The sequence below is a fragment of the Balearica regulorum genome, chromosome 25 (assembly GCF_011004875.1).
Source record: "Balearica regulorum gibbericeps isolate bBalReg1 chromosome 25, bBalReg1.pri, whole genome shotgun sequence".
Classification (NCBI taxonomy): domain Eukaryota; kingdom Metazoa; phylum Chordata; class Aves; order Gruiformes; family Gruidae; genus Balearica; species Balearica regulorum.
Genome location: NC_046208.1, coordinates 3,016,428 through 3,147,161, shown reverse-complemented (window position 1 = coordinate 3,147,161; position 130,734 = coordinate 3,016,428). Strand labels below are relative to the sequence as shown.

General features: G+C 43.3%; 2 protein-coding genes across 6 annotated transcripts; one reads left to right on the top strand and one right to left on the bottom strand.

The window, feature by feature from the left end:
• Positions 1–18,593: 18,593 nt before the first annotated feature.
• Positions 18,594–22,358, bottom strand: FAM72A (family with sequence similarity 72 member A). Its single transcript, XM_075776065.1, has 4 exons — positions 22,088–22,358; positions 20,975–21,052; positions 19,720–19,844; positions 18,594–18,830 (listed from the first exon to the last, which is right to left on the bottom strand). The coding sequence occupies exons 1-4, from the start codon at positions 22,237–22,239 to the stop codon at positions 18,736–18,738; spliced, it is 450 nt and encodes a 149-aa protein (XP_075632180.1). The 5' UTR covers positions 22,240–22,358; the 3' UTR covers positions 18,594–18,735.
• A 423-nt stretch (positions 22,359–22,781) lies between these two features.
• Positions 22,782–130,225, top strand: SRGAP2 (SLIT-ROBO Rho GTPase activating protein 2). Of its 5 annotated transcripts, none has more exons than XR_012838930.1 (23): positions 22,782–22,864; positions 23,891–24,430; positions 60,237–60,429; positions 69,949–70,111; positions 84,862–84,924; positions 88,477–88,692; positions 89,528–89,656; positions 94,411–94,635; positions 96,293–96,394; positions 97,270–97,467; positions 101,964–102,048; positions 104,816–104,843; positions 106,775–106,805; positions 108,758–108,818; positions 110,632–110,709; positions 112,576–112,710; positions 114,036–114,141; positions 115,630–115,854; positions 119,135–119,214; positions 123,413–123,593; positions 124,016–124,162; positions 125,404–126,628; positions 129,154–130,225. XR_012838930.1 is itself a non-coding variant. In XM_075776060.1 (23 exons), the coding sequence occupies exons 2-23, from the start codon at positions 24,364–24,366 to the stop codon at positions 129,535–129,537; spliced, it is 3,222 nt and encodes a 1,073-aa protein (XP_075632175.1). In that variant the 5' UTR covers positions 22,782–22,864; positions 23,891–24,363; the 3' UTR covers positions 129,538–130,225. The 5 variants fall into 5 exon arrangements, 4 of the variants coding, with proteins under 4 accessions (XP_075632175.1, XP_075632174.1, XP_075632177.1 ...); XM_075776060.1 differs by having other exon boundaries at positions 94,414–94,635; positions 126,301–126,628; XM_075776059.1 differs by having other exon boundaries at positions 126,301–126,628.
• The last annotated feature ends 509 nt before the right edge of the window (positions 130,226–130,734 follow it).

Genomic DNA, 130,734 nt, shown 5'->3' with positions numbered 1-130,734 from the left:
GTTGGTTTCCTTGTACAGCCAGGGATGTTTAAAGACTTGGGTAGCCGTGAAATGCTTCCATTTCCTTCCCCACTCCCTCATCTCCTTTTGCTGTTATTGTCATTAGCATTTAAAAACCAGACGCAGCCAGAGTATTTACAGCCTTAAAATCAATAATAAAAATACCAAAATTACATTTCAAGGCTGGAAACAAATGGCTTTTCTCGTCCTCCCCTGACAGGCTGCTGCGGGGAAAATATATGTCTGTTAGCTCTGGTGTGGACAGACAGACAGACAGGCTGGTTGGCTGCCTGGCAGGGACAGCAGGACTCACCCGGGTCACAAGTCGCACGGAGGCAGCAGTGACGCCATGGCCGGGCTGCGGAAGGTACTTTGCTTTATACAGCGGAGGTTTGATCTGTGGATGGGATTTTCACGCCCTTACAGAGATGAGATGGTCTGTGTCGTTTCTAACGAACGCCTTGCTAGGAAATTTGCTTTGGGAGCATGGATAACGCCCAGGCTCCGGTCCCGAGTGGGGCCGTGTGGGGCCAGGTTTGCGTGGGGCTGGGCGGGCAGGGCTGGCCCCGCGGGCAGCTCGCGGCAGGACGGGCGCTTGGGCTGCTTCAGGCATCGGCACCGACAGCCGCTTCAGCCCACGGCGCCTTCCAGCATCTGCAGCTGAAATCGGGGTCGCAGTGGTGTCCCTGGGCACAGGGATGCTGGAGGCAGTCTGCTCCGGAGAAGGAGGGCGACTGCTGCTCTTACCCTCCTCCCTCCCCTTTGGTGCACACAAAGAAGAGTGCAGGATTTAGGATACGTTTAATTGAAAATCTCAATATGGGGGGAAGCGAACAAGAACCTTTCCATGACCTCAGATCTGCTTTGTAGCCTGTTCCCCTTCTTGCCTGATGGAAATGCTGCAGTTATTCAGAACCCGTTACCTTCCAGGTAAGAGAGGCATCAATCAGGATTATGAAAGGAGAGGAGCAGCTGTTTCAGGACCATATATTAGAAAAGGATAAATCATAGGGAAAATGTCTGCAGTGATCTGTACCCTCCCTGCTAAAGCAAAGTTCAAGGCTTCATGATTAAAGGTTGTTCTTGCCTATTTGATAGTCAGGCCCAGGTTATGCCCCAGTACAGGGAAACTTGTCTGCGATTGTGCGGCTGCCTCGGTGGGATCGCTTCCCCCCGAGTGACCGGCACTGCGGTCAGCCTGTACCGTTCGGTAAAACACGGGGTATTTTATTTGCCCTGACATTATTAACCATGAAAACTCTTGGGCTCCCAAGCTGGGGGACTGTAGGATGCTTGAGAGACAAGTTCACAGAATCCAGACTTGGCCGCTGGAAGTGCTGCCGTTAGACGTGCTGCTTCTCTTGAGCTGGTCGAGCAACCTCTTTCCTTTTCTTGCTACCTTTTTGTCCTATTCTCCACAAACACAAAATAAGCCCAATTAAAGCACGTTATTGTAGTTTCACTAGTAGTTTAGCTCAATGTGCTTAACAGATAAGAAATGCCAGTGGAATTACTTCCTTCAGCTTGTGTGAAAAGTGGGTTGTTTTTTTTTTTCCCCCATCTTAGTGTGTGAAAATCTCCTAGGAAACGTAGCCCTAATGGTCTGCCTCCTCCCTGCGCTGCGGTTCCTGCAAACGAAGCAGAAAGCTGTGCTCTAAATATGCTGCCTGCTCCTCCTAATTAAATGGCTGTGGGCAGAAGATCCTTGTAGCGTTGATGGAGTTGTAACACCGGGTTGCTGGCTTTGTTTGGCAGGTTTTTACTGTAGCTCTTGATACTCGGGCATCTGCGGTTTGTCGCTGTGCTCTGACGATCCCCGTGGTTGTAGGAATTGCTGGGGTGGGGGTCCCAGACGCGGAGGCTGGAGAGCACCGCAGCTCTGCGTGCCGAAGGAGATGCTGCCCCGGATCCGTTCTGAGTCTGACCCAGGGGAGCAGACTTTCCTGCTGAGAACTGGGAGATGCAGCTTCAGCCCTTTGGACAACAGCAGCGGGTTTGGTGAGAGGTGACACCCCGCCGGGGAGTCCTTCCCCTGCCCACCAACCCGCTCTGCCATCGGCACTGCCGTCACCACTGCCGGGTCCTGTTTGGAAACGGGCACCAGCTTTGAGGGCTTGCACAATTGTGGTGAGCCCTTCCTCTGCAGCTTCATTAACACCCACCCACTACCTCTTTGTTCTTTGGTGAGGACAAGAGTAGTTAATCCTCAAACTGTTCTCCTCTGGGTTCTCTGGCAGGCAGAGCAGCGGGACGGGAGCCTTCGGGAAGGCCGTTAATGCTGGTTAATCCTCCCCCAACGTGGGGTGTCTGAGGAGAAGGTGATAAAGTACAGCGGCTGCACGTAATGTTCTGCCTGCCGGGGAGGTGGGTGGCTGGGGTCAGATCAGGCAGCCCAGACCTGTTACCGGCAGCAGCGTCAGCGCCGAGGCGAAAGGGCCGGTGCGCTGACGGCCAGGACAGGCTCTGCGGGACATATTCTGTACCCAGCAGGGTACTGAGCTGGGTTGTCCGTGTTCTGGCCTGAACAGGTCTGATGACCCCATGGACACAGTTCCCCAGCACCTGGGACGTTGAATGGACACTTGTTGTGGTGAGAATTTAGGACTGTGCCCACTAATGTTAGTGTTACAGGTGGGTGCGTTGGTCGTCCAACTCAGGTGTATGCTCCAGTGCGCAGGGGATTATTCAATTTGGTGGGAGAGCAGGTTTAAACCTCTCAGGGATCCATGGGTAAACATCTGAATATTCTTCTGCATCTCAATTTCTATTTTTTTTTTTTAACCTGAAGTTCAACCTCTGATTCTTCTTGTGAAGAACTGGCAGAGATCAGTATTTTTGGTTTAGAAAGTAGGAAGATTGTCCATCTGTTTCTGAAGAGCTCCTTGAAGACCAGGACTTCTCTGGGGAGACAGCGGTTGTGATTAAGAACAGTTGGTTGCTTTGATGGTAAAGCCAACAATCTAGAGCTCTTCTAAAAGCAACTTGTTTCACTTCATGCTGATTGTTCAATAAGGTGTTCAAGGAGCATGGAATAGAAATTATTCTGCCCCCTCCTCAGAAATTGATTTTAAGAAGTATCTGACTTGGTGCCTCTAAGTGCCTGATAACGGCGAATGAAGGTAAAAGCCATGGCAGGAGTATAACTCTTATTTTTCATGCAGATCACAGATTGAAGAGTTTATTTTAGTTGAAGGTTGGATTAGTCTGTGGCAGTCTGGTTTGTGTGCCTCCAAAGAACAGGGTTTCACATCACCAGACAATTGCTTTGTCTCTGACTCTTCCCTGCATGTACAGTGCTAATTGCCAAGGCATCTCTTAAAAGCTATTTTCATATGCATTTGCACAACAGATTTGAAAGGCCGTGAGGATGTACTTAGCACTGCTGCAAACGGGGAATGTTGCCCCATGTTTCAGAATAATGACATTTTGGAACCTGCCAAATGCGTAGTTTTATCACTTACAATTCAGATGATCTGTGGATCAGTATTTTTGGCTGTAATGGATTATCGCTTCATCACGCAAGCAAATCACAGTCTGTAGTGAGAGCCTGCTGGTAGGGAAACTACAGACTGAAATCAATGATTTCTTCACTGGCCTTTACATTATCTCCCTGTCTCACCGAGCTGCTGTCGTCTAGAAGAAAATGAATCAAATTACCATGCAGGTCAAGCATCAATGGGTGATTTTTCTTTAGGGTTTCTGTACGGGCATGAGAATATGGGTATTGCTGTAGCAGCAACAAAATAATTACATCTGTTCTGCATCCCGTCTTCAGGGGGGCTCACACGCTGAGTTAGCTGCAGAGTGGGGAATCACAGACCGTGTTTAAGGGGGGGCGGGACAGACACGTGTTTGGTTTTTCATGCATTGGTTGTTTGAGGTTTTACGAGGTTTTGTTCGGCAAAACAAAAAAAAAACAAAACTTGAGAGAGCCCATGCTCTGCCCGTAGTCCTGTTGTTCCAAATTCGACGGGGATTTGTGTGCGTGGTTCTGCCCCGGGCCTTTCAAAGCCCTGTATTTGCTCGTGTTTAGTAGCCAGTCTGTGCCCGGCTATACCCAAGGAGCTTTTGCCTTGCTATCGAGCACCGACGGGAGATCTCCCTTGAGTCTGGCAGGAGTTTGGGACTGTAACCCAGAGAGCTGTTGGTTCTCCTTGCAGATCGTTCGTACCAACTCAGGGCATCAAATCCCACCCCGAGGCTTAACGAAGCATCGCGCCTGTCACACCGAGGTGAGAGCGAGCACAGCCTCAATGAGGGGGTGGATTTACAGCTAACTGTTGGATTAAGACAAAATGTGAAAAGCACTGCTAAACCCCTCGTGTTTAGCCAAGCAAGGAGACTTGAACCTGCCCCTGACACCTCACGGGTCCAGAGTCTCTTTGATCGTTACCTTCAACGGTGAGATTTAAAAACAATTAAATTAATGTCTAAGTCCTCAAAAGCTGATTGGGAAAGGATTATCCTAGAAGGAAACCAGAGATGCAGAGGAAAAGGGAGAGCTCCTGATGTGACCTGCGCTTGGTGCTTCAGCGGGTGATGAGCCAGATGCTGTTTTCCCTCCCGGTGATTTGTGTGTAACAGAATCCCCTGCGAGCCCCAGAAGCCAGGCTGGGGTCTCAACAAACCCTAGACTTGACTTACAACCTCTTGGGAAACCTGGCTCCGAGACATCTCGTCGGACGGGGGCGGAGAGCAGAGCAGCTCTGACAGTGCAGCGGTTTTGAGGGGAATTATAATCCTGGGTGATTTCTGCAGCAGCAATTGCTCTCTGGCTTAACGTGTCTTGATCCTGCAAGCGTGTGTTTATGCTAAGCGTGGGAGCCGTCCCTCTAACGGGAGCAAGCGCAGCCTTTTGCTTCACTCGGGGATAATTCTGCTCCCGAACACTTCGCTGCAGGGAGCCCCGAGTGTTCTTCTCATCTGCCCCACTTGAAAGACCACCTTCAGGGTAGAAGAGCACGAGGTATTGCTTGGGAAGTTACAGAGGTCCCCAGAGCCCTGGGCAACCCCATTCAACTAATATCCCAACTTCTGACAACCAATATCCACTGTCCTGCCCCAAAACTAATTAATTTTATACATGAGTGAATTTAACACCATCATTTAGCTCTGTCTGCTGGTGGGGACTTTGAAGTACAAACTGATTATGCAGGGAACAAGCTGGGAGCTGGTTAATAAGTTCCAACAAAGTGTGTGCTGCTGGGAGGCCGTGTTAGATTAAACGTAGAATTTTATTGTTGTTTTGTCTTGAACCTCAGCTTAGAGACAAGCGAAGCAGCAGCAGAGTCTGTCACCAGAGAGAAAGAGAAACACATTGGGAAATGTTTAAAAACTACATAAGTGTTAATGATCGGGACCTGACGCTGCCTCCACTGAAAACCTCATTCTTCACCTCATTTGCTCGGTTTTGCTTCATTTCAGGCAGGCTGGTTGTTAATGGAGGAAATCAAAGTGAATCAGCTCAACAATTCTGCTTTTGTGGGGCCGACTGGAGTAAAGTGTGAGAAGGCTTTGACCCGAGCCGGTCAGCGGAGGGTGCTGGGGCCGAGGGTGTGTTGAGAGGTCTCGGCCGGTCTTGCACCGGCACTTCCAGGGGCAGAGGTGTGGGTGGCTCCTGATCTCATCTCTTGAGGTTCTTCCCAATCTGAACAGCTGGGATCTCTGGAGACTTCATGCTCATGGTGAAGAGCTCAGGCACTAATAAGTTCTTTTGCAGAGCAAGGGGAAAGCAAGTCCTGAACAGTCAATGAATATTTGCCAGGACATGGTCACACTGGGAACCACTTGTAACCTCTCTGCCCAGCAGCAGTAGTGACCAGTCCGGTCTGGGAAATGTAAGATAAGCTCAAGCATCCACCCTGACACACAGTGAAACAGCACAAGCTTTCTGACATCTGAGGTAATTGCTTTTTTCTCCTTTCAAATTCACAGTATGATTGAGGGAGAGAAAGGGATGGAAAAAATGGAGTAGAATTGTGATGGGGAAAGACTGTTTTAAGTAGTTGTTCCCACATGGTCCTGGAGGATGGCTTGTTTCCTGAAAAGCTCAGTGCTGCAGAGTGGATGCAAACTTAAATCAAAGCTTGTTAAATTGTGAACGTTGGTTTTGGATGTTCTTAAATCCTGATGCCCGTGGTTATCTCTGTTAAAGGCCCTCTCTGGATGACGCCTCAATAGCTGTTTTCTTTCTTTTTGATAGTCTGGAATAGGTAAGGAGTTATTTAATTGGATTTAAATGGCTCTCCACTGCCTATTAATCACTTGATGGCACTTTCTGAGAGAAAACAGTCTGGTAAGTATGCACTGAACTTCAGCACATATTCCAAGAGAAGGTGTTTGCCAACGGGAAGCCAAGTCCCAGTCATCATATTCTCCAGGGATTATTCTGGTTTGGCCAGTGAATGACAGTTACGGTATTTTGAAGCTCTTTTGGTGAAGGGCAGAATTTCCATAGCCACAAAGTCAAAACACAGCTGCAAAAAGGTTTGTAAAGTCAAATTAAAAAACTAACCAGAAGAAAACTTCAGCAAAGACTTTAAAGGAATAATTTCTGAGACTCTAAAGACTTTTTCTCCTCACTTTTTATTTTGCTTATGGAGAATGACCTCAGAAGGGGTTCAGCTGCAGCTTACATAAAAAGAGGAAGATGTAAGTCATGAACTGGGTTGCCTGCCTGATAGGGACTGTTAATTTTCTGGAAAGCAGTGTTCTCCACTCCATCCTGGGCCTGTCACCGGGGCTGTGCTACATGCCAAAGTGCCACTGAACTCTGCTGACCCAACCAGGCCATATTTCTACCCTACGGTCGTAGGTTTTTTTATTGGTGTTGGGTTTTTTGTTGGGGTTTTTTTTTGGGTTTTGTTTTGTTTTGTTTTTTAAATAGGTCATTAGAACAACTTTCTGTCCAGGGCCCGGCAGGGCGCGTTCCCCCCGCGCTCCGGCAGGTGGCGCCATAGTGCTGGCTGCAGCAGGGGCGCGGCTGTGCCCCGCGTGGGCGGGGGGACACGGGACGGGGACACGGGCAGTGCCGGGGGGGAACACGGGACGGGGACACGGGCAGTGCCGGGGGGGGGGGAACACGGGACGGGGACGCGGGCAGTGCCGGGGGGGACACACAGGACGGGGACACGGGCAGTGCCGGGGGGGGGGGAACCCGGGACGGGGACACGGGCAGTGCCGGGGGGGGGGGGGGCAACACGGGACGGGGACACGGGCAGTGCCGGGGGGGAACACGGGACGGGGACACGGGCAGTGCCGGGGGGGGGGGGGGGGAACACGGGACGGGGACACGGGCAGTGCCGGGGGGGAACACGGGACGGGGACACGGGCAGTGCCGGGGGGCAGACACAGGATGGGGACACGGGCAGTGCCCAGGGGGACACACGGGACGGGGACACGGGCAGTGCCGGGGGGGGGGGGGGGGAACACGGGACGGGGACACGGGCAGTGCCGGGGGGGACACACAGGACGGGGACACGGGCAGTGCCGGGGGGGGGGGGAACACGGGACGGGGACACGGGCAGTGCCGGGGGGGGGGGGGGACACGGGACGGGGACACGGGCAGTGCCGGGGGGACACACGGGACGGGGACACGGGCAGTGCTGGGGGGCAGACACAGGATGGGGACACGGGACGGGGACACGGGCAGTGCCGGGGGGGAACACGGGACGGGGACATGGGCAGTGCCGGGGGGCAGACACAGGATGGGGACACGGGCAGTGCCCAGGGGGACACACGGGACGGGGACACGGGCAGTGCCGGGGGCGAGACACAGGATGGGGACACGGGACGGGGACACGTGCAGTGGCGGGGGGGGGACGACACGGGTAGTGCCGGGGGTGGGGGGGAACTGCCAGTGCTGGATGCTGGGAGGGGTCAGACAGGACGGTACTGCTGGAGGGCTTGACCGAGCATCAGCTCGGGAAGCCCGAGGTCGGTCACTAACCCACGCCCACGGCGGACACGCTGGATGTGGTGTTCAATTAGGCTGCAGCTGGCTGGTCAGGCTGCTCCCGGGCTGGGAAAAGCCTCTCCGGCTCCTCTGCTGCCCGGGGGCCTCTCTGGTTTCACCACAAGTGCCAGGGAATTACCCCTCGGTCCGCTGCTCCCCGTCCAGACGTGGCTGCAGGCGGAGGCTGGAAAATGGTTTTTGCAGTCCGAAAGCGCTGGGCTGCGGGAGGGGGCTGCGGTGCGGCTTCCTCCCTTGTGAGCGCTGCAGCTTGGCAGGGCCACGTTCAGAGCGTGCGGGGGCTGCGGTCCAGCTGACCCTCCCGGTCGATCCCATCTTTTCTGGCTGTGGTTGCGCTCAGGTGTCCTCCAAACCGTGTTGTGGGTGAGGCTCGGTGACAGCCAAGGAGCCGGTACCATGTCTGCGCTTGGAGAGAGGGCAGTGATTGTCACTCTTGACAAATACAGTTGCCAGCATGTGGCTGGACCAGGTGTAAGCTGGTTTACTTATTTTTTTATTATTTTTTTTTTTTCAAAGACTTGTATTGCTTGAGTCCCTTCACAACGTTCAAGGGGATGGGCGACTTTTTTCCTCTTTTGCGCCACATATAAAGCTGCGCCATCAGCAGATGTTGGCGTTGCTTTCATCCAGCTCCCCTGATAGTGCTGCTGAAGACATTTTGCTCCTAGTCCATGGGTCGGTTATCACACGCGCACCAAAGTATGTCTGATGCCACTGGGTCAGGATTTCTGGATAATTAAGACTCGCCAAGCAATGTTGCTGCCTGGCCAAATCCCTTGCAAACGAGACAGAGGTCTTTGCCCCGAGAACGCCTGCCATGACATTCTTTTGGTTACACATAAGCAGCTAAACATTTTGGAACTGGTTGGGAAATTTTCACCAGTTTAAAAGAGAGATTTGGTTGAGATTGTTTTGTTTGTTTTTGCACATGTGAAATGTCTGGATTTTTTTCCTTGTGTCTGGCAGGAGAGTTGCAGTTAGAGAATATTCATACACTGATCTTGCTGACTTTCCTCAAGCTGTTTTTATTCCTACCACTACTCTATCCATATATTGCTTTTTTTTCCCCCCTGTTCAGACTAAGACAAGAATCATCTCTCAAATGCTTCAAACTGTGAGGGGAATGGGTAGGCTCATTTCTGTGACTGGCTGGGCACATGAGATGCAGACGTTGTCCTGATGTGCGCATTAACCATGCCTACACAATGCCGGGTTGATTTTTCTCTTTTTGCCTTCCTCTGAAGCTTCTGACAGAGCCCGTGGCTCCACGAGGACACGGCAATGGGGAACAGGAATACGAGCTACGTTTCTTGTGGGTTTAATCGTGGCATTTCTTAACCCCTGCTGCATGCCTCAAGAGTGACTCCAGGCTTGGCCCTGCATCTTGCAAAACTGATTTGGCATTCTTAGGAGAGCTGATGTTTTTGGCTAGTTGGAGCTTCTGATAAATGTTGGCACAGCTGATTTATTGTCTGACTCAGTTCCCAAGGAGACCACATATGTAGCAGTCTGAGATAAGCAGCTTATAACCTAAAGGTGAATGCCTTAAAATATCAGCGTCCCTTTCTCTCTTTCCATTGATAGTGAGCTCTTGCTTTTTCCCTGCTATCTTTATTTCACTCTGTTATCAGAGAATTAAATACTTAGTGTTGTGCTGAGGAACCTTTCTGTCTTTACAATTGGCTAAAGTTATAAATTCAATGGATTTTCTGTTATCACTCTTAATGCAAATTGGTTGAGCATAACGCCAGTGTCTCTCGTTCTGTGGCCTGATGACAGCTAGCGTGCCTAGACCCAGAGCTGCAAGACCCCCAGATCACCACGGAACGTGCACACACGTGTATTTGCTGGGCTACCCCCAGCCCTGCTCATCTGTGTGCTTCAACCTTCTTCTGTAGAGACCATGCCTTGGTTAGAAGGAAATGCAGTTGTCCTGCTCTGGCTGTGAGACATTTGATGTGTGGGGCACAATTTGTGACGGTGGAGATCTTATGATGATGCTTTTCCAGTAGGAATGTCAGAAGGACGTCAAGCTGTGTGACCTTGGCAATAGGACACTGTCACCTCCAGCGCACACCGACACCACGAGAATACCAACGGGGGATCTGAGGGTACAGCCGGGTATATGCAGGGGCTGACAAAGGGGTCTTTGGGGGGCGAGAGACTAGAAGCAATTTATACCGGCAAAAAAAAAGAAGAAAGCCAGTTTGTCAAGCCTGAAATGCTTGTTACTTGTCACCAAACTATGACTGTTTTGTGTTTAAAAAGGGGAAGAGGATGGAATCGGATTGTCTGTTTTACAAAGGAATTTGGAAGGTAGTGGGGGAGGCAGAGGTGCTCCCGTTTGGCTTAGAAAATGTACAAAAACTGTTCGTAGAGCTTTGGAAGCATAGGATAGCTATCTGGCAAGATACTGGGGTGTCCAAGCACTGTAAGACTAAAGACAGTTGTCTCCTGAAGCGTTAGCCAAGGCAAAGGGATTTACAGGAGTCAGAGGGACCAGCAGGCTGCTGGAGCATAGCAACAGACCCACCTTTTGGGTGGCACAAACGTGCTCTCTTGCTCAGGTTGGCATGCCCAGACATCACTTGCTACAAAGCCAGCCTCCCCACCTCTCCAGCAAGAGAGAGGGTGAGTCTTGTCAACTTTTTATACACCTTTTTCCCCTGAGCACATTCCAACTGCTTCAGCACCTGGGGTCAATTTGCGAAGGTGTGCACAGACCTTGCAGGCTTGATGGATTCACCCGACTAAACCTGTACTTTATACTTTCCCTCCCACTGCTTTGTTACGCCCTCTCAGCGGCCAGGTCTTGCAAACAGCAGCCTCTCTTGCAGGAGCAAAAGAAACAAGATCGTTCCTGACGTTGTTCTGTGTCCTGCCCTGGTGTGGCAGCCTGTGGAGGAGATGCCGCGCTGGTGCGATGTCCGTGCTATGAAATATGGCATCACAGGGAGCATCCTGGGTTGGCTTTGTCTGTTGGTGGCCACCATGGCCCCATTGAGTCTCCCCAGAGACGTGAAGCACTGGGTCAGGCTGTGATCCCTCCAGGAGGGTGTTCTGCTTTCTCTTTCTAGCAGTGGCCAGAAGACGATGTCAAAACTCTGTGCAGGTTTTGGCTGAAGGAGTGCTTCTCCCTAACTCTTATTAGGCAGAGTTTTGACTTAATAATCCGAGCTCAAAGTCTTATGGCATCATTTGTGTGTTCCCAGCACCGTTCCCTTTTTGTAACCAAGTCAGCAAAAGGAAGATCACAGTTTCCTGATTTATTTCCAATCACACCATCAGCAGTGTCTATGCAATCGGCCATTTAGCCATCAGCATCTCCCCTTCCCCGAGGTGGATGGACTTGCAGTGACTGCTGACCTGACCGCTCGCTGAACAGGGAAGGTAAAGCTCAAGAAACAAGTCACTGGGTCCCTGCTATGGCATCAAAGCCTGCGTTGGTGTGGAGTTTCTGCTCTTCAAAGAGAATGTTTTTCAGCCAAAATCCACTTGGTTGATGCCTCTTCTGCCTAAGTCATTTGCAGTCCAAGCTTGTTTTCAAGGAGTAAATTGGGCCAGTATGAGTTTTTGTGGGGGAGAGGTAAGTGACAAAGAGGGAACCAGTTCTTTTTCTAGCAGCGAAATTTTCAGACCATAATTAATGTGTCTTTTTCCATGCATGTATGTGCACGCACACACCCAAACATAGCTGTCTTTGATCTCTGCTGGGAGGCTAGGGAGAATGCAGAGACTATAAAATCAAACTTCTTATTAGGGACAGAGCATGGGGATAACTGCACTGCTTTCCCTTGGGCTTTGGAAAATGGCAGGCTTGGATCCACCTGGCATCTCTCGCTAGCCATTATCGTATACGATGAGATCTGACTGCTTTAAATAAACGAGCAAGGCATTGGGAGGGGAAAGTAACGCTGCTTTGCTGTCGGGTCAGGCTACGTACACTACAATTAATGCCAAAGCCATCAGTGCCACGTTCTGAACCCCCTGGCAGGAGCAAGAGGCTCAAGTGATGCAGGAAGAGTGGCAGGTTGTTATCAAAGTGCCTTCCACTGTCCAAAAGCTGCTCGTTATTAAGTCCTATGATTTTTTTGTGGTTGACTTACAGCAAGCGCTGCTCAATTTGCTGAGAATTACTTTGCGCCATCAGAGTGGCACAAAGGTAAGGAGTAATTCAAGTTCATGCATCACTGGCATCTTTGTATCAAGTCAGAGTTCGGATCCAGTTAATAAGATAAAAAGTTTCTTATAGTGGCCAGTGCCAGGTGCTTTTATGCAGTTTTTAAATTTTGATGTACCATAAGGACTACAATAAAAAAAAGTGACATATTCTGCTGAATATGTACTTCCTGACACTTATGAATGCTGCCTTCTGGTAGCAGGTGAGATGAGAAAATGTATTTATCTGAATTTTAAATTCTAAGCTACAAAGAAAGTAATTTGGACTTTGGGTAAAATTTGAAGCAGAGTAAAATTCACTTCCCACCTGGGGTCCAATAGAAAGCTGAGCGACATTGTGGAAAATCTTGTGATGGGACTTTGCACAAGAGCAGATTGCTTAATTTTTTTCCAAACATTTTAGGAGCTCATTAACATCTGAGTGGATGCTAGGGTGAATCTCCTGTAGCTTTCACAATCTTCCCTCAAATGTGACCCTGTGTTATTCCATCTGCATTTTTAACCAAATAATTTTCTAATTCTGTTGGCTTCATTGACCACCCCGTGAGGAAACTATTGCAGCTTTGGCATTCTAGTGGTCTAAACCCGTTTGCTTCTCTATGTCCATTTGCACAGTGATGAATCAAGACAATAAGTGAATTGTCAGAGCAAGTGCCTCTAAAGTGGTTTAAAAAAGTCTGTAATTGAAAGGCTAGATTTTGTATCTAGCAAGTAGCCTGACACACAGTTTCGCTCGAACACACGGTTTTTGAAGGTGTGTTCTTAGTTCTGTTTTGGGCACAGATCCCATCTATGCTGCCTTCAAATGGTTTTGGGTCTCTAGCTTCACAAGCTTTGGTTTTAATTTAGGCCAAAGTCTGCTTGCAACACGCAAGTGAAGACTGGCACTCTTCATCCAAAGCAGCTTGCTGCACGCTATCTTGTAGCTCTTCCATTGCCAATGTCTGCTGAAAAAGCTTTCTGGTTGTGTTCTGTAGCAGAAATAATAGAACAGATTCATTCCTGTTGAAGCTTTGCTAGTCTCAGAACTAAATATGCACTTTTTAAAATGAAGACAAATAAATTTGTAATAAAAGAAGAGCTACTGGCCAAACCTCCAAAAGGTGTAGGCAAAGGGCGTGTGAGCTTTGTACTCCCGGTTTTCTCAGTGGCCTTTGGTCCTGAAACAGCTTTGCTGATCCGGGCGGTCTGTTGCTGGAGCATGGCATTGGCTCAGAGAGACAGACAGATGACAGGAAGAGGCAAAATCAGATGAATTATTAAAAAAATGTAATGCTTATTAGCTTCTGTGCATGGAACTCTCAGATGTGCCCAGTAGATGCAGAACCAGTTTCTCTTTGGTTTTATGTTCCTATGTAAGTTAGGATGAGAGTCCCAAAACACCTGTATTTCCAGCATTGTCTCCTCTGTGAGTGGAAATTTCCTATTCCAAAACAGGCCATATGCTGGAGTGGGATGAACTAATAAGCTTCTGCCATAGCACAGCAGGGAAGAATCCTAGTGTGGCTGCAGTTAACGTTGGAGCGATACTGGGTTATTTTTAATTAGCACTTTCCTCCAGGAAATAAGTGTAGTCAGAGAAATGCAGAAGATCAAGTCTTTTTTATCAGTCTTGCTTTATAACTGCCTGCACAAATTTCTACATACGTTGACATGCAGATGGCAGTGCCTAAGAGTGCTATGGTGCTAATTTCCCTTGTGTGGCATTACCCAGAGACATCAAGCTGTCAGCATTCAGATGACATAAGAAGTGAAGCACCAGAGATTTTGTTTGGCGTCTATTTGACCAGCTTTGTTCCCGGGTGTGTCCCCCCCCCCCCCCCCCATGGCTGTCCAAAATGTGAGGCATGCTTTCTAACGAGAAATCAATAGAGTGCAGACTGACTTTGCTAAGCTTGTGTCACGCATGCAAGATGACAAGAGACACCGCAGACAGCAAAGCAGCTAAAATGTCCCCCTGGCTAATAGCTGCTTGGAAATGCTGATGTTTTTTTCAAAGCATAGCAGAGTTGCTGTTTCCTGATGAGAAGGAGTTTTGGGTGGTGCATCAACAACCTGGAGTTAATTTCACAGGAGATGTTCAAGGCAGGCATCCTGCTTTTCTCTCTTGTCATTCTTGTATACTGCATAAATTGAAGAGCACATCTCTCAAGTGCTGTATCCATACAGGTTTGGAATAACCTGTTTTCTTTGTAGGCTTTTTATGGGTGCTTGGCTAGAGGCTATATCCACTTTGTAGGCTAGAGCAAGAGAAAAACCTAATAACGCAGTAGAAATCCGGAAACACTGGCATAGAGAAGAGTCCTTGCTGTAAGTATGAGATGATTGAGGATGCGTGCTGGAAGAGCTGAATATATTCATAGACTTGCAAATGCCTGTTGGAATGGGAAGAAGTGATTCACAGCTGCAGGAATAGGCACAGCTCGGTTCTCTGTTGTAGTCTTGGAACTAAGGAGTCTCCTCATCAGGTGTACGTGGTTCAGGTTTACCTCTGATCTCTGATGGAGCCAACGGTGCCGTTCCCCCACCATCCCCTGGGTGCTTTATTTGCAGTGCAAGTTCTCCAAGTCTACACATCGTTGTGCTCGTACAGTTTCTTGCGCAATAGGTACCCGTAGCTGTTACGCTACGCTAGCCTGCAGACACTCCCTTAATCCAAATAACAGCACACAAAGGCTGTTTGCTTGGGATACGCGCTGTTCCTTGGGGTATGCTTTCAGAAACCACACGGACTGCAAACGTAATAAAATATGTAACAATGATCTCTCACGACAAAGTAATTGGGTCATTTATAATAAATGACCATTTTACTTGACTTTAAAAAGCATGCCAGCTCTTGCATGCTAGAGAAGAGTAGAAAATAAAAGACGGCTTAGTAATTTCTGCCTCTTATCGTAGGACTCGTCCTCAGATTCAAACCCTGGGACTCTGGGTTCTGTCCTAGGAGAGGTGGCCCATCTGTCATCTGGCTCGAAGTGGATGAGCTGCATTCCAGCCTATGTAAGAAGAGAGTCTTTCAAGTTGAACCTCCCTCAATAACCAACATATCGGTTTGTACTGATAGAGATCACGTACTGAATTTCATTACAGAGCGATGCTTACCGTGGTCCTTGCAGCATGCTGTCTACTTGGCAGCTGCTTTGCATCCTGGAGTTGGCTGCAGTTCAATGGTAAAAGAATTTTTAACTGTTTGTCATTGTAAAGCAGTTTGGGATGAATTGTGCTACATAAATGTAAGGTTATGATTAGGCATTAATCTGTACTGGAATAATGAAGAATATTTAAACGTGTTTTTTCTAGTAAGGCTTACTCAATAGGAAGGGGAATGAATTTATCACTGTCTTGCTATGATTTTCTTTCTCCTACCGCCTCCAGCTAGCATCGTGCATTGCAAATTATGCATGGCAGGAAAGAAAATGGTTGACCGTCGATGGCAGCGTGATTACACAGTCTCTGTGATTTAAAAATCAAATCAAAGTTATTTATCCTCAGTAGCTTTTGGAATTCTACGTTCAAATGTTTTCATCCAAACAAGCCTGTGACCCTGAACCTACAAGTCTGTGTTTCACAATATCTTACAGCTGCAGCCTGGTACGTTGTGTGACCAAGGAGCGTGCCGTGGCAGATGCGATGCCGTGGCGCGACGGCTGGCTGCATCGATTTCAGCTGTGCCGTTAGCGCCAGGAGACTTTGGAAGTCTTGTGGAAGCACTGACTTTGAGCCTAAATTTTAAGACCCTTGCCTGGTGTTCAGTCCTTGCTGAATACAACCAGATCCGATTAGAGATACTAAAGTTCTTTAATTACTTGCCTTGTGTACCTTAATGAGCAAAGAGGAAAGGCCTTAGAACTTGATTCTTGTTTTTCAGCCTTGCTTTGCTTTTGGCTTCATTGGCTGCACAGCAAAGATCACATAAAATTTCACTGTAAGATCCTTACCAAAGGTGACAACAGCTACCCAGCCTATCTGCATCAGGCTGACCATGGATCTGTCTGAATCCTCCTGATATATGCATTCTGGAAGTTATCTGTCTTAATGTTCAGCATTATTGTACGTAACGCCTTGCAACCATCACCTTCCACGTGATTCACAACAGATTCCAGGGTTGTGCTACAACCTAAGTATCTTGGATGTTGAAGAGTACAGAGAAAACAAAAAAACCCCGTAGAGACTTGAGTCATTTTGTTTCAAACGAAGCTTTGGGTGGGATGAAGTACTTGGGAAGGCTTCTAGAAATAGTGATCTGGTTTTGTGCCAGCTGTTTAGTGTTAGATAGATCTATCACCCTGGAATGTATTTCCCTACACAGGGTGATCCTTGGAAACTTAACCCAAAACATTAGGCCCCTGTGAACAGGGAGCAGTGGCTTTACCACAAACTGCTTAGTCAGTTCTCTCTTAGTTTCAGATAGAAAGAACAGAAGTGGCCCTACACATGATTAGTCTGTTTGGTAACATTCATGACAGCTGGAGCAATAGATGGTGTTTGTTTACTTTGTATATAATACTTACAACTTCTTTATCCTCAAAAAAAAAAAAAAAGACAGAACTTAAAAGTTGGCTCATTTTTTATTTCAAGCTGATGCCTGGTTGAGATGAACTAGCTCAAACAGGTCTGTGTAATTAAAGTCATTCATAGTAGACCTTCCAGTTCTATGTGTACAAACAGATAGGGAGCAAAAACAGAATTATTGACTTGATGTGAAGAAATTATAGTCCTCCACTTCTCTGTGGGAGAACAGCTCTGCCGCTGACAGAGTTGACTTGGAATTGGGAAGGTTTTAAGTGGCAAGCCTTGAACTTATAACAAAGCAGAATTGTATTCTGGGAATTTTATTTGAACTATTGTGCTACTTATACAAAAACAATCGGAGTATTTTTAGCTCATGAATTCTGTTGGAGAAACCTTTGTGTGAGATGTCACCTTGTCAGCTTAATTCTGTAGTCACAACGTGATCAAATTCATGCAGCATAGAAAGCTGGCAAAAAATGGCATGTTGTGTTATAGGAGAGTTAACTGACTAAACATCAACCTAAAAAGGAGGTGATTTTTTTTGTGTCTCTAAACCAAAACCATAGTAGTAAGAACCTAATTATTCAACTAGTTTAATACAAGATGCTCTTTCATTGTTTTGATTATCTGATATCATTACACATCCATATTTATTACAGCCTAGAAGACTGTGTAGTCCAAAACTTTTATTTAATGAGCAGACATAAAACAGGAAGTCAAAACAAGACATACACGCACGTACATACATATACACATACCAATATACATTTAAACAATGCACAAGAGGTAGCACCATTAATTAAGAAATATATAACATGCAATAAAAATACTGAGACAATTCAGATCTGCTTTCATTGCACCTCTTCCAAATATCACAAGAGGCTATAGAACGATTTATTCAGCATAAATCCAAATTTAAAAGTGTACCCTGTTCTCTTGTATGATCGTACCTTGAATTTTCTAAAGGTTATCCTTCAGGTAACTAGCTGAAGGGGACAGTATTTGGTTCATAAGTTAAATGCTATGGCTGTAACAACTCGGATAATGAGCTTTGAATCCATTACTTCTTACAGGAACCAGATTGTCTGTACGCTTGAGCATGTCAGGTTAGGCATGAACACCAAATATTCAACCTGATCTCTTTTTCTTTTCTTTTCTTCTCCTCTAAAAAGACCCAATTGGATGACTGAGTTCTGTTTTGGAGGGATGCTCATCCTATCAGGGGAAAAAAATAACACGTAGAACTGGATGGATATTATTGTGTAGTCTAATAAGACTGCTTTATATTATATTAGACATTAAGTAACTCCAGTATATAGGTTTTATCAGGGGGGAAAAACAAACAAACAAAAAAAAAACCAAACAAAAAAGGACTAAATCTCTGCAGAAACATGATCCTAAGAGTACTGAAAGGTGAAGGTGGGAAGACTCTAAGCCAGCTCCCCAGTCCACATTCAGGAGCATCCTAGTGTGCTGCAGATGCCCAGAGAACAACCTGCTCAAAGCAGGAGTGCCAGACCACAGAGCCAAAGCTCCGGTACTTCAAGCCACTTGTTCAGCAACTCTGTATACTCAAAATAGAAGCTCGGGCAATTGGCTGTGTGACCACAAAAGCAGAGCTCTTTCAGAATTTTCTCAACCAGACTGACTATTTCTTAAGGTTTTTAAGCTGTTCTGACAGCAACTGAAAGGTTTTGCTCTGTGAATACTGTTTTAGGAAAGAAGAAAAAATACTGTTAAGGATTATCAACTGTTGAGACTTAAATATAAAAGCAAACCAGACCTAGACCTTAGTAAATGCATCTTCCACCTACATTTCCATATATTAGAGACATGGATCTAACCAAGGTGTGTCTCTAGTCAGAAGATACACATTAGGCAGATGCAAGAGTTTAAGAAAGGCTACAGTGAAAGAGGAAGACGATACTTTCCTTTTCTAGGATTGTTTTCCAGATTTCTTGGTTTCCAGTGTTGTCTAAAGCTCTGATGAGCTGGCAGGAAAAAAAAAAATATCCAAACCAAACAGCAATGTAATGAATGTAGGGAAGATGCTGTAGTATTGTAGATAACGTTTATCTGATATACTCCTCCTCAGAGATGCAGGACGTATCTTCATCTGTGCTTTCCTCCAAATCTGGCAAGTTGCCCCAGAGCAATACATTCACACCTGGTAGGAAGGAGGTAAGAAGACAGAGGAAGGAAAAAAAAAAGAAGTATTTTTGGATTGTGACCTTATTTTTAAGTTGTACAAATGTCTAATCATTGCAAAACCCGGTAAGTCACATTCATGTTAAATCTATCTAGACTATTTCCTGGTTTTCTTCCAAAGTCATCGTCTTGTTGTTTACAGCACAGTTCAAAGACTAAGTCCCTGCCTACGTATGTATTTATTTAGCTAATTCCTGTAGCTATTGATAACCCCTCATGGCTGTTTTATTTTTAAATGCATTGATCTGAAACACAGGTGACGCTGAAAGGTTTAGACAATAAGTTACTCCCATGTGCAAGAAGGAGAAATGATTTGTCAGAATTCTACGCACTCCTGAGGACTCAAGGCAAATTATGCTAGACACTTGGCATCCAGACAACGCCTAGCTGAAGAAACCAGCTAGCATGAGCTGTAACTTCAGCTTGAGCTCATGAGGACTCAGTTATATAGGGTCAAAGTGACAACATGACTCACCCAACAAGAGTTGCCCATTGGACAGCTGCCTAATAGCACAGTAAAGCTATACATACTACTATAGATAGCAGCTAGTGGCTGTGTTTATACTACTTATTATACTGCTTCAGAAAATTCTGACTTCTGTCCACAAAAGGGATAGGTTAAGTTTTCTGATGAAGATAAATTTCCACTTAAAAATTTTCATTTACAAAGTAGCTATAACTACCTCCCCCAGAGTAGTTTGCGAGATTAGCAATACAGTAACGCTTGCCTTATGCCTCCATATGTTATGCTCCCTCCATATGCTTTAACTATATCGAGATGCCTCATTAAAAGGGGGACTTAGAATTCAAGATTTCAGGGAAGAGAAGGAAACGTATGTGTTCCTTACCGGAAGGGTCTAGCCTGTTGATGCCAAAGACTGCTTGGCTATGAAACATCCAGAAGTGGCCATTATTGCAGGACAGCAGGCAAGGTTTGCAGGGAGAAATCACATGATAGCCGACGATATTACCACTACAAAGACAAGTGAAATAATGAGCAACACAAATGCCTGATGAAAAGATAGATGTTGTTGGGTTTTCCAGCTCAAGCTAATGTTAAATAGTCACAGTACCAGACCATTCTGTAATGCTCCTGCTTTGATAAATTTTAAGGGAACATACTTAAACACCCATCTTAAATATTTAGGGAACATCAGTCAGGAGTTACAGAATATCTAATTTTTAGATCTTTGGCATAGAGAACTATTTAGTAACCTAAACTGTGTAATCCAGAGTAGTTTACATACCAGCAAATGGTGTTGGTGGGTTTTTCTTGTTTGGGTTTTTTTTTTTTTTGAGGGCCAATGATTCCATTGGAATCAATGTAGAAGTTCATCATGCACATAAAATACATCTGTACAGAAGCACGAGAGGGTATCAGTAGTAGGAGTAATGAGACTCAGAATATCGAAGCCTTATCTGCTCTCCTAGGTTGAAACCTAGAACAACCATTTTTCTACTTTCTCAGTCATACGCTCTGGTGAGATAGTTCTGTTTCTCTACTTCTGTCTAAGCAATAAAATACTGTGTTCCCATCACAACCCCCCACCGTTTAAATCTGAACAAGGTAAAAGTCTTGATTGTGAAGCTGGAAGGATCGTCTCAAATAACTGTGAGCTATTTGAGACTTGTTTTTACTCTTAAATATCAGGCATTAATAAAGAGGATAAAAGAACTCCAAGAACTTTAGTGACAGCATGTTCCATCTGCTAGCAACAACTAGATCTGCCAAGAGGATGTTCTATTAATTAGAATATGAGTAACTACTCCTTACTGCGGCCTTATTCACACAATTATCTTGGTGTTGAAGCAGACATTTAATCAGGCAGGTGGCATGCAAGCTTTCCCATATACTCAGACTACTGACAAGGTTGTCACATTTCCACTGGGGACTTGCACAGAAATAGACTGGCAGCCATGCCCAGAAGTAGTGGGCTGAGTTTCTATCAAGCAGGATTAAATTTGAAATAGAGTAGGCAATCTGTTCATTCATCCCTTAACTCTTGCGCTGACTGCAGTGGTCTAGAGTGAGAAGGTTAAACAGCGTTGCGGCAGGGCACACGTGCTCGAGGAGGTGCTAGTGTCATCGAACGGCATTCTTACCACTTTAAACACGCGATGTTCTTCAGCTTGCATTTGCAGATTTCGGTAAAATAGCAGCTTCCAATGAAGTCAACGGTACTAGATGGGAAGAAAGTAAAAATACAGAAGTTTAGATGTGGCTACGATTACAACTATAAAGTTTTGATAATACAGGTTTGAAGTCACAAAAGGAGTGATGTCACCATTAGTTTTGTGTGTTGTGTTTGTTGTTGTTTTTTTTTTTTAACTTCCCCAAGAGCATGCAATGCCTTTTTCCTATGGGCTACCAGCCACACTCACATGGAAACAAAAAGAGACCTGTGAGACGTTGCAAGAATGTAGCATAAGGCCTCTGAAATTAGAGCAGAAAGCACTGCCGCTCTCAGAGCTCACTAACGCTCGCGCGCTCAGGCCCTGCTGCTGGCTGTGGCACTGTCAGTCAGAAATCTGATTACAGACGTCGCCCTAGTTCCTGGCAAATCTCAGCTAAGGCTACAGACCAATAGCTTAAAGGCTAGGGCATTTAAAAGCAAACCTTTGATTTCTTATCTCCTTTTTAACCCATACTTTCTTATTAACATGTTATTTCGCAATCTTATTTCCTTAGTAGTCAAATATGGTTATGGGAAAGCAACACGCAACCGACTCGGAGGGGAGTCGTTCTGGAACCTGCGCAAGATCAGGTTTGTTCTGTTTACAGATATTTATTTCGAGTTCTAATCTTTGCTTAAGGAAGGAGCTGGAGGAACTCCCCGTGGCTTCCCGAGCCTACGTCTTCCCCACAAATAGATTAAATTAGACGTTAGATTTGCCAGAGAAGGGACAGCCTTGCTCTCGCCCTGGCTTCCCCAGGGCTGAAGGGGACCCAGGTGGGACTGGAAGCGGAGGAACGGGTTGGATCGTGCTCTTTGAGGCCTGGCAGAGTTTGAGAGCGATCTTTACGGGAGCCGGCGGCCGGTGGGGACCGTGCGGCCTTGTCAGCCCCGGCAGGCCAGGTCACCGGGGGAGGCCGCGGCCTCAAGGCTGACAGGCTGCGGCGCCCGGGCCGGCCGTGCGGGGCCTCGGGGCTGTCGCCGTGCCCCGCCGAGGGACCCCGTGGGGACCAGCCGCCCTCCCCGGAGGCCCGGCGCTTACCCCGAGGGCGGGATGTCGGTGGAGTAGAGGTCGATGTCGGTGTCCGCCAGCAGCACGGCCTTCATCCCCCGCGAGCTCAGCACCTGCTGGCAGAAACGGCAGCACAGCACGGCCACGCACCGATCCTCGAAGGTGCAGCTGCTGGCCGACATGGCGGGCGGCCACGGCCGGGCCCCGCTGCTGCTGCTGCTGCCACCAGGCCAGGCCGGTCCCGTCCCGTCCCGTCCCGTCCCGTCCCGTCCGCCGCCAACGGCCACGCTCCCACCTGTCAGTTTGAATTTCCGACCTCAGTCTCCCATTGGGCGCGGGAGGCCCCACCCTCCAGATCTGATTGGTGGAAATCAGTAGCGAGTCCCACCCTCTCCTTGCAGGCCGTTGGAGGAGACGGATGGCACCACCCCTACCGCCTGGATAGTGGCGGAAGGGCACGCCCTTCCTTGCTCCCATTGGCCCAGCCAGCAGCCTCTTTGCATAACTCGCCCCGCCCCTGCGCAGTCCTTGGGGCGCAGGCTACTGCACTCCACCAGGCCCCACCCACCCCTGTCCTGGTGGGGCAGTACTATGGGTGCCAAGCGGCGGGAAGAAGGGGTGGGCCCAGCTGAGAGATGGAGGCGTCTGGTTGGTTAGAATTCCTGTCGCTCCTGTCCAACGCTCTCCGCCGATTGGGTGGACCACGCGGCGGGGCGGGGCGGCGGCGGGCCGGTGAGGGGGACCGGGTGGCGGGCGCCAGCGGCCGGAGGACGCCCGGCTGCGGGGAGGCGGCTCCGCAGCGCCCAGGTAATCGCCCCGCCCGGCCGCCGGGCCCCCTCCCCTCCTCTGCCAGCCCGCCGGGGGGCCGCGGGCTGCCCCCGCCAGCCGGCCCCGCCGCCTATCCCTCAGCCTCCCCTCAGCGCGGCCCTGAGGCGGGGCGCGGGGCCGCGTCCCTCAGCCCCGGCCCCCCCCCCCCCCCTCCGGGACCCCCCCACGCTTCCTCTCCCCGCCGCCCTCATTGTTCTTCCCGGGCGGGATGCGGATCCGGCGGGTGCCGTGTTTATTTATTTCTTCCTCCCATACGCGCATCTTCCGCGGGGGCTGCAGCCTCGTCCCCTCCCTTCCCTGAAAAAAGGGGGAAGAAATAATAATAATTAAAAAAAAAAAAAAAAAAAGACGGGAGAAAAGTTGTGTCCCGCTGTCCCCCTGCGGGCAGGTTCCCGTCTGCCTCGCACATGCCGGGCTGCGGCGCCCCGGCTGCGGGCTGGCTCTGACCCCTGCACCGGCGAGGGGCCGCCGGAAAAACCCCAAATAACCAAAACCTTCCCCCAAAACCACTCCCGGAGCTGCCGAAGGAAAAGCTGCGGATGGAGCCGCTCCGGCGGGGACGGGTCTGGCGTAGCGGGGAGCTCCCGGGCTCGTCCTCCGGCTCCCGGCGCTGGTGTAACTGAGGGCTGGGGGCAGTTTTCCAGCGGAAGATGCTGCAGCTTGGCCGGGCTCTGGCTGCTCGTCCCCCGCATTGCTGCTCCTTTGGAGAGGCGCTTTCTCTCTGCGCAGGCTGGTTCCCCTCCCTCCCCTCGCTCCCCTGGGGACCCCGCTTTCCAAATGAGCCCCTTCTCCCCCCTCCCGGGGCTGGCTGCTGTGTAGGCGTTTTCCCTTGGTTACCTGGCCGGTCTGCATTTCTAACCTCACGCTGCTGCTTAAAGGACGATTTGCAATGTCAAGGCAGCTTTTCTTTCAATCACAAATTTTGGCAGCGCATCTTGTGACTGCTGGCTGCAAGCTGTAATTTTAAAAATATATTTTTTACTATTTTTTTTTTTGCATTTGCAGGCAAGCAAACCAAAGAAAACGGCCTCTTGTCCTCCGTTTCTGCTCTCTTTTGGGATTTGATTTGCATCGTCTCCGAGCCCATTTAAAAAAAAAAAAAGGCAAACCAAACCCACACAAAACATGTTGTGCGGAAGGACTTCCACTCCCTGGCTGTGCTATTAACGTTAGCAATCAGGAAGAGCCTTTGGGGGCTGCAGGATCTCGCTAGTCTGATGCTGCTGCTAAAGGTTTTGGTGCAGGGAGACAAAACTGCTGCCTCTTCCATCCACTGATCTCTCAACATCTGCATTTTGCTGCTGCTGTGCTCCGTCTCACACCCTCTCTCCATGGACTGATTTTTTTTTTTTTTTCCTTTTTGTGGGGGGGAAGGACAAGCGGAAAAACAAGGCATTGCATTGAGAGGAGCGAAATTGCATTTATATCTCGTGTGCTGGTGGATCTGTTTTGAGGTTAATCTTTTTGGAAAAGAAAACATGACGTCGCCAGCAAAATTCAAAAAGGATAAGGAGATCATAGCTGAATATGACACTCAAGTTAAAGGTAGGAATGGTTTTATTTTCATCTCTTTCGTTATTGCAGTCCTACTTGCAATTGCAGGAGTTTGCAGTAGATGTTTGGGTGGGGAAGGGGGAAATCATTTGCAGATTGCCTGGAATTTTTCATAATACAATGCTGGATCGGGTTTGCAATGTTTTTTCTTGTCCCCATAGAGTAGGTTCCTGCTATGGTATTGCCATTTTAAGGTATCATGGTAAGGGCTTTTTTATGGAATATAACAAATCTTTGAGTTCTGAGAGATCTATATTTTTCTGTCTGCTGTTTAAATTATGGCTTTGCATTTGAAATATGAGAGCCAGTTAATTGCTTTTTAAGCCTTCTCCTGTCATGGGAATCTTAAAAATCTGTATAGTGTCAGAAGAGCATATTTCCACTGGTAGTAACGGGGGCTGTGCTGAGGGTCCCTGTAAAGCTGTTTGTGCTAGAAAGTTCCATTATTCAGAATTTTGCTCTTGGTGAGTCCATAATATTACTGCTTGGTTTTTCTTACTGTGCTCTTGAGCGTTACACCTTAAGGTTGCCGTGTGTGTGTGCGTGCATACATACATATATATGCATGCATATATAAATGAATAAAACTAATGCATTAGTGTTATTTCCATCATCATAAGGAAGGCAATAAAGAGTCAGAGGCATATTTTCAATAATCGTGCAAGTCTTCTGCAGAATTCAGTTGGCTGGGTTTCAGGCTATCATGTGCCTTGGGTTAAAATAAAAATAGTGAAATGTCCACTTAGCTTCTTATTTTTGCAAAGTTTTCAAGATAATGCTTCTTTAAAAAATAATTATGGCTTGTGTATGGCTTGATATATCACTGTTAGGAAGTTATGAGATTTAGTGATTTATCTAATCGGTTAAAACTTGCTTGGTATGCTCATAGCATGCAGGAAAGATGGCCTTCGGGCAGGGCTGATTGAGTTAAATCAATGCGATTTGAAAATGTGATTTAAATCTAAGTAGGAAACGTAGATTAAAACTGACAATTAAAATACTGTTTTGCAATTATGTACTTAGTTATTTTTCCTACTGGGGGGGCTACTCACTGGTTGCAAATAATTAAAACATGTTGTCCTACAAGATGCATGTCCTACACTGACCCTAGTACTCTGTACGTAGAAGTAGTTCTGGCATTTATGTTAAAAATGCTTATCTGAGCAAATATAAAGCTGGGTAGAAGTTTATTTTGATTTTTTTTTTTTTAATTTTCTGGTTCTTAAAGTTAGAAATGGAGAAGAGTGTGTTTCTTTTTTACTAGTTTAGTTTCTATTCCTGTTTTTTAGCTGTCTTTTATGGAAATGGGAATTGAAGTCAGTGTAAAATTAGAGGCTTGTATGTTCTTTCATTATTTATCCCATCAACATGTGCATGATAGATACAAGCTTGCAGTCACAATATATGTGAATTGGACACAATAATAAGAAACAAGGCTTTAGAATTACTAAAGCACGTCTTCTCACATCTCAGTTTTTTTCATGCATTAGACAAGAAATCTGTCTCCTCCTTTTCAAAAAAGAAACCAGCAAGATGGATAAAATTGAAATGAGCCTCCCCAGGGTGCAGAGACCATGGCTGCCAAACGCAGTTCATCTCTTAAGGTGCTTATGCACAGACCTGCCAATTCAGCCTGTAAATGTGGTCCCAAAAGTGAATGGTGGTCATGGCATACAGATATTCTTGCTTTTTTGCCTTATGAAATGTTCCTGTCTTAAATATGTGAGGTTAAGAAGCCCTGAACTGTGTAAATGGATCGTGAGGAGCTGGGAGAAGGGGGTTTCCTTCCTGAATTGGTGGTGAGGGCAGCTATGAGTTTGTCTCAGGATATTCATCTCTCTCTCATAGTTCAGCTTTCCCTGCACAGGGGACTCCAGGAGTGGCTAATGGAAGGTGCTAATCCATCTCCTGCTCTTCCCTGGAGAGGGAGGTGCAGATGGACCAAACAGCTCTAAAATACACGTGACAGCATGGTGACAATCCTCTCCCCCATCACCTCGTTTGTTCCAAAGCACGGCTGGGAGCTTCCCTTCTCCACCTGCCTTCAACCCTTCACAAGCTGCTTTGATAACAGGGATCGTCATCCCTCTGCTTTTAGGTATCAAGTCTGGGGGGGAGACTTTGAAGTTATGTGCTCCTCTTAAAAATTCATAGAACTTGCTTTACATCTCCTAGATACCTTGGTTCGGAGTTGGATAGTGATTTCGCTCCATGGGGAAGCTCTCACGAGTGGTCAGACCTCTTGAATTCCAGAGATGTGCTGGTCTCTGCCACAGTGGAAGATGAGATGGTACTAACAACACAAATCCAAAAGTGTGGTGCTGCCTAGTCATTAAACATACCATGGTCCTTACATGAATAATTTTGGTGTCGTGATCAAATTCTGACTTTAACTGTGGGAATGGTGTAGAAATGGTGTTAACTCTGATTATGGGTTGTTTGGTATCTTTTCTCTTGTGTTGTGAAATGATGCCATGAAGCAGTCGCTGTGGGAGTGAGATGAATCAGGTGTTGGCATGCTACATAAATTGTAAGGTATCATCTGTTCCTCAGATGAGAAAACTCTGATTTATTTTTTTTAACTGGCATTTAGAAACCTACCGCATTTTTTTGCTATGCTCCATTCTGGCTACGTGTTGGAAATGGTGTTTAGAGGCTTCATTTAAAACCATTAATCCACAAACACATACTTAAGCACTTTAAATTATTGCTAATAGAATGATTGAGCTCTGTTTAAAAATTTAATAGTCTTAAGTTGTTAATCAAAAACTATTTAAAGAATAGTTTGGTTATGGTTAATAGATCATTGTTACGCAAAATTTTTGATTTTCTGTTGCTGAATGAATTTTTCTTGTGAAAGGTTTGTAGGGCTTGACAGGGTGTTGATGAGTGAAATTTTTTGTTCTCCCATGGCCATGAGCTGTAGGTATTTATCTTCTTCCAACAGCCAGTTCTTTGCCTCTTCTGGGTTGGAGTTAGCTCTTCCCGTGGTTTGTGCATGCAGCTAAAGGCAGGGGAGATCAACAGTGGGATGAAAGGAATTTCTGAAGATGAAGACTATTTACCTCTTGCACATTGATCTTCTCATGATCAGGAGACATGGAGGGAGCGATGTGTTTCTCCCGAATTACTTGTGCAATGTGGCTGAGGACAAGCTTTCCAGCCTGTAGGTACTGGTGCGGTGTATCCATCCTTGGAGGTTGTGGGAACCGGACTGTGGGAGCCTGGAGTTACTTGGTCTGACCTTATAGCTGACCACTGGAGATCGGGCTGAAGCTCCCTCCCAGCCTGAATTGTCCAGTGATCCCATGGTCTCTAGTATCTAGAGGTTCAATTACAAACTCGCTGTCTTTTGCAGAAGTGAATTAACCCGCAGAGGTGTCCAGACAGAGTGGCTTTCCTCCGCAACTGCATTGACCTTGAGTCTTTTGCCATTAGATGATGCAAGCAAAGTCTGCGTTGTGTTTGTTGCATTGCTGTGCTATCTGCACTTGAGTGTTTCACGCTGCTGGACAGGAGAGGTTGCCAGTATTAGTGGGTTCTTCTTGGAAGACTTGTTGAGTGTGCTTCTTTCTTGGAGGAAGCTCTGAAATGGCTGTGTGTCATGCGGTAGGAATTCTCCTACAACAAGATGACATGGGGTCAGCAGGGGAGGGAAGTGCTGCTTTGATACGTTTCTGTACCATGTGCTCACAAAGATTATGAGTTCTGTGAAGCTGGAAAGTGAGATTCTGTGGTCTCCATATGGAGCCTTTGATATTTCAAGCTCATCCCCTTGTCTGGATTGTCTCTCCCAATTCCTTTGTGCAAGTTGCGGTAAAGCAGAGATAATTAATTTATGCTGTGCAGTGTGTTCCATGTGAGATTTGGATGCTGCCTATCTAGGCCCAACCAAGGACTGTCAGACTGTTTTTTGGTTTAATGTATTAAATTGGAGTGTACATTTGCTGAGGAAAGAAAAGCCAGTGATTTATCTCTTAATTCTTCTTTTCTTTCTCCTCATGTCCCACGAGAGCCTTATATTTAATTAGTTTGTATAAAGCTTCAGTAAATAGCTTCATGGTTTGGGCTACAGAAATTTAATACTGAAATTTTTTACACAGCAAGGGCTCATAAGCCACGTCTGTCCTTGAGTACTCTGTAGCAAAGGTTAAAATGCATCTCTTGCAGATCTTGCAGCGCAGTCCAAAAAGTGCTAGGAATATGAAAAATAGATGAGGCAGTTCATAGCAGGAGCGAGCATGGCGCAGAAGTGGCTGTGTGGTTATTTAGCTGAGTGTGTCTTGAACTAAGAGAAGGTGCCTGATAAGAAGAACTTCAGGCAAGCCTCCCAGCTGCCATCGGATTGAGGCTACTACAGTGTCTAAAACTTTCTTTTTAATTGCCCCACAATGGCTGATAAATTTCAGATAAGTCCCTTTTTCTTCTCTGGGTTGAATGGCTGATAGTTTATTTGATCTAATTGCAATCTTTTGCCTTAAACGCTGCATACAAATCTCATTTGCATGCTGCATCTTCTGAGCACCTGGAGTGATGGTTGACAGTTTCTAATACTGGTAAACTCCTAGGAGTGGTTCAGATCTCCTCTGTGTAAAAGATGACAAAAGTAGCCATGACTGGGTCAGCAGCTGCAATTTTGGGGATAGAAGTGTGATGCTTTTGGTGGTGATTTGAAACAAAATTGGGATTTCTTTCAACTGTTGAAAGTTTTCTTGTTAACGCTGTAGATGTAGCACTTGTCTAGAAGGCAGCTATTTGTAGAACTATCTTTTAATTTTTAGATCAATAAATTGAAATCACCGTAACTTATTTTCTTGCTAAACCTGGTCACCTGGGGATTTTCAGCACTGTTGATGTTATGTATGTATGCTGATTTCTGTTCTGTGTGTGTCTTCTGCTCAGGTCACCAAGTTGGCCCTGCATGCTGTGACTCCGTTTGCAGGTACTAGCACCACGTGTGTACGCTTTCTTGGCCACTTCTTTGACAACGCCTATTTAATACACTGTGTAAATAGACTTTTCAGTTATGCACCCTGGTGTGATGGAGTGGAATAGTTTTGAATTTTGAGATTTTGAGTTCGTATATATTGGATTACCATCTACATTTAAAATGTAAAACTACCTTTTAAGGGGGTTTTACAGTTAATCATTGCTCTGTGCGTGTAAGTGATTCCCTTTGTTTGCAACAATGACTTGCTCCAAACTCCAGCTATGGAATTGCTGTAGGATCATCTGTTTTTCTGCAGTTCTTGATAGTGCTAATCCCTTGAGTTTTGGAACTGGATTGGGCCAACAAAGCAGCCTGCTGCCAGAAAGGGGGAAGGGGCTGTTGGGAGCCTGATTTGATGTTACAGCAATCGTTTCTACTTCTTTGTCCTATGTACACTTCCTACTAATGGATTATTAACAAGGATAGGAAGACATGAAAGAATGCAGAGTCTTCCTTCTTTCCTCTCCATCTCCAAAAGCCTGCTGTTGCAGATTCATCGCACATTGCAAGGCTAGAGACGAAAGCTGACCAAAAGACCTCTAAGCGTTGCAGTTTTTTTCAAAAGCAGAAGGAATTGCCAGTGTAACTCCAGTTGGGTTTCTATTAAAGGTTTGCTAGCGATAGCCAGTTTTCCCTAGCTCCCAACTAAGGGAGCCCCACTGCATTTTTCCTTAGCTCTAAATGATTTCTTTTAGTGGTAAGGGTACACATTAGTATCTTTTCTTTTTCTGTTTTTTAAAAGACTTGACTTCTTTTTATGTTTTACTTACTAATTTCTGCCCATTTTGGGAATTTACTTGGAAGATCCTATTTGCCTGGTCAACTTCTTCAGCTGTCTTTATGAAGAGTGAAAAATCTAAACCTTTGTTGAGATGGAAAGTATGTTTAAACACATGTTCTTTTGAATAGCTTTCGCTATGCCATGCACAGTTGATATTCATTACTTACGACTTTATTTAGTTCATTTTTGTATGACTTTTGCAGATTTCATGCTTTCTTTTTGAGAACTTCTACAACATCATGGGAGTCCTGCTCTCTGAATATTGGCAACGTTTTGTAGGCAACGGAAGCAAATACAGGGTTATGGTTTGATTTGCTGAGGGATAAAAAGTGTGGGAGAAAATGGGAGAAGGGGTCTTGACTTCACTGTAATTCCATCTTCCATTCTTCATTTCTACTTTCTCTTTCTCCTTTAATTCTAAAATGGCAATATTACAAAACAGGGCCTTCTTTTTGTGGAATCTCTAGATAATGGGCAGTGAAACTTTTGATGTGAGTGTCTGAAGTCAGAAAACACAAGGGGATATAGAGTAACCGTGCCAAGGAAGCTTGGTTGGTGTTTTTTCCTTGCTGCAAATGGATTTGAACTGTTTAAAAAATTATTTTTTGCTATCGAAGTCACTGTTTACTGTTGTTAAACTCTAAAGCTTCTGACCCAGTCATTTTGCTTTCACTTGATATGGTGAGAGTTAATTGTTGCTTGGAAAAAAAGGGGCTGGGAATTTAAAAAAAAAAAAAAAAATCATTTCCTCAGCAATTATGAATGTAAAAGGATCATGTGTTTACTAGAGCTAGAGTTATTTGGGAGTGCTGCTTGCACTCTGAAGCAGCGTGAGTGTGGTGTTAGGATGGCAATGTGCAGCCTGTGGTGAGTCTAGGTAAGAGTCGGTGACAGGCAGCGTCGCGAGGATGTGCACATCAGGAGAAAGGAGCCCAGCGTTTGCCATTCTTAAACCAAGCGAGGCAGCAGAAATGGAAGCAAGTATAAATGCAAACGTGAGCCGTGCCTGGGTGTAAATCTCAGCTGATATGCCTGGCACAGCCGTGTGGTTTAATCTGGTGTGCACGCTTTTGTATGCTGCAGCATGCTGCACAGAATAGTGCAGTAAATCTTTGGTATAAACTACTGCAGCAAATTCTCAACGTGTTCATAGGATTCCCCCCTCTCCTTTAATGACTGCTTTCCGTCCAACACTTTCTCTCAAGGTGTTGCGAGATGTGGTGCAAAAATTCTTAGGTCTTAAGTGGTTTCAGCATGCCATAGAAAGAACTTGCTTCACGTTTATTTCTGTGAAATCAGCTGAATTAGGCCGAGGAGCTGCTTTATCCTGCGGCACATAAGGAGCTTCTGGCTTTTTGACTCTTGAGAAGGAGCCAAATAAACAGATTAACTCTAAACCAAGAGTGGATTTTAATCTACAGTCATGAAGTGCTGCAGCAGGGTGATTTGGTCAGTCCTACTAATTTTGAATTTTTATTTTTTTTATTGTGGGACTTTCCAGGAAGAGCCTTTCGGCTTCCCTTAAGTAGGGAAGGGATTTTTGGTTTGGTTTTGTACTGCTGTCATTGGGCAACAGTTTTCAGGCAGAGCGTAAGCCATGGAGCTATGCAATTTATAGATGGGGAGTGTTTGCAGATTGAATCTACTTAAAATAACGACAGTTGTTGCCTGGGAATTAGTCCCTGACTCTTTCTTTGGACAGACAGCAATCCAGTCCCAGTGCTGGGGCGTGCTGTGATGGTCCCATGAGGAAGGGGTTTTGTTCCTGACAGACCTGTAGCAGCCAGAATTGCTAAACTGCTTGCTCTGAACAAGTGGATCAATTGTTTTCTAACCAAAGATCCTGAGCCTCAGTCAATCAAAACAGTTCTGAGTCATTGGCGGTTTTCGTAAGGCAAACTGCGCAGGGTAGTGAATGTGGTTTTCTTGCTGTAGCTTTTATTTGCTACCTGAAAAGGGAGAGGATGGTTAGCAGCACAAACTACTGCTTATTCTACAAACGGGATTATTTAGAAAGATATTCTTCCATTTTCTTTGGTTTTTAGCCTCTGCCCATGGAATGAGGGAAGGCTGAAAAGCTGCGTTTGTTCGACTGTTGGTCACATCATCGTTGATCCCTACAGTAAAGGAGAGTACAGGGCTTTAAGCTATTGTTATAACACGTGAAGGTTTTCTCCCCCTTGCATTTGCAGTTTGAGACTTGGTAATGATGGATGGGGTGCTGTTCTGTTTCTCATTTCTCACCTTCCCAATTTCCCATCCATCCTGTTCCACCACTTCTAGAAATAGTGAGGATGGTGCTGCAGATAATGTGGTGAATGCCGATGTTTTAATCACCAGCCCGTTCAATTTTGTTCAGAGCATGTCTGGATATTGCAATAATAAAATACGATACAGTCTGCTGCTGCTGGAGGCTTAGTGGTGAGAAATCTTAAAGGGGAAACCCAGTTTGTGCTAGACCTTCACAGCAATTGCTCTTTGTTGGTTTAGCGATCTGAATGAAGTGAGGTAGGGATTGTCATTTCCGTGTGTCAACCATTATATTTAGGCATTAATTGATCCTCTCGTTCCCTTCCTCAGCAGGGAGGGAGTGATCACGCAGGGCAGGAGGAAACCAAATTGGTGGACAATTTCAAGGAACTTTCTGGGCTGTGGCATGTTACATATGATTATGCCTTTATTTGGGGAATATTTAAGATGCCTGTTGGATGAGGCTTAAATATAGTGGGATAAATTACTCTTGTGTCTCTGAGGATGCTCCTACTCGTTAGCATGTAGTTTGCGAAGTTAGGCGTTACGGGAAATTCCACAAAATCCTTTATGCAGGTTAACACTGGAGCACTGCTCTTGCTGTTCTACCACTATGGGTGTCTCGTATCCAAACCACATTTTTATGTGATGTTCTTGCTTTTAGGGAAAGAAGAAAAAAAAGAGAGGAGTTATTCACATGTTTCATTAGCACTGTTTGTTATTAAAATATGAATGAATTTTACATAGGGACACGATTATGGGTCCAAGCAACTTCTACTCAGCTACCAGATGTAGTTACTCCACTCGGGCAGTACTGTGGCAGTCACAGACAGATGGTAGCTGTTGTGTGCTCACTGGCATACGGCAGTTCTTCCTCCATCCCAATTCATCTGGGGAGGGCTGTCTGAAGTGTTTTACTTGGAAATCACAGCTATGACGACTTAACTTCTCCTAAGGCTATTGATGGCACTACGAATAACCATCCAGGCAGGTTTGATGAGTGAACAGTAATGAAGCTTTCTAGAAAACTGATGCTCTTCCACCTTCTTGAAAACCCACAGTGGCATCATATGCCTTTGAAGCAGAATTTGGACACGCAGCACAAAGGCAAGGCGGAGTGAATGAATGCTGACACGCCTGCCCTCTGCAAGGGCTGCCTTCCTGACCAGAGCGTTTGGCAAATCCACTGGCAGGGTTCTTTATTTTCTTTATTCATCAGTAGATGTAAATTCAGTTCTATGGACCATAAAGTAGGTATATTACAGGGGTGTTTTGAAGAGTCTCATCTGATGAACTTGAAGTGCTTTGAAATCTCAGGACAGAAAACATGTAAATAAGAAGCAGCCATTATTACTGTGAAAAAAATTGTCTCCATTTTTGTTACTGTGTGTGGTGGATATATTAATGAATGATAATGACAAACCACAACATATGAAGTGTTTTATGGACTGCAGAAGTACAGAGCTCTGAGCAGGCCCATGGAGGTTTTTCCCCTGTGTTTGATAACCAGTTATTAAGAGATTTAATAAATTAATATCTCTGTGAAGTGGCTTTGGAAAGGAGCCTGGGTTTGCTTTGGTCTCTTTAATGAAAGTTACTCTTCCTAACTTTTCTATGTTCTCTCCATCTGTTGAAGACGGAAGTCTGCTTCATCCCATTTACCCTTTAAAAAAAAAAAAAAACAAACCCAAAAAAAGGGTAAACCACTAGTATTTCTGTGGCAGAGTGGGCTGCTCATACCCGTCTGTGTCCCAGCTCTATGGGGTGGACTCCAGTTCTGCAGAAAGATGCTGAAATACGAACAAAAGACTTTACCAGTAAACGACTTAAAAGTGTGCAGCTGGAAAAGGGAGGGGGAAAGGGTTTCTGGGCTGTATGGAGGGAGGAACAAATGTAACACTACAAAGGTCACAGGATACAGTAATGATGTTTGGATGGAAACTTAACTTGCTATGAATGAAATTGTGCTTTGTGTTTTCCCCCTGGAGCTGAATGTCTAAAAACTCTGGATACTTCTTGTTCTGTTTCTTTTTTTTTTTTCCTTTTCTTTTTTTGGCTCTTGTGTGCTTCCATGAGTTGTGCTATAGAAATGAAAAAAAAATGGACAAATGGAGGATGGACAGCACCCACACACATTAGGAGAGGCTTAAATACACAAATCTCTGGGTTAACTGGAGCTGTGACATTATTAGTTTCTGGTTAATCTAGTACAACTGTTTGCAAGTCAAAGTTTTGTCCCTGCTAACCAAGTGAGTAAGCTTTCTTAGTAGGGAATTTACATAACCGAAGGTGTCAGCACTGCTGAGCAGGGCTGTGGGATGAACTCAGAACTTGGGCTAAGCACCCCTTGAGCGTTGATTTTATTTCCTGTGTGGTGTGAAGTCTTGTTACTGATTGCTGAATTGCCTTTTCTCCTTCCATGTGCTCTTATCCTGTCCAGATTGTTTGTATTTTCTCTGAGGTTGGTTTGATCTTTTATCAATCCATATGTTGTTACCTTCCATTATATGATTAATTTTTTGCCTGTAACAATAAATTACCCAAAAGTGTAAGAGAAATCCTTTTATTTAGCCCAGTTGTCTAATGCCAGATGCATTCATATGCATTGCCTTCATACTTAAGGAATTAATCTTTACTTAGGCTTTAAATCAAATTATTTCCCCTATCCCCATCAGAATGAACTTGATAGAAGACAGCAACAAAGGGCTCCTTGCATCCATGAATTTCCACCTTTCACTCTTTCTCCTTAGAAATCTTGGCTCAAAATGCCCCCCCCCCCCCCCCCAACATGTCCTCGGGGATTCAGCTTGTAGGTTGGTTTCAGAGTTAAAACAAGGGAACAAATTCTGGCAGTGGTGCCTCTGGAAAATCCCTGTAGGTAGAGTTGTCTTTTATGTCTTGAAAGCAATGATAGCTGTTGCCAGCAAATGAGAAAGTGTTTTGGTTTTGGATTTTTGTTTTTATTTTGTTCTGAAACTTCACCTTATTTTCTGGTTAACATACTCCAACAGTTGGTCGTTCTTGCTGTGATTTGTAAATTTGCTTGACTATTACTGATTAATTTCTAGCTCTAGCTCTGTGGTAGGAGTGTGGCAGTGATACGGGAGCAGGCTCCGTCAGTATTTCGGGAAGGAGCTTGCAGTCACCAGACTGCTGCGTACGGAGTGGATGAGTACTCTGGTTTTCTGCTGCTGGAGGTTTCTCCAGAAAGCTGCATCTGTAGCTTCTGAAGTTCCATAATAAATACTTGCTGTAAGCTGAAAGATCAGCTGTAATTTTCTCTGTACTTTGTTGCCTTTTCCAGCTCACTCTCATCGTTTCAGTGGTTTTATGATTAGGCTTCATGCAAATAGTTCTCATTCATGCCCCACCCTCGACCAAACCCAGAGCAGCAGGGCCAGCTGCTATGGTTGGGATGGAAGTGCTGCTGATTTGCTGTTACCTTTAGTTTAAGGATTCTGGATCTTGTGAAAGGTTTGCTGTTGTCCTTGCTTTAAGAAATTATTTATATGTTGACTATTTAAACACATTTATCAGTTCTAAAAGATCCTTGCGTCTCCTTTCATAGAAGGAGGTTGCTTTGAGAGCTTCCATGGAAGTGTGCATGCAGAGGATGGCAGCTGTGTGTAGCTATAGGAAAGAGTAAGTGGATTTTTTTTTTTTGATCAGTATTCAGCCAGCCTTGCTTGGGCTGTCTGTTGTGGAAAGGTTACACTGTGCTTACAGAACTAGTTTCAATCTTTGACAGCGATAGTAAGATTAAATTCAACTCTCTGCACTAAGGGCTGTCTGATGTACAAGGAAACCAGGATCCTTTTATTTCCCTGGCTCCTCTTTCTTTTCCTTTCTTTCTCCTAGCCATGTGCCTCTCAAAGCTTATTTTGTTAAGAAAATAAAGATCCCCCTGAAGCCTTGCTACGTGTGCTTTTAGCTTATGACACTTGTTAAAATCTGTTGACCATTAACTTTTTAGAGCACAGGTGTTCTCATTTCTCTTACATAGAGTGGTTTTTATCAGATATGTGGAAAGCTTTTTTTTTATCTTTCAATGGATGAAGTATTTATTTACTTGGGCTACTTAAAAACAAACTCACCTCTCCCAAACAAAATGCCTGGCCTGTGCAATGTGCCAAAGAGCTGTTCACTGTATCGTAAGTCTCGTACGGTTTGTGCTCTATTACTACATCACTTTTTAGACTCCTATTTCACTTAACATCTCAAATCTAAGTCTTTGCAATGACTCAGTTAAAGTGAGGATGTTAATACATAATATTTATAATTGAGAACTCTTATATGAGATATCTCTGATATTTAAAAAAAAAAAAAAGCTGCCCAAAAGCCAGAGTTGTCTTTTGCTGAATCCTCAGATTCTGAAACTCCCCGTAGCATATTTTAAGCATTATAGATGTTATTCCTTGTCTACTTTGAAGCTAAATAAAGCAGGTTATTTCTGGGTATAACTGTGGGCATAACTGTATGTGTACGTATAACATGCATGTAATAAAAATTGACTTTCTTTCCTCTTCAAAATTCCATCTGTTTACCTTTCAAATAGTTTTACATGTTTAGTGATCATTGAAAGAGCATCCAGTCTGAATTAGCATTTTTACTGGTTTGACAGTGTCAGAGCTCTGTGGGTGCTGTTTTCCCCTCGGGCGAGGAAAGGCATCCTCCTGCATTTGGTGCTGTTAATTCCAATCTATTTTGAGGAGTCTGTGTTCTTTGGGTTGCTGAATTAGGTCTTTCAGCAGATCTTGCACAGTTGAATGGCATTGTGTTCCAAGTAGACCGAAAGTAGGTAAAAAGATTAAAGGGTAGTGAATTACTTGAAATGACCTAAATCAAGGTCTCCAGTGAGATTTATGGGGATTCAGTTACAGATCTGAAACATGTTGAGAGAACGTTGAACTTTTTTTTTTGTCTGGCAGTGCAGCCTGCGTGGCTGGAAAGGATGTGCTGCTTCTTTTTAAGAAAAGTTCCTTGGACAGAGGAGATAATTGCATAGTTTATATGTGGAGTTTTTCCTTTTTTATTTTTTGTTCTTGTTCAGTTTTTTGGAGGTGGTGGAATGACAAATCCCAGCATTGTTTTGACTGAGATGGCTGTCAAGTCAAGAGGTGCTCACAGGTCCGGGTGGGAGTGGGGGAGCGCAGCTCGCTGCTCAAATAAAACTCAGTGGAGTTTACTGCGAAGAACAGTCAAAAACAATTCCATGAATGAGTCAAAGTTTGTGCAGCCTTGAATTGGATTGTGAGGAACTGTGTCTGTAGGTATCCCCTCTTTGGACTCCTGTCTCCCTCCTCTTTTCTTCCTCCCTGACTTCTGCCACTGGGAAATGGTTTGGGAAATAAGTAGGAAATAAACACTCCCCTGAAATTTCCTAACACAAATAAACAGGTTTGCTATTTTTAAGTGCTGGTTTTTTATGATTCTTCCAAAGTTCTTTTTGCTCCGCTGGGATTGAGTTTTGAATGAATGTTTTCTTTAAGATTTATTTTTAGGAGTTAAAAGCTTATGTGAACTTCAGTGCTGGCAAAGATACTAGATTGCCAGTCCTAGTATCAAATTTATATTTTAAAATTTGTAAATCTTTAAGCTGCCAAGAAGAGAGGCCAGTTACGAATACTGAAAGAGATGCTCATTTCGCTGCCTCCTGTACTACGGGTTTGTTGACACTTTCCTGCATCTGTGAGAAATACTTAGTGTTGAAGCAAACCTTCACTGTTCTCACTGCAGTTGAACTTCAGAGCTTTGTGAAGATTCTCATTTTAAATAGGAGAAAGTTTGTGAATGTTAAATATTTCTCTTGGTGGTAGAGCAAGCAGAAAATGCTTGTCATGGCAGACTGGAGCCTGATTCCCTGTCCTTTTCTTCTCTATAAAGTGCTCTGGTTCCTTGGAGTGGGCTCACTCAGTGCTAGGGGATATATTTTTTGTGTTTGTGGCGAAGAGGGGTTGTGCCAGAGCAAACAGAGGAGCCCCTGCACTGCAGAGAGACCTTCTCCTTGGTTGTGAGACGCGGTGCTGGGAATCGCCTCTTGCTTTCTGACCCATTTATTTTGTCCAGCAAGAGAAGGGTGAGCACAGCTGCATTTTTAGGAAGATTTCTCAATGTTCCCAAATGCTGTTTATCCAGATGAAGGTGTTAATGCTTTCTTTATTCCTTGTCAGTTGGGACTAGAAGAGAAAGGAAAAAGATACAGAGCAATAGGATGTGTTCGAGGAAGGGGAAGAGTGTGTTAGGAGCAAAGAAAAATCCACTTTGCCTGGTTGGTAATTAGGGTGGACTTAAAATTTAGCAAGTGCCTGGCTCCTTGGTGACTTCATTTTCTACGTGCCTTAGCTTGGTTTGAGGTTAGAGTGTTCATACTAGCATGTTTTACAAAATGGATGTTGTCTGCGTAGTGGTGACAGTGGGTATGTCTATTATTACTGATGGCAAATTGGTTAATAATGTGGTTAGTCTAAATAAACTAATAGTGCAGACTGTGTTTCCTTCACTACCTAAGTTAATATTTTTATACACCTACTATTAGCTTTCTGGCGTGGGGTTTTTGGTTTAATTTTAGTTCTTTTGCTCAGCTAGACACAGCTTTTTTGTACATCAGTTCTGTAACCATCCACTCGGGCCTTGGGAGAGTTTTAACAGCAAGTGGTGATTCCTCCTTAGGAAGGCTTAAAAATGCTGTTGAATACTACAAGCTCAGGGCTCGAACTCATTTTTATCAAGCCAAGCACCTTGTTTATGGCTTAATTGATGTCATTTTGTTTTGGATAGAGGTTAGAGTCAATCTTCTCCCCTTGGCACAGTTCTTCTAGATGAAGTGAGAAGTCCAGTGAACATAGCAAGTGGAAAGAGTTGGGTATGAGCGAGTTTACTTTTGGGGGCTGGCTTTTTTTCTTTGCTTGCTAAAAGATTCCTCAATTATATTTTCTTTAATATAGCGTTCATATGTAGCAATCCGCAAATTGGGAATAAGTAAAATCTATTTTAATGAGTGAGAAGTCAGTGTGGATGACTCAACCTTCATCTCCTTTACGTCCTAATTCAAATTAATTCCCTGTTTGTAGCAATTGAAATGTCACCAAATGTTCACGCTGTCGGAAGAGTTGGGAGTGGCTCCTGTCTCTGACGGATTGCACCGTGCTGCCAAAGGTGGTGGGCTCCGACTCCTGGCAGCTCCGGCAGAGAAGCAGGAGCCTGGATGGAGAGTGGGAGGATGAATCACTTTTTTCTGCTCCTCCGGACCCAGACTGGAGCTGGGAGGAGCTTTTGGCTGTGCACGGCGGCAGATAGAAGATATTTTGCCGTGGGTTTTTGCAGATGTCTTATGAGCACTGAGGTTGTGATGGGGCTCCTGGGGCTTAAGTAACGTGTTTTTTTTAAAGGCTGATGTTTCTGTGTCAATTATGAATCAAAAAAATCAATGTTTATAGAAATAACCCAAGTATGTTGCTTTATTTTGTGACTGGAGTATCACTTCATAAATAATTATGAAGTCATGCTGAGATGTGTGCAGTATCCCTAGGCAATGGTATTCATTCCCAGTATGTGCCTACTGGTTTTGATAAATTTTGACTTCCTTACAAATAATGGAGGTGAGCTAGTGTTGTCTTGTTCTTGGAAAGCAGAGGCGCAGCCGTGGCTTCTGATTTCAACTTCTGTGACTGACGTGCCGTATGATTTTGCCTGATTTACTTAGTACCCGTCATCTTTGTCAGCATAGCTGTGATGCTGCATCAGAGAGCACAGCAGGATTTTAGTACTTTTAGAAACCTTATCAGATAATTCAGTAGAGAATTACTGAATTTCTGGCTTATTGCACGTATTCTAGGAGGCAGTAGTTGTAATTGGGATATATCTGCTGTATGAGGGCAATTCACTGTGCAGTCTCCCTTCCCTAGTTCTCTGCCTTTATTTATCGTGGATACTCCTTAAACCCCTGGGCAGGCTGAAGATGGCACTGGCCTGGATGCAGCAGCCGGCTCCCCTGGGGAAGGTGCTGGCTTACAGGCACGCATGTTGCCCTGTGCGGCTTTCTCTTAGCAAGATTTTTCCTCCACTCCTGTTTTTAAATACAAGATCCACTCTGCACTGCTTAATTCCGGGTAGAGTTTTTATAATACAGCGATCTCAAAGGCTGCGTTAGCTCTGACTTCCCATACTGAGCTGACATTCAAAGAGAAACTTGCTTGTTTTACACTTTAAATAGCTCTCTGATGGGGAGGTGGATGGTGAGAGCACACAATAAGGCCAGCGCTGGGTTGTGGGGGCTCTGCAGGGCTATTATTAGATGACAATAGCCGGAATGAAAAGCCATAGAAGCTGCATCGTGTTTGGGCCATTGTATGCGAGGGATATTTTTAATTTGGAGAGCCAGAGGTCTTTCAGGATCTCCTTCTCTTACAGTCCTCGTTGGAGACCTCTTGATGTTTTTCTTTGCTGGGGACCGTGGAGGTTATGAAGGAAAATGGCTGCTAAGTGGCTGCTTTTAAAGCAGACTTACAAATTCTGCTTGCATGGGATAACATTTAAGACTGACTAACAGGCTGTACACATTTTCCCCATTGAGTGCTTGGAAGGTGACGGTTTTTGCAAAGATAGTCAACTGTGAGTTCAAACTATGGCTGTCTTGATACCTTTCTGTTAACGTTTCTGTTTTCAAAATGAGGCTCATGCGTGCAAAAGAAAGGCGATGATCTGTGATTGTATTACTCAAAAGCCGAAAAGTCCCAGGGCTCCGGGGGAAGCTGATGCAGCTGAGCGGAGTTCAGCATGACCTTGACTGATGTCAGAAATGAAGAGGATTTCTTGGCGTTTTGCTGACTCAGTCCGTCACTCCATTTAGGAGTAACAAAGCCTTAATCTTTAAGGAACAGGGGGTTTTGACTGAGCAGGTGTAAGTTTTTTGCAAGACATTAGGCTGTTGGTTTGTAATCTCTCTGGCACAAGTTACTGGAGTTATGCATCTCCACAGATGTGTCCGTGTAAGAGACAGCTTCAGCTTCAAGGGCACACAATTCTGACAACTGTACGATTCGGGGAAAGAGAGAATGCTTAAATATTTATACTGCAAAAAAAAATCTTACTTGAAACTTGAGATAGACAGCTGCATCATATTTTTCACAATATGTTGTGTGAAATGCCTTTTTCAAGTCCGGTTTCCTCAATGTGCCTTTTCCCCTTTACTTTCCCAAGCTTTAGTGGGAAAAATGCAGTGGTTATATGAATTGAGCATCCCTCTCTCTGGCACTGGGAGGAGGTCCTAGAAGACAAATTTGCCAGTTTCACAGTTGATAAAGGCATTTTTCATGAATGATGTTATAGAGTGGAACATTTCCTAGTGCAAGCCCTTTGACATTTTGAGTCTGCTGAAATGATATATCTGGTACCTAAGAAACAATCTCAGCTGTCCCATGGCACTGAATATAATTCTATTATTTGAATATAATTTTAATAGCTCTTTACCTGAATTGTTTACAGAGTGAAATCTTGGTCTGTTTCTCCATCAGCATTGCAGTCTGTTTTCTTCAGTTTTGGTCTGCAGTTTTCTATGGTTAATTAATAATAATTGATCTTTGACCCTCAGAAAGTTGAGCCCCAAAGAATAATCGGCAAGTGTCTGCTTTAGGAAATCTGAACATGTCAGACAAGGAACAGTCTTGTCATAAGTCGTTGACGCAGTTTTTGAAAAAAGGGAACTGAAACCTCTTGAGGAAAGAATTTTCTGTTCATTCTGTTTTGAGTATATTGTGAAATCAAGGAAAGTACAAACTAATATTAAACCTAAAATTTAGATAGTTGTGTATGCTGCAGCAAGAATCAACTTAGGGTGAAGTGTATGGTGATCAGGAGAGGCAGTGTGACACTAACAGCCCTTCAGTTGTGCTGAAATACAGGTTTTGAACTGAACTGCAGGAAGAAATATTGAGCAGAGAAGCGATGGGTTAAACCATAACATTGTTTAGAGCGATCTGCAGCGATGGGGATTTGCTTTGAAACTCTCCTCTTGGAGGATCATCATCTAAAAGCCTCCCTACAAAGTATAGGAGGGAGAAGTAGTTTCTTACAACTTCATGTTTAAGTGTGGGGCTTTTTCTGAGAAAGCTGCTGCATGCTTCTGCTTCCAGTGGCTGCCGTCGGTCTCTGCTGTAGGGGAAGCAGCTGCTGTCACCAGGCACATTGACTTCTTCCTTAGCAGGCTCTCGAATTTGAGGAAGATAATTTGCATTGCTGAGTGTGTTGTTGATGCAAGCTGCAAATGTGGAGCTGTTCATTTGAGTCTAGTCCTTCTGTACATCATCTATGAGGATGCACGGGAGTGCTGCTGAGCGTCACAGTGGCTAAAAATGAAGTTTTTCAGGTGGGGTGAGGTGGAAAGCCGGAATGTATCAGACTGTCTTCAGATTGATTGGCTTGACTTCCTTCCCATGCACTGGTTTCGTAGCTATACTTTAGGAGATTAAAAGCTGGACATCCTGTTCTTGAGGAGGTTTTGCACTTCTGGCTTGCAGTGTAGGTTACTTGTAAGTAGGAATGCTGTGACGATTGATGCCTGCCTTATGCTTATCTCATTAGTGTGATGGTATTCCCAGTCCAACACAGAGTGAACTTCCAGCCATGCTATGGGACAGCCAAACGTAACGTCAGCAGTTGTGCTAAGACAGGGCTGTTAAATTCAGGGGATTTTCTTACAGTTCTTTTTAGTCTGCCCTGTCTGCACACCCAGGAGGAAGCACAAGGGAGAACGCAAGGTTAGGGATGGGCGTCTTTGCCGCAGTACTCCGTAAATATGGGATGGAGCAAGGGGCAGGTGTTTGTCCTGCAGTGAAAGGGGCTGTTGCCGTGTTGGCACACACGGTGCGTCACACTTGTGTTCTTGCTTCCTTTGCAATGATACTGCAGTATCACTACTTGCCCTTCACTGCATTTCTTACTGTCTTTTTTCCTTTTGAAATGATGCTGGACATTTAATAGAAAAAATATACTTTGATGTATCCTTTCTGCCTTTTGGCTTTCTTCTACATGGCATCCTTCTGCCTTCCCCTAAGCTCAACCCCGACTTCCCCCTAAAAATAACTTACCAACAAACTGCTAGAAGTTAGCAAACATAAAGCCAGGGGTTCTTAAGAACAATGAAAAACTTAAGAACAAGGCAGAGTGTCTACTTTGCTTTTCACAAGCTTTATTTTTTGGAATTGCAGGAGTGTGTATAATTCATGCCTTTAAAGTTTGCTGACTGACTACTCGCTCTTGCTGAAGAGCATCCGTACTTGCTATGTAATCCATTTTCTTCAGGCAAATAAGCTGATTGCGACCAGTTTTTTTTTTTAAACAGAATTTTAGTCCTTTTTAATTACAGCATCCTCTGCAGATGTTGGAGTGTCATAAAAATGAAATGTGGAAACAAATGCAAAGTTGTCATGACTTGCTCCAAATTTGAGACAGTAATTAAGCTGTCAGGGAGAGTAGTGGAAAGTTTGGCTGACTTTATCTGTATGTCCTTTGGCAAATGACGTGTGGACTCATTAATAGGAAAGGCAAATGTAAAATGAACTATGTTCAGCGGTCTGTCTGTATCGGTGCATCTGCTTTGGCAGATAAAGGATTAAAAACTACCCCGGATAATAAAGTCTTAAGACTTGGGGGGTTATTTAGTAGCTGGGGCCATTGCTGATTGCTGCCAGGGGAAGCCAGGATAGAAAAGAGCAAGAATACCTGGAGTCTGAGGATTTCGTCTTTTCTGCTTGGCAAAGAAACAATGGCACGGCATTCCTGGTGGGAGATTGCCGGTGTAACGTAGGAAAGCAGCTGATGGAGATGGGCTCACGGGTCCAGAATTGCTTCTACGTGGCAATGACTTACGGGGTGGGGACCAGTTCTTTATGGCATCAACGACCTGTTCCTTTAATGGCCCTTACGCTATAGGACCCCGGGCTCCATTTAACCCCCAGTGCGTTACCTGCTCTTGGGTTTTATGTCTGAAAACGTTGAAATGTAAAAAGATAAGTCATAAGCTGATCCCAAAAGGATTCATGTTTCCTACCCTCTGTCTACTTTCAAAGATTTTCTGGACGTCTCGAACACGTTCGACAGATCATTTTGTGTAATCCTGTCTGGCAATTTGCTTCAAGATGTTGGGTTTTTTTTAAAGCTCTTGTCTGAATGTTTTGTCCAGATGGTCTCGATGTGAGTCAGACTGTAAGGTAGAGTGTCTTGCTTTGATAAGGTGACTCACTCTGTTCAGATAGCTGATGGCTTTATAGCAGTAAAAGAACAGATCTCTCCTTTTAATGGGAAATTACCATTCATTCTCTTGAAACGAAAATAGGACCAGAGCGTCTGAAGCTTTCACTGCTCACTTCCCACTGTAAGTTATTCTCATGTTCCTGCGAAAGTGTTGGATTTTAAATGGTGATAACAAATCCATCTGTCCTGGCTCTTCGCAGGAATGTCTCTTGATAATAGTTGTCCACCACTATGAGAATTTACAAACGTCTGTCACTGCTTCGTGGCATTAATGATTTATACGTGTAAGGAGCAGTAAAAGAAAATGAAATGTCCTGTATTGATAACTCATAATTCAAGGATGCCAATAACTGGATTTCAGAAGTTATCTGAGGTGTTGTCAGCATATAAATCAAATTTAAATAAGTTTTATTGAAAGTTACATGTGTAACTTTATCAATGGAGATTTTACTACACCATTTGTTTTCTTGCTCCATATTGTTAAGACAGTACTATTCATAGCCCTTCCTGACACAGGCTTTTGTTAAATATATGTATTTCCAAAAGAACCCCAAAACAGCCCCCCCAAACCAAACAAAATGCTCCACCGTCTTTGGCATTTTAATGAGACTGAGGCACACAGATATTCCTGGGCTGCTTAAATCTCTGGATAAACTCTCATGCCAGTGAAGGACTTTTGTAGAGCGATGTTTCCTTTCTCCAATTCAAAGTGCTTTTTTCAAAGGGAGGATGGAGAGATGTCTTGAAGTAACCTGAACCTGAATTCACACTGAAACTGAGAACGACTGGCCCATCAAATACTTGGCACTCAAAAGCCTCCTAGCTATTTCTAATATTTCTGGGCTGTTTGTTTGGTTGGTTTATTTGGGCGTGTTGTTTTAAGTCACTGGTAAATGAACCAACACAAACATTCCTGTACTGAGGCTGGCGGAAGAGCCGAAGCTGAACGTTTCGCTCCCGGCTTCCATGTTGACTTTGGCCGGTGCTGCACCGTGCTCGTTCAGGGGCTCCTTTTGGCACATTGCTGGAGCTTCAAATAGTAAGGGTAAATAAGTCACACCCAGTATCTGAATTGCGACACTGAATGGGTTGCGTGTGCTTTGGTTTCCTTCTGTCCAAATGGCTTTAATAAATCTCAATTTTAAAAATTTTTTTTTTGGTGGTGTTTTCTAGGACTGAATTGGTTTTTGTGGAGTTGGTATTAAGCAAATGAAAAATGAAGTGAGTTGTTGATCAGAGCTCGGGTAGAGCTTGAGCCGTATGGAGGAGGTAGGTACGGCACCTGCTCTGCTGGGTTCAGTCTTCATGGAACAATTAAAATTCTAAACTCGGTATTGTCTTTTGGGGGTCCAATCCAAAAAAGAATTTAAAAAAAAAAAAAAAAGGTAGTGCAGTTCTCTAGGGTTTTCAAACCACTGAAGATAAACCGGTGAGGTCAAATATTGAGGAACTGGAAGCAGAAGCACTTGACCAGGCATGGAAACTACTGAGGTACAGCATCAGAGGTCAGGAAAGGCTCCTCCTGTGCTTGCAAATGTGAGGGGAAGCAGGACATAAACCAAGAGCAAGTCTTTTGTATAGCCATGTGACTTTTTTCCACTTTTTCTGTGAAATACACCAGCCCTGCTGTGACTCGGTTGTGCCCTTCTCCGGGCAGAGGCCCTTTCGCTTCTCTGGGTATTGGCAGCAGAAGGTAAAATCCACCTGAAGAGTAAATCTCCTGGTTGGAGAATCTCCTGCACATTGAGGATGCTGAAGCAGAGTGTCTCTGCCTGCGCACCCCCTCCTTGTCTGTCGAGGCACAGGGAAGACCCGCATTTCTCGCCCGCTTTTGCAGAAAAGGGCTTTTTCTTGCTGCCTTTGGAAAATGTGTGTGGTCGTCAGCTTTGCTCTGTTTTCTGCTTGGGGGGAAGAGCTTTCTGATGTTGATGGGTGCTGAAGGACTGCAGTTTCGTGATGTGTTTTTTTTAAATAATGACAATTTTTGATATTTAGGGCTGAATTTTTCTAGAAACATCAAATCCTGCACAGCTTTATTCAGGTATTTCTAACAAGTGCGTTTTCTCTGATTTTGCCTTGTCTTTAAAATGCTCCATAAGAGCAGGATGATTTCCTTCCCTCTGTCCCCGCTTCCATCTGTTTGAGAAAGAGGCTCCTTTTGACGTCTCCAAAGTGGAAGGAAATGACACTGGACAACGTTCTGCTTGTCAGTGAACACGTACTAGATGTCTGCTGTACGGGATGCTTGATTTCAGGGAATTCTTCGTTGATTCTGTTATCTAATCAGTACTGGGAATCCAGATTAGTACCTGGTTTTGTGCCTCATACTCTGGCTTCAACTGATTCAAAGTTATATATGTTAAATTCTTTCTTTTCTTTTTACTGTTAGTCATATTTCTACATGATTATCTTAATGAATGGCTGCAATTTGTGTGGTGGCTTGCCTCTGTGTTTTCTTGGAAAAAGCTTTTTCTGGGAAGTAGGTGGTTTTCCCCAGAGGACACTGAGTAGGAGCAGAGAGGAAAGAAATTTTCAGATGAAGATTTTGATTTTATTGCACAAGTTACCTACTGTGCAAAAACTAGGTAGAACCTTAGGCATCTTCCAAACAGTCTACGTGGTATGGTTTGCTTTTATTGAACTTTGTGTAATTTAAAGTTGGAACCGCATAAATGATTTCTGAATGATAAAGCATGTGTACATGTGTAAAAGGAGGACCTGGGTTTTAATGTCAGTTTTCTGACAAAGGCACGTGAAAAATCAGCATCTCCTTGTTCCTGGTCTGGTCTAAGCTGTGCTGATTAATGGGCGTTGCTATAGCTGACAAAGAACTGATAGAAAAATGATGATTCACATAATTCGAGCTTTGCAGGCTCTGTCAAATACTCATTCCCCTCTTTACAAGAGGTACTGTAGATTAAAATGTAAGTTCCTTTAAAGACAGCAGTCCTCAGCTTACACAGCTGAATATTTATAACTCTAAACATGACTTCTGTGTTTCCGATGATTGTATAGGAAAAGCCTGCTTGGGATACCTTTGCTTTCACTGAGTATTTCTGGTGTCAGCTTCTTACGAATGTGAACAAAAACTGAGCCAGAAAGCAACAGGGAGACTGGAACAAGATTTTTTTTCCATAAACTTTTTTGGTGGTTTTAAATTAGGCTTATATCTGCTGGTTTCTAGGTGTGCTATATATGAATTAAAAAACAATGCTCCAATTTGATTTCTTATGTAAACAGTTAAGACTGATTTATCGTAAACTCTCATGCCAGTTTACAGAGGCATTACTTTGATTTTATGTAATGGTTTTGGTTTAATGGCAGGTGTTAGTTATTACAGTGGGGAAAATGAGAGGCTGCTCTGGTGGAAACCAGCTCTGTCATCAGTGTCCACTGGTACCGCGGGCAAATAACTCGGACCTTTTTGATCTTGTTGAAGTCATCTGTGAAATGTCTGTAATGATGCTTATTATTCAGCTCTCCTGGAATGTTTATGGTTAATTAATAGCTCTCAAAACCTCCCAGAAACACTCACGGCAGTGTCTCTGCCAGGACTGACAGGGAGGCAGTGACGACTAGATCGGGCTGCTGAAATATATTTGACTCGCCTTGTTGACTTCTTTGGACAGTCGTCTTCCTCCTCGATGGACTGAGAGCCTGACCCGGTGTTCCAGCGGGGAGGGAACCAGGAACATAAGGCGGAAGGCTGCAGAGATCTTCCATGGTTCACTTGTACAAGTCTCCGGGCTGCTGGCCTGCGGCTGGCTCGGGCGCTCGCTGGGTTATTCGTGACCGACCAGGTGGGTCCGTCCCCGCTGCGATGGAGGGTCAGGCAGGAGCTCATCCGGCCTCGGATCTCCTGGGGACCCTCAGCTGCAGGAGTTGGGAGGTGTGCACTGGGGGGAGGCTTCAGATCCCATGTCCGCTTTTGGACTGCGGCAGCTCCGAAGTGCGGTTTATTTATCTAAACAAGACCGAGGACCGGGAAGGGAACGTATTGGTGGTACCAGGGAAAGGTGTTCATTTCCGTGGCAACTGCAGGATGCCCGTGGAATAGTGGTACTAACCCAAGCTTGTCTTTCACTGTTACATAGTTATGGAATTTTAAAATGAAGCCTCATCCTGTTTGCTTTTTTTGTATCTTTAAGGAATATTCTAGGTAAATTGGTGTTGGTTCTTTAAAATGTCGGCTTAAACACAAAACAAGGATGAAAATTGTTGGTGCAATTAAAAAAACAACTCCACATTTATTTGTCTTTCCTCTAGCTGCCTAAGACAACCGTGGAAGTTCGCAGTCTGCTGGAAGTGATTTTGAAATGTAGTTCACTGTGCTGTGCTTGAGAAGTGTTTACATGTCCCTTTTTGTTCCTCTTCATTTATTTCTCGATCATTTATGCATGTTAACGTGTTAGTTACCAAAGAGGAAAGGGAGGAGAAGAAATCCTGAGGTGAAATTAAGTTAGACACTGGCATTAATCATTCTGTTTGTATCTCTAAATGTGTGACATAATTCACCGAAGGATTTTCCTTTCATTGAAGAGATTAGAACATAGAAGAAGTTGTAAATTGCCACTTTTGTTCTAGCAATTTTACTGATTTGAAAAAATACACTTGATGTTAATTTGCATGAAATACTTGTGTGTAAGAGTGTAACTATCAGGTCTTACAAATTGGGAAGAAGTAATAATTTTCCGTATTAATACTACTTCTGGGTTCTGGCATCCCAGTATCTTTCAGCACTTCTAAACTTCACTTAACCTTTGGAGCACCCCGATAGAGAAATGGAAAATTATAATGTCAGACTAACTATGTTTTTGCAATAGGACCAAAAGCAGCTGGGAATTGGGTCTGGGGAATCCTGGGGCTGTTTTCCTGAAGAAAGAATTAGCACTATGGAGGATTTCACGTGTGTCTGTGTGCAGAGATGCCACTTTCTCACCTACAGATGTTTCTGAGTGTGCATGCGTATGAACATGGTCGTCTAGTGATGTATAGCGAGTTTAATTTGGGATTCCTGAAGTGAATTGAGGCAGTGAGAACATATGGCAAATGCCAGAAATAATGATCATATTACATGTTTCTGATGAATAATTCCATTCAGTTTAGTACTGGCCCACCATTAAAATAAACCCCTCACAACATTTGACATAATGCAGATGAAACGCTTTGAGAAAAGATTTTGGAAGGTGAAAGAAGCAGTCATTTCACTTCTGTTTTAATCACCACTGGTAGAGGAAATCTTAATGCTCAGTTAGAACAAAGACATATGTAACATCTTGGGCTGGAGCTGGTGGTATTAAACAGCTCTTCAGCGTTGTGTAGCAGGGGAGCGGAGACTTCGGGAGGAAGGACGGCGATCGTGAAGGGCTGCTGTGGACCTGCAAAGAGAAACTATTTCTAAAATAGGCCAGGAAAGCGCAGCAGAAACTACTAGAAACAATAGTTGGAAGAAATGTGCCAGAATGATTTTTAAAAATGTGGGGAAAAAAATAATCTTTTCTCCTAACCCTAAAGTCCACCTTTCTGAATTGGAGTACTGATTGATAGATTTGGGGCAAAAAAATAGACACCCAAATATTTTTGAGCTCTTTTGATAAAAGTTCTGCCACCCATCACTCAAGGGATGTGTTCTGGGGGGTGAGAAGTGAACATTTCTGCAGCTGCTGGATGCTGTTTAGCCTTGATGTTTACTAAATGTTCCCAGAGCTCTCTGTCAGGTATCCTGCATAGCTTTATAAAGGGGGAAAATGAGGCAGAGGCTTAAGTATTTGTTAAAGGAGTAGGAGTGTTGGAATGGAAATTAGTTGTCCTACTTGGACAATAGAAAGCGGTGGCACTGTAGGTACCTGTCCTTGCTGGGAAGGTGGGTGTGTGAGAGCCTTAAGCAGGACTGCAGGAGTTAGGAATAGAAAATGTCTCTTTTCGTTTGTGGTGTCAGGTAGCTAGTGGCATAAACCAGGCTGATTCTTTGACTGAGCACAAGAGGTAACCAGCCCACTTAGTTCAGTTGCAACAGAAGACAAAAACCCAAGATAATGCTGATAATTCTGCATTTTTACAATCCACTTTTCCAGTTTTGGGGTTGGCTTTTTTTTTGGTGTGTTTTTGTGTAATGCATAGGAGCAGTACACGCTGCAGAATGATGAAATGCAGAATGATCCTACATCTCCTCCTTCATGGTGGTTTCAGGACGTAGTTCTAGCTGCTTCTTTCTTCTTTATTTTTTCTGGCTTTTTTCAATTAGGTTTGGTTTTCCAAACTGCTTTCTGTGGACCACACTGATGATAGTATCAAGAAACAAAGGAAGCTGGTCCTGTGCAGAGGTGTCTTGCAGGGGCTGGGGAGTTTCTGAACCGTGGGGCAAGAGCCGGTGCTCCCTGTGCTAGCAGAGCTCAGCCGGGTCAGCAGCATCTTAACTCTGCTTTTGTCCCTCAGACCTGTTCTCCTGTCTCTTCCATCCTAGAATAAATAGACATTTCTGTTGAAACCAAGTGCCAGCCTCTCCCTTTGCAGAGGAATTTAACTTCCTTTGTGCCGCGAGAAACACTGCAGTACAGCATTCTTCATTCAAATCGCCTCCTGTTTTGAAATGAAGAGCCATGAGTGCCTGGCTCTCCTCCCCTCCCTCCCTCTCTCCACACCCAGGCGGCTCATTGCTTGCGAATGAATTAACCTGGTTTCTGAAGGGTGTTTCTGTGCATTTCCCACGCTTTTTGGTCAGTCCGATTAATTCTCGCACTCTGATGCTCCTTGGGGAAGCCCAGGATGATCGCCGCCCATGATCCTTCTCCAGACTTGATATGTCATTCCTTCATAGCTCGTTTGTGGTGGTTAAAATGTTAAATAGTGGTGTTAAGAGTGTGCTTGATGGCACGGCCCATGTTGCAAAGGGAGGGTGGTCAGGGAGGACGGGTGGTCCCAGGGCTGGCGGGGGAGCAGGAGTTAAACTCTTCCTCGGAGCGTGAGCGCCTTGTGCAATACCCCCCGGAAATCCTCACTCCTGTCCTCTTGCCCAAAAAGGATCCAGAAACTTACATTTTAGTGGTAGCCTTGGGTTTGTGAGAAATTGGGAGTAACTTGACTGCAAAATGTTTCCAGCATGTGCTTAGCTTTACTCCTTACTGCATTTATTCCCTGTCGTTGACTTCCTATAACTGGCAGCACGTGTCCAGGCTCCTTGCACTGCTAACCACCTTTTTTGTTTTGTTTTTAGTTTTTTGTTTGTTTTTTTTTTTTAAATTAACACAGCAGGGTTTGAAGAAGGAATCTCTTCTTTCTGGGAGAAAGGTTTGAATGGTCAGTAGCAGAGTGATGAAAAACACCTGAGGGTCTGGAGCTTGACAGAGACTTGGTTTGCCCTGGGCCAGAAGGGGAGAAAGCAGGAAAAAACCCCCCTTATGTTATAAATACTCACTAGATTTTTGGCCGTCTATACAGTGTTGGCTTCATCACCCTGCGTGAAAGGAAGCCGTTCAAATAACTATTAAAAAGTTGTTTGGAGAACATATTTTCAGGTTGCTTAATGGACCCAAAGCGATCTCTGCCTCCCAGAGTGCACACGCACTCGGGATGCTCGTTACTGGAGGCTATGGAGAGTTCGTCAGCACCAGCTATTTTCCGAGTACCAAAAACATGAACTGGGGTGTGTGTATTGCTTTTGATTACACTAATAGTCTATGTGTCTAAATGACTTTTAAATTGTTATATAAATCCATCCTGCAAACTAGTGATAAAATGTAGTTTTACTACTTGCCCATGGTATTTTGTCCAGCATTCAAAAAGTGGGAAAGCATAAGTAAAGGTTTGTCTGAGGTTTTTTTTGGCTTGGTGTCATCTGGGGGAAACCTGTAACTGAGAACAGACAATCCGAAAATAGCTGTGAAACTTCCTGTAGGCAGAAGTAGTTGTAATGCTCTTGCTGCTTGCACGTAGGTTTTGGGTTTTCACTTATTTGAAATGTATTGACAAACTTCTATTTGTGTTGAATGAACAGTTGTAGAGCCTAAAAATATCATATTGCCTGACGTGCTCGGACATGTTACCTTTCTCAGGGTTTTTATGCACGCTATGGATTAGCTACAAAGATGAGGACTTTGCTCTTGCGCACAGGAGTTACCCATGCTCTGCTGTTGGAATTAAGGCAGTGATTCCCTGCACAGGGTAATTTAATCTGGATTCTGTTTTTAAACATCCTCCCTGAAAAGTCAACAGCATGGACTGTGTTTTGATAATAGCTAAGGAGGCTTTCATAGCTATTTCATTAGACAAAAAAAAGTCTAAATATTTAATTTGAATTCTCTGTGGATTAAATGCCTTGACAACTTTTGTCAACATGTTTAATTGCATATTTTTGAGCATTTGCTTAAAAGCTTTGCAGATCTGAAGCCTTGCATCAGTTTGCAGTCTGTGAGTTGCAGAAGAGTGGGTTTTTTGTATGGGTATGGAAAACCAATGTATAGGCTTGCTGTGTTCAATGAGATTCTAGTTAAAGGGTGCTTAAATTTCTAAAATTTCCAAGGTACCAGTTGTGATGGAGGCGTTCTGCAACTGTAATAAAGGCAGGAAGCATTGACTGCCTCACGCTTTTAAGAGACACTTTTGTTGTGCCTAGAGAAGCTGGTAGACCCAAGTAATTAGTGATGCAAGTATATTACAATGTAGGTATGAGAATAAAAGATGAGTGTCCTTAGTACTTCACTGAGACTAGCTTTAATTCTCACATCCTCTTCTTTTACTTCACTAATGCAAAACTTCATGCACTCATCTACACCTCAAAACAGTTTTATCAATCTATATTAGAAAGAATTTCAGCTCTTAACTCCTACAATTCCATTTATACATTTATAACTGTAAAGGGATTCTTGTCAATGTGTATTACCCAATGCCAATATTTCTCAAATGGGTAAGGAATCTCCTGGTTTTTAAAGGAAAGTGTACCTTTTCCAGGGCATGCAGTTTCTGACAGGATTACGAACCTGAACCTCCCTTCTGGCTCATGTCTTAAACAAAAGACTGTGTTTCCTCCTCTTATATCATTTCACTTCAAAGCCTAGTTTTCAGATTGCCAATGAGATTCTTAAGGCTGTGGTGATCAACAGCTTTCAGCTAGCAAGGCTGTTTGTTCCCTGAAATTCTCACTGTATAAAGACGTTTCTAAGTCATTAAACCTCCCAGCTATAGTTGGGGTTGTTGGGCTGCTGCCTGTCGTTTGTCACAGCCCTATTTGCAATTCTGTACCAAAAAAAAAAAGGATTGAGGCTGTTTTCACAAAACTACAAAGTCTTTCACTTTTGGAGTACAGCCTTTCTTATATACGTTAGTAGGGGAAATGTGAACGGTTCTGAGCAATTAGTAAAGTGCAGGGAATATGTCAAAACACATAATCCAAACAATTTTCTAAAATTTACGTATTTAAATGGTTTTAAGTTTTACTTGAAGCTGTAGTGTTGGTTGTTTTTAATTTTTTGAAACTGAACGGAGTGTTAACTTCAATCTAAACTGTAATCTTAGCCTAAACCTCCGCGGGGTTGGCAAAGAGAGGCAGGTGGATGCTGTGCCGCCGCCGTCTTACTCGGGTGTTCAGCACCTGAGTGCGTGGCAGCTTTCAGGAGATGAGGACTGAAGAAACTCATCACAGACAAGAGATCTACAACCACTCACTGCTCCAGTCTTCTGTATGAAGTGGAGATTTTGTTCACTTTGGGCTGCTTTGTCTTTCATGTGCTGCTGAGTAGCCTGAAAGATAAGATTGTGTTAGAGCTGTGTGTACAATTTAATGCTTGGTGACTTCCAATCCTTCTGTGTAATTGCTGCTTATGTGTTGGGCAGGGGCCCTGAAAGTCAGGGGTAACCGAGCTACACGCGAAGGTTTTGAATCTGCTGCCTGCCACCTTCCCATTCATGGTTTGATTCTGTTTTGCTTTTGATTTTGATGTGCCTCCTGCTTGTATTGAGCTTATACGGCATTAATGTGGGAGGAGGACCGCTCCTCACAAGGCAGCCATGGGGGACCACTGAGTCAAGGCGAGAGCGTGGAGGGTTTTGGAGTTCAGCGCTGCCAGTTGGAGCGGATTTGTGTGGGAGAGAGGATTGCTGTTTAATCTGGGTGGGAGCTGGGGGTTGGTGGTTCTGTTTTGTTGTCATCCCACTCCTTTCCCAAGCTTGTCATCTTTTTATACAGCATGGCATTTGGGATAGGGGTGGGAACATCTTGAGAAAGCTACAGTGCAGATACATGGAGATGAGCTAGATATTGAGAAGCAGCTCAGGCTGCTTGTGTCTTCTCCTGGTACTCTCTGCTGTGCAGGCTGTGATTCACTGTATTGCTATCCAGTTAGAGCAGTTAGAGCTTATTGCTGGGAAGAGTCGAAACCCTGCCTGGGGAGATGATCCTGCTTTGGAGCAGGAACATTGCTCAGAGTGTGTGAGATGACTGGGCAAGGAGGTCTCCTGGGTCTGAGTTTGTCCTTCTAGCTCTGTACATGACCTACCAAAGAATGAACTAGTTGGTACAGAAATTTGTTGCTGTTCTTCCAACTTCAGTTTATAGGATGCTTAAGCAAAAAAAAAAAAAAAAAAATTTTTTGGTAAATTCTTTTTCAGAAACTGAACATTGCATGCTGTAGAAGAGCAAAGTGTAGTTCCAGGCAAAAGTGTATGTATCTGCCTGCTCTGGGTGTAGTTGTTTTATGAAAGCGCAAATTCTTGCCAGGAGCTTTGTAGAAAACCTTTCCTGTTTGGTGTAGTTTCAGAATCCCCCACTGTTCCATAGAGGTCTACCACAGTTCTTATAATCTGCTTGAGTGTTAAAAAAAAGTCTCATTTTTTAAAATTAAAGATAACCTACTATTAATTTTGTTTACTGGATCCTCCCCAAGATTGTAAGGTAGGAGTGTTTTGGGACCACGGATTTGTAACTAGCCACCTAGGCACTCATCTAGTTCAAACTAGCAGGCTTTTTCAAGCAGGAGCAATCAATTCATGAAGATCATCCAGAATTTTGAAAGATATGATCAGGTATGGTGGTAGTTTAAGAGACACAGTACACTTTAACTTGCTTGTGATGGAAACTACTGGTGATGACCTTTCCCTGGAAGTATTAGAGGCACCATCGCTTAAATGCCAGCACTTTATTCAGGGAAAATGACCCTCATGATAATGCAGTATCATTTGTGCCTATTAATACTTTATATGCTTAAAAGTTTAAAAAAGAAAAAAAGACTGTAAATGTTGAGAATGACAAATGTAACTAAAACACAGAAGGTAGAAGATCCTTCCTTACCCTTTGAATTAATTAATAACTAGACATGCCTACTGAGTGCTACAGGGAGTGTTGAAAAGGTAGTTGCAAAAAGGGTAAAAGTAAAATTATGCAGCTGTCTAGCATTATACAATACTCTGTCCCTCTGTGACCTAGATGGCTTTATGATCTGGTGATGGAAGTGAATAAATGGCTCCTTTTAAACGGATGGAAAACTTTTCTGTTGCTACTAGGGACGTTTTAATTATGTAGTTGTCAGCCACGTGAGCTTGAAATACAATAGAAAGGATTCTGCAATACAGGGCAAGGCTTAGTGGGAGAATAAGAATACCTGGTGTTTAATTCTAATTCTACTACTACTTGACCTTGAATTAAATGTGCTTATTCACCTGCAGGCACTTGAAGCATTGGCAGCAGGAGCACAGCCTTTAGGATGCTGTTCCTTGTCTTGAATGATCACGGTGGGTGGGATCGCTAAGGTCTGCAAGTTTTAGAAAAGACAAGGAGGTGGAAGGCTTTTTTGTGTGTGTGTGTGTTTAAAGTGGCTGTTAACCTAATAACCTGTGTAAATTAAAAGATGCAAAAGCAGTGAATTCAAAATTAAAGCGGTTGTTGTGACTGCAGACATAAAAAGGTCCCATGTGATATGGTGACCCACAGGTCATAGCATGCACAGCCTGTGACTCTGCTGTGGTGTGTTCTTGGAGTAAGTATGAAAAAAACCCTTTTGCTTGTGTAAGCAATGGGTAAACAAGCAGATACTTATACTCTAGAAGGCCCAGTAAGCCTCAGGAAATTCCTGCATTCTTGATTTTATTTTGTGGCAAAGTGCTGTGTGGTGTGTCTCTGAAAGATGAGCAAGGTTGCCCTTCTCCAGCCCATCACCGCAGACTCGATAAGCTGGAGCTGAATAGTTTATTGTTCCCCTGCGGGCAGTCCGATCAGCTGTCACTGTTCCCCTCAAAAAACACTTGAGTTTATTTATAAAGAAAAAGTGCTGATACCACATTTCTTACTAAAGGAAAAGGTTGCTAGTTCTTGCTGCTCTTTAGCAGGAGAGCTGTGTGTCAAGTATCCCACCTTGAGAACCAAGAGCTTCGTTGTAATTCTAATACTGAAATACATGTGCTCTGCTGATCTTCTAGTCTTTGAGAACTCCTAGTTTTTTGGAAGTAGTCCTGTGGATTTCTGCTTTTTCTCCTGGAGCTAGTTTCTCAGTTGGGAAGGTGACTGATGGAGAACCCCAGAGTTTGCCAGGTTGTTGCCCTCATAAAAGATCCATAAGTTGTAGGGCAGGCAGCCACACCAGTACCTGTCTGAGCTGTATCTGGGATCTTCTGTTCCTATCCAAATCCTCTTCTTAAACATGATGCCTACTGCTTGCTTATGCTAATAGTGTAGCTGACTTTTTCTGAAAGATAACACTCTGCAGATGATCAAGCCCTAAATGCACAAATACATCATGTTCAATGAAGATACTTGCTGCATTTGACTTGTGTGTCGTGCTCTTTATCTGCTTAGCAGAAAATGCCAGTATTTTCTTTGTGTTACACCTTTTCATGGGTCTAGGAACTAAGCCACAGCTTATTAAAATTTGTGTCTTTGCCCCATAACTTCTGTAGAGGTCATAGAGTTGTTTCTATGTTGGGACCATCCCTTTTGTTGAGGAAAAGGGTGGATGAGAAGACACAAAGGGAGGAAGAGCTTTCCACTACTGCTTGCCTTGAAGGATGTTTTTTCTTGAATGTCAGACCTGCAGCTGAGTGTTAGGTTGAGGATTAAGCAGACTGATTCATTGCAGCAAGGAAACACTATGTTATTGCACATTTTGGTGCTATTATCGTCTTAATGACGAAGCCACAGGTAGAATGGGGTTGTCTTGTTTGCATTGCATGGGACTAAACCTGTCACTCGTACAGAGTTTTGCAAATCCATTAGCAGTTTTGTAATTGGGGACTGAGCTGAATGGAGATGTACTATATAGCGTGTGTGGAGCATCAAGCAGCAAATTTTTAAGTGAGTGCTAGCAGATCTAATGTACCTAAGTATTGGTTCTTTCCCCGTGCCCTTCCCAGCCTCTGCTAATCCTGAAATACTCTTGCTACCTGAAACTGAGCAAACAACAAAGAAATCTCACAAACTTGCAAGAGACACAACACGCAGGTTTTACCTAGTGCTGCTCATGCCTCCCCGTGTCGCCTTCCCTGCGGACCGAGGGTTGTGCCCTTGCGAGGGCTGTACGGTTAGCGATTCCTTGTAGCTTCCTCTGGGTTTGTTTCTGCAGCGCCCTTGCAGCCAGCCCTGCCAGGAGGAGCAGAAGGTGCTGGGCCCTGCCCGGGGTGAACCCGCACCCTCCCTGCTGCAGCTGGAGAGGGAAGCGTGCCTGGGGCCGGGGAAATGGGCCGTGCTGAAGTGGTTTTGATTCAAGAAGTCTGTGGACAACTCAGGCCTGTGTATTTGCTTGTAGTTGTATTTCCTGATGAACAGACGGAAGTACTCTGTTTTCTAAAATTTTCTCCTGAGAAAAAAATAAACTTGACCGGCTTTGCCCATGCGTAACAGTTTTGACTGCTCCGCTTCATTCTGTGTTACGACCTTGCTGCCTGTATTTTCTCCTCGCAGTGAAAGCTACGGAAGCCCCTGAGTACTATAATCTCAGAGAAGTGGTCCTACCAAATTACTGCTAACCAAGGTCGTCTTCAAGCATGAAAACCCCACGTTTTTACAGATTTCTTTTTTCTTTATTTTTTTGGGGGGGGTGGGGGGGGAAGCCTAGCTAGGAGCCATACTTGTATATACGTGTGTTGGGGTTTGGAGCCCCTAAAATAGAGACACGCTGTCTTCATTGTGGATCCTGGAGCCCTGAAACTGTTTGTTCCTGCAGATGTGAGCACAATTCAAGGCAGCTGATACTCCTAGTGCAGGGCAGGAGTAAAGTGCTCAAAGGTTCACATGGCATTGTGTATCTCAGGAATTAGCAATGAAGTAGTTGATTTAAAAAATGGTATTTATAAAATGGTACTTACCCATCTTCAGTTGTTGTGATGAACCTGCGGGTGCCTGCAGTTGCAGTGCGTAGACGTAAGCAAGCTGTGCATGCTGAAGACCTGAATGTTACTTATTTTATTACTGATTCTGAATTCGGCTTGGAACAACACATCTGTGAAAACCTTTGGAAAGGACAGCAATAACAGCCAAGCAATAGCAGGCATCTCTGAAGTTTGAGTGCTCAAAGATCTTTAGATGAAAGTGCATATTTTACTGTTGTCATGTTGAGTTTATTGCCTGTAGAAAAGCCAAATAACTTCTTCTAGCTGCATCGCTGAGTATTTCTGCATTTTTAGGCTGAGACTGACAGGTTTCTGCTATGTTTTCTTGTCCTGTTTGACCGAGAGCAAGTCACTTCACTATTCTGTCCCTCAAATTCAGAATCGGTAAGATAAAGAGAACATCACCCTGGCTTAAAGGGCTAATGTGAGAAGTTTTCGTATTTGTAAAATGTTTGAAAACTGTTTGTAAAATATTGTGTTAATACAAATAGATATCTTTGGTAATAATTATGCATAATAATAATATTAAGACCTACATCTGTGTGCTTTATGGGTCCTTTAGAAATAGCTATGTTACTTGCAGATGTTTTAAAAAGAAAAGTAGTCTTCCTGGAGATAATTCCCTCATGGGAAGTGCTATCGTGTTGGCTCTCTGAAGGGGTGTCTTTATCTGTTTCAATGGCTTGGTTTATAATGAGAACTCAACAGCTGGACACTCAGTAACTAACTGAATAATCCGAAATTGGTGCCTTTGAGGAGTGCCCCAGTATGTGCAATGTCTTGTTTCTGCATCAAGAGTAGTCTGCAAAGGAATTTGATAGGAATTCCCTGAAGTGATTTTCTGAGCTGACGTGGGGTATTGCAGCATTCAGTCCTTTTTTCCAGACTGAGATTCAGTACATTTTTAGGCAGTGACCACTACTTCTTGATGCCAGAAATGCACTTGACACTTGTAATTGATGCACTCTTCAGCAGTTAAGCTTTGCTTGTCGGTCTGTGCACCGGATTGCAGGTCACTGGATGGCTTTCCTGCGACCGGTGCATCCGAGGTGCAATTGCAATAATTTTCTGTCTGCAGTTATAGCTAATCATAATGGAGCTTTGCTGACATATTACTAATGAGAAAACCTATTTTTAAGTATATTTTACTGGAGAATTTTTATGGTGTTTTCTCTAATGGGATTTTGTTTAATCTTTAGTGCTTTTATTTGTTACAGAGATCCGTGCCCAATTGGTAGAGCAGCTGAAATGCCTTGACCAACAGTGTGAGCTCCGGGTCCAGTTACTGCAGGACTTGCAGGATTTCTTCCGCAAGAAGGCAGAGATTGAGATGGATTACTCGAGGAATTTGGAGAAGTTGGCTGAGAGATTCCTGGCTAAAACTAGGAGCACCAAAGACCAGCAATTCAAGTAGAGTATTTGCCTTTTGTTTTCATCCTTTTTTTTCCCTATAGATGTGGTCACAAGGATAGGAATGCAAAAAAAAAGAGCAGATATAATGAATGCAGGTACCAGCACTTTGTGCATGTCAGAATGTTTCCCGAGTTTGTGTTAAGCACAGAACCCATTTCATGTTTCTACGTAGCCTGGTTGCTAGCTTCATGTCAGTAATTCCTGGCAGGTCATGTGTCATCTATAGGGAATGGAATAGTATAAATTGGCACATCTAAAAAGAGTAATTTTCTTGGGAAGGTGGGCAAAGCTGTACACCAGATTTGTGTCCAAAGCTGGAAATACAAAGCCAGGATTTCCTTCAATATCAGCGGCTTTGGTCTGTTTTGTTTGCTTGGGGTTTTTTTGTTTGGTTGGTTTTTAAAGAGTAACTGTTTCTAATCTGTTATATGCTGTGATTTGCCATTGTAGCTCTCTGTTTTCATTATCCTGTGCATACTCTGTGTAGGATTTATGAGTGGTGTATCTCTGCTACTATCACTTCAAAACAGTAAAGCAATAAGGCCAATAGTACTTCCAAATAGAGCTGCACCATTTGGGGGGGGGGGGGGGGGGGGCAATCCATAAGCTGATGAGGCTCATTAAAATTTAAAGCTGTCCTTATTGTCAATCAATTGTCTCACCTGCTTGAAACATTATTTGTAGGTAGATCTGACCATACTGCTTTGGTTGTTCCTCGCTTAGCTGTTGGAGTCGAGATGACTAACGCGTATCGAATGTGGCTTTGTGGATTCAGAGCCTCCTGATTTACTACTGACGCGTGCCTGGAGGAAGGGACACGAGTGCTTTCCCCGGGGAGGGGGATGCGGGAGAGGACCTGTGGGTGCAGAAGGGGCTGGTGCAGGCTGACCACAGCCCAGTGAGTAGGTGGCCAGCACAAAGCCACGGCCATGGGTCTCCTGTAGCTGACATCTGGGCAGTGCACGAGCTTGTCAGGTTTTGTTGTCAGGGTAGCAGCTGGGGAAAACACGGAGCAACAGCAGCCTTGGGATGTGAATCACTTTGCTTTGGACAGATCGGGCTGAGAGGATCCATCTGGGTCTGCCTCCGCCCAACATGCCACGTCACTTCGAGCATTGTTTGGGTCGGGCCATTATCTGTGGTTTTGGGTTTGTTGTTGTTGCTGTTTTTGGAGGGATATGGGGATATATCGTCTTTCCCTTTCCACTAGAAGCTCTTTTTGTGAAAGCCGTTAATAGGCACCATTTTAGTTTCCTTTCTGTACAGCTTTGATGTCATTTACTTTAGTTCTCATTGTGCTACATTGTGCTTGGGAGTCCTGCTTTCCCAGCAGCTATTTGACAGGTTGCAGAAGAGTTATTCTCTCTGTAGAGCTGTAATTGTCTTCAGTATTTTTTTCTTTCTTTACAGTGAAAGTGTTCTTGTAACTATAAGCTGCACATGCCTTTAAGATAGCACTAAAGAAATGATGTCATGAACTATAATTTTCCTCTGCATTATCATGGGTCTTTTTCAGTTTATTTTGTTGTTTTTTCTGGTGAAAATTGAGGTGATTTCCTTTATATTGCATGATATGAAATATCCCATCAGAAATGCTTTTGTATTCAGCTTTCAGTGTTGGGAAAATTGTGTATAGCTTACTTCCTATTTTGAGATTTAGAGTGAATTTTTCATGTGGAAGTTTCTACCATGGTTGAACAGAGTTCTACATGGTGTCATGCTTCATGGGAATTAAATAGCTGACTGAGTGTCTTTAGTTTTTTATTCTGTATTAATGCATTTTCCTCACTGACCCCTGCCCCTGGTTTTTGAGCTGTCTGTACTTTAGATAGGCTTTATAAAGTTGTACCTGGACAAAATTTACCTCAAATATTCTAGGTATTGAGTGTAGCCTGAATTGAACAGGTGATTTTTATCAGCACGTGAAACTTTTACTTGAATTTCTGAATTAAATGTCCGTGCTTTTCTGGTCAAATCGAGGTCATTGCCCGAAATACTCTGAAACCTGTTACTGAGCATCCCTTTCAGTTTGCTTTGCAGAGAGAGGTCTAACACTGCTCAGGCCCCTGATTTCACTTACATTAGCAGCAGATAGCTCCAGGCAGAAAAGCACCTTCTCTTGGAATATGTTACCCCTGCAAGGTTCGAGTCCCAAATGTTCACGCTGTTAATTTGGTCAAGAGCTGGAATGGGGTGGGGGAGGGAGGAGGAAATAACTCCTAACTATGAGGCTGCTGGGTCTGTGGGCAGTATTTGTCACAGCAGTGCCCAGGGTTGTAAAGCTGCGTGTCCTGGGTAGCTCCAGCTATTGCTGCTTTGGTAATTTCTGTCTGCTGGCTGTAATGTTCAGAAATATGTCAGAATACCACAGGGATCAGTAAGGAAGCAATTCCAGTTATAATTACTTATCCCCAACACTGCTCTCTCTGAGTAGTGAAGAGTAACTTGGCTGGTATCTTTTCTGTAGACGCTGAAGCTGTAATCTCATTTGGAAGCCCCCAGAAGACCACTTGATCAAAGCCAACCATCAGATCTCTCCTCCTAAGGAGCCTGGTATTACATGACTTTGAGATGTGCACAGGCGGGTGGCTACTCTGTAATTGCCTGGCTGTGACCCTATAAATATACAGTAATAGCATGTTCTTTCGATAAGATGATAATTATGTCGGAAGGTACCATATCATTCAGTGACTGCTTACCATGTCACTTGCCGTTTTTAGATCTCACAACACACTGTCAAGGAGGAAATCTGTCAGGCAGTAACCCTGTAATTTGCATGTGCTTTCATACTCAATAGCTATTATGTAATTGCCAACTTGCTCCAAATGTGTTCATTTAAGGGAATGCTGTCAAGGGCAGAAGGCTTCAGTCTGACCCGTGAAATTGGATTGTGTGGCTTCCTCCACCATCCATCTCCAGGCTGGTAAAAGCACACGCTTAAAGGAAAGAGCAATGTGAGGTGCAGGCTTGTGTTGGGTTCCTATGGGGTTTATTTTTCTTAGATGTGGCTGCAGGACAGAGTAGGCTGATCAGGTGGCTACATTTTTCCATGCGGGTTTGGAAATGTAGGTGGTTGGGTCTTGACAAGCAAACGGTGTATGTAGCCAGTGATGGACTTGAGGGGTGCTTCCACGTTGCACAGTTTGAAGCTAGCTTCACTGGAGCATCTTAAAATGATTCACAGAGGTAGGTGTATGTTATTCTCATTTTGTATCTCTGAAGAAGGGGAACAGATTGGTTTAGCCAAGGTGACATATGAGTTGATGACAGTTGGATATATCCCAGGTTTTACTTGCTTTTAAGTACTCTACCATGGCTGTTAGACCTCACTTTGCCTATTTTTTTTAAATGGTTTTTCAATTAGAACAGACTATTAAAGAGACTAGTCATATAAAATGTATGTATTTCTTCAGCACCCGTTGGTAAATATCCTTGCACAAGATGTAAGGACTAGGGGAAAAAAATGCATTTCACAGCCCAATTCTTACAACGCCGGTTGTTAGAAGAGCTTGTTGGTCACAAGTTTGGTATAGTCATCGCTCCTTAAAGGTCTGCCTAACTAAAGATCTCTTGTGTAGCAGTTAAATTGAAGCATCCATCTCGGCAGCTGTCTGTCTTGCCTGTTGGGTCTCGGGGTCTTCCATCCTTGGAGGAAGGCTCTCTCCCACTGCAGTGAAACCCTGAGACCTTTAACTCCAGACTTCAGTTCTCCTATTTCATGTGATTTTTTTTTCCTAAAGGCATTTCCCTATTCAAATAATCAGTTAACAATATAAAAACCGTGGCAAACCTTGAGTGATTCCTTTCAAGGGAAAAATTGGGAAAAGAGGAGAAAAAAAAAAAAAGGAAAAGAAAAAAGGAAAAGACAATGCTATTTTAAGGCCATGTATTAAATCAGAATAATCTTTGGAAGTAGGATACTGAGTAGCAATTGTCAGCTGGAGAGCTGAATGTCCAGGATATCCCAGCATGAAAATCAGATGGCTTTCTGGCAGCCTTTGCCTTGAAGTAGAAGATGCAGAGTAAGTCTGGCAACCTTCAGGCTCAGCACTTGTAAACAACAGATGTTCATAACTGGAATCTTTTGGAAGAGAAGGGCAGGGAGCAGCGTGTATGTCCATGCTTGTAATTCTCAAAATTTGCAGTTAACGCTGAGCTGTGTCAGGAGGACTTTAAGAGGGAATCAAACGTTGATTTGAATGAGCAACTTGCAAAGAAGTTCAACTTTAGTTTTCTTAAAAGTGAAATGATTTCTTTAAAGGAGAGACGGTACAGGCTGTGAGAGAGGTATTGCCAAAAGAATTTGGGTCAGGTGGACTTCAGTTACATCATCATTATTAATATTTAATTGATAAATGTTGTCATAGGCTATTTTCACCTGTGATTCTTTTTGATGGAGCAGAGTCCGGAACACTTATTCTGAGTCTTTCAAATAACATTTGGAATACTTTTCTAAGCATGAAGCATTCATTTATTCAGTGCCCTCATTGAACCCAGAGAGCTAGGGATACATCACCAGCGAAAATTTATGTAAAACCCCAGGGTGGTGTTTTTTATCATATCAGCGATCTCGGTGTTGCTCTGCATTGGTTCGTATGACTATAGCTACTCTGTAAGAGTACTCTGCAGGGGACAAAATTCAGCCAGGTCTGAAAAAATGTGTAGAGAAACAACTCCATCTCCACATTTTTCAGCTGTAACTAACACTTGATCTGTCGCTAGCTCTGATGGTTTGCAGGGTGGACTTGACAATTGCACAGATCTGAAAATAACTTTCTTTTCATCTCTCCCTTCACCTCACATCTGATTTCAGCAGGTAGTTCAGGTGAGCTGGCTGTCAGGTCAGTACTGCGGAGTGTGCACCCTGTAGAGCTCAGACCTGAGCCCACGGGTCACTGTTGAGACAGGAGGGACGGTGCGTACGGCTTACTCTGCGGTGGGAAATAAATGAGTTTCTCCATTTCCAGGATCCTGATTTCTATTTCAGGAGGTACCAGGTCTGAAAATGGCTGTTGCACACCTCTAGGAAACAGATCCCAAATATTTTGGGGGGGGCAGGGAGGTGGAACAGGAAACTGCAGTTTTTTGTACGTACCACCAGGAGATTTGCTTTAAAACCCCTCAGACCAAGGAAGGACGGTCGGAGTAACTTTCTGGTCACACGGATGTTGTGACGTGCCTGTGTTAATCGAAATGTTTACCTCTTCCTAGTTAGTAATATTTTCATGCTTATCTGACTCCTTCATCTTGCACTCCCTATGGAAACCCAATATTCCTATTCCTGGTTTGTGGGTGTGGCTTTTGTTTGGGGTTTTTTTTGTTTGGGGTTTTTTTTTTTAAATCTAGTATAGGGGGAGGAGGTTGTTATTTAAGATAATTTTTCTGCCGTTGCTCTGAATGGTGTTACCTTGCAATGCCCAACTAAATGTCGCCTTTGTCGCTCTCTCCTGCTTGCCTTAAAGCAGATAAACCTTGGATTGTTGGTGAGTTCCTTGTATGAATGAGTAATTTAATTAAGACATTTCAGATACTTGGGACTCAAATCTTCCCTTCTGATCTTTTGAGACTGACTGAAACCTTTGAAGTAGAAGTTGCACAGGACCCGATCAAGATAACACCCGAGAAACCACAGAGCTTCATACTTTGTGGTTCCTTAAAAATCTGTGCACAACTTCCTCTTCCTGCTCCCAAACACCCCCGATTGCTGTGATCTGGTGTAATTTAGGCTAACCTAAATAAACTCTCCAGGTTCACTATCATCACACGATCTTGAAATGAGTATAAATAGAGCTTGAAATAAACCTGGATCTTGGCATCTTCCTCCTCCTCCTCCTCTTCTTGCAGGGGAAGTTTGAGTCAAATAGTTGTTGTGGATGTGAAATCACCAGCACTCTGGGAAAGTTCATATCCAGGTCCTAAAGTTTTGGGTTGATCTCATCAATTTTACTACTTAAGGGCGAATAGTCATTCTGCAGAATCTGCGGAAATCGAGCTCATTCTCGATTATACCCAGCAGTCCCTATTGCATATTTTTTCTTCCCTTTTTCATCCCTTCTCTGTGGTGACATGAAACTGGAAGCAGAGTATATTTGCCAGCTCCTTTGAGAATTGAAATGGTTAATGAAAATCGCAATTTGCTTCTCTGCCATCTGCTTGTGGTTATGATAGAAAAGGGTCTGTTGTAAACAGTTGTATAACTTCTGCTCTGTGTTGTGAAAACTGTTGCTGTGTTCCACCCCAGAAAATGCTGCGTTTTTAGAGGTGCTTTACCAGTTAATGTCTGTGTAATTTTAAAGGCTACTTGGAAGGTTTGAAGCAAGCAACTGCCTCTTTCATTTTCTGTTTCTCTTCTGTCTTAAGGACTGCCTTTATCTGCTTTTTGTGCTAGGAAAATTGTCACTTACAAATACTGAAGGAGAGTTTTTTTTGTCTCGCTTCCGGTAAAAACCTTGCTGTGAAAACATTGAACCTGTGCAAAAGCAAAACGGACTATTTTAACAAGGTACTGAAGGGGTTAGTGAAACCAGCAGACACCAAGAAATTAAAGGATTTTCAATGAAAAATCTTGAAGCATGCAGAGCTGTGGTTGCATGAGGTCGAGCTCAGGGTGCGGCACGCACTGTGCAGACCCGAAGGTGACAATCCTGGTCGTGGATTGGAAGCATGTGGGGTTGTGATTATTTTTTCCTGCAGGATGGTCTTTCATGTCTAACCACACGGAGTGTGTCAACAACCCATCTGGCGCCATTAGACACCAGCAATTTTACTCGCCATGCTTTTCATGGGCTCTTGGTATTCGTGCTATGTGCTGCCTTAGAATAGCTTCGGGTGTTGTGGTAGGGCAGCCTGGACAGCTGGGAATTGTCCAGTTAACTATTGCATCTCTCCTGGTTCCCATTTGGTGCTTCAGTTTTCTTTGGAAAGCCAGGCACTCATACTGTGCTGCGCTGTGGTCCCTTGTGTGTATTCTTGTCCATAGTCACAACCTTTGGTCCATGCTGCCCACAGCTCTTCCAAGCTGCTCAAGGTGGGTTGGACCGATACCTGAGTGGGAGCATTGCTGAACAGCCGGGTGCTCTTAGTGGGGTGACAGCAAAAATTCATAACAAGATGGAAAATGCAATGTGAGATATTAAGGATCGAAACAGCTGAGTGGTTTTGGGTTGGCAGTTTGTGCAGATGAATGGTACAAAGCCGCAGAAGGGCAGGTAGCAGGCTGCACGCCGCTGGATGACTTCTGGCTGCTCAGAGGAGATCTGGGGCCACACTGGTCTTAGGACAAGAGTAAGGCAGCAAAGTGATGAAGCAGTAACAGACTCTTAAGGGTTTTGAGGCAGGAATTTGAACAACTAGAACAAGGTCAGCTAGTGGAGAGTCTGAGTTTTCTTGTTCCTAAGTTTCATTCCTACAGTTTTTATGGTAGTTGATTAATTTTCACTTGCTGTAGCTCTTCCAGCTTTAGAGGGCAAATACTAAGTGCTTTCATATCATTGGTGTAAAGGAGCAAACCAACCAACTTTTAACTTCTCTTAATAGTGTCCTTCATCAACTTCTCTTTACAACCATCCACAATACTATGTTATTTAGTTGAGATGAGGTAGAGATGATGTGTAAACCTCCAACCCAGTGCTGCTCCTTGTAGTAGCTCTTCCTGGTAATTCCTTTTCTCCTCCTGCCTTCTTTTTATTGGAAGAAACATGGGCATAGTTTCTTGTCTCACTTAAATTAAAAAAAAAAAAAAAAAACCCAACCAAAAAAACCCCAAGCAAAACAAACCCTAACTCTTAATGCGTATATTGTCGTTTCTTGTGGTGGCAGCTTTTATCTCTGTTTCAGCGGGAGTCCCCGGCTCCTTATCTGCATGTGTGTCTTTCCAGGGCTGGCTGCAGCCTGGTCAGTGCCTGTAGATTCACAATTCTATTATTCGAGTCTCACACTTACTAATTAGCTCTCTGGCATATTAACAAAACAAACAGTATGCTGCAAACGCTGATTGCAGGAGATCTAGGGGCAACTATTTGATTTATATAGCTTAACATCTGGCAGTTTCAACCTTGTGCAGTTCTGCATTTTGATCATTCCATCTGGTTTTGCACGTCAGCAGTATCTGCAATACAGGACACTAGAGTATGAAGGCAAATATTGTGTCTAAATAAAATCTATGCCTTCTCACATTTTATTTTCTATTTTTTTAATTCAAAACACCAGGAGAACTAAAAGCCCAGAATCCTTTTTATACCCCCTCCCACTATACACACACGCGTGCTCTGAACCTTGGAGCAGTCCAGATCACAAGCTGTAGTCATTTCCTGAGCATTTCAGGTTTTTTAAGGAAAAGAAACAAAGCATCAAGATCAACTGTTCTGAAACTATTCTTCTCTATCTAAAATTATCCATACTGAACTACAAATCCAACCGTTGATATCATGAGAAGGGTAATGAAAATCTGCCATGGCTTAATTTTCACATTTTCACAATGTCAGACATTGCTTGCAGCAGAGATTACTGTCCTTTCAAGTGCAGAGTTTTCCCTTTTTCAATGGAAATTAAACTGCATTTCTTTTAGGAGGAAAGAAATCTGACAGTCGCGTAGAATAATCAAGAGGAGCTTTGGCTTTCCACCAGAGATCTGACTGACTTTTTTCTAAATAAATATTATTGTACTGTAAACAAATGATAAACAGATCTAGAGGGAAGTAAATGATGTAGTTAAGACTACACCTAGATCTGCCAGTTCCAAACACTGCTGCGGGGCTGCTGGAGGACCATGCAAAATCACTGCTAACGTCCTTGCTTTCATCTAGTATGAAATGGTGCCTTAAGAAATTACTCCTTTCAGTAGATGAAATGTTGATCCAAATAAACTGAGGTTCCTCTCATCTCCCCTTTTGCCCTTTGTATTGCTTATTTGCAGAGTGCAGAGAGAATCAGCCATAATAAGGTGGAGGAAGTTCAAAGATGAGAAAATAAAGCTGCTTGTATGAATGTTGCTTTCTTTTTTGCTCAGGACAGATATAGATGCTTGCACATAATTGCTTTTGTACATGAGACATAACATTTTGTTTCCTATGCAGATGCTATTTAGCTAACTGAATGTTTGAAATCTTTTTATTGTGGTTAAGTTGCAAATGTCTGAGACAGCACTGTGAAACCTATTGTCAGGGACTGGAGCCATCGCTCTCCCTCAAGCACTGCAATTTATGCACAAATTCTTGGATTCCACAGAAAAAATCAGAGCCTACATTTGGCATACTGTAGCTTGCACTTGCCAGATCTTTTTGTTGGGGGACAAAAGCCCATGGCCGTGTGAATGGAGTCGTGTAATCGAGGGCATATTTGCTGTATGTGCAATAGACGTTTTAGAGCTTTGCTCTGCTCTCCTCTCCCTCAGCAGAACCATATGTCCCATAACTGGGTTTCTAGCATTTATAGATACAGAGCATTTTTAACAGAATAATTTTTTTCCACTTCAGACAGTCCTATCCAATTCTTGTTTCTATTTTGTGTCCTCTATAGGAAGGATCAGAATGTGCTATCGCCAGTCAATTGCTGGAATCTCCTGCTAAATCAAGTGAAGCGGGAGAGCAGGGATCACACCACCCTAAGTGACATCTATCTCAACAACATCATCCCGCGCTTTGTCCAGGTCAGCGAAGATTCGGGGCGCCTGTTCAAGAAGGTAACTGAGTGCTACAACGCATGTTTCTTTTGGCCCTTCTGAAATACAAAGTTTTAGCTATTTCTTCTGGTCCATTGATTTATTGTTGACTGTGCCTAATGCTTATTGGTTTTTTTTTTTTCTCTTGATAACTCTGCTTGACTTTACCTCTGATTTCTTTAGTTATTTTCTTGTTCTAGTATTTTAGGATTTTCCTGAAAGTGATGATTTGAGGCTTATTGGTCTAAATTTGGGCTGAGGTTTTTTTTCCCTCTTCACCTGCTTGCAGTTTTGTATGCATTTTTGAAACTTTTATTAAATAAGCAGAAACCTTCCAGATCTTCAACTCTGAATATAACCAAGAACAGCTCTTCGGAGACAAATTTATACCCACTGCAGAGGAGAAACTACTGTTAAAAGAAAAATTATGGAGAATTCCTACTATGCCAGATAATAAAAGGATGTATTGTCCTTCTCTGGAAAAAGGAGAAAATGCAACTGAGGTCTCTTTTGTTAGCCTTGTCCCCTTTCTCTCCCCTCGATTTCCACCTGGAAAAAAAGGTGGGACAGTGTGGGCGGGTACTTTTTCTGTTAAGAATCTGTCCTTCCAGTTGAAGAAACATGATATGGAAGCTTTGAAACCCCTATTAAATGGTAATGCCTAGTCTCTTCAGAGATTTGTCAATGGCTGTAACATCTGCTACTTAACATGCTAAAAACATTGTAGTTCTAACTTTGCAAGGGGGGAGAGAAATCACTTTCAATGTGTCATGATCTTGGAGAGTTATTTCTGCTATTGCAAGGCATAGAGAAGCAGTTGCAAAAGAACTCAAGCTTTCTAAAGAATACTTTCATGGAGACTCATCCTAAATCACGTGGACTCAGAGAAATGGAAGAGGAACACTCTTCCTAAAAAAACCTCCTAGCATACTTTCATGTCTGTCTTTTCTTTTGCCTTCAGTGGTGTCAGTTGTTATATTAAAAAAGTCATGTGAGTAGTGTGTGACTTTAAAATCTGTTTAGGTGTAGTCTTGGCAGTAATTGGAGGCCTTGTTGACAGTCTTTTGAAATGTCTTGAGGAAACAGTGTGCAGATATTTTTTAACATCTCTATAGTGCTTTAACTGATAAAGCAATATATGAAGATTCTATAGAATACAGTCCGTTTAGACTGCTAGAAAACGAACGATGCTCAGTATTGTGTGTGATATTTCATGTTCAGATGCATTGGAAGGAGCAGCGTCTTATATGTTACCTGGAGAGCAGGATGCGTTTGCTATTTTACAGCGGGTATTTGTATGTATTGGCAGCTGAACTCTATGGGAGAATGAAAATACGTGCAAGCGTGCGGTTGTCTTCCTTGTCCCCTGCATATTTCTTGAGTTTTTAATAGATAGCAATGGAGCGTGAAAAATATATTCAAGTGTTACATTCTGTTTCTCTTCTTTTTTTGAGACATTGCCCAAGCAGATGAGCAACCATCTCTTTTTCAAGTAACGTCACACTGAGACCTTTCTGACCTTTTAAAACTTTCTGGTAATTACATTATGGTTGATTAGATACTTACATGGGATTATTGAACGGGAGTTACTCTTCAATTCCTCTAATCCTTCCAAAGGATAAGTAATCTCCCCACTGAATTTCAACAAGGGCTGTGCTTGAGCAAGGTGGCTGAGAAAATGCCTGGGAGAGGAAGTACATGGAAATTGATATCATCCCAGTTTGGCTGGGAACTGGCATCTTAATTTTCAGCCCCTTGTATAAGCATGGTCTCACCTGCTTTTGTTTTATTTTGGCCAGCAGGACTCTAACAAAAAACCAAACAAATAACCAACTAACAACAAAAAAAAAACCCCTCTGGTTTCTTTCTCACAGACCGAATACAAACTCCATATAATTTGTGCAAACAAAAAGGCACTTGTTACTAAATTCCAACTACTTGTTGTCTGACTGTTTGCCAGGCATATGAAATTGGCTGAAGGCCAAAACAGGTATTAGATTAGTATTCCACTTGTGCTGGGTGGTTAAAAACAAAAATTGCATCCTGTCTTATCTGGAGAGTCACATAGTTGAATAAGGTAGCAGCTGATAAATAGAGAAATTTGGCTGAACTTGGATCTGCTGCTACTTGTGCATTTTCACTAGAATCTCTTACCTTCCTGAGCTGTGAGAAGCAGCATGAATTGGTACAAAAGCTACTGTAGGCTAGAAAACATTGCAAGTCAGCTTTATATTTCATGGATTTAAAAATTGCTATCTATTTGTAAAATCTGTATTTAGCATGCTTGTAGCACTCAGTGTATCCTAAGAGGAGTACAAACAATCTCCAGAATACCTCTGGACTGCAAGCAGCCAAATGGAACCTTTTCCTGGGTGAAAAAACAGGGACAAGTGGATGAAGTCACTTATCCAGAGTTGCTCAGCAAGTTGCTGGCAAAGCCAGGATGCTGTTCTGATCAGCAGGTATGGAAGAGGAATAATTAGGTGACTCAGCAAGATATTTAGGAGTGGCATATATTTTTGTGCCTCTAACTGGAAGCTAGAAGCGGTGCTAGCCCAAATAGGAATTAGTCCTATTGATGAGAAAATTTAAGAGAACCTTGTCCTCCTCCTCCCCTTAGCCTCTCCTATCCTCTTATAAACCTGAGACATCTTTTTCTTTTTTTTTTTTTTTTAAATGAAGAGCAGCTACCATAGTACGTGACAGCTCAGAAAACTGAGCGCTTTTTAGCAGATGTAGTTTATACAGGAGCTGCTTGGAAAATAATATTACTGTGCCATGCTGCAAAACTTTCTATGAAGCTGTGCGAGGCAAATTCAGAGATCCCAGTCAAACCCCAAATGTGAACGAGCTCTGAATGGCATAGCTGAATTAGCGTGGTGCTACATCTCAGCAAATCTCTGTAGCTGCTCCACAGATCTGATTAGCCAGGATACGTCAGTGAAACAACTGGCTGTGTTACTTCTGAGACCCGAGTTTCCTGCCTCTCTCGTGCCGTCCGGTCATTCCAGCTCATTCACTGATGCGACGTTGTCTCCTGTCTGGTCCAACGCACGCAGAAGAGTCAAGCTAAAGCGTGCTGCAGTTCCCTGAAATGCAGCCTGCGGGAGGAGCCTTACCTGTGATGCTGTTAGGGCACTCAGGTTTGTCTTAGCACAACAGCTTGGGTTTTACTTTTTTCCAGGGGAAATTGTAGCTGTTGGAATTACGCTGTCAATCTTCCTGCTGGTTTGGGAACGCTCTGTCCTTGTCTCATGCTACACAAGGAATCAGCATTAAAAACAAGGACACTATTATTTGAAAGTCTGAGGAATGTTATTTTTTACGCTTCTGTTTGGAAAACACCTTTTAAAAAGTTATACATGTGTCTGATTGCAGGTGCTCTAGTAACTTATATTTAGGAACTACTCGGTTGTAAATAAAGCTACGAAATACAGAGAGTATAGCAATCCTCACTTGCTGAGGGCAGTTGAAATAAAATCCTGAGGCATGAGCTCCCTTTCTTGGGCCATTTATAATTCAGGGCTTTCTCAAATCAGTGCTTTGTATCATGCTGGGATTGAGCAGGTGAGCTAGGAAGGACAGACAGGGTAAAAAGGATGTACTTAAGATCCCTTTTGTTGCTGAACTCTTGAGTTGCTGTACCTTGTACTGTCATAAGTGGTGAGCTTTTTCAAACGAGAGAGATCTAAGTAGAGCATGCAGCTGTAATCCAGCCTTAAGGCTGCAGAGGGCCTGGGTGGGTGTGATAAGGTCCATGCTGGGAAGGAAACACATCCTCGGGGCAGCAGAGACGCGGAGGGAAGCAGGATGGGAGCTGGCTGTGTCGCAGCTGGAGCAGCGTGGAGCCCGAGCTGGGCAAACTGGGGGTGTCTCTGGCCGGGACAGCATCGGTACTGGTGGCAATGTGGGGTTTGGCTCTTCCAGCCATTGAGGTGGGGAGTCCTGAGGCTGAGACAGATTTGTGCATGTTCGCTCTTGGACCCCTCGTCCAGTTACACGAAGGGCACGGCAGTGCTGACGGCCGAGCTCGGATGGGTCTGTCTCAAATTCGGTGAACTTCTGAAATGGCAGCGGTGGTGCCTGCATTGCACCAGAGGGATTGTGTTTGCAGGGTTTGCATTCACAGTGTCGCGGGAAGCCTGCATGGTCTGTGGCTTTGTCTAAGGCAGTTTTTCTGTTTGTGCCTTACGATGAAGAGATCCCTCTCCAGGGCCGTGTTACAATGTGGAGGGTCTTATTTGTTTGAGTGTTAGATGGAAGCTTGCCAACCACTTCAAAGGTATCTTTGCTGATAAGAGAAACTGTGTTTGCTGCCAAAGCCAGCACTGAAGTGCTGCTGGATGTGCAGTGTGTGTCAGCCCCCTTTCTTCCTGCCTCTCGGATTTGTTTACTTCCTCGGTTAGCTCTGCCTGTAAAACCTTTACATGTCTCAGCGCAGGGCTGTTTGCACCAAACGTGGTTTTACAGCTTAGTGGAAACCTGCAACCTGAGGTGTAGGTATTCTTTGACCACTGTACTCTTTCCATGCACTTTGTTTTGGTTTCTCCTGAGGAAACACTTTCACATTTCAGTAAAGGATGAAGTTAATAAGGGGCTTGCTGCTATAGCTGTCTTGCAGATGAATCCTGTTGGCGTCAGGGGGTATCTGGTATTTGGCTTCAGCGGCACCACTGGCCCCAGGAGCGGTGTCAGTGCAATTCTGCGCTTCTACGAAAGAAAAGCGAGATAAATGGTGAAATAAAAACCTGCTCTCTCGAGCAAATAAAACTGAGGGGGGAACTGGTGGAATTGTCCTAATAACAAATTGTTACACCTTGGGAAGGAGGTAATATTTTCTTATTTGTCCAACAGTTAATGATTTAGCCCTGGGTTTTGTACAAGGTTGAAGTTTAAAGCCCGTGTGCCGCCCGGTGTTGCTGTTCCGGTCACCTCTCCCGCTGCTGGAAGACCCGTCATGCTTTGTCAGCGCCTGTTCTCGTGCCTGTTCATTGCTCCATCTGCTTCTGTGGAGAGCACTCCTTTGATTTCTTCCTGCTTACCCTCCTTCAGTGTGGCCCTTTTATATATTTATATGTATGTATTCAGAATATTCTTCCATTTGAGCTTTGATTTCTCCCCTTTCACACTATCCCCCTGTCACCCTGTTGTTTTAATGTGGCCCTCGATTTCTCTGCATGGTACAATCTTTCTGTGTCTCACATGATTATCAGGTTTTCTTGCCTACGGACCTATCTTTTTAGTGGGATCCCTTGGTATTATGTATACATATGTGTAGACTTTTGAGAAGCAGTCTCTTTAATTTGGTATCTTTAATCACTCTTTCTCTGTTGTCTTTTTGAGATTTTCCTACAAGCAGACCACTGGCTCTTGTTCAAATTTAACAGAAAAAAAATCATACCTTTTTAAAAGAATGGACTGTGGAAGCCTCAGTCACTTTGAGTAGTTCCGGAGCAAACTGATTTTTTTTTTATTTGACAGATTTTTACGTAACAAAATTGTGAAGTAATTGGAAAGTGTTAATGGGCAGAAAGGCAGATTTGTTCTGTATTTGCAGTTCTGTATTTGATTTGTTCTGTATTTGAAGTTCCCGTGTCTAGAGGGGCCTCAGGACTGGCCATGGCTGTTAGCGGCTGCTTTCTAGGGCTGTGTCTCTAGGTGCCTTCTCAGCATCTGCCTGCCCTGGCGTTACGTGTACCTGTCACGCAGTGTTGGTCCTACTGTGTTTAAAACGCATCTTCTGCTCCTTTTTTAACGTGGGGCTGCGTGCAGGAGTGTTAACTGGGAGGCTCGCTGGAGATGCTCGGAGCAGTAACCCTGTCCTGCCCTGCTTTCTGGCTCCATCAGGTGGACGTGCCCTCTCTTGTGGGGTGGTTACCCCACAAATCTTGCTTTGAGAGCATAGCGTTCCTTTACACTATTGTATCAAGCTCAGTTATGACATTTATGAGGAGAAAACCCTGTAAGAAGGAATGAAGAAAACAAAACTGAGGATTTGAAATTCGCTTCCTGTTTATACCTTTGATCGTGGAAAAAAACCAGTTTATCTACTAGTACACTGTACAGTGTTTGATGTAAAATGAAAAATTTACAATGAGTTAGTTAAAAACCTTGCAGTAATCAAGGAAGAAGAGTGATTAATTCTCTTAAGGGGTCCACGCTTCATACGACCTACTTTACAGCTGCAGCTTGTCTCACTGCTGCATGGGTACCAGAATATGAAAAATCTTAAAATACACCACACATGGAAAAGCCACGCGCGTGAAGGAAATGGACTGGCCAAAATGCTGGGCATTTATGAAAATAGTTCTTCATAACAGTGTAAACATGTAAATATACAAATGCCGTAAGTGACAAGTGTCGCTGAGGTGCAGGGTTGGTAAGTACATGCCATATCCCCGTTCTCAGGCTGGCATCCTTACCGCTGCGTCTTCCTCTGCCTTAGGAAACAGTAATGTTGAGTTCTTACTGTTTTCCCAAAAGTTAAAACGCACAGAGGCCTGTTGTGAAATGATACTTTATGATTTCTCATTAGGGAAACAAAATCTCCCGAATTTCCGACCTGCTTCTGGTTAGAACAAGTGGAATGGGGGAAAGGAGAGGGAGTGAAATAATTTGTGTGCTGCTCTTATCTGAGTTAGCAGTACGTAAATCTGCTTCCGAGTTAGAGATTTGATTCCCCCCAGCCTGTAATTGCAGCGGATGGGTGCTGTTAGGACACTTTGTACCCGGTCAGATAGAATGATGCGAGCCTATTGCCCAGGACGATGTAGTGAATACCGAAGGCTGTGGCTGGGGTGATCTCACTACATACATTACAGGCTAGAAATGTCACCTCTGCATATAGATTGGGCAAGGAATATGATGCGTTTGGCCCTTTTCAATGTGTGAAAGTAGTCCATTGATATTGCATTTTGTTTCTAATTTCCTGTATGGCTTTGTTGTCGTTCACCACACCAGGATTCTCCTCTTTATTTTGCTGGAGTGTGAATTCAGGTCAGCCAGGAACAAGGTAACAGCGCTTTTACACCCCAGGTCATTCATCTCACTCTGATCCCTCCAGTCAGTTTTTCCTCGAGATACATCACAGCAGTTTGAAAAAAGGTATTGCGGGAAGTCAGTAGAACAAAGCTGTCGTGCAGAGCATTAAAACTGTGAGCAGAATTACAGAATATTACTTCCAATATTTTATAGGACTTCACTGCTTGTTGGTAGGTCTTGCCACCTTCTGAAGCCCATTTCACATACGGCTCGCTCAATGAGGGCGAACGTAGCTGGCTTCACAACGAGAATGAATGCTCTCAGCCATAAAATTGCTTGGTTTGTTGGGATTCAGTGCCTGAAGCCCAAGATTCAATAGCATCAGCACAGAATTCTGCAAAAAAAAAAAAAGGAGAAAAAGGGGGCGGGGGTTGTTCAGAAGCAACTCTTTCAGCCCAGAGTATGGGAGGTTGCAGTGTGACGTGGTTTCATGTAGGAATGGCTGTTTCAGAGTACAGTATTCCGCTGTAATAAGGAAAATTCCTTATTACTGACATAGTGGTGAAACAAATCACTAGTGAAATGGTGGAGAAAACTAGATAATACAACTGTAATTTAAATATGACTGACCAATGTATAATGGATCATTAAACTGGAAACTGATGATCTATCACCCAAAATATGCATCTATATTGTATGATTTTGTTTTCCTAGCTTTTCTTTAAATTCTGGAGGGTTTGGGGCTTTAGAAGCAGCTTTACAGAATTCCTGTTCTGCAGGGCCATGTGATAATGGCTGAGCACTTTCTCTGTAACAATTGTGGGAGAAGCTCGCATAAAACTTGCGGAGCCTTCAGGTAGGTTACAGGCTCCGTTGAGAGTACATCCTTGTAAAATAAGGGGTACGTTCATAACGAATGGATTGGACTGATGGTGATGATGGAGTACTTGTACAGTGAAACTCTAAATTTACATGTGCAATGTAGAAATACAGTGAAACTGGTTAATTGTTTAGATGAAAACTTGAAGGCGATAAATCATATTTGTTACTGTATGCAAATGAATTAAAGGCAGGCCCATTAAAAAAAGAAATAAACATTATCAAGGATCTACTTATAAAGAATTCTAAGCTTTAATTAGCAAATTTTATTTAAGTGTTATATGTACGATCTTGGAAAATTTTACTTGATAAAACCGTCTCTTTAACAGACTTCGTAAGTAGATGTTAACTAATACATAAAAAATACCCTGTATTGTAATCTCAATTTTGACAAGAATAAAAAGAACCTTGCACTTTTGCAGATTTCATCACTGGTCTCAGCAAGAGCAGAATCCACTTGCTTCCCAGCTCCCACTGTTGTAAAAACTTTAGAACATTTAATGTTTGCTCTCTACCTATCTGTATTTGATTATTCCTTTTAAAACGATGTCGAGAAATGGTCTTGTTAGAGAGTGGTTTTCCAAATCGGCAGATTTGGGTTCCAGTTCAAGCCCTGTCACTGACTGACATAATTTCAAGCCCCGTATCAGATAAAATCTCTTATCTCAGTGTGCTACGCGTTCACCCACCAATGGTTTCTGAGCGCTTCCTTGCTGTTGTTGAGTTTATACAGAAAGCATCTCGTGAACTTCACAGTATGTTTGTTTTGAAGCCGTACCATCTTTCTATCAGATTTGGAACCGCCTTGCTGAGGCTTGAGATCCGGGGCACAAAATGCTGATAGCATTCCTTAGCTCTCATATTTATTATCCCCCCTAAATATTTTGAAGCTGAAGTCGTTAATGTTCGGTGGAATGCGGAACAGCCAAGCGAGTGCTGCAGTAGATCCCAAAAACATCTTGATTAAATTAGAGGGGAGGTGGAGGGGAGGAGGGCTGGAACAAAGAGGCTGTTGAGAAGCTGGCACAGCGTGCTGGGAATTTATGTTCCAGCGAGGGGTGGCAGCAACCTACAGCTCTGCACATGGTGCATATACACCCAGTTGTAACAAAGGAGTATGTGTGCATGTGTGAGCGTGTATGTTTATGCATGTGCATGCATGCTTAGGGCAGCTTCTTTTGCTTTCCTGTTTTGGGCTGAAGAAAAGGCTTGAAAAAGGCGGCTTGTGAGAAAAATACTGAGGTTACAAGTTAGTGCTCCTGGGCAACGGTTCCTGTTGTCACTGCGCTGAAATGACTTTCCTGTTCTCTTGGGCACTGTTGATAATTTTCCTGATTTGCAGGGAAAGGAAGCCGGTGTTTATCCCTGATGGCTGTACCTTTGCAGCAGCAGAGGTGAGGTGGTGCTGGCACCCTGCTCTCGCCCTTCCCCAGCCCAGGGTGCAGGGTGGGCTCCCAGGCCGTGCCATCTTCCAGGAGCATTAGTGATGCATATCAAACTAGGCAGTCACCCAGATCAAAAGGACAAGTGTTTAGCCCTGATGAGATAAGAAGATGACAAGGTTTGTGGGGACACCCCCTCCCCACGTGCACACACAGTCTATTATTGGAGCCAATTAGATAAGATTTTGCTGCACAAGCCATTCCTCAGGCTTTTTAAGGGATGTACAGGTGGACTCTAGTTGCAGGTACAGCCAGGAATAGATAATAATATTTATCAGATTTTCTTTTGCTTTTATTTATTGCTTTTTCCTAGAGGATTGTTTATAAAATTCTAAATCATTCTAAACTCTGCCTTTGAAAAACACAATATAGAATTTGATACGGCCATAGAAAATGATACCTGGAGATGTTTGCAACTGCAGAGACGATGTTGTTGTTTTTCCTGGGCATGCATTTTATTCGTAATTCCATGCCGCATTCTAGTACGATCTTGAAATCTGTTATGCCTGTATGGCAATGGTTAAGATCAGCAGCCTTTAATCTGGATGCACTTTGAACTCCGTGGAACCTCAGAGAAGTTCTCTTTGTGCATCAGGTCCACCACCTTCGACAGCACTCAAGCGACAATTCTTTTGCTGATGTCCAAGGCATTTTCTTTTGACTTTCCCAAGCCAACAGTTCTGCTTTCTCCAATGTATTTTCACTTACCAGGCTCAGCTAGCTCAACTTTTTTCTCCTAAACCTTTTTTTTGGTGTGTGGAATCAGTACTGGGATCAGCATTAAATTAACAATGTTCATTGCATAGCTCTTGTTTTCATGACACCTATGATCTATCTTACCTTCATTTTAATGTAAGGTTTTTTCCAGTCCACCAATCTGGCGGTTTCTTTCTTGAGAGCTCATTTGGAAGCACAAAGAGTTTTGTGTTTTGACAATTTGGCACTTACACCTCTTCTTTTCTTCTTCAACCTGAGTATGCATTAAAATATTCATTTTAATCTATTTCGCATAATTGATGCTTCAGCAGTTTGTACAGTGAATGAGCAATTTTATGCAAGAAAAAAAGCAAATGGGCTGAAAAGAGCCGGGTGAAAGGCAGATGATTGGTCCAGTCTGGGCAGTTTAACCAGCACAGTGAAGCGTGCTGCTGAAAAGCTCCTTCTGTGTGAAAAGTTCAGTGCTCAGGGCATTTAAAACAGACCCAGCCAGTCACTTCCATTAATCATCTCCCACGTTGAGAAAAAGGCAGTCATAACGTCTTTGCACCCTGTATCGCTGCAGTGATGAGCAGCACCTTCAGCTTTTTTTTTCTGCTTTGAGATGGCAAAACTGTAGATCTTGTTTCTGCGCTCTCTTGGAGATTGGGAATCACCAACGTTTTTCTTTAATTTAAAGACTCCTCAGAAAAAGCAGGATGCTCCCCTTTGCCAGTGTTTGTGTCAGACACTCGTTTTTCCAGCAGCCCATCTGAGGAGCAGGTTTAGGACCATGGGACTGGAGCGTACGAAAATGCAAAGCACCTCACCTTGGATGCTTCACGGTTGACCATGCTGACTGCGATGCCAGGCTGGCCTGAACGGGTCACAACATACATAAACAGTCTATAATAAAACATCTATCATCTCAGAAACACAGTAAACTATGAGCACTGCTGAACTGGACGGTATTCAAAAAAGGATAATTTAAAATGATATATTTTTTCTCTTTTGCTTTTTGTCTGTATGGTGGTTTTTTCCTTTTTCTCATGGCTTAACGCTATCTTGACTTCTTAGGCAGAAATGCTGGATTAAGCGTGGGTTTGTCTGCATCACCTCTTTATCTTTTTCTTCTCCTGAACTTTGTAGGCATAAATAATCTTGAACCTATCAACTTTGCTTAACCCAGTAGATATTATATACTCCTAACATGCAGAGCATGAAGGTTCAACCAGGCAACACCGCCTTAGTAGGTAGTGAATGAGTAAAAGCTATAAACTGAATAAAGTTATTCCTATTACATGTAGCAGTAGATGCATTGGCCCTTTCTAATTAGTGGGGAAATGTGGAGAAAACATAATTATTAGATTATGAGTGTTTAAGCCTGCTTGGCTTTTTGTGGGTAGAAATGTTGGTGTAGAGAGACAAGACGTTTGTTTTCTTCCTTAGCTTCTCCAATTACTCACCTGGATGTCTTTTATTAGTAAAACCTCAGAAAAGGTGGAATTTGGTGTGCTTTATCTCTTTCCTGCACCTCAGAACGATTAGAGCTATGAAATTACAGACGGGGGGTTTGAAAACGTTAATGATTGTACTGCAAGGGCTAAGACTGAATTTCTGAAATTTCTGTCATTAAATACTCATGACTCTTGGGATTTTTTCCAGTTAAACATTTTATAGGAGCAAAGCTGTTGAAGCTGGCAGGCTCCCGTGCAGCCCAAGCAGGGACATCACTAGTGACTGTCACTTGGAGATGGATGCGTCCTTTCCACCTGGATAGTGCGTGCCATTGGCTTTCTGTTTGTTTTCGACAAGGTAACAGATCCCGGTGTGTCTGTCTGCTCCGATCTCTCCATCCATTGGGAATGATGCTACAACAAAAAACCTTCAGGACAGACTTCACCCCTGTAGCTTTTCCCTGTGCTTTCCGGAGCTGCTGGTCCGATTCCTTCCCTCCCGCCAGACAGACAGACGTTTTGTCCGATGGCTGACAAAGGCAGCTCTGTTTTATACTTCTCTCCCCACCCCCTTTTCCCCCTATTTTGGTACCCAGCTGACAAGGTTGACTCAAAAGCCTTTTCCTCCTGTACTGGGCTGAACCACACTTCATGTAAGAAACAATAATTCTTAAGTTTGGATTTTTTGAGGGATCTTCCCCTTCAATTGTCTTTTGGGCCCAATATGTGGCTTTATAAATAGTTGATGATCTCTCATTTTCCCTCCTCTTCCTTTTTTCCACCTTAGAGGATGCTCTGGTATTTTTATAATACGTGGCAATCCTGGCTGTATGCTACAAGGCAGGGATTGATAGCCAGCTCCCCATCAGAATGCATATGGATTTTCCTGGAATGTCAAAGAGATGATCGGGCATAATAGTGTGACCACAGAACAGGGTTTAAGCATTAAGTTAAAATCATTTCGGCAGCCTGTTCGGGTGAACAGGATAACAGTTGGGACATCACTTCTTGGAGTCTTCAACAGCAAAGAGAGGAAACATCTGTTTGGGTCTAACTGTAACTTTAATGGCTTTAATCTCTGTCAATAACTATAGGCTGCAAGATGTAAATTGTGTTACAAATATGGAGATTTTTCTTGATCGCTTATACCCCTGCTATAGAAGGGGATTTGTTAAGGTTGGCGTGCACAGCAGTGCTCTGCCGTGGCAGCTGGAGCCGGCGAGGCTGGAGCGTGTGGCTGCACCTTCGCTTTGCTTTGCAAGGTGTGTCAGCAAGCGCCGGCTCGGTCTGCTTTTTCATGTGTCTGAATTTCTCAGCTTTTCTCATGGAAGCTCTTCAGCATGCGAACAGTGACAGTTTTAGCATGAAATCCTGTCTCTAACGAAGTGAAGATTAAGAATAACATTGAACTCATTAGGGAACTTGCTTCGCCCTCCTTTGCATACAAGCTATATTGCATGCAGAAGCGCCTGTTCAAAGAGGGTTTTGCATACAGACATGCCGTCCGTCGGTAATTATGGATGCGCGTCTTTGGGCATTCCAAGTGACTTTATTAGAAAACCAGCAGCTTATCTGTTCCTGTGTTAGCTAAAGCCAAACGTTCGCCAGCATCAGCTCTCCATGTGGTACTTGAGTCCAATTGTGACGTAGAAGTACTGGCTGCTTGTTACCTAGCAGGGAGTTTAAATAAGTAAATATATAGTTTTAAAATCTGACACTTGGCTGCAGGCGAGTTCGGGTGTCAGCCGGTTTGGACAACCAGTCATGTCTGTCTGTGGCTTGGTTTTCGGTTTTCTTTTTTCCATTCTGCTGTTTCAGTGAAGGAAACAAGTTCATGAGTCACAGAGCCTTAGGTTTAACTGCACAACTCACTACTGCAAGTGTCCCCCAGGACAGAGTGATTTGTGTTGATATGGTTAAATTGTATTGTATTCCTTGTAGTTAAAAAAAAAAAAAAAAAGCCAATTGCTTTGTCTATTGAGGTAAATCCCATATTGATTTAAAATTTGAATGGCAATGGAAATATATGCATGTAAAGCCCTGTCAGAATAATTTATTTTTTTTTTTTAATGTTGATGTGGTAGTTCTTTTAGTAGCTCTGGTAATGAAATACAGAAGTGAAGGAACATTTGCCAGAGGAGGCTAGAGGATGTAGTAGACTATTGTATTTGTGGAAGAAGATACAAACTTTTGGTAAATCTCACGGAGCTCAAAGGAGAGATTTTGCATCTGAAAGCACCTTTTTTTTTTTTAACTCTCAGTGTCTTTATCATACCAAACTAAAAAATAAATACATTGACGCTGTGCTCAAAAATAGGCTGCAGGCTTTGTATAGTCTTTTAGCACAAACTCTAGTTGGATCAAAGCATCTCCTGCAGTAACAACACGCAGAAAGACCCGCTGTGGAGCGCGTCTTCCTGCTCCTCCAGGGTTCTCCATGACAAACGCTGCTCCTTCAGCAAGCCATTTCCACTCCAGTATCCAAAAGTATCCAAGAGTGGCTGTTGTCCCAGTGAATCTGAGAAATAGATTTAATAATCTGGGCGCAAGGCTTATCAGCAAGAGCTGGTAGACAGTGCAGTAAGGTTTCCCTCCTGGATCCATCTACGTAAGTTGTAACACCGTTAGACCCCATCCGAGCACCCTCGTTTCCTCGAGAATCGTTGTGATGGGGTGGCACTGGCAGCTCGTGGCGTGCGTGTGGCCCGGGGACAAGGAATAAGGACAGGAGGGGCAGGCAGGCAGTACCGATGGGCTGCGAGTGAGATGCAAGGTCAAAGGAAAGAGCAGCCGTGCTACTACGGAGATGGGAGTGAGAAGGAGGTGGCGGCTGGCTCTCATCGCAGCCTCAGATTCTGGCTTTGTCAAGGAGGTACCTTATATCAGCAAAATTGAAGTATTGCCTGGTTTGCAATATGATATTCAATAAGGAAGATCATTCCTGTTAGCTTTATTGTCCTGCATTTCTTCAGCTTCCATATCAAGCTGTCCTAGAGTCATAGTCTTGTTTAATCCTGCTAAAATGGGCAAATCTATCTGTTTCCAGGCTTGTAATGTTGAAAATCCCACATTCTCTGGAAATTTCCCCTATCTCCATACTGTAAGGCTTTTCTGACTGTGCATACATAACATTTCAGTTTATTAATACTGTTTAATTTGACCATAAGTGGCTCTGGACTGAGCAGTTATTGGATTTGCTAGCATAAATAGCAGTGCTTAATTGAGCCTAAATTATTTGTAGATGCGGAGCATGCTCACTTCCTCCGCCTTTTTACCGTCTTCCCCAATTAACTTTCATTTCTCTGTTTTGTTGCAGAGCAAGGAAGTGGGATTGCAGCTCCAGGAAGACTTGATGAAGGTCTTGAATGAACTCTACACGGTAAATCAAACTGACTTCTTGGCATCTTTTCAGGCAGAAGGAAGAAGCGTTTGACTTCTCCCAGCCTGCTGTTACAGCAGAGACTAAGCACCATGACTGATAAATGTCTGCAGTCTTTGCAGTTTGAAGCAGCTCGTGTTCACCAGTGTATAGAGCACTATAAATCTCACTTTTTCACTCTATCCTTACATTGTTTCAGCTCTGAAAGTGTTGGTTCCACTTCTCAAAGCTCTCACCTTAGTGCACACCTGCTACTAGCTGCAGTCTTGGTTTTAGAAAGAGTAAGAGATACCAGAATTATTTCCAAATACACTAAAAATCTTCAGTCCGTGGTTTTGTGTGGTCTGAGCATACAGAAGGCAGCAGCTTCAGCGGGGCAACCCACTGTGTTTATTTGTTCCTCAACTCTTTCAGGAAAACAGCTCCCTTTAGAGTAATCGGCTTCCATCTGTGCTTTTTGCTTCTCGGTCTATCCATTGGAGACACCAAGAAAGAGGCACTGCCTCGGGAGGGGGAAGGAGCGTGTTCATAAAAGTTCATAGGCTGCTTGGGTATTTTTCTGTTCATGTAGATGAATGGAAAAGCCTGTTGTTTAATTAAATTCTTGCTTTCTGCAGCTGTTTCTAGGCTAGTTCTCTTTTTTAAAAGCAGAACCTACACACGGTTTTGTTGCTGAAAGTGTCTTTTCTTTCGTCCTTCGTTAATGATACATTGGATCATTACACTGAGGTACATGTTCAGGGATGTTTCTCAAGCCACGGCATATCAACCTGGTGATGAAATTCCGTATTAATATCAACGCCAGAGTATTGGGGGAGTCCCCCTGAAATTTCCCGTATCAACAAAATGTATAGAAGGGAATTATTTCCCTAGAGCCAAATATTCAGATTAGTCTTTTTAGGAAAAAAGGGAGCTCAGGAGTAGGAAAAGATGTTCTTGCTGCTGAAATGGCAGTTGAAGAGATGAGACTGTGAATCCAGTTGATGATTTTCCTCCTTTTCTGCGTTAGTGTTTAGCGTTACTGAGTCTTTTCTGTGGGCAAAGAAGGTTTGTGTTCCTCAAGAGGAAAGCCAAGATCGAGCAGTATGGTGGAAGCTGGAGGCACTTTGAAGCTGACCTGTGCTCCGACGTACTGTTGCTGTAGTTAGTACAGCTTTGGTTTACAGTAGCGTGAGCAAACTGCCTTGTGCTCATGTTGCCGAAAGGTAGACAGACCATTTCATTTGGGTATGAAGGTGGTTTTGTAAATGTAGCAGTGCTGTCATCAGTGCTGCCTACTCTAGAAATTATTTTTTATTCGAGGGCACAGTCTGATTCAACCTTTGAGTCATGTACTTGGATGGGATCCTAAGGAAGAATATAGATCTGTCTCTAAACACAGACTTTTAGGAACTGAGATTTAGTTTGAATCCAAGTTCACATGGCGCTGAAGTTGATAATGTGGCTGGTTAGAGGAGAGATCTATGTAATGTATTTCTGCATGCCAGGCTCTGACAGATCCTTGAGCCAAATCCAGAGTCCTGCAATTTCTCTATCACTGGAAGGAACACCACCTAGAATTCAGCCTTTGATAAACAAAGCAATGTAGCATGTTAACTTTTTTTAATGTCAGTGCTAGGAACTTCAAATCTATTTATTCATTCCCTCTGCTGTAAAATTTTAAACTGCCCCTTTACCAGTAAATTTCTTTTCCTTTGAAAAAGCCGCTTCTGCTGATCATATTAAGAGAGATTTCTTGCTGGACTCAATTTAATCACTGGTAGAGTTGTTTTTATTGGTACTTTTAGAAATATTTCCACCTCTTCTTCCACTGGGTATCCAAAGGGTTTGCAGAATCCCTATTTTCAGGCAAAACGGTTATGGACAAAGTCTTTAGTTTCCCAGGACTGTTATAACCTCCAAGTTTTTGTGCCGCTTTGTCCTGTGCAATCAGTCCTTGACTGTGCTGTTGCCCTCAGCAGCACCAGTGAGTCAGCAGTGATCCCATCGCCAGGCGTGGGGCAAGCAGAGCTTGTGGTTGCCAATGTGGCACTGTCAGCAGGATAAAATCATTAAAATTGTGATTTTTTTTTTTTTTTTTTCTGCGTCTCTTGCTTTCTGCCAGTTCCACTTTCAGTGATAGAGGAAAAGAAACTACTTTGCATCTATTATTATAAATGCCTGCTTTATAGTCTAAGCATATGCAGGAGCTGAAAGTGTGCGTGTGAATTATTCAGAAAGTCTCTCTTTAATACTGGCTGCATTCACATTCTCTTTCATGTTTAAATACAATGTCTCTTTGTATCTGAGAACCTTTGCTGATCACTGCATAAAGAGCGAGCTTGCGTCCTACTTACGTAAAATTATGTTATGGTTCAAACTAAGGTGAAATAGGTATGAATGGATTTTTATCTGAAATAAATCAAATGATTTGCAAGTGGGGTCTTTATTACTGCTGGAATGACACTATTGGGGTCTGCACCTGTGCTTTTTTTTTTTGGTCCCCTATCAAAATTATATCATAATAACATTTGCTTTGGTATGTGAATTTGAAATACTTTGCATTTGTGGATTAAACAAGGTAGTTTATATATTATATCCTTCAGGTTTTTGGTTCTGTTTTCTTAACACAAAGCTAGACATGAATATCCTGTGAAATAAATGGGGTTTTCTTGTGACTTTGGGGAATATTTTTCTGTATTTACTTAGAAAAAACATGCTATAAAAAAGTTGTCCATACAGTACAGGGTCCAGGTCTCCCTGAGCACAAGAGCCACACTCTTAATATTTTTATTACATAAGGTGAACAGAAGTACTTTAATCGAACCTGAGTTGCTTTTGCAGCCATTGTGTTCAGACTTGATTTGCATACAGTTCCTCAAGACTTGTGATGTTTAAAGGACTGATTCATCCAGATGAAAGACTGATAGGCATCCCTTCTGAAACCTTACCTGCTGATGAAAAGCTATCATTTTCCAACGTTGGCATATAATTTCCTTTGAATAGTAAGGAGGCTGCGTTTAGTCTGTATCGTTTTTTGGGTTTTATGACTCCTTTATTGGATTGTACAAGAAGGCGCATGCCAGAGTTAAACAAAGAAGCAGCTGCAAAATAATCCACTTTGATTTCAGATTCATTTTGAGAGCCACACTTTCATTTGTGCGTCTTCTGTCATGCTTTTTTGAGATGAGAAATTGCCCTGAGTATTTTGCCAGCTTAGATATTTCTGATTTGTAACCAACAGCCAGATCTGGCTTGCTGGTCACTGTCCAAATGCCTTTGCTTAGTTAGTAGGATATCTTGCATTTAATATAAACATGATGGACAGCTATTGTAAAATAGTTATGTTAAATAAACTTACTGTTTTGGGGAGTGTATTGGCCAAATTAAAAAAAAAATTTTTTTAAACATCAGCTTGTGATTATTTTTTTTTTTCTAATCCCTGAGACTTCATCATGCAGAAAAGTAAGGCAAAACATCTGTATGCCTAGTTTGTTGGTTGGGTAAACCCAATTTCTTTCTCAGCAAATCAAACTGAGGTGCTCTCTGATTCTTGTGTATCATTTTCTGCAGGTTATGAAAACCTACCATATGTACAATGCTGACAGCATTAGTGCTCAGAGCAAACTGAAGGAGGCAGAGAAGCAGGAAGAAAAGCAGATCGGGAAATCGGTGAAACAAGAGGACAAGCAGACACCACGCTCCCCTGACTCAACTTCCAACGTCAAGTTTGAAGAAAAACATGTTCGACGAAGCTCTGTCAAAAAAATAGAGAAAATGAAGGAGAAGGTACTTCTATAGCAGTGCTGCTGCTTGAGTAGAGTGCTCGAGGGGGACCTTTGCAGTAGTTCAGCACAGGAGCTACCAAGTTCCCATATTTGTGATGTTCAGATGCAAGCCTCAGGTTTTGTACAAGTTTTAAACATTCAAATTTAGGAAAGGCAAAAGCTAGCACCAGGTTTCTTTTAGGACAGTCAAATACACGTTTTGTATTATCCCAGGTTATACAGGTGTGGCACAGAAAGCTAAACCAAGGTTAGAGTATGAAAGTAACAACTGCCTTCTCAGAAGACATGGTTAATGTATATTTTTCTCTTGTGCAGAGTACAAGATTGTTGTTTACCATTTAAATCCAGCTTAAGATCTGACTGGTGCTACAGGGAGACATGCAGTCTCAAACTGACTTCATGGGCAAAACCAGTTGACTTAGCAGTTGGCCAGTCAGTTAAGTAGTTCAGCGCTAAGATTCAAGCCAATAGAAGAGTTATTTCTGGATTGATTTAGGCTCTGAAAGGACCACGATTAGATCTAATTTCTGCTGGGAGAGGTGCAGCCCTCGGAATACCTGTGGGCTTCTAGCAGCCGGCTCTGGTAGTGCTGGAGCTGGACCATAACCTCATAAACCCACCTTGTTCCTTCATTCTTCCCTTCATCTTTCCCAACTTGTGGTCTATCTTAAGAGAAGACTTTATATGCAAGGCTGTCTGGTATAGTAATGCTTAAAAACATCTAAATAATTAATCTAAATTGTAATTATTTGAGTATTGATAAAACTGGAATCCAAATGAACAAAAACTACTGCACCTCTTTTTAAAATATATTCTGCTTTTGCTTTCTCTTTTAGCGCCAAGCGAAGTACACAGAAAATAGACTCAAGGCTATTAAGGCAAGAAACGAGTATCTGCTAGCTCTGGAAGCCACCAACGCATCTGTATTCAAGTATTACATTCATGACCTGTCTGATCTCATTGATGTAAGTGCTGCTGCTTGGGTGCCTGCAATGAATATCATTGCCATTAACCCTCACGTGTGCCTCTCCTTCAACATCTTATGTACCAGCGCAGCTGGTAACCTCTGTACAGCTGTGAAGTGATGGTCTTTGAGTGGGCAGCGTAGGGGGTAACAACAGGCGTGATAATTGGTCGTTAAGCTGTTAAGTGAGCTTTTCTTAGATGGCCAAGTCGGAGTTTGTTGCACAGATAGAAGCTTGCACACGAAACCTGGCATTGAAACGTGGAGAAGGAGGAGTTGCTTAGTTAAAATTAAACTTAGCTTCAGTATCACACTGTTGCTTGACATTTTCTATTTACTATTTTAAGCAAACTTGCAAGATTGTAACTCAGAAGCACATTTAAAAAAAGAATGTTAACTGTAGAAACAGTATACCCATTGGTAAAAGAAATCGAGGACAGAAGCAGATTCTAAAGCTGCTTTTAACTTGTTTTGAAAAGTTCCTTATATTTCAAGGTTAATGCTTTCTCTAGCGTATTTCACAAGCGGGATGAGCCTCTCTGTTTTTTAGACTTTCCATTCTCTGATGCCCCGACCCACCAGCTCTGCAGGAACTTGATGCGTTTCTTCTGTCATCGGGCCTGCAGAGCACTTTCACCCTAGTTCTGAAAGGTCTCAGAGGAGTGTCAACAGTGATGGAGGTTCCCCTGCTTGCCACTCCGCAGTGTCTCTGTCTATGCAAAGAAATGAAGAAACAAACTGGCTATAGAAACGAGTTCCCCCTTTCCTTAGAATGCTCTCTGCAGCAACTGGGGTGGACGGAGCTTGTTCCCCAGCTGCCTGCAAGGTCTTTGTTCTGTGGCTGAATGATGCCCCCAGAATCAAGGGGCACCAATTCTGCTTTTAGTAAAATGTGCAACAAAAACCCCCAAATCTCTCCTCTTTGAAAACTCAGAAAAGCCAGTTAGGAATCTTGAGATTTTTTTCACAAACACATAACTACCCACTTCAACCTACAGAACTGGAGTACCAAATGCACTGAGCACATCGTGTCTGGGTCACCGACTGTTGCTTGATCTTATTCAGCTTGCCAAGGACAGCCCGCTGCCGTCACTGTTGGAAACACTCAACGGCAAAGCCTGAAGGGAAGTTTCTTTGTAGGAGGGGGGAGTAATGAACAGAAGTGTCTCTAGACACAGGCAATAAAGAGCACTTGCATCACTATTAACTAGTCAGCTATTACAGTACCTAAATATATTTAATACATTTATTCAGCTGATCATAAAATCATATGAAGTGCACTTCTGCTAGGTATTTATTTAAACCTGTTCTTTGGAGGTCAGAATTGTCAGCGCTAGATGGCTTTGAAAAACACTGTTGTTTCAAAATGGCACGTCTTGCAGAACTGCTGTACTGAAGAGACATGTTTCGTTACCTGCTGCCTGTTCAGGGGACCTTTTTTAGGTAACATTTGTTCAACTTAAATTGCGCCATCTTGGTTTTTTAGCAAATAATAAAATAAAATATTATTTTAGCAAATAATAAGCAAATATAAATTGAGTTTCTTTATATTGACACTGACATCAGTGGAATTCAGTTGTCTTAATTTTTTTAATTATTTTTTTTAATCTATCCATAATTCCTCTCCCAAATACTGCAGATGGGCTTGATTCAGTTGTCTGCCACCAGACTGTTCTTAGTACGTTTTCACGAGTCATATTTAGTAAAGAATCCATTTGGATTTCATAAACCCATAACAATTTTTAAGCAGAGGCTTGAGATCTTTTTAGTAGTACATTGACAAACGTGGGGTATCTGGCTTTGAAGAAGTGCTCCTCTCGCTGGATGGTCTCGGCTGTCTGGAGCACGCTAGGCAGTGGTGCAAGACGCGAAGCCAAGGTTCTGCAGCACAGGGGTTTGTCGCTGTTCTGGAGGGGAGCCACTGTGACTCCGGGTGAGTCCTTGCCCATGTAAACCCCCTTGTGTTCCTTGAAGCGTTCAGTTTAACGCTACATTGCAAGCTCTCATCATCTTTAAAGGAAAAGTATTATCTGCTCTGTTTTCAGAAGGCACGGAAAAATGTGGGACTTGCCTGGGAGCACAGGAGATGGAATTCAGTTATCTCATTCTTAAGACACAGAGAATATAGATTTACTAATGCCTTTGATCCTGAAGGATCAATTTAACAATTATAACTAGTGATGGTTATCTGAAGCATCTGACTTAAATAAAAATGTGATTTTTTAAGCCAGGTCTTAATTCTTTGCCTTGATCTAATCGTTTGATGGTATTGAATTTTGAAATATAATGTAAAAGCAATCTTCAAAGTTACTTATAAGTAGATTGTGTTAGGCCAGGTGGCATTAAACTTGTCATGTTTATACAACACATTGTGTTCCCTCTCCAGTGTGCATGGAAGGATAACAGTGAGTTAATTCTTCATTGTGAGTTAAGAGCAATAAATTGTTCCTGACATGGCCCAGTAATTTTGAATTTCCTGACTTTGGGGACTGAGACAGCTCTTTGATGCTAATGAAATATTACAGTAATGGGGAAGTTTGTATTAACTCATATTTATGTAAGGGTCACTAGGACAGAATTTTAAAAAAAGATAAAAACACGTGTGTGTGTGTGTGTGTGTGTGTGAGCCCTACAGCTCACTTTACTCTCCTAGGAATAGGTGTACTACCGCTGCTTACTCCAGGATCTCATACTTTCCCTACCAAATGTAAATTGCATTTTAAAACAGAGGCCTCTTTCTCCTTAACTCTTCTTCTATTTTGGGCCTGTTTGAAAACTGCTAACTGGCAAAGGGTTAATCAGCTGTCACGTTGGGAAGTGAATTTGAATGAGTTATCATTAAATTCTTATAAAAAATTGATTTCCTTGGAGAATGATTCCATCAAACATTTATATAACCCAGAAAAGGAATGGCAAGACTGATACGTTTATAAATACGGTATGCTGGACTTTTAAAAATGTTCCAGTGGGGGAGTGGGCTGAAAAATGTTTTCTGTCACCGGCTTTACTAACATAAAGCCAAAAAACTTTGCCGTCTGAATGTAGCCCTGCTGCTGAGCGAGGTGGGGTGTCAAATATTAAGTCCCATTTGACTTCCCAGTCCCACCAGTGAACTCCCTTTGTGCAGCAGCTGGGCTTTCCTTCCGGATGCGGATCTGTGCTGGAGAGCGAGCTGGTCACCCTGGGTCGATGTGCAACCGTCTGGCTCGCTCTAGGAGGGGAAAAGGAGCGACTGCTCCTGTTAAATCTGAGCTGATCCTAATTCTGGCTGGACTGTTGGCCCAACTTGGATTAGCTTTCACCGAATTTCTGCAGAGGATGGCACTGTAACGGGCACGCGAACGAGCAGTAGCTTTGAGTGGCTGCTGATCCAAGGCTGCTTCCACACGTGCAAATTCTCAATCAAGCGTCTTTTGGGTTTTTTTTGGCTAGTTTTTATTCCTTCTGATTAAATGTAATGTCCTTTAATTCTCTGCCTCCAGCCTAACCAGCAACTGCAGCTCTTTTTATGAGACTCCACACCTGCCACAGCTTGTTGGCACAGGAGCCAGGCATCTAGCAGCACTTGGTGACAGAAATCCTGTGAAAGCAGGGAAGGCTTCAGTAGTTGCTCTCTCTTCTCTTTCCCTCCACCCTTCCTTCCCCCCCCGCTTTTTTTTTTTTTTGCGTTTGCACACAATGACAGTGATGAGACCCAAATGATGGGTGAGGAGGAGATTTCATGTGAATTTTTTGCTTACAGAGCAGCACAGCAATCAAGCAGATGGTCTCTTTCTTTTTGGATATTCTCCTAGCGTATGTAATGTTGCTTGTAATTCCAAGAAGGTGGGCTCCTTTCTCGCTCACTATATTAGATGTCTGAAAAATTCAGGCTGTTTCTGATCAGCTAATGAAAAGCGCCTTTCTCCCTTCTGAAACATTAAGACTTGGCTGCGCAGCCATGGTGGAGATGAAGCTGCTTGATTGTCTTCCAGTGACATCATCCTGGTGTCAGTAATAGCCAGGAAATTCTTGACCACGACTGCTTTCTGCTTGAAAGTTTTTTTTGCTCTTCTGTTTCACCCCAGCAATGAAGTCATCCCAACTGATCACTGCTTGCTTTTTGGATGACTCCATTCTTTATGCCTGTGATGTACAGGTCATGCTCTTGCTTCCTGAAGTACACTGAGTTAAGCAGTTTTCTGTATCTTGGGTGGAATAATTTAGATGCAGATTAACCTTTGCAGATGATCCAAATCCTGTGTCTTATTTCTCCAGATAGTACTTTAGTGCCTTGGTTTTCTCTTAATTTGGATGATTTTATTTAAGGATTTTGGAGTGTGTTCAGTGGGAATCAATGCCCCTAAAAGTGAGGTTAGAATTTAAAGAAATACGCTGCCATACCATTGAACAGACCCACCTCTAGGGTACTTTTTTTCTTTTTTTTTTTTTTTTATCTTAACAGTGTGAAATGAAATCTCTAGTATTCCATGAGAACTCCGCAAACTATTATGATAGTTTAAGCTGCTCTTGTCTTGGCAACTAATTATAATATTGTGTTGGAATTTGTATGGGATTGAGAGTTCTGTTTATGGCCAACTCTGAGGACCCCTACTCAAGACGCCTCTGCGATCAATGAGAGATGTGGGTACCCAGAAGATGATAAAATACCTGCGACTTCTTATTCATTTATATAACTTCTGGCTTTGGAAACATTTTAATTTCCATTTCAGAATTTCTTCACTTATTCATATAGAATCGTATGTGTTTTTCCAGCAGTGTTGTGACCTGGGATACCACGCCAGCCTCAACAGAGCTCTCAGGACATTCTTGTCTGCTGAGCTAAACCTGGAGCAGTCCAAGCACGAGGGCCTGGATGCCATTGAAAACGCTGTCGAGAACCTGGATGCCAACAGTGATAAGCAGCGCCTGATGGAGATGTACAACAATGTCTTCTGTCCGCCGATGAAGTTCGAGTTTCAGCCGCATATGGGTGATATGGTCAGTTTATATTCCTCCTCCGGCTCTTGCTCTGTAAACACTTGCAGCTTTGCCTGTTTACTTCCCTCGTCTTTGATAGATAGAGCCACTAAAAGGCCACCTGCTTGGCTCTATTTTTGGGAGATAGAGGCGAGCCTTAGAAAGGGAGCTGACATGAAGATTAAGCAGTGGCTCATGGCATGGGTGTCCGAATATGTCTGGCTGTCGCTTTTTGACTCTCAAAGCTACTGAAGGTGAACATGCTTAATTAGGTGTGATACTAAATGCATATAGGAAGCGCTTTTCTCACCTCTCGTTCAAACCACAAGTTAATCCCTGCACCCTGAGACAGACTCTGAAGTTAAAGACTTGAAGGGGCAACAAGACTTAAATGCTGTTTTTTGAGGCATTTGAGTGTCTAATCTTAGAGCACAAATGGTTTGTAGAAGTGCATTATGCATCTTCATTGTGAGACAAGGTAGTCAGAGGACTTTGTTTTTGGCAATGAAAATCTCTCCCTTTATAGGTTTATCAAGATGTGGTTACTCATCTGGGAACTGTTTAAAGTCGCAAAAGCTGAAACCGATTCACAAATCTAAATGGGAACACAAGTATAATGTAATAATTTAGGTTAATTGGTTGGATTTCTAGATTATCCTCCTGAATGCTGAGGAAGAACTGTAAGGATGGTCTTTTGCAGCCAGCCTCTTCTTACAGTTGCTGGTTAAGGCTCCTTTTTGTCTCTTCCCTCTTAAGAGAAACTCTGACTGCAAATGATCTTTCTCAGTTTTCCTGGGCCTTTGTAGTATCCTGTAAGATCATGGGAAGAAAAAGAATTACCTGCAGACTGTCATTCACTTAACAGCTCACCTTTGCGGAATCATTTATCTTGGTTCTTCTCAAGGCCGAATAAGTGCTTATAAATACTGCAATGGTCCTGCATATACCAGATTGGATAGACGATGGTATATGTGCAGGTGCGTGATAAAACTCCAATTCCAATTTCTGTCTTTAAGCAATATTCTTATGCAATGAGGTCAATGTTTTCCTTTAAAAAACAACCCAAATACCAAACTAAAAGGAAAAGCTGCCTCGTGCTGTGAAAGAAGACTAATTCTTACCAGTACAGGGAAGCCCGCTGTTCCTGGCATATTTGACAGGTCCCTAACCTGTTCTTTTTTTATTTTGACTTCACTGCATTCATTAAATAGTGAATCGGACCTGTTGCTGTAGCATACAGGTAGTTCAGCCACTCATACCCCTGCCCCAGGACACCTGGGTAATACATTGAACCAAATTTTTCTTGATGTGCTAACAAGCATGCTTCTTTCTCCTTGAGGTTTTAGGGTGTGATTTTGCCTCATATCTGTGATAAGAGGACCTTCAGACTTTCAAAACTCATGACAAGCTTACATTACTGAAAGTAGCTAATTTTTTCTAGGTGTTCTTTGATGTTCACGTTCTCTCTCTCACTCACTTTTCACAGAGTCAGAAAGTGAACTGCAATTTAGTAGAACACAGGCTTTTTCCACTGGTTGAAATCCAGGGCTACAAAGATTTGAAATTAAGCATTTTGGAGGATGTTTGTTTATAATAATATAATTAACTATTTGCAATGTTCTTGATTATGTGGGGTTTTGTTTCCTAGCCCTCTGAAAACGTGCTGTTTCTCTTCCAGGAGTCGCAGCTATGCGCCCAGCAACCAGTCCAGAGTGAGTTAGTGCAGAGGTGCCAGCAATTACAGTCTAGATTATCCACGCTTAAGATTGAAAATGAAGAGGTGAGCTAAACAACCAAAATCAACAACCCTTTTACTACTTGCAGTGGGGAGCAGGGCCTAATTAAGGAAGAATCTAGTTTCTCTGATCCTCTTTTATGAACACTTGTGGTAAAATTGAAGGGCAAGGCAACTGAAGCCAGCAGTACATTATTGTGTGATTTCACCCTGGGTGCGTGGAGAGGAGCCTTTAAAATACCTGCACGTATCTTTTTTTTCCCATCCTTAAGTCAATAGGGCTGGCTGTGTTGCAAAAGTTGTATTTGGATAGCTAAGAGAAAAACAGGAATTTCATGTTTTGAAGTGAAGGCAGTGAATTTGCGTAACCTAAGGTAAGAGCTAATTTCTGTTTAATTGGTCATCTAAGGTGAGAAGACTGAATCAATGGCATTTGTTTGCAACAGGTCAAAATACCTTATCTGCAACTCTGTGTTCAAGAATTTTTAATCCTCTTCACGCAAAATTTGCAACTCCTTTATGTCTAGGAAGCTGATTCTGGCCTTCGGTAAAAATTTACAGTGCCGCAAAGTCCTGGTTTTAATATCTAACATTTGATGCCCCATAGATGTAGCTACAGAAGATGATGATAGGATCTTTGTTTCAGCACTCTGCTTTGTGGTTAAATTTCCATCCATCTCATGATCCCAGCTTGTAAGATTAAAACTGTGTTCCTACTCCTGGCTGGTTCTGTGTGTTGCCAGCTCTTTGTGTATATGGGCTGTGCTGTTAATGAGCAAGACTTGCACATTACTTACACACAGGATGTGAAACCAGTAATATCTGTTTATTAGTAAAGTGCTCCAGGGTACTTACTACCTCTGTTTTTTACTTGCAACATACTATCTTCATTTTTAAGTACTCTCTTTCTTGCTGGATAGGTTAAGAAGACTATGGAAGCTACACTCCAGACAATCCAGGATATAGTCACAATAGAGGACTTTGATGTCTCTGACTGCTTTCAGTACAGCAACTCTATGGAGTCGGTTAAATCCACTGTCTCGGAAACGTTCATGAGCAAACCGAGCATTGCCAAGAGACGGGCCAACCAGCAGGAGACAGAGCAGTTCTATTTCACAGTAAGGAGTTAATTTTCAGTATGAGCACATCAGAGTATTTAGAATTATAATCGCAAGAGAGTGCAAAATGAGGCTATTGTCTTACAAAAATGCTTCTGTAATTGATTTTGGACAAGCAGATTAAGGATATTAGGGTTTAAAAATGGGTACTTTTTGAATTCTTCACAAATGTATCGGGATACCTTTGTTGATGCAAACTTAGTCTGTGGATAAATTGTGTAAAATTTGATTTCTTCTGCATCTAAACAAGAATTGTTTAATAGCTTGTAAATATCAATTTTCAAAAACATTATGAACTAAACATTTAGCTCTTGCATTTCTTGTTATCATCTTACAATTTCAGCTCCCATTAGCTTTTAATTGTGTCGATGCATTTTTACAAGATGCTAAGAGCTTTTTATATTGAATTTCATCATAGAATCTGTGTTTTTTCCTAGATTAGATTTATGTTAAACTGTTGAATTTGCTTCCGTTTTAAAAATATTTCAAAATAGCAGATGAAAATCATACCTCTTATCCTGGTTACTTTGTCATTCCTTTGGGCATCCTTTGCTATACTTAATGCCCTTTACGTTCCTCTTCCAAGAATGGTGTTGCTGATTAAAAGTCTGAAGTTTCTGTGCAAATTACACGAGCTGGAAGGATGGATTCTGTCGGGCCTTGACTTAAAAAAAATTAAAAAGCCTTTGTAGAAGGTGAAACTGGCTATTGAGAAATGTGGGTGGAGGAGCTGATTCAATTAAGAACGGATTGACCACCCTGCCCAGGGTGATGAAAAAAGAAAAATGATTTTTAATTGAACTTTAAGCATTCCCTCTCTAGAGAGGGACTTTTGTTAAGCTCAAATAGAGACTAAACCCAGGACTTTATCTGGATGATATTTTTTTGTTTCATTGTGTTAGTATCCTGCTGCAGAGCAGTGAGATCCCGGTAGGACTGCGGAGCCATCTCAGCAAGCAGATTGATTGATTGATCTGCTATTGACCAGACTTACAAATATCCTTTATAAGGATTTCAAGCTTTGAATCCATAAGGAGCAGATTTTGCAGTGTAGGAGAAAATGCTCGGATGAGTATTAAGGAGACTGAGGGCAGAGCTGTGTAGTGATATGGGCGAGGCATTCTTTGTGTGTGGGGGAAAAAAAAGTGTAGTGCAAAACAGAGATTTAAATCCCCTCTTACCTTATGATGTTCTAAATGCTGAGGGATAGGGACTGAAAGAAAAATATGAATTTGAAAGAATATTTGTATTACTATGTAACTCAAGTTGGAAATTCCACGTACTGCATTGCTGGCTAGGCAGAGCTCTTAGGTAAATATAGTGATGCCACCATGGGAATTTAATTGAAGGAGTACTGCCTATAGTATCTCTATGCCGGTAAAAGCTGTATTTCCACTAGAGGCATCTCATTGCATGCTGAGACTGCTCTGTTGTCAGGGCTTTGAAGGAAGATTTGTATGCAGAGCAGAAGCTTAAACTTCCCCTTGCCAGTGACAACCATAGGAAGGATGATCGACTTAGCACGGAGCTAGTGCAGGGAGCTAAAGCAAGGAAGCAGCAGTGATTTGAGGGAGCCGAAATCCGGGGATGTGTCCTGGGCCCCTGGCAGGCAGGTACCGCTGCTGCCGTGGCTACAGTCCCGCTTCCTGGGCCAGCACAGTCGGAGCGAGCGTGAGGATGCCTGTCAGTGCCGAGGGCGTACTGCTGATTGTAACACAGCTGGCGCTCCGCCCTACCTGGGAAGTGGGAAGAGGAATGAATGATTTCATTCTTTTTACCTCTAAAACAGGGGATAATTTTAGTTCTTAGTCAAACTGTTGGGTTTTTTCCCTCTAGAAAGATTAAAACCCAGTACAATGGTCATTCTGTGAAGTGCTGTAGAAATGAATGTAAATTTATTATTACCAAACCCTTAAGACCCGGATATAAAGTTCCCCTGCTAATCAGTCCTACAGCAGTGTCGTGCTGGGCGTCTCAATGTGCCACTGTTCCCACGTTCCAGCGCTAGCAGCAGCGCAGGGGAGCGAGGATGTGATTCACCCACTCCTTCAATCCAGTGCCTTGTTGGAAGTTGTACTTAGGGGGCGGAGGGAGGAAGGAAAACTTGCTGAGCTTTCCAGATCAGACACCGTTAAGGATGCGGGACAGTGGCAGAAACTGGTTTTCTTTATATCCTCAAAAGCGTACAATCTCCTTTCCCACAAGGCAGGAAGATACGGTCTAGTTCGCATTTTGCTTCATTAAGTACGCCGCCTGACAACTGCTTCTCGCTGGAAAAATACTGCAATGAGTTTGGGCTTGGAGAGGGTGTCAGAGTTGTGTGGTGTTGAGGAGATGGTAGGTGCAAAGTGCTCACTGTCTCTGGCTAGTAACAGATCTGCACCTCATTTTTACAATGCAGAAATAATGTGACTTGAGGACGTTTCTACTGCTTTGTGTCTGATTGTACTTAGTCTGACTCCAGCCGTGTTCTGCCAGAAATGAAATCTGTAGGAGTTCTCCTGTAGTTTGATTAATTTTTTTTTACTGTTTTTATTAAGCCAGAAATCAAATGCTAATGGATCTTTGTAATTCATTGAAAAAAGCCTGAAGCTTTATTTTGAAATCACTTGGTTTTTTCATAAGGGTACTTGTAACAGGCAGGGCACAGAATGTTAGGCATGAGGAAACAGAAAGAACGCATGAAATACTGCACGGGATAGGAACCTTTCCTTTTTCTCCTTTGAAACCATCCCTGGTACCCGTCTGTGGGCAGGTGATGTTCTTAGTGTGGAAGCCAGAGCATCTGCGAGTGCCAGCAGCGTGCCCCTGCCCCGTGCTGAGCCGTAGCCACCGGTAGGCTGAGCTTAAGTTTTTATATTTGCTTCAAAGGGAAGCTTAACCCTCTTCCAAATCAAGTTGATTTGCCGATCTTTAAGCTTCCGTTTGAGCTATTTGAGCCTTCTAGCCCTTCTGTCTCTTTGCATGATCATGACTTTGAGACGGGGAGCTTGGCACCTCCCAGAACCGGATTTATCCTCAAATCCCTGCTTCAAAGTGTCTGGTTATTTTTGCAGCTTATAGTCCTCATGTTTTCTTCTGTCCAAATTTGACGCAAAAATTTAACTGATTGAGCAAAATACATAGTCAGGGCTTGCCGAAGAGATTCTACAGGGAAATTCTAAAAAACATGGTTAATTTTTTTTTCTATAGTAGTCACGCTTCCTGTTTTCTTCTAAAAACAACAACAAAAAAGTCAAAGTATTAGTATAGGAAGCAGGAAGTGTTGAGAGTCTCCAAAGGGACTTAATTCTTGTGAAATTTTTCTTCCAATGTTGTCAACTGAAGGGACATAAACCACAGACTTTTGGCAGTTAATTAAAGCCCCAGCCCAGCCATTTCTGTCGTTCGTGTCGGTACACACTGCTGCTGGAGAACTCGCACTGGAAACTTCGTTAGCTCCTGGAAGGTTCCTCAGTACTGCCGAGTATACGTATATGTTCTTCTTGGTTCTTTGCATCTTGCACGGAGGCTGCCGTTGTTACAACCTGCGTAGGACAAGCAGGGTCCAGGCACTCTCGTTACTCAAATACTGTTTTTCACCTTAAGGATTTTCAGGCTAATTTGGCAATACCAGCCCAGAACTGGAAGAAAGTGGATAGGATTGGGGAAAGCTGAAGACAACCGGAACATTTCATTATGAAATGAGAATCCTTTCTTTGTGTTCATTTTTGCTAGCTGAATTTTTAAAATATCTCATCATCCTAAAGAATGACCTGTGGTATTTGAAGAGTTATGTGCCATTTATGTGTTTTTGAGTGTAAAGATGTCCTAATTACAATGTGGACAGCTGACCATCCAGCACAGTATTTTATGCGCTGCAGCATGGTGAAGATAAATAATGCTGTTCTGAACTGCAAAGTAAGAGATGAAAGAGCATTTGCAGAGCTGTGAAAAATCAGAAAGAAGTGGGGGGAAATGACTGCATGATTGTATAATATTTCACCAAGAGAACAAATCTGAACTTAAATAATATCTTTATTTGTGTTGTCCCGTGCCCCCCCTGCAACCCTGTGTATCATCCAGCGTGGAGGCAGACACGCTATTTGACAAGTAAAGTGGGGTGAGAGAGGTTAAGTGAGAGAATAAGCACAGTAGCAGCCTTTTAGTTTGTTAAAACAGATTGCTCATTCAGTTGCCTGTGACGCGCGAGGGAAGCGCATTTCCATTTCACCCTGTCTGGGGAGGAGATGCATGACAGCTTCTCAGATGTCGAAAAGATGCCAAACATTCAGCTGAATCCACAGCGAAACAATAGAAATTGCACTGCAGATACGTATGGACCGAGCTTCAGGCTGGCATAGATACATGAACCAGGGGGACTTGGTGCATCTTTTGCACCGTAAATTTCAGTGTAATTCTGTACTGCAGCATTATGTTCAGAATTCAGTAACCTAAAGATGCAATCAAAGAAATTAATTGCCCACTCATGGTCTTGGTTTTTTCCACTTTCCCAGAAAATGAAGGAGTATCTGGAAGGCAGGAACCTGATAACGAAGCTCCAAGCCAAACACGACCTTCTCCAGAAGACCCTGGGAGAAAGTGAGTCTGGGACCCGCTTGTCACTGCTATTAGCCGGGCTGTTGCGCTTATTGAATTAGTCAGCTGACTGAGTGTAACGGTCTTGGATTACTGATGCAAAGTGGACATGCTCATGTTTTATGAATTCATTTTTCCGATCTGCATGATGGAGAAGGCAAATGACCTACATGGCTGCTTGATTAATGGTGAACAAAAAATGCTTAATGAATCACTAATGGGCATCATTTATTTGTTAAAATGAAGCACATGCGTACTCAGTCATCCTGTCCTCTCCCAGTACATGCACATTCTGCTTCTCAATACTTTGTATTGGGGGTAAACCTTGTGATTTCCAGTTTACTGGGATGTATTGCCTTGTTAGGCTGGTCAGGAGTTCCAGTTGCGTGGTAGATTAAGTGCTTCTCACCTCTGTGGGGTCAATCCAGACCAAACTAATGTATGTAAGCACAGGCTTTTATTAGGAGAAAAACAAATTTCAGAGCGTGTAAAATACGTTGCCTATCTAGAGGGCATTAGGCAAGGGGCAGCAGCCAGAACTTAATATGCATTTGCTATGAGCGTCAGAACAAAGGAAGATTTCTTTCCCTTTATGGTATGGGCAAATCCTGTTGGCCAAACATGCTTAAACCATGCATCCAAGTTTCCATAGAAACCTGCCTGCCTTGTATTTGGAGAGGAGAAGGTTTTAACAGTCTAAATGTCAGGTCAAAAAATGGCTCAACTCGTTCCTGGGTTTATATGCTGGGGCAGGGCTCATGTTTTCATATGTAACTTAACTGGACTTCCCACAGTTTATGGTGTGCAAATCTTCTAAACGAAAACTTAAACAGTATGTGGTCTTTGAAGTGCTTCGCTTTCAGTTTAAAAATGCACTATAAAATTAAAATACTTATTGCTACAGTAATTAAGCGTTTCACGTTTATCAGACCCAAACCGCTAGAAGGTAAGGAACGGACGTTGTCATCGTTTTGTGCTTTATTGCTTAAAGTTGCTCATCTCTTCAGCTGTCCTGTAAAAAGGGTGGATGAAGCCAAAGATCTATGGCCTTAGGGTATTTTGTTCTGCCTCTAAATATCTCCAAATGACACCCGTGCTGCCCCTGTGACTAATCACATTCCTGGATCATAGCTGACCTCTGCATACCGAGACCTATTTCCTCTTAACCTGCCTGCCCCTTGAACCCATCTCAAGCTGTGGTGGGGGGAAAAGAAGAGGAAATTAAATGCGATTTCTGTATTGCTATGTAGATTTAAAAGCTGCTTCTGTTTTCTTCTGGTTGGTTTGCAAACCAGAGCTTTCACAGTCACTCTGTGAAGGGACCCAGTGTGCGGCGGGGTGAGCTCCAGCAGCTTCTGAAAAAGAAAGAAAAAAAAAAATCACTCCTGTCATCTGTGAGATCAAAAAGAGTTGAGAAAGGGAGGTACATTTTGTCTCCAAAACCACGTTAGCAGGTTAATGGTACAAACTGGGGACCGTGCCTAGGCTTATCCATAAAATGTCACTTAATTGGGAAATGAGCAAATAAAATTCCTTTCACAAGTCCCTGGAGCATGGTTAGAAGCTTTACTGGAAAACGTGCATACAGCTGCATGTCTTCAGTCCCTGGAAAATTCATGGGTTTCTTACCATTTTTTGTTCTTCTTTGCCCCATCCTCAGGTGACATTTATTAGTCCTCTTGCAAATTACCTTAATCTAAAGATGACAAGTTCCAGTAATAAAAATAGCAGCAAGTCTTCCTATCTGAAGTAATTATGTCCCTGCCTACTGTACACATTTGTCACCTTAATGTAGGAGCCCCTTGATGTTGTCACAGCCATGTAATTTATATATATGAATATTCTATGATGGAAATGGGACAGATGGCTGGAAATTCTGCTTCAGAATAACATTTTCATGTAAATTATGCACTGTTTTGGCTTTACATGGGGAGAGGAAAGTGGCTATCGAGATGTGTTCAACTAATTGTCAGCCATCAGCAATTAGACATTTCCCTCGTTCATTCTTCCATCTCCCCAGGAGCAGGAAGACAACTGTAGGGAAGGTGGATTTTCAGCTATTGTAAATCAGTATGGTTTCACTGATGATGATCTACACCAACAAAAGATCTGGCCTGTACAATTCCCAAAGGCACATACTAGTTTTCTGTCTCTCTTACTCCTTGTTGTGCTATTTTAAAACGATGCCTGCATTAGCAGTAGTCGTTAGCTTGGCCGCTTCCTTGCAAATTCAGTGCAAGTTAATGGAACGTTTTTTATAAATATGTTTGTGGAAAATACCATTAAACGTCTGTCTCCCAAAATAGCTTAATGCCAGCACGTTCGGTCTGTGGGCTAGCAAATCTGTGAATGTTTTCAGTCTTACTAAGTGGCTTTATAAAGTATAATCTCTCGCCCCACCAATTCCCCTGGGAAGGCGGAAGGAGGGAGAGGTTGACAAGCCCAGTTTTTTGGCAGCAGAAGTCAACAATTAGAATGCACAGGGAAGTAATTTTCAGAAACAATACTTTCCAAAGAAAGAGTCCTCGGGCAGCCTGAGCTCTTTGCTGCGTTTCCTGGTCAGCCGCAGAGGAGCTGTGCCGGCGGGGTGGGCTTCGGTGGGGGGACACGGCCACTGCCAGCTCCCCAGAGCTGCCCCCTCCCTCTCCCATGGTTTGGTTTTTTGGGGTTTTTTCCCCTCCACTGCCTTCCAAAACTGGCTTTACAAAACAATTGAAAGTATTTTCCTGTTCCTCTCTCATAATGTTGTATTTCTTTGTCGTCTTAACAGGTCAAAGGACTGACTGCTCGCTCGCCAGGTAGGCACGGCTCAGGGAATCATTTTTTTAAGGAGAATGTGATGCAAATTGGTCACCGCCATTCCAGATCAGTTACCAGCCCAGGATACATATCTGTTAGAAAAAGAGATTAATTTAGCTAATTTATAAGCCAGTTCCTGCTGGTTAATAGGGCTTTAAATACCATCACTATTACCTACATCAGTCCAAGGGGGTGGTGCAGCTTATATGTACGTTTAGTAACCTCCGGGCAGCTGAGGAATGAATATTTCTCTTGACGCAGTGCCTGCTTACACACCTCTCCCTGCTTGTTGCCGCTCTGTGCAGCGCCGCAGTTGTGACCATACACCTGCTGGCAGGGCCGCCTGTTGCAACAGGTTGGGAAACTCTTTGGGGTTAAAAATAACCAAGGGAGGGGGGGAAAAAGGATACATGGAGGTCTTGCACTTTTTCTTGCCCTTGGTGCATTTAATCCAGATTGGGAAGGGGATGGGCAGGTGTGAGAAAGGGTTTGATTTGGCACTGTCACCCAGAGAAGTGTTCTTTGAACTAAGATTTTTTATAAACACATTCCTATTTCTGTAACGGAGGTGAGCCCAGTGACCCTGCAGGGTTTATCCGTGTGGTTGGCGTACGGGGCTGAGTAACCTAAATCGGAAAACTCTTTATCCCATTGACGCTCTCGGCTGTGCCGTGGAACTGGATTGCAGCAGTACAGAGGTCATGGAGAATAAACTTTTCATTTATAATTAGGACCAATCACAGCACCATAACTAAGTTTCTCCTGATGGGGTTTTTATAAAACGTAACAAATCTTCGTCCCCGAATTGATGGATTGAAGGGGCTCCGCTGGGCACGAGGAGCTGGAGTAGGGGCTGTGCATCATCCTGCCTTGTTAACAAAAGGAAGGTGATTACTACCGATCTGGAGTCATTACTACTTTTCACATTCCTTACAGCAAAGCAAAGCTGACAGGTCCTAATTAAAGCCTGACATCTGTAATAATAAAATATTATTCATCATGAAACAATTTTGAATATCAAAGAATCATTACGGCTAATAGTTTAAAATAGACCTTATTGTCTGTGACAGCCCATGGAATCTGATTTCTTTTTTTTTTTTCATTCAGTGTTTTTGATTTTTTTAATAAAAGGAATTTCCCCTGAATTAACACATTGTACAGTCTTTTTAAAAATCACAGTTCTAATCACCTTATTTATAATTCAGCAGCCATCTGCCCTAGCAGGGAATTGGCTCGAATGATACATTAGGGCATCTCTACTATTATCTCTCATGCTTCATTTTTACAAGAAGCTATAGGAATTTTAAACCCCAGTAATAAATTTTGAGGAGAACAATCCTGGTAAAGGAAGGCTTTTTCCCATTTTTCTACAATTAACATCTACCAACGTAAATGAGACCATCGTGGTTTATACTGAAAAGGCTTAGCCTGGCTAGGGTGTGCTGGTCTTTTGGGGGGGGTTGTGTTATTTATTTATTTGAAGTCTTATCAGAAATGATAATAAACTATGTTCACAGCACAGTGGGAACCCGTTTGCTCCCACCTGCTTCTCCCCTCCGCAGAGCGGCTCCTTCAGAGAACAGCAATGTGCAATTTATAACAAACTTCATCTTGAACAAGGAGCCCGCTATAACAGATTTCCATGTGGATGGAATTAAAATGTCAAGGGTAATCTTTTGTCAAAGCACTGGACTCCCTGGTGTCTATTGGAGGTTTTTAGTGATTTAAAGTCACTTAAAATCTTTCTGAAGTTCCGTGAATTGACTGAAACTAAGTCATAATGATTGACTTGTATATCTGGCTCCTTCCCCCCTCCAAAATACGCGGGGTTTGGAATACGAACGAACAAACCGATGGTAGTAGAGTATTATCTTGACTTTTCTGTTCTGTTTTTCCCTCCTGCACCGATGGGCTGTTCTGATCTCACCAGCGGCAGGCGCAGCTCCACCATAAGGAAGCAGGTAAGAAACATTCCCTCAAATAGTGAGACAGGGGTACGTGTGTGTTTGTGTAGAGGAGGGTAGATGGAAAACAGGCAAGTGTTTTTATCCTTCCCCCCCCCCCCTTACGTGGACCTTGTTGGAGTGGAACTGGTGTCTGCTCGTTCAGTAACTGAAATCAATAAAACGCGGATCCGCAGCCTTGATTCATTTTCTTTCACGAAATTTAAAAATAATGTTGCTCTGTTTTTTGACAGACCTGGAACCAAAAATGCCAAACAGCCTTGAGCTGTCTGGACAGCCATGGTTTATGGGGTTCTTGCTGTTGTTTCTTTGTCCCTTTTCCCTTTATTTTTGCTATCAAACCGGTAGCTGCTCGCTTGTTGTGCCTTCTTGAAATAAAGACTTATAACAGCGATGCTTTGTTTCCCTGGCTGTGGTGGATAATCTGTTACTTTTTAGTACCTGATGAGCTAAAATGTGTTTCTTTGAGATAGGAGAAAAAGCAAAATATTTCTTGTTGATACTGTAAAGACAAAATTTGGCTTAGAATTTTATTTCATACAGTCTGTCCTGGGGTCTTGCTTTGTAGTTTTTAGGATTTCTATATATTGGAAATGAAGTAAGAGAGCAAGTTGTGGTTTTGGTGTGCGGAGTCAAACCTTTCTCATTTTCTGAGCTAAATGGTTGTTCCTTTATGCTCTAAAAATGGTCCTTTCCTACGCTGAAAATGGAGTATGTGTGTGTGATTTGATTGCCATTTTCACAAGCAGTTTGAGAGATGTCTCAAAGCATATTCTGACGCGAGTAGAACTGACTCGAGTCTCTGGTTTGGAAACCTAAATTAAAACCGAATCTGTTCGCAAACTGAATCCACAGCTGGCAGTAACCTACACGAGATCACCTGCGTGTGACTTTAATGGGGTTTTTTGATTGCGACCTAACAGTTTAAAACATAACTGCTCTGGGAGTTTTAATCTCTGGTGGTGACCCAGACTGTGTGCTTCTCTGTGCGTTCCTCCTGTCAAACTCAAAAACAAGTCTGGGGGATTATGATGCTGTTTGGATGATTATTAATAAAGCACATCCTCAGGGGCCAGTCGAGCAGCAGGATGGCTTCTGAAGTATTCTTAATTGGTGATGTTCCATACAGCATATAGAAAACTAGTTCTAACTGGCTATGGCTAATTAGTAGAGAAATTATTGTCACTATATTGCCAAGTTCTATGACACTTCAATAAAAAAAAAAAAACAAAACCAAACCATTAAACCTAATCAAGTTAGGAAAAGGGTTGAGCTGGTTTTTATATGTATATATTTTTGAGCAGAGGACTGTCATCTTTTTGAATTGATTGAAATGCGATATTGTAGCATCCTAACAAGTGAGCATTTGGATATAAATTAGGCATCGCTGTCCAAAGCTTCTGTAGAAGAGGCTGTACATAAACAGAAACTTGGTCGTTTTAATTACATGGTAATTTTAATCACTGGCATCTGACCTTAAGCAAACTGCGGCACTTCTGTTGCTTAGGTGCCGTTCCCCAAAAGGGGAGGAATAACTGCAGACGCTGCAGAAATTCAGTTGTCTGAAAAGTAATCTGTGATCCCATGAAGCAGAGACTAGGGAGGTGTAAAGGCTTGTTTCCATACTGAAAATCTCGATGAATGTTGTTTAAGCTGGAAACTGGCCATCCAGAAGATTTTACTGTGCTTGGGCCTTGGACTCACGACAGTCTTTTCCATGTTCTCCTGTATGGCGCACCTTCTCACCTTATTGAATGGATTGTGACCGTAGGGCACTGATGTGCTATTTCCTAAACACATCTGGAACCACGTGGAAGTGGAGTATGACAGATGAGAGGACAAATTTGCTTTCCATTCTTCTATTTTCTTTTTTTTTTTTTTTCCCCTTCCACTTTTACCATCACTCTGCATTCTGACTGCTGCTCTTGTTTAAATTTCTCTTTGCGCAGGATTCCTCACAAGCCATTCCCCTGGTCGTGGAGAGCTGCATACGATTCATTAGCAGGCACGGTGAGTGTGTGGACAAAAGGTATCCTCTGATATTTCTATAAAATGAACGGTGCTTGTGCAGAGGAATCCTAGAGACTGCAATATAAAGTAAGTCGCACTGACTTTTTGGCTATATTGTTGGTATTGTCTGTGTGATCACTTTTCCAAATAACTGACCTTGCAAATGTCGTTCTTCCAACAATATCCCTTTGTTTTGTGTGAAATAAAGTTCCCATCCTTAGACACCACTTGTGCCTCACCTCCACTCACCTTGCTTTGAGGCTTGAAACGTGGCCTTCACCAACAATAATCATGCTTTTCCTAGAGGAGGAGGAATACTCTGAAGTATTTGAATGTAGGAGGTCAAGTAGTGAATTAATTGCTTATCGTCGCAATGAGATGATTTATACCTGTTTCAAAGGTTAACTTCACATCCTTGAATGCTGTAAAAGATTTTGTTTATTGTACTTTGTTTTCATTTTTAATCGATAGCATTTGTTAGTAGCATGTGAAACAGCTGTTAATTAACATATGTAGAAAGAGGTTGAATTTATCTTCATTAACCAAGACACAGGTCCTGTTTCATTTTCCTTGTTTAATTACCATTGTAAAAACTATGATCTAGAGTCCCATTCTCATCATCACTTGGAAGAACCAAGTGCTGTAATCCTTCATTAAGGCCATATTTGGACATTTGCTGGAAAAACCATTGAAACCACATTGTGATGCGAACCAAATTGGGGCCATCAGGAGATTTATTTTTTTAGATTTATATTCCTTATATTAGAAGGTATGTGTTTTTACACAACAAATCCGCTTTAGGCAGAAGAAATGATAAAACTGCTTGCCTGACGCACTGACATTGCAGGAATGAGTTTTGTTGGAGGTAGCCTGACATTTCTAACCGTTTTGCAGCGTAGGTGGGGGATGAATATCGTTTTCATTTTTGCTTCTCTGCACTTGGGATTGTTTCTTCTCACTGTTCGTGGCTCTGTGTGTCTCAGCTACCAGATTTAGCCACAATCCTGCAAAGGTTTCATTGTGTTGCGATACAGTCGCGGAATTTCAGAAGAGGAGGCCACAGATGCATTCAAGAGAGCTTATTAGTTTGTAGCCATTATTATAAATAAAGCAAAGACATTGCAGCATTCCCTGTTTCAGAAACTTCACAATTAAAAGGCTTTGAATGAATGGGAGTTGATTTCCCTACGTGAAGCGCATACTCTGTTCATTAGTTGATTTGTAACGGTTGTTGCTCATCTTACATGTACCAACAGAAATTGTTATGATGGCAGTATATTGGAACATCTCGCCTACTTGATAATTGCTTTTAATGACGTTGCTAATGCTTACTTTTTAGCAGGAATGTCTTAAAGACTATCCTAAACCCCTAGATAGCAGGTCGTGCTGGGGTAATTAAATGCTTCCGTTTCAATTGGCTGATTTGCTCAGGGCCTTTGCGGTATCGCTCTTGCAAAATAAACTGCTTCCTTGTGTAGTTAGCCATATTTTACTTCTGACTGATACACCGTTAGTTTATGACTTTTCACTGGGTTGTAAAATCCTTTGGGGATCCTTCAGGGTAAAAGATAACATGCATGGCTGTTATAACCCAGTTAGGCTGTCAGATTACAAAAAAGGGTTAATATTTTTTCTCTGTGGTGCTGAGTTCTCTTTTTCATATTCTGTATGTGCCTGGACATATAAGGGAAAGACGGCTTTTCAAACAGCATACTTCTGCCTGCGTTGCTTATGTTTCCTTTATCATATATGCTGTAGCTGATGAAGGTGCCAGCTTATCTTATCATTACCAACATCTCTTGTTGTCTTGCAGGTTTGCAGCATGAAGGGATATTCAGAGTGTCTGGGTCACAAGTTGAAGTAAATGACATAAAAAATGCGTTTGAGAGAGGTAAGGAGGATCTCAGAAATTATTGCCAAATGTTTTAATTTAAATGGTCTGAAATGGTGTGTTTTGAATGCAACTTGCTATATTTTGTTCTTTTGATTTTTGTGTTCCCTGAGTCTAGTCCAAACACTTTTCTAGTGCTCATTAACCTTGAATACTCAGTTGTTTGGCATTATGCTTTATATCTTGTAGAGTCTCTGTATAATAAATATTCTGAATTCAATCTTCTCCCATGTCTGATAGTTTATTGATTATTTGTAACACTCAAGGATATAGGGAATTTCGTTATTGAGTTTAACTGCCTTTTCCTCCCCTCCCCTCCCAGCTCTTTGTGATGAAATTCTGGGTTTTCCATGTTCTTGAGGCACAGCTTGGCTACATTTATTCTAAATATCAGCAAGTGAGAGAGTAACTTGACATAGCTTTTAATAGATTTGATTTTCTATGTGAAGAACTATTCCATACAAAGGCAAAGAACGGCTGGGAGCCTCCTGACTCATCAGCTTCTAGCTGGGCTGTTCTCCCTAGCAGAGCAGGTTCACAAGAGCTTGCTCTTCAGGCAATCCTCGCAGCCCATCTCCCCAGTCTTGCTTGGGTCACTGAAAGCAACAGGGCTCGTGTTAATTCCCTGAATACATCATTCTAAAGGAATATAGTCAATGTGTTTCTACGCTTGCCGATGGAAGAGACAAGCAGTAATTACTTAGGCATAGCAAGTTTATTCTGCTTTTGGGGAAGGATGAGTTTGATGGGCAACATGTATGAAAAGCGGCATCTAGTTTTGCCTGTCTTCGTCTCCATCCACCTGAGAATTAAAATCCTCAAGAACAGAGGAAGCAGAAGTGTGTATCATAGGCTGCAGGTAAAGGCTTGATATCAGAATGAAAGACCTCTTTTTTTAAATAAAGGAAATACCAGTCATCTTGGGAAAATAGCCAGTTGTTCCAGCACTAATATGCAGAAATAAAAAGGTGATTTTTTTTTTCTTCATCTCGCTTGTCTCTGTAAAGCATATGATATACAGAACTGACAAAGTTAACAATAACGTCTCTGTGGTTTATTACTTCATCCAGAACCCTTGGTGGCAGTTAATATAAAGGATAATGCTCTGGTTTGTAGTGGCCCATTTATTATCCTGTGTGTTATTAAGATAATAGGCAAGCTTTGGTAATTTCAGTCACATAATGGATATATATAGCTTCAATTTGAGGATTGCCCCATCATTAAATCTAATTATATCTGATAGGGAGTTTTCCTTAGGGAACAACTCCTTAAGTGGCCATCTTTTCTTTTGTAATACGGACAAACTGTGGCATATCTGCAGTGACAAATTATCTGTCCCAGAAACACACACACACCCCCCTGCCAATTCTACGTAAGCCGTCTCCATCCTGCTGAGCCACGCGCACGATGCTCAGTGGCCTCTCACACGTGCACTGATTCCACTGGCGTTTCAGTTGTGAGTTTGCAGAGAGACCCGCTCCTGTAACGTTCACCTCCGTGGTGGATCTGTGAAGTTCACACCGTACCAAAATATCTGAAGCACAGAGCCTGGAAGTGTTACTACTGCTGTCGGAGCAACACCACCCTCGGTGGGTGTGAGCCAGGCGCTCCGGTGTCAGGCTGTAGTTTGCGTGATAGAAAGCTGCCCCAGGTCTCCAGGGCCGGCTGTCAGAGTCTTCCCTTCTCTACTGCAACACACAGGAGAGATATCTCTCCACCTCGTGCTGGTGGTAGTGCAGCTGGAGTAGGTGGGATTAACTTTGTGCTGCATAAATCCATTTCTCCAGCCGAGGTGCATCTTTCCAGTCTGATACTTTTCTCCAGTATTCTGATTTTCTTGCCTGTTTTTCTTTGCTTGTCATGAAGGAGAAGATCCGTTGGCTGGGGACCAGAATGACCATGACATGGATTCAATAGCAGGAGTTCTAAAGCTCTATTTTCGAGGGTTGGAGCACCCTCTCTTCCCCAAGGATATCTTTCATGATCTGATTGCCTGTGTCAGTAAGTATATGAAGATCTGAAAAGAAATAGGATTAATTTTTCTAACCTCCCACTTTTCTCTCCTCCCTTTCCCTTTTTTCCTGACTCCAAAATAACCTTTTTTGTGGTTACTTTGGTGGGGTTTATGTTGCACTGGTATCCTAGTGTCTGCTAGTCAGACTCTGGGCAGTTACCTGGTCCAAGCCATCTTTATTCTAATAGCAATTTTTTAATGAATGAGCAAGGAGATAGAAATGAATAGATTTTAAGGGCTGTGTCATGGATTTCTCTGAGACACTGCTTCGTGACAGGATGCTTTTAAAACAGAATAAAGCAAAAACCTCCACTTCTGAAAAACGATCTTTAAGGCCTTTCATCAGAAGATGTCAGAAGTGCCCTCAGAAGCTGGGATCGGGGTTTCTTGCCCTGTGTGCTGTCCGTGGCGTTGATAGATACACACTGGTGTATGTCCGCTGCACGCTTCTGCGTTCCACGTGCTCTCGTTAGCTGGCGGGGCAGTAGCTGTATACCTTTTAGCTTCATCACCACGAGGGGCCATCTTTTGACTCCTGGTAAAGAATATCAGCCATGACAGCAATTGAATTGTTAACTTTTTTGATGGTTTCTAAAGGTGGTTCTGGTAGGCAGAGGGTTGTTTGTGGGTTTTGTATGGGAACAACGTCATTTTAAGTGGCCTGACTATTGCCATGTCCTTCAGAATTGCAGAATGATTCTATTGTCAAAGTAGGGAAATGCCCTTTGCGGTGGTAGCCTTTGAAGTAAAGCAGAAGATAACTGCTTCTAAAATGGCTCATGGTTTTCTTCTCCTGATAAATGCCTTTACAGAGCTGAATTCGCATTATATGAAAAGTAAAATCTGCTTCCAAATAAGTTCTCCCTTCTGAGATGATTTATGCTGCCCACTTATTTCTCAGTAGGCTGCTGCACACAGAGCTTTTTGCCTCACCCTTTAACTATGTTAATTTTCCTTTGAGCGTTATACAATTTCTTTTTTAACCACCCACCTTTCTAAGCTAACTTGAATGAGCTATTGTGCCAGAGCTATTGAAGCAGATGACATCCAGTGCTCCCACGCTAGGTAGGAACTTGCAGCACAGTTTCATGTGTTCAGGGACCTTCATTGTCAAAAGCTTCTCCTGCAGGTTCTGCAGCCTTTGCACTCCCATGCAGTGGCGGAGGATCTGGGAAATGGGCAGGCCCTTTCTTCCTCCTCCTGCTCTGCCGGCTGCCCTTCTTAATAGTTTGCACAGGAACCTTGATAGTATACTGGTTGCAAGTTTTGGTATGGTTCTACAGTGACTCTGTGGTGCTGCTCTTCCTTTCAGCAATGGATAATTTACAAGAGAGAGCCCTCCACATCCGGAAAGTGCTTCTCAACCTACCGAAGACCACTCTGATTGTAATGAGATACCTCTTTGCATTCCTCAATCAGTGAGTATCCTTGAGAGCACCGTGGCCCCGCTGCAGGACTTGGTGTAAACGTGATAAATGGCAGAACCAGCCTTAACATTGCTGCGTGTGATCTGAGCAGCAGTTCAAGGTGCAGATGCCACAGCGGTTTGCTATTGCATCTGCCTTCCTGGGCAGCTTTTCAGCCTTGCTGAAATTCATCCCGATGATATGAAGGCAATCTCAAAGGAGTTCCAGGAATGAAAGGGAATAATGTGCTGGTAATCCAAGCAAAAAGTGATATGAAAGAGTCAGAAGTCAGATCCCACACCAGCAAGGAGCAGTATGTACTAAGTAGCGTGAGTGGTGGAGAGTGAATGTATTTTCTTAAAACAGTCCACTGCATCTGGCCAGTTCACTGCATAGCTTGGCAGCAGGGAGGTGGTAGTTTCCTCCAGTAACGTGATCTTGAGACCTGAGGTAGTGTAAAGGAGAAATGTCCTAACCAGAAGGTTATATATACATTGTCAGAGCCCTTTGGATACCATTTAGGTGAAAGAAAAATACAACAACAAGACAGTATTTTGACCTAAGAGACCTGAGGCTTACTGTCTGCTCCTGTAAAGTTCCAGTTCATCAGATACTTTTGATGAACATCTTTGCCTCATTTTAATGTAAGTAATATGTTAGGGTTTGAGGTTTTTTCTAAAAGATTTGTATTAAAATGGAGCAGGACATGAATTAAACCTATCGATATATTCAAATGGTTATTTCTGTTTGGAAAGCAGGGGGGTTATTTCCCAGATGTCACTGCTGGAGTCACTGAAATGTGACTTTCCAGTCTTGGGAGCTTTTAATTATTCCAAGTAGTGATCTAGAAAACAGGGAGTTTCAAGGGGAATAGTATTGGAACTTAGTTTTCTGTTCAATCTTTAATTGGCAGCTGAAAGGCTTAAATTGGAGGTTTGGGACAAAATTTAATGAGATAAAAATCGTGTTTTAAAAAATGGCACCATGTAGAAATGAAAAGATTCAGATTTGCTGGGAAATCCTGAGGAAGAGTTCCAAAAAAGGCCCACTTGAGAAGCTCCTGGGCCTTGCAGAAAGGATGTAACGCTCTGCATGCTTGATCACACATGCTTAGGCAGAGGGGACCTGATAGAACTCTGGTACTGAGTGCTGGGCTGCAAGTGGGCTGTGAACAACAGTAATACAGAAGAATTAAAGACAAAGATTAATGTGTGTGTCCCCCCTTGTAAAGTCAGCACCCACTACTTTTCACATAGTCTCGAGCTTTCAAACTGCCTTTGCGGTTTCGGTTTCATTTCTTTGTAAATGCCATCAGTATCTCCTTTTTTTTTTTTTTTTTATGTGGACCCAGAACATTGATGTCCCAGCCGATCAGCTTTCAGCAGCAGAAAGCCGAAAGCAAACCTTCTGAGCTCAGCTTCCGAGTGTGTTCTACAGCAGATGATGATGATAATGTTGTTTTCTGCTGTTAACCCTCCTCCCCACTTCTGTCTTTTGCAGTTTATCTCAGTTCAGTGAAGAGAACATGATGGATCCCTACAATTTAGCCATCTGCTTTGGGCCAACACTGATGTCTGTGCCTGAAGGTCATGATCAAGTCTCTTGCCAAGCTCATGTCAATGAATTGATCAAAACCATCATCATCCAACATGAGAACATCTTCCCAGGACCAAGGGAGCTGGAGGGTCCAGTCTATAGCAGAGGTGGAAACACCGAGGATTACTGGTATGATAGATACCACTGAGGAGAAAATGAATGGGTGGATATGTATTTACGGATCAGCATGCTCAGTCATGCATTCTGCATTGTCTAATTCTGGATTTGAGCATCTGGCCCAGCCTTTCAAAAATCTGTTTTATGGAAGAGAAGATGGTTCTGGTATCTCTAGAGAGTCATCAACTTAAAAGAAATAAGCTGGTAGAAAGTAGCTATTCAGTTGTCAAACCTAGCTCACTTGTCTTGTGTGGGGATCTTCTTGGATGTTCTGGTATGGTAGTTGCCAAAATCAATTTTTTTTTGTCTTTTTTTCTTTTTTCCCCTGCTTTTTCCTTTTTTCTTTTTTCCTGCCTGTCTGGAGTGCCTTTGCTTCAGACACAGAGGTCACTTGCAACTGAACCTAGAAAGCTGTGGCATGGTTTAATTTTCAGGGCAGCACTGATGGTGGGGGAGGGAAGAGGGAGGAATGCAAAATCACCGTTTCCATCCAGCTTAAAACTCAAGAGGCCTGGCCGCGTGTTCAGTCTGAAAGCCACATCTGGAAGCAATTCAGCCAGAGCGGCTCCTGTCATCTGGGGTGGAAGGTTGGGGAGTGGGGGAAGGAAAGGAGGTGTTTTCTTTCCTACTAGCCAAGCTGATCTCTCCCTCTGAAAATGAGGAATCTTAAATTGTGTCCTGCTTCCCCCCTTCCCCTCCTCCAGTGTCCCAGGAATGCAAATGATTATTTTCATACACTAAAATAAATACATTTTTTTAAATGAAGTCACTCTGATGACAAAGCTAGCCTTGTTTCAGAGTAGCTTTAACTATCAGCTCACTCCATGTACATGCAGCGAGGAGAGGCTCCTCTGTAGTAACTGCTGTGTGCAGAAGACTTGCCAGTGCCTCTTTTGGAAATTCTGTTACTTTTACCCTTCTCTCTGATGTTTTTAGCTGATGTTGTATGTGAAAGATTTGTAGAGGGGAAAAAAAAAAAAAAAGAATCCCTATTGACCTTAAGGAAACACATTAACTTTGAGAAGAGGTTTTGTCCTATAAGGTGAAGGGAGTAAAAATATGAAATGTTCAGTACACTCAGTACGGGTGACGCTTCATTTGAGTATGTAGGAGGCAAAATACCCTTGAAGGTAATATCAGTTTTCTGGAGGCATTTGGTTTTTCTTCATCGCCCTTCCTAACCACCCTGACCTGAGACCCTGTTAAGCAGAGAAGGATAGAAGCAAGCAAGGGAGACTGCTTAACGTCAGGAAGAAGCATCTGGTTCCCATTCAAGCCTTCTCATAGCCCCGGTATTTAGATAGTTGTTAGTTACTGCCCATAGGGCTCCTTGCCGCAAAGTGTGTAAGCAGCAGAGTGAGCCCTTGTCTTTGGGCTGATTCATCAGGGAACGGAGCCTGCTACGCTTGTAATCGCCCGCTGCCGCTTTGCAGGGCTGAGTCTTTGTGCCGGGGAACTCTCAGGCTTTGGCGTGGAGGCAGCCCGGGCTCAGCGCCACGACTCGTGTGCTCTGCGCCTCCGTGCCTGCGCTGCTCGCTTCGAGTCGGCAGCTGCCCAGGAGCTTTGAAACGGCTTGCCTGGGGCAGAGGAGGGTAGGGCAAGGTTCAGAGTTTATGACAAATTCAGGGCTGTGCTGCAGGCATCTTTGAAATACTGCCTTTGAGTCAAGCCCAGGACTGCGCTGCATCTGTCTGTCCATCTGAGACTGCGTGAGGACAGCATGGGGAGCGTCCAGGAGTCCTGCATACCAGCAAGTGAGACCATCGGAATCACAGGGAAGAAGATAGCTTATAGATGCTCAACTTGCATTGCATTCCTCTGGCAGTGTATATTGCTCGCACTTTTGGAGCCCTCGGGGTGAAACCCAGCAGCCTAGCTCCAACCACTGCGGCTCACGCGACGGAGAGGCTGAGTCTGCAGCAAGGACGGGTTTTTGGGTGGAAAGTGCCGGTGGAGGCATGGATAGGAAGAGGCACGTGGTCTTTGCAGTCTTTGGTTCTTTAGCGTTGGCTGTACGCGACATTACTTCACGGTCTGTGTGAAACTTTAGCCCTCAATGCTATGTTCCTCTTGGGACCCCTCTTTGGCTCCAAATTCTTCTGTAAACTTTATTAAGTAGCATAAAGGCTTTGCAAAGGATGGGAAGGTCGATTCCTGAGGAACTGACTCGGAAGATGGTGAGGCAGCTTCGTGTCATGTGGATTAAGCATAATGAGATGCCAGAATTATCCAAACATCTTACCCCTTATCCTTTTCATTTTTTCTCCTATTTAAGAGAGTATAGGAGGTCGATTACCAAAGGGAGAACACTCTACATCCATGATCACTCACTTTAACCATTGCAAGGCCAAAACGAGGGATGAAGTTAATTACTGTGTGAAGAGAATTAAAAAATCACCTTTAACGAGTTACAGTGTAAGAGTGCAGCAAACGCATTTTGTCTTTAGCAACAGCATCTGGTAAGATGAGGAGCGAGCGCTTTTCTCCCTTCTAAGACGAGCAGGCAGGGCAGGCAGGCAGCGCTGCCAGCTGGCAGCAGGTCTGCGGAGCTGCTGGGAGAGGCAATGGATCCTCTTCCAGTTTCCTTTCTGCTCCTCTCCTGAGGGAACTGCTCATGTAGCTTCTTACAAAAACATAACCTTTGGTTGCCACTTGTTATCTATTGATCATTTCAAAGCTTTTCTTCATGCAAAACATAAATGAGTACTCTTGGTGGCTTAGGAGCTCTGTAAATAAAGATTCCAGGCGCTTGATCTGGCTATGGGAGTTGTTCAGCGCAATGAATGGGACAATTTAGGATTGGGATAAAAGGGAAGGAGGGAGATGACAAACTCAGACCTGGAAATATCATTATGAACTGAGAAATAATTTCCCCCAGGAAGTGGCAGCTATCTCATCAGTCGCCTAATGAGCTAATTAAAGCAATGAAGAATATAGCTGAGGGAATAATTCTGGCATGGCAGAAAGGAGCTAGACCCAACATGCCACTGCTATCTGACTTGTAACCATCTCCAGAGGTCTGGGCTACAAGATCTGAAGTTGGACTTTCCTGATAGCATAGAGAAGGTTAACGAAGATGTTCAGTTTGCTTGATCAAATAAGAATTTAGTCAATGTGTCTAAAAGTCAAGCTAAGGTATGTACAAATGCATCTGCAAAGTGTCTGTCACAGTGGAACCTAGATGCTCACTTCGGATATGGATGTCCCGAGACGAGTTATGTTAGATTTTTGTAAACGAGGAAACTCAATTTCCACCAGTGTAAAGCACCGTATGTATTTCCTTCTGTTGTAGTGAAAGTCCTCACGGAGAGCGAGCCTCAACAGAAGACTCAGTTCAGGACGTTACGGCTGAACACCACACCAGTGATGATGGTACGCAAAGTCTATTAACTCCTTGGTTAACTGGTGCGACCTGCTGCGGGGGAGGCAGAGGAGATAGTGCCTTGTAATTTAAGTTCAAAGTTAGATCCAAAGTGGAGTTTAAATCAGAATAGTCACTTGAAACATCACATACAGCATTCAATGCCAAAAAAGTAAAAAAGTTTGGGATCAACAAGGGTCTTTAGAAGTTACCTGACTATTTTTAAAGTCTCTCTTTTTTTCAAGGGTATCTCAGCTGCAGGCCTGGGCGCGCTCCATGCTTGCGTGACTGTTTGAGCTCCTCTGTACCTTAGAAGGATCTCGGAGTTGGAAGTCATGGGGGAAGCGTAGAGCCAAAGGCTGGGCTGTTCAGCGCGTACTCCCGCTCCCCTCTGCGTGTGCCAGGCGTTTCCCCTTTCCGTAGCTTTGGTGAGGGGATAGTGTGCTCTAAGCCCCGGTGGTTCTGCCTTAAGGAAGCAAGTAAAGTAAAATCAAAAGCTGTTTGTCTTCCACTGAGAGCCAGGTTTTAGGGTAGAGGGTCCTGGTGACCTCTCTCATTGATAATTTTTGGGTCTTCTTGGGGAAACTCTGTTACATTTCTTGTCTGATCAGCGCAAAGGGTGCCAATGCTGAGAATTTCATGGTAGTTCCTAACGAAAAAGTGACACTGCAGTCTTGGAGTGTCTGTTGTTGATACTTCCAAAGCCTCTTTCTGCAATGGGGAATAGCTGCAGGTGAGCCCCATCCAGAGCGGAGGAAAAGATTACGTTACTGATGTGGAACAGTGCTCCCCAGAATACTGACCAGCCTGTAAAGCAGACTGACAAAACCAGGACAGAATATGTTGGGTTTTTTCTTGGGTTTTGGCCTCTTGCAGTTGTCCAAGTAAGTTCTGCGATGGTTTTACTTGTGATGGCCTCAGTTGTAAAGGTGGGAAGAAGCCAGCATTCCCTTAAAATTAGGTGGCATCCTTTTTGTGCTGGTCTTTAGGAATTTGCTCGATAGCCTGGCCATGTGCTTCCTGCTTTTTGCCCTCTTCGCTCCAGCAGTTGCCTCACAAACCTTTCCCGTAGCATGGCTGTGCTCGTGCTGGCTTCGTGGTGTTCACACGCCAGTAACAAAGTAAACGATGTTGGGCACTGCTAGAAATGCTGGAAAATGATTTCTCCCTCAGCAAGGTCAGGCACTGTCACGGTGACTCCTCACCAGGGTTGTTGGGAGGAAACACAAAGCATACGGGAATGAAACACGAGTTCACTGTCTGTCTTGAACAGAGTGTTCTTTCTGAAAAGTGTTAGCTGCTTAAAAATGCATGAAAACATGTCCTTTTTGAGTTTGTACCGAAAGAAGGAGCTGTAATGAAGGAAAGGCTAACTCATCCCACATCCGTAAAGGCTGGGACTAAAGTCTGCAGGCTGATGCACCATGGGGTGTACTTGCATTGTTTCTGTATGGGATTTTTAGATCTCTTATGTGGCTGAAAGGGTACAATGACAAGAAAATGAGCAGTTAGAGATTAGAAAAGGACAAGGTTTTACAGCCTCTGGAACTAGATTGCATGGGGCCCCTGAGCAAGGTAAAATTTGGAGGCGTTTTGGATGGAGTTCCGCAACCTACATGGAATATTCCATAGGAAGCGTTTGGGAGGGAGCGTCTGGCACCAAAGCAGAGGAGGGAGCTGGGCCTCTATCTCTTTGAGGGAGCAGCAAGGTCTGGTTAACTGAGGAGTCTCACATCCTTCTAATTGAGTTGTGCAGTGTCACACCTCGGGCGTTCTCGCCAGACGTGCAGCATACAACTCCGCAACTCAGTGGGACGGATGTTTTTAGGTTTTTCTCACTCCTTCAGTCTTTAGATGTGACCAGGCACTTGTTCCTTTAACTCTTCCATGAGGCTGGCACTACTCCTCCCGAAGTTAAGCTGTCATCCCAGCAGCCTTCGTTGAACAAAGGAATCGGTTTTGGAGTAGTTTTTTTGCAGAGCATCCCTGCTGTTGACCGTCAGTCTCGCTGCACGAGTGAGTGGACACTCCGGTTTGAGACAGGCGTAAGAGGTCAGACATGCTGAAAGACAAGCAGGTCATATGTTCGTTAAATTATGTGTATGAGTGGAAAGATTTTAAACTGCTGCTTTCCTGCACAGGCTGTCAGACTGGCAGGGGTAATTGTTTGGCTTAGCCTTATTGCTCTTTTTTCGCACAGCTTTCTTCTCTGAGCATAAGTGTAGTAGGAAAAAGCTACTGGAAATTAGAGTCTAAAATCACTTCTCTGGATGAAAGCCAGAGTCCTAAAAAGCAAATTGGAAACATAAGAAACCTGAGTGCCGCACTCATCTGGAACAATAAACACTTCCTAATGAAACAGATGGAATTTACAAAACCACACTCCCATCTCCTTTGTAAATGGAGGGGGACACCAAAAAGCAGTATTATCTTTTTTTTTTTTCTAATGTTCTGAAGAAGCTGGCTCCAGAGGCAAAACAAGCAAGAGGAAAGAAGGAGCCAAAACCAGATAACCATGTGCTTTGGGGAGTCTGGAATAAGGTTGCTATCGCAAACTGCACATATGGGCCAGGCTCTTCTCACCCTTACAAATATCTCGCTGGTTGCTGAGGGCTGATAATGTATTGGTGTGAGGCTGACCAAAGGCTTCCCTGAAATGTGTGATTTGACAGAATTCCCAGCTGTCTGGTTTAGTAATGGAGAAATTAATTTTTGGGGGCTCCATCTAGCAGATCCTGTGGCTGATTGCCCTCGGTGCTCGGTCACTTCATGCTTTGTAACTACAGATGCTGATGGGGCTCTCTGCTGGGGGATGCTTCTGTTCTGCTCTCTCAGACCGGCTGATGAGATGTGGTACTGCAGCATCACCTCGCTCACAGGGATTCACGCTATATGTTTTCTCAAGCCTGACCTTGCCTGCCTACAGTCCGCCTCGGAGACCTAATTCTTGAGCGTATGCTCTCCCAAGGAATAATTGTAAAAGCTGTGGCTCGTGTTTGGCCTTCCAGTCCTTTTGGGCTGGGTCTTGCACTGTAGAAGCTTCCCGGGATGTTGAGGAGATCTTGGTACGAAATGGCGTGTATCTTTCCTCGTCCAGGAAGAGGAACCACAAATCTCTTTCTCTGGGAAAGAACTCAATTTCCATGGACCGCTTGGCTGTGTTAAAGCTCCTTTAAAGTAATTAGAGGCTGAAGTCCACTGGGGCTGTGTGGTTGAGCTCATCTCCATTCCCCTGATTCCTGCCTAGCGTTGGGAGCTGGCTTAATATATATTTAGACTCGACCAATGGCAGGTTTTTCTAAGTCTTAAAAATAATCCACATGAATTCCATATTGATTTTCCTGAGTGTCTAAATGCCCATATTGTCCCTCTGTATAATATCAGTCCTACAGGGACCCGGATTAGTGGCTGGCTGCAGACACAGCATGGCTGTAGTTCTTCTGTGAGCTTTTCAGGTAGAAGCACTCAGATTTGGAGCACGTTGTGCAGCTCCAAGCTCAGCTCCGCTCTGCTCGGTGTGCACGGTGCAGTTGTACGGAGCCCGGGGGAGCTGCTTGCTCTCCTGATCGCTGCACAAACCGCAGCGGTGGAGGCACTCAATGTTTTCGTTAGCTTCCATGACAGTTCGATGAATAGCATGGCCTCCCACGGTGCCAGAATCCGGTCTCCTGGGTCAGGTGAACCTCACAGGCAGCAGAAATTTCCTTCTGAATAGACGCTTTATTTCTGAAACAGCTTGGAATCGGAGGATGTTTCCCTCCCTAAATGCTAATAACAACTCCTGCCTGCCCAGGAGGTTTACTTTAGTTGCCTTTAGGAAGGCATACCATAGGCAGATTTTTGTCTGGAACATACCTGAGTGCTACTCAGCTTTGAATTTTTTTTTTTTTTTATTTTAATGAGATACTAATTTTACCCTTGCAATTTCTATCTTTGTATACTTGAATTGCTGTAAGTGGGTTTATAACTTGGAAAACGTGACTGTGTCCACCACGTAGAGATTAGTTAATGCTGAAATTGCAACATCCTCGTACTATAGGGGTTCCCCTCTGACTCTTACTGCTTCGACCCTCTGCTGCCTTAAGAAGCAACACTTTGTCCTCTTCCATGCTCTCGTCATAAGCTGTTTTATGGTAGGTTTAAGCTGTTGAATACTTACCTGAGGCCAAGTGTTTAGTGAATTATTGTTTATTCCCTTCTATCTCCTAGAGTGTGAGCCCATAGAAGCAATAGCGAAGTTCGACTACATTGGCAGGACTGCACGAGAGCTGTCCTTTAAAAAAGGAGCTTCTCTCTTACTCTATCAGCGGGCCTCAGATGACTGGTGGGAGGGACGCCACAATGGAATTGACGGCCTTATTCCTCATCAGTATATCGTCGTTCAAGACACGTATGTTACACTTTAAGCCCATCTGCAAGACGGGCTTGCTTAAAACTCAGGTGTGGAATGGAGTGTTTGTGTCAGGATGTTGACACCAGGTGGGGAGAGTTCATCCCTCGACCTTCCTGGCAAGAAGGGAGTCCTCTTGAAACAAGCAGAGCTCTGCAGAGGCGTAGGTGTCCACGGGTGTGGAGGCATGATATAAAAATGTTTCTGGTGCTGCCAGCCTGTTAAAGACACAGAGCTGGGATCTCCAGGTTGCTCACAGAAATCAGGTGCTCTCATTTGAAAGATATGTAATGATTCTTAAGAGAAAGATGCTAGCACAGTGCTGCTTTCTTGTGTGTATGTTTACATACACAGAGCTGTATTTGAAATTCAGTGCTGTTGGTTCTGTTTTGGTTGTGATTTCCTTCCTTTCTCCTTCCTAGTGAGGATGGTATCTCTGAAAGATCCAGTCCGAAGTCTGAAATAGAAATAAATTCTGAGCCACCAGAAGAAAAAGTGACTGCTAGAGCTGGTGCCAGTTGCCCGAGTGGGGGTCACGTCGCAGATATTTACCTTGCAAACATCAACAAGTAAGAACAGCCTTGCATTGTTTCACTTAACTGTAAAGATCTTGGTGATGAGTCCAGTACAGTATTTCTTTCCCTGAGAAAGGTTGACTAATGAGCGCTGGCACCATTATTCTCTGCTTCCCCCTCTTCTAACTTCCTCACATTTTGCTGTCCTCTCTTTCTCTCTCTCTCTCTCTGTGTCACCTGTGTGGCCAATGCTCATTTAAAATCCCACTGGCTTCTCTTCGCTATCCCCAAGACACTGTCTGTTCCCGTTTTCCCAAATACGTCCTATTTTATAAGCTAAGCACACCGAGAAAGGGAGGGGAACAGCGGTGTGAGTTCTTGTAATTGTGTGTTCCTGTTCCTTGTTATCTTCTGTAATTTGTTATGTCTCGTTTACATTTAACATGTTTTGTTTTATGGGGTGGGGGACAATTTCTTCAGAAACTAGTGTCGCATTTTGTGCTAAATGACGTACCTTAAGTCCCACCATCTGGCATTGCCCGTAACATTCTTCCGTTTCTCCAGCACTTCGCACCTTAGGTTACTAACCATATGCTTGCAGTGAAACAACACACCTCCCTGTTGCTCTAACTTTACCTCCTCAACCAGAAATTGTTATTTTAGCCAACACTCCACATAATAAAAAAACTGGGAAATTAAGCTATTTACAGACTAAATTTCTCGATCTGTTATTTAATTATTCTAGAGCAGACTTATCCCCCATATCTTTCTGATTATTTCCTTCATATTAAAAAAACTCCATGTCTCTCTATTGTGCAGTGAAGGTATTAATGTGATAATTAGAGTTTTATGGGAGTGGATAGTTTTAACCTTCAGTTAGTTTAAGAGAATATAGCCTTTAAAGGCATTAACAGAAATGCATCCTTTTTAAAGGTTTGGACCTGCTAATGTCCTACACAGAGCCTGGCCCTTAGTTTATGGGAGTCGGCAGAGCTCCATTGATACCGGTGAAGCTGTGTTCATCTGCATCAGCTTGGGATCTGGGCTTTCTTTTATGATATTTATTGTCTGAGCCATTGAAGTATGCCATTGTGCCACTTATGGAAAGATTTCTATAATGAACAGACCTGTGTTGGAGCTTCACCATCTGCTGGTTTTGGTAGTGTTGTTTGTAGAGTTTGTAAGAAGCCTGGGTAATGTCCACTCCAGGTTTGTTTTTTTTTTTTTTCCCTTTAGTAGGGAAACTGATATTTAGCAATAGTAGCATAAGACTCATTTTGTTGTTTTTTCTTTAGGAATGAATCTTCTGACCTATGTGTGAACAGACTTGAGCAAAATTAAATCAGATGGTTTCGCAATGACAGTTGTGCCACCCACTGAATTATTATTTGGATGCCAAAATCCTACTGGAGTTAACACTTTCTTGCAGTTATTCATGGGGCTGGTGCTATATATAAATGGATCCTTCCCTGTATAATGGATGCCAAGCTTCAGACCTATGGCATAAAGTATTCTACTGCATTGGCCTTCATATGATTTGAATGGAATCGTGCTGTCAGACCACATGGTGCTGGGGTAGAAACTAAATTGTTTGGACCAGCTCATCCATTTGACATCATCTTTTGGTATATCTCTAGCCCTGCATACATAATGCCTCATGGTCCTGCTAAAGCAGTGAAAGAGAAACATCTATTACCACCAGCAAATACTGGAAATGATTGTTAACCCCAAACTTGGGGTTCTTTGCTTGCCAATCTCTGAAAATAACAACTTGATGCCTTGGGCCAGGAGCTTAGTAGACTTATACTGTGTCCTCCAGTCAAAAATTGTAGCTCTGCTCTTCTAATGTAATAAAAACACATCATCAAAACCTGTTGATGGCACAGAGGGTTTTTTTTTTGTTCAAATATAAATTCTTCTCTTCATGACCAAGTTAATTACATTCCATCCAAGTTTTCTGTTTTTGCTGTGAATGTGCACAGCTGCCAGAAACTCAGTCTTCTTGTTAGAAGTGTTAAACTGGAATGATTTATAATTTTACTGTCTCAGCAGTGACGCCTAAAATCCTGGGTGTATTTGCAATCTTTATGTCTCTTCCCGTTGTCCTCTGTGTTGTTTGGGGGGATATCTTCAAATTACAGCCCGTTACGTGTACCTGCTTGTATTGACTTGTTTTGCTTTTGTGACTGAAGGCAAAGAAAGAAACCAGAGTCAGGCAGCATCAGAAGAGCCTTCCGTCAAAGTGACAGCCACGGACTAGGTAGTTCAATGGCAGAACCAGCCTCCCCAGGAGCCATAGCCAGTTCCAGACCCTCATCTCAGCCCATAATGAGCCAAAGTCTTCCCAAGGAGGTTCCAGATAAATGCTCCATCAGTGGCCACGGCAGCCTCAATTCTATCAGCCGACATTCGTCCCTGAAGAACAGGATAGACAGCCCGCAGATCCGGAAAACTGTCACAGCAGGGAGGTCCAAGAGCTTCAACAACCACCGGCCCATGGACCCTGAAGTTATTGCACAGGTAAATAGGAGTGCTTTGCCTTAAGGATTTGCGTTGGAAACTTAAAGGACGTTGGAGACAATGAGATGTTCTAATGAGAAGTCTGATTTAATCTTGTATCCCTTCCCTTCTCTCAGTGCGCTATTAGCTTACTACACAGCTTGAGTCTAGTCTTTCAACCTCACGTTGTGTAAGTCACTGAGGCTGCTTTCACGAGTGAAGATAAACAGTCAGGTCCTTCCTCCATAAAAACTTAGCCCTGCTCGTTATTCAGAATTTAGTTTCAATAATAAAAATGTCCATTTCAGAAAGTTACACAGATTCCAAAGCTCTGTCAGCAAAAAATGAAATAATCATAACTTCAGGACTGAGAAAAGTAAAGTATTTAGCGTCAGTTTAATGTTCTCCTGTCAGTTGTGCAAACTTGCCTGTGGTTAGACATTGGAAGCACATGGAGTAGCACAGTCAAAATAAAAGCAGACTGCTGAGTTGTACAGTGCTCACAGTGGCATCTTTATATGCTTACAGGGTTCAGTGTGTGGTTACGAACCAACTTTGAACATAATACCACTAGTTTTCATTAGTTAGTTATTTAGACAAGTGCCTTGAAACGAGAGCAGGCTACCGATACGTATAGAGCTGTGCTTTAACTTTACAAAGAGCTCTGCTTTTGGGACTGACTCACACACTGACCAGACAAGGAAACGTCTTCTCAAATTCCTTCTGTGCAGCTTAAAGGGAAAGGTGTTCTCAGTATTTTTCTTCATCTTTGCTAATTTTGACACAGACTGGTTTATTACAGATTCTTCAGCTCTGGGCATATTCTCTGCATCACTGTCGGCAGAGATCTGTCCCGTCCCTGAAGCTGCCGCAGCAGTGACTGCTGTTACCGAAAACACCCGTGGTGTCTTTGCATCCCTGAATCTGTGCTTTCACGAGTAGAACAGAAAACAATTCAAAGTCAGACTTAGATTCGAACAAGTGACAGCTACTAATGGGGTAAATGTTGCAGATCTTCCCTTTCTCCCACTCCAAGCTGTTAGATGTGCCTGCACACGTATGTTGCCTATACCAACTGTTTTCAGCATGCGATGGATCTATCTAAAGCCAAGGAATGCTTGGCGCTCGGATTACAAAGCCAGCCCTGGGAGACCTGACTTCTCTGCCTGGTTCAGGAGTTTGTAGGTTTCTAAAGAGCTGGGGGAAGATGTGAGAATTAAACATCATTTTTATTGACAAAACAGCGATAATAAATAAGGTCCAGATAAAAATCTGATATGTACTCTGATGGAAAGTTGTATTTTGCCATTATGAATATCTTTAGCCCATTTATTCCAGTGGAATTATAATATACGGTTCTTCTTGTCTTCATATTTCATTGTCCTTCCAAGGCTTTGGTTGACATAAATCACTTTCTTTGTTTTTTCAATTAAGATCTAACTGAAGTTGTTCTGTCTCCTCTTCCTGCCAGAACGTTAACTGTTTTCACTAGGGAAGAGTCTGGGGAGAAAAAGAAAAGGGCGGGGGGGGGAGAAGCTGTGTTAAATTAGTGTTTCTCTTTGCCCTATAGTATCTCTTCAAACACCACTTAATAATCATCGTGCGTTTTGCATATTTTCCCTAACTTCCTAAGTAAAATCTGCCTGGCCTCAAGATACTCGGAGGAGTCAGATTACTGTCTCTGGTTTCTCCCACCATTCCTTGACTGATTTACCTTCCCCACCCCCTGAAAAACCTCCGAGGAAGCTCAAATGCTGGAGCCAAGCGTGAGTCAGAGCAAGGCTGAGCTCTTCTGCTCTCCTGCGAATTCGGTGCACCAGCGGGCTCCACAGCGCGGGCCGCAGCAAACGTGGAGTCCCGCTGCAGCTGAGAACAAGAAAAGCCTCCTTTTTGTCTCAAAGTTCTCTTTATGTTTATTTGTTAATAACCGTAATGCTTTATAAGAGGAAGGAGAAGTGCCAGCTTGAATTTCTGTATATCTTTCTGATACCTTCTGTGTTTTTTTAAAATATTAAAATTTTGAGTCCCGTGTAATACCGCTCGGGGAAGGGAAGACAACTCGGACGGCAGCAAGAGCACGCGAGGATTTCAGCATTCGGTGTGCGGCCCGGTGTCAGAATCACCAGTCCTTTCCTCAAGAATTTACTCTCCTGACTCTCACGTGCCAAATAAAGTACAAGACTGGATCCCAATACTTTGAATCGCTTGCTTTTCTGGTCGTTGCTGCATTTTGGGGTTGTACTTGTCTCTGAAGTCCAAGCAGCATCAGGACCAGTAAAGGACCAGACTAGCATCGAGAAAGTGCTGGCAATTATTTTGCTCCCTGTTGATGGAAAATATTGCTGCTTATTGGCCTCAGCATGGAGCGCTGTATGGTTTGGCGTGGGTTTCACTTTGACACCTAAAGGTCCTCGACCCACCAGTTGATTTGACTGTTGGTGTTTACAGGCTGAAAACAAATACGTCGTTTTCAAAGACTGACTTTTATCTCTGTATTTACGTGTCTGAGTTCTGTTACTCACTCGGTTTCTCTTTTGTGTTTGCAGGATATTGAAGCTACTATGAACTCTGCTCTGAACGAGCTGCGGGAGCTGGAAAGGCAAAGCAGCGTAAAGCACACGCCAGATGTTGTCCTCGACACCCTGGAGCCTTTGAAAACGTCCCCAGTGGTGGCCCCCACCTCTGAACCTTCCAGCCCTCTGCACACTCAGATCCTCAAGGACACTGAACCAGCTTTCCAGCGCAGCGCTAGCACAGCCGGCGACATACCGTGCACCTTCAGGCCAGTGAAGTCGGTCAAAATGGCCACCCAGGTGAAACCTCCGGCAACTCGGCCGAAGCCTACAGTTTTCCCCAAAACAAATGCCACGAGCCCTGGCGTTGCCTCCTCTGCATCTCAGCAGCCCACTGACAAGTCCTGTACTGTCTGACAAACTTGATGCTGCTCTGTGGATATAACTGTGTTGTTTCAGATGAAGAGACTCTGTTAAAGACATTAAAATTCCTATTTAACTAATTATTTTTTTTTTTTTTGAACTTCTGCTGAAGGTTAGTTGTGAACTCCTACTTACTGCCGGGAGCACTTCCTGGGAGTAAACTAAGTGGTAACAGCCTTGTCCCATGTACCCGCATCAGTGATGTTCGTAAGGCAAAACAGTTCATGCCACGCGTAGGAAATCCAGTATCGGGTCACTGTGAAGCTGAGGAGGAAAACACACAAAAACCGATGAGTTGGATCTTGGTTTCTAGTTGATGCCTTGTTCAAGTGTTCGGCCACTGAAAGAAATATTTAGTGGCATCATGTTTTGAATACTGGTGTAGTGACTTATATATTCTGTGTTTCATTTATCACAGGGAAACAATAGGATAGATTTTAGTCTATTGCATGTTTTGGTGCCACTGGTTACGTGGAGCTTGGACATGCCTGTTTCTTGTGCATTATTATTATTCTTACGTCGCCCGCTGGTGCCACGGTGGTTAAGGGTCTGTCTCGACTTCCATCGCATCCTCTGGTTTTGTTTGTTTGCTCTCCCATTCTTCCCCCTGGGGCCAAAGCTCTTGGCCATCCAGCCTCGTCCTTTAGTCGACACTTGTCATGAAAAATAGTTTACTCTGGAACGCTCTTAGACTTTTGTGGAGTTCTACGTAATATGTGTCTGTGCAAATGTAAACAAACATGTTCCTGAGGTTTAGGAGCATAAGAAAGAGCCCAGTTGTTGCTTATGGACAATCTAGCTGGTTTCCCCCTTTGCTCTCCCATATTTAAAAACAGCTTTATTGTTTTTCAGTGTAATTTTCAGCCCGTAGGCTGATGTGGTGTGTGTGGTCTCGGGAGACTGAATGTAAAAATAAGTTAACTTTTGAAAACTAAGCGTACTCTGATGGGAGTTCATTTACTAACACGCACATTCTTCTTTTGATCATACATCAAGATGGATCCTTACCAAAATCCCAGTTACAAGCACTGTAAAAACTTCAATCAGAAGTTCTCAAGCTTTGTATCTTCTCCCTCTTGCTGGTTGCAAATACTTCGGTCGGTGGCCGTGACCGCTGCGAACTGCTTTAGGGATCTCCGCTCTTATAGAGCGGTGTAGGAAACGCTGCTGGGGACGGTGAGGTGACAGCAT

What these genes read in the sequence shown, in the direction of transcription:
- FAM72A (XM_075776065.1), bottom strand. Translation starts at nt 22,239, where the DNA reads ATGTCGGCCAGCAGCTGCACCTTCGAGGATCGGTGCGTGGCCGTGCTG. An exon ending in AACATCGCGTGTTTAAAGTG is followed by an intron (nt 19,845 to 20,974) that starts GTAAGAATGCCG and finishes TTGTCTTTGTAG; the next exon opens with TGGTAATATCGTCGGCTATC. An exon ending in CAACAGGCTAGACCCTTCCG is followed by an intron (nt 18,831 to 19,719) that starts GTAAGGAACACA and finishes CCTTCCTACCAG; the next exon opens with GTGTGAATGTATTGCTCTGG.
- SRGAP2 (XM_075776059.1), top strand. Translation starts at nt 24,364, where the DNA reads ATGACGTCGCCAGCAAAATTCAAAAAGGATAAGGAGATCATAGCTGAA. An exon ending in ATATGACACTCAAGTTAAAG is followed by an intron (nt 24,431 to 60,236) that starts GTAGGAATGGTT and finishes TATTTGTTACAG; the next exon opens with AGATCCGTGCCCAATTGGTA. An exon ending in ACTGACTGCTCGCTCGCCAG is followed by an intron (nt 104,844 to 106,774) that starts GTAGGCACGGCT and finishes TGATCTCACCAG; the next exon opens with CGGCAGGCGCAGCTCCACCA.